Raw genomic sequence first — 144,179 nt, 5'->3', positions numbered from 1 at the left:
TCCATTTCCATTTTTTGTAGTTATCATGTACATTATTTTCCTAATTCTGCTTATTTCATCCAAGATCAATTCATACAAATTTTCCCATGATCCTCTGAATTTTTCATATTTATGATTTTTTTTTTTCTGAGGCAGTTGGGGTTATTGACTTGCCCAGGGTCACACAGCTAGGAAGTGTTAAATGTCTGAGGTTGGATTTAAACTCAGGTCCTCCTGACTTCAGGGTCAGCACTCTTTATATATATATATATATATATATATATATATATATATATAAAATTTCTTAGAGTGTAGCAAATTGCATTACATTGAGGTAATACAATTTGTTTAGCCAGTATGTGTCAGAGATAACATTAAACTGAGGTCTTCCTAGTTCTAAGACCAAACTAGAATGGTACCTTCATTATGCAACACTGCCTTTCTCTATTTCAAAAACAGTATGTTCATAGTCTTTCCTAGGCCATTTATGTGCCTTCCATCTGACAGAAATGAAAAAAAACAACTGCCTTTTTTTTTTTCCTAGTCAAGGGGTAAAGTTTTATTGTAATTATAATGCCATTACAAACCGACTAAATTCCAAGAGAATTTATCAAGGAAACAAAAATAAAGAGACACATTTATCCATCTTTCTATCATTGACATGCTAATTCTATGGACCAAAGGAGTGGTCTCCAGATTTTGGTTACCACTGACCAACAGATTATCTAACAGTCAGCAATGAAATAAGGAATGGTCTATTCTCTACACGTAGGGGTGGGTCCTCAAACTACGGCCCTCAGGACAGATGCAGCAGCTGAGGACATTTATCCCCTTCACCCAGGGCTATGAAGTTTCTTTATTTAAAGGCCCACAAAACAAAGTTTTTGTTTTTATTATAGTCCGTCCCTCCAACAGTCTGAGGGACAGTGAACTGGCCCCCTATTTAAAAAGTTTGAGGACCCCTGCTCTACAGTCTGGAGTTTGATCTGTGGGACTATCCTGAGGCCAGAAGCTATCTGACTGAGGAGTGATCTATTCAGAATCAGGCAGATCAGGTTTGGGAGTTTCCTGAGGCAGACTCCAAAGCCAGAAGGTTTAGGACTTAATGACTTATTGTTAGAACAGAAGTCCCCCGCTAAGATCGGGGGAAATCAAAACCATTGCTATATTATGTCATCTTCCCCTCTCAAACAATCCCCCAGTTCATTTGGGAAAAGGGCTGGAGATCTCATCTTCTGAAGCTGCTTCATGCCGATAAGGATGTAGAACTGTCCCTAATTAGGGGGAGATCTGCCTTTTTAGACTTGGTGAAAATGTGTTTGTCATGGGAAGAGAGAACTGGAGATCTTAGTAAGTCACAGGCAAGGTGTTGGTTTGTCAGAAAAAAACTAGTCTCAATGACTTTTCTTCTGAGACTGTCAGTAATAAAACAAACTCTTCCCTTGAAGTCCCTTCCCCGATGCCTTTTATTCCAAGTTCACTTAATACTTGGTCTCTGTGCTCTTCTCCAGCCTCCAGGCTCACATAGAACCCTTGCATTTCTTAAATCCACGGCTTCAGAGTGGGGGCTTCTGAGGGCTCTGTGGGAGGGCTGGGCATCCTTGAAGCTCTCAAGCTAGTATTGGGATGACACAGAAACTGAGCCAAATGTTGGAGAATGACAAAGAAGGCTCTCCTGGCTGATGCTTCTGCTAAAATAGGTTCAAGGACATCTGCCATGATTCACAGGGAATGGTAATAAGCTAGGAAGCCATATGATTCAGCTATGGTTACAGTGGTTCAGATAAAGAGAGGAGACTATTAGTCAGAGCTTTTTGTTCTTGTTAAGTGCAAATGAAACAGGAATAAATATTGTCAAGCAAACCCTAATTCATACCCCCTGCTATTCAAACAAACAAACAAATCAGCCCACTAGCTTTCCAGAGCTCCCAAAGAGAGTCTGTGAACAGCCCAGCCCAGCCCACAGTGCAGATGATTCCTATTGATTAATTGTGTATTGGGTATTTATAAAAATTAATTCACAAAATGCAGCAATTTCTAAACAAAATCCTGTGATGGTTTTACAGACTCAAGTCAAATGATAGAAGCCATTAGTGAGTCTCTCTGTGACAACCCGCCCTGCTCAGCCAGCATCTGGACCAGTGGTGTCAAACCTAGATAGGAATGATCCTAGCAGGTCCCATATTGACTTGGAAACCCACAAATTAATGTTATCTGTGCTGTATTGTGTTTTTTTACGTGGGGGAGGAGGAGACAATCAGGGTTAAGTAACTTGACCATGGTTAAAACTAGGAAGAATTTGAGACTGGATTTGAACTCAGATCCTCCTGATTCCGAGAGATGATTCTCTATCCACTTTATCACCTAGATGCTCCATTATATTATATTTTTATTTATTTTTTTCAATATTTCCTGATTATATTATTACCTGATCAACATACTCAGGAGTTTTGTTGGAGCAAGAGTTGGATGCTTCTAACTTCGAATCTTCAACAACATAGAGAAAAAAAGATTCTGCATATCCAGGTGTCAGACTCCTCTTAGGATTGAACCCAAATTCAGTCCTTCCCAGGCCTCCTTTTTCTGAGTCAGTGAACACCTTCTCATGGTGAGATGGAAGGGTATCTATAGGAAAGATCATAGATATAGTGAGGGAAAGGACCTTATTGCTCTTCTGGTCCAAGAATCCTTTTTGGCAGATAAGAAAACAAACATGATATGACTTACCTAAAATCATGTAGGTAGATAGGTAGTAGTGCTGGAATTTTAAAACCACATCTCTGACGTGAAGTCTAGAATCTTTGCCCTTATTTTAAGTAATTCCATTTAGAGATAAACCAGCCAATCAGTCAAATATGGAGTAGAGACACCCCTAAACTTGAGTTTTAGTGTTTGACTTTGCCACCAACTATCTATGTGACCTCAGACAAAGCACAATCACCCTGGCCCTCAAAGCTATCATGTAATAAAACAAATGTTAAAAATTGTTTTAACATGTAATTAGGGAAATTAATTTTTTGTAAAGTATCTCAGTTCTGTTCCCCTCCCCAAAGTACCAATTGGTAGTCCCTCTTTCTCCTGTTTCTTTTCCTCTTACTTCAAAATCTGATACCCAAGGCATTTTGGGTTGTCATATTTTCTGAATGGCCCTGGATGGTATTATAATTTCTTCAGCAATCCCTTACAAAAATCTTTGTAAGGGAACCAGAGAAGCATAAAGTAGACACTAGAGCTGAGGGCTTCACTCTGAAAAGTACACATGTTGCCTACTCTGTCTTTCCAATGTCTTTCTTACAGAAATCTCTGCAAAACCAGCTCTAGTTCTGTTACATTTGTGACTGACAGATTTTAGGGAAGTCTTTGATTCTCATTTCCATGATAATGTCAGTGCTTGATTCCACTGGAAATTCTCTATAGCTTCCCAGTATTTATATCTGCTGAAATCTTCTTGGTTATCATTACAGGTCAAGTTGTGCTGTTCCCATAAAGCATTTAATTTCCCATTAAGCCTTTTCTAATTCATCTGACATATTATTGTCAGATTTTCCAAACATCTCTTCTGCTTAAAATCTTCCAATGTATTTTCATCATTCCCAAATAAAATCCAAACTCCTTTGTCTGGAATTCAGTCTTCTTTACAATTTGACTCCTACTGACCCTTTAAACTTTGATTTATGTAAATACACAAAATTCTTACACAAAATCTTCTGACACTAGCCAGCAAGGACTCAATTAACTCTCCTTGAGTATCTCTGCCTCCTGCTTTGGTCACTTCATTTCTTCCTAACTAGAATTTTGCTCATCCTTTTCCTCCTAGCCAAATCCTACTTCTCTTTCGTGGCCCAGTATAAATTCTCACTCTTTTGAGATTTCCCTTACTACCCCTATCGTAGGCTAGGTAAAGCTTCCTAACAATTTGAGCTGTTTAAAAATGAATTAGGTTATTGATGGAGTTTCTTATCACTGGAAAATTTCAAGCAAGGACTGGATAACTATGGATAATAATCCATATTCAAGTACAAATTGGACTAAGTGACCTTTGAATTCCCTTTTAATTAGGTGATTCTGAATTCTCATAGATGCATTCCATAATTGCTCCATTACATTTGCCTCCCACTTTCCTCTGGGAAAAGTATCAAATAGCATTGTACCTCTCAAGCTAGTGGGTAAAATTCTAACTGTTGGCTGTCCCTGGTTAGGGCAATGGATTTTTTAGACAAGGACTAGAGATAGCTATTGCTAGCAGAAGTTTTCCTCACAAATTTGTATGGTGGGCAGGACAAGTTTTGCCCATCTTACTGATAAACACATAGTCTATGAGTCACAGACTTGGAAGTGTCAGATCTTGTACTCAGACCCCATGTCTTCTGAAACCAAATCCAATGTCCTCTCCACCATTCTGCAATGATTGTTCTCTGGAAGTCACATTGCTTTTTATTTCACATAAGATTTGACTAAAGTTATAATCAAGGTCAACTTTTTGTTAAAAATATAGAATGATGAATAATAAGACCAGCCCATTAAAGAGACAAAATCCCTAAGTTATATTCCAAGGAGTAAGAAGAATGTATCCAAATCTGTATCCAAAGTCACGAATATTACAGAACTAGAATTGGTTTTGCAGAGATTTCTTTAAAAAAAAAAAAACACTAGAGGCAGAAGCCAGGTCAAGAATTGGAAGTTTATCAGTCTTCTAGGAACTATGGTTACTTTACAGAGTAGAGTACTCAGCTGAATGCTGCTTGGTGCTTCTCTGCTTCCCCCACAAACACCTTGAAAAGGGTTGTTGATATTATTGCTTATGGTGATGAAATGTTTGCTATAAGAATTGAATCAAGTTTAGCAGGATGATTCAACTGCCCCATCAGAAAAAAAAAATTCTCCCAGACTTCTAAATTGCCCCTACACAGTTTTGTCTCAATTATTCCCCAACAGGAAAGAGTTGAATCAGAAAAATCTTTCTCAGTTCTGACCTCACACCTACATTGACTGCTCCTCTTCCATTTATTTTATGTTCCTCTTTTGCTATTGTTTATTCACATTGCTAGATCAAGAAAATAGTGACCATTAACTCTTTTTGAACCATTTTAATTTAATTTAATTTTTTAAAATAATAGCCTTTTATTTTCAAAATATATGCAGATAGTTTTCAACATTCCCTCTTGCAAAACCTTATGTTCTAAAGTTTTTTCTCTCCCTTTACCCTGTGCCCTTCCCTTAGATAGCAAGTAATCCAATATATGTTAAAGAGGTACAATTCTTCTAAACATATTTTTACAATTATCATGTTGCACAAGAAAAAGATCAAAAAAGGAAAAAATGAGAAAGAAAACAAAATACTAGCAAACAACAACAAAGAAAAGGTGAAAGTACTATGTTGTGACCCACACTCAGTCCCCACAGTCCTCTCTCTGGTGTAGATTGCTCTCTCCATCACAAGTTTATCAGAATTGCTGAATCAACTTATTGCTAGAAAAGAGTCACATCCATGAGAATTGATCACTGCATAATCTTATTGCTGTATACAACAATCTCCTGGTTCTGCTCATTTCACTCAGCATCAGGTCACGTAAGTCTCTTCAGGCTTTTCTGAAATCATCCTGCTGATTATTTCTTATAGAATGATAATATTCCATTTACCATATATCCTAATTTATTCAGCCATTTCCCAATTGATGGGTATCCAACAGTTTCCAGTTTCTTGCCACTACCAAGAGGGCTGCCACAAACATTTTTGCATATGTGGGTCCCTTTCCTTTTTTATAATCTCTTTGGGACACAGACCCAATTAGAGGCATTGCTGGATCAAAAGGCATGCAGTTTGATAACTTTTTCAGCATAGTTCCAAATTGCTACCCAGAGTGATTGGATGACTTCATAACTCCACCAGCAATGTATTAGTGTTCCAGTTTTCCCACATCCCCTCCAACATTTATCATTTTCTTTTCCTGTGACCATTAACTTTTGTTGCATATTTTATATTAGTTGTGCCAATAAAGATTTGGGAGAAATAGGCAGTGTGGAGGAATCAGAAGATATATTCAGCCATTAGCATGAGGGTATATTTAATGCTCTAAGTAGCAGATATTTACATAGCATCTTAAGTTGTGAAAAGTACTTTAGATATGTTTTTCTACTATTCATATATTGTTGTTCTTCATAACAACCCTATAAGGAAGCTACTATTATTGTCTCCATTTTACAGAGAAGGAAGTTGAGGCTGAGAAAGGCTGGAGTGTCTACACAGCTAGTAAATGTCTGAGGTCAGATTTTACCTCAGAAAGATAAGTCTTCCAGACTTCAGGTCTGGCATTCTATCCACTGTACCAGCTAACTGCTCCTTCACTACAATAGGTACATAAAATCCCAAACAAACCACACTGATATTTAATAATAATAATTAATGATGATGATAAAAGCTAATATTTGTATAGTACTTTAAGTTTTGCATAGCAAACTACACTTTTTTTTTCTTTTCTTTTCTTTTTTTCTTTCTTTGTTTTTTGTTTTTTTTTTTTTACTGAGGCAATTGGGGTTAAGTGACAACTAGGAAATGTTAAGTGTCTAAGACCACATTTGAACTCAGATCCTCCTGACTTCAGGGCTGATGTTCTACCCACTGCACCAACTAGCTGCCCCTACTACACATCATTTAATTTTATCTTCACAAAAATCTATGAGAGAGATTCTATTATTCCTATTTTACAAATAAGGAGATGGAGACTAAGAGAAGTTGACTTGCCTAGGGCTGCATAACTAGTAAGTGCTTGAGGCTGGATTTGGGCTCAGGCTTTCCTGATTCCAAGTTTTGCCCTCTTTTGCTTGGCTACTCAGCTTTTTTAGACAATGATGTCAGTGAACATTCTAACGAGTAAGAAGCCATATTGACTAAAGGTTGCCACAGTGGGACCTTGGTCTGATTCCCAAGGGTTTGTGATCAAACAACCGAAGAGTCAGAAGATGAATTATACACTCTTCCCATCCCTCCATCCCCCAACAATTGTAGAAGCTTATTTCCAATGCAAACACACCTATCTCTGTTCCCTTACACTGTGCCCTCTCTCTCTGCTGTGTAATCTCCCATACTTTCTTCTTTTCAGCCTGATATCAACATTTTAGGGCAATTATAATCTAATCTAAACTCTGGGGCTGTGCATGTGCTTCCACCCTCTCCCATGAAGATCACTTTGTGGCTGTGGCAGGTGCCTTTGGAGGGTGGGCTCCATACTTAGGACAGTGAATGGTGAGTAAGTGTACCGCCTCCTCCTTTTTTATTTTGGCTAGTTTAGAGTGAGTCACCCAGGATATGCAAGCATGGATGGATTGTGATCAAATTACCTTGTCTTCCAAATTCACTCATCTTCCAAGCTTTCCTGGAATTGTCAAGGGCATTTCCAGTCACCCGACCATCTTTGATTCCTTAATTTTCTTTGCTGCCAATTTCCAATCAGTAGACAAATTCTGTTGGTTCTCCACATCTCTCACAGTGGTCCCCTTCTCTACTCACACAGCCACCATCCTACTCCAGGTCCCTCATCATCTCTCCTTTGGTTTGCTTCCTTGGTTTTCCTGCTTGAAATCTTTTGTCCTTTTCCAATCCATCCACCCCACTACTGCCAACGTGATTTTGGGCAGGTCTAACATAACCTGTAAAATAAGTATTCCAGAAACACTTTTAAAAAGAGAGAGTTCCTGTCAGGAGAGAGTAAGAAATTGGGGATTACAAAGCTGGACATTTTATTCTCCTAAGTGAGAGGGATACTGAGCTAGAATTATTTCTATCTGCCCTCCTAAATATTGTTAATCTAGAAGAACTATTTTTGGGGAGGATTTCAAGTTTCTCTTCTCATCCCTCTCCCTAAATGAGAAAAAGTACCTCAAGCTACTTGTCCAAGGTTTAACTTTCTTCCCACCAAATCCAGTTCCGAAAAGGCCATATATAATGAATAGCAAATAAAACCATCTATCTAAGCAAAAAGTAAATGGAAATCAGAAAAGTCATAGAGATGAGAATATACAAACAATGCATAAAGTGATGAACTTTCCTAGAGGAAGCAAGACACTTCAGATCAACTAAGAGAGGCTTAGATCTTATTCAAGGGGAAATTCCCCAAAGTCTCCAGTGTGGTAAACTGGGGGCAGGAACATGATTGAAGTGCTGGCTTTTCTAGATATCAGATTCTTTGCAGTCTTTCTCTTCCTTTAGAAACCTTTCCCTAAAGAGAATCCATAACTGCATATCTTTTCTCTTAAAGCTGCAAATAGCCAGAAGAAGGAAGATGTTTCTTCTCCTAAGCCTTCAACAAATCTCCCTCTTGTGCAAGGATGGAGCATTGAGTAATCAGTCTCTACCATTGAAAAGAATCTTATGCAAATAGTTGGTTACTTAGCAATTAGTAGAGCAGTAGTACATAGATATACTTTATAAATAAATATACACATATTGGGGATACCTCCTTAATTTTTTTAACTGATAGGAAGTGTACAATCAAAAAAGTTTGCTGAGAATCTGGACAACTGATATAAAAGAACAGAAAAATAATTTCTAGTTTTGGAAAGAGAAAGAAACAGTGAGTAACCATGGCAAGCAAAAACAAAAACAAATCCAATAAAGCAAAATTTTGTCCTGTATTAGATTCAGGAATTTTATACGGCCCATTGCCCCATTTCTACCCTGATTTTCAGCTCATAAAACTAAATAAATCCTATAGTTCTCCTTCTTGGATTAGTTAAATAAGAAAAAAAAAAAACAAAATTAATTAGGTAGCCACAGTCTTTGAGCACTTCCTATGATAAGTAAAACCCCCAGTGAAAATAATTACAAGCTTTGTTAGAAATTTTGAAGCAATCTACCAAATTATGCAGTAAACAACTCAGTGACTGGAGTTGAATAAGACCCCAGGTCTTTGATAGTGGGGAGAGAGCCTGAATTTACTGTCTAAGCTGTTTCTGAGGCAAGCAGGGAGGAGCACTGATATGATTGTTTCATCAAGTGGATCTTTTGTCCTTTGCCAAATACCTCCCATTGACAAAATCATCATTACTGTCAGAATACCAAATTATGATGTCAACCCCTGAAGTTATGGGGTTTCTCCTATAAAAAAAAATACTAGTACTCTGATTCTCTTGCTAAACTTCTTTAGAAATTGAGCCCACCAGTCAATGATGTAATTCCATCATCCTCAGACAAACCTTTTTTTTTTTTTTTTTTTTTTTTTTTTTTTTTTTTTTTTAGGAATTTAGCCTGCTTTATGGAATCAAGGATTCTCTAGGAATTTGTCACACCTTAATAGTGTCTTCCTCCTTAATGTCATCTTCCCTCTGGTTAATTGTGAATTTTGCTGGGGACTTAGCTCTTGTCTTTCCTCTTGCTAATTGCTAAAACCGCATGTGGATTTAGCCCACTGTTAGCAGTGTAATAAAATTTTTGTCTCTTGATTTGGAGAAGAGCTAAGCCTATAAATTATTTTGGGACACCTTGTGACATTGGCCCATAACCCTCTCCCCTCTCCCCAACATTTGTGCTAAACCCAAACCTTAAGAACAAAAAATCCACATGAGACCTTAACCATCAGCCTTATCTTAGATCATGATTAAGTCTGGCTTCTGCTTTCCTGAACTTGAGAGTACAGTAAGTCTAAGTTGTTTGGAAGGTAGTCCCTGGTTGATGGCAATATTGGAGACTTGTCAGAGACAAGGAAGGGTCAGAGGGGAAAAAAATTGTCAAGTCCAGAACAAAAGCAGCTCATCAGAATCTCTTTAACAATTAATGTATTTTTCATTAAATGATATGATTTTCATGTTTTGATTTTAAAAGTTTGATTGCATACATTAAAAAATATGTGCCTAATTAGTGTTTTGGTCATATTAGTTATCATATATAATAGGAAATTATCTATATGTTAGATGTTATAAATGCATTATATATTGACTTTTTTTGCTCAGGAGGACAAGATTATTTAGCACCTGGTGGCCATCCTTCTGCTGATTCAGCACTTGGCACAGGCTGGATCTCCCAGAGCACAGGTGTCTCAGAATTATACTCAAAGCCATTCTGTGTTGGTGGAATAGTATTAGGATTTGTGTTCCTCCAGGATAACCTTCAGAAAGAAGATATAGATAGATAGATAGATAGATAGATAGAAGCATATGTTCTAATAAAAGACAATATATAATATTTTTGTCATGTTTACCATATATTGAATTACATGCCTTCTAAGGGAGGGAGTGGGGGGAAAGGGGGAAAATTGGAACACAAGGTTATTCAAGAGTAAATGTTGAAAAATTATGCTTGCATATATTTTGAAAATAAAAAACTTCAATAAAAAAGATTGAAAACAAATAAATGAATTTCTCTCTCTCTCTCTCTCTCTCTCTCTCTCTCTCTCTCTCTCTTTCTCCCCCTCCCTTTCTCTTCCTATATTTATTTATTTTAAGATAGGAGTTCCTAACCTTTTTCTGTGGCATGTACTTTATTATTAATTTGGGGAAATCCATGGACCCCTTTTCCGAACAATACATTTAAATATTTGAAGAAAAAACTAAATTTCAGGAAGTGACTGAGGAGTGCTATAACAATAGTTCATTTTTCCCATCTAAGTTTATAGACCTCTGAAATCTGCCCTTAGGAGTGAATAGATTAAACTGAGTGAAGAACTCTCGTAAGAATGTGGCCTCCACCTATGCTCTAATTATAACTTGAAACTTTGCAATAAAAAGTTGTACTAAAGCCCAAAGCTGCAGATGTTCACTTATCCTAGTAAACCTACATTTCCCTCTTGTTCCTCCTGTCCTTCTTGCCACATTACCAGTAAGTTTCTAGTATGTTAGACCAAAACTAACTGGTATTATTCTTTGTCTCGGGGTAGATTTTCATGTTTAGAATGGGAACCTGGACTCCCAGCCAATGGGAAGAAGTGTGGGGAAATGTGGGGGAAATCGGGGGGAGGCTTCCACAATAGGATTTTACATAATCCTGTGTTTTTCACCTTACACTTGGAACTTCTCAATAGACGACACCTTGTCTGTTGGGAGTTGCCCTTTCTTGAAGATCGTAATAAATCCACTTTGCTTTTTATCTTGAGAGTCTCTGATTCCAATTTGGGGAAGGGTCACCGTCCCACACAGGAGTCTGTGGGCCCTGCATAAAGGGGAGCAATAAGGGAGGAGAGAGGAGGAGGTAGAGAACTCTAGAGTTAGGAATGGAGCCACAAGCTGGGCTCTGAATGGAGGGGGGGCTCTTTAGACTGTGATTTCTGCTGTCACCTTACTGGTTCATGATTCCAAGATTGAGTCTGTGAAGGCTGGGCCAATTCCTCCAGGTTCTAGGTTAGTGACTTAGACGACCTTCTGCAGGGGAAGAGTGATGGCTTTGGGCTATGTCTAGCTTCCCTCACTAACTGAGTCTCAGACCATTTAACAGAGACTCCAATCAATATTGTTTTAGAAAAAAATGGATAAAAATAAACTAAGCCTCTGTTAAAATGCAAATAAGCTGGCTGGGGAAAAAAAAAAAAAAAGACGTATTCATTATCATCCATTGGAATAAAATTAGTGTATCAAGCTAGCAGCCTGGAGAGCACAGGAGGAGGCAGAGGGGGCTGGGCCATTGTTGGTGGAGGGTCCAATTTTAAGGGAAAGGTGGTTTAGAGTTTAGGACCCTTCTGGGAGAGAGGTGGGGGCAAGGACCTAAGAAAGAGCAGGAATAAGGAGGGCTGTACTGTGTGGGAGGTGAGGGGCACCCCCTACCCGGATGGGGGTGAATGAGGCAGGCTGGGCTCAGACGGACAAGACCCCCCCAAATGCAGCCTGCAGATGTGACAGCTGTCTCTGGCCCATCGGAGAAACAGCGAGCCCAGCCCCATCACCGCTGCCGCACCTTTAGAGAATGAAACCCTCCGCATCCCTGGCTCCTGCTGGGGTGTGATATCTGATTCTTGCGCTGATAAGAGTAGGCAGCGGTGGATGGAGTTTGGGAAGCGTTTGGCTCAAAGTCTTCAGGTCTGCGGACTCTGCTGCTCAGAGATTGTGCCCAGCGCTTTGTAGTCCCATCCCCCCGAGAGAATTGTATATTCATTTATGGTGCCTTCTACTCTTGGCAAACATAGATAAAGCCTTCAGAGCTCTGAATCTGAGGCACGGCTTCGACTGCCTCAGAAACAATCTGATTAATAGAGTTTGCTTCCTGTCTTGGTCTCTGTCTCTGTCTCTCTTCTCTATCTCTCTCTTTCTCCCTCCCTTCTTCCCCCTTTTCTCTCTTTGCCTCTTTTTCTCTGTCTCTTTCTCTTCCTTTCTATTCCCCAGTTCCCCCTTCCCTCTACCATGTGTGTGTCTCTTTCCTTCCCTCTCTGTTTCTCTCCATCTCTTTATTTCTATCTCTCTTTCTCTGTCTCTCTATTTCTCTCTGTCTCTATATGTTTCTCTCTCTCTCGCTCTCTCCCTTCTTTCCTTTTCCTCTGTCTCTATTTTTTCTCTCTATTTTTCTCTGTTTCTGTCTCTTCCTCTCTGTCCTGTTTATTTCTGTTTTTTTCTGTCTCTCTCTATCTCTTTCCCCTTTCCTTGTTTTCTCTGTCATTGTGTCCTTTTATCTCTATCTCTGTCTCTTTGTCACTGTCTCTCCCTTTCTCCCTCTCTTCTTTCCCCTTCCTCTGTCTGTCTCTAATTTTTCTGTCTCTCTATCTCTGTATGTGTGTGACTTTCTCCTTCCTTCCTCTCCCTCTATTTCTTTTTTCTAGGTCTGTCTGTCTCTGTCTGTGTCTGTGTGTCTCTCTGTCTCTGCCTCTGTCTCTGTCTCTCTTTACCCCCTCTCTCTCCCTCTCTCTCTGTCTCTCTCTCTCTGTTTTCTAACTGTGTTTCTCTCTCTCTCTCTCTCTCTCTCTCTCTCTCTCTCTCTCTCTCTCTCTCTCCCCTCTCTCCCTCTCTCTGTCTCCTCTCCTCTCCTCTCCTCTCCTCTCCTCTCCTCTCTTTTCCTCTCCTCTCTCTCTCTTTCTCTCTATCTCAGCAAATGATGCAGATTGCAATCTTGTTTTTCTAGATGTGGGCTTGTTATTTCTCTTTCCTGTGGAAATTCTGAATTTGGAGGATCCATTAGTACAAATACAGTGAGTGGTCTTGTAGTACAGGGCCCCAGAGTTAGAGGTAGAAGAAACCTTAGAGATAATAGAATTCTACCCTCTTATTTTACAAATGAGGAAACTGAGGACCATCAAGAAAAATAATTTACCTATGGTCAAACTGGTAATAAATAATTGAACTGGAATTAAATTTATGTTTATTTTCTTTTTTTTTTCTTTTTCTTTCTTTCTTTCTTTTTTTTTGCTGAGGCAATTGGAGTTAAGTGACTTGCTCAGGGTCACACAGCTAGGAAGTGTTAAATGTCTGAAACCAGATTTGAACTCAGGTCTTTCTTGCTGACTTCAGGGCTGATGCTCTATCCACTGCCCCATCTAGCTCCCCTGAATTTATGTTTCTTTATTCCAAACCCGGCTCATTTTCCACCATCTTGTGCTGCACATGATTAACCTAAAGCGAAGAAGAACTGGATTTAAATCCTTCCTCTGACACAAACAAACTGCATGACCTTGACCAAGTAATTTACCTTCTGTTTAGTGTGATTGTGCTTGATTTGGTCCATGCAGTCTTTCTCTTGATGCTTTCAGTACTCAAGATGATGATCTTTATCTCAATGTTGCAGACAAGTTGCCTCACAGCATCACTGAAGGGAGTTCCTATTCTGGGCATCTTCCTTTTGTTGTTCTGTCTCTTCATGATCCCTTTGGGATTTTTCTTGGCAAAGAGAATGGAGGGGTATGTTGTTTCCTTCTCCAGTCCATTTTATAGATGAGAAATGGAGGCAAACAGAATGAAGTGACTTGTCTGGGGTCACACAATTAGTAAGTGTCTGGGGGAAGATCTGAACTCTGGAAGATGAGTCTTCCTGACCAGTCCTGGTCACCTAACTGCTCACCTCCGGGGAGTGTTCCTACATCTGATGGAAGCACAGGTTTTGACTGAATTACCTGATACATGCAGAGTCATGTCTGAGTCTTTTTCCCCCACTGAAAGGAGTCTTAGAGGTCATTGAGTTCTACCCCTTCATTTTATATATGAAGAAACTGAGGCAAAGAAGTAAAAAAAATTGTCAAGAATCACACAGCTAATGTCTGAGCTAACTCCGACATTAACAAGCTGTGTGACCCCTTGGCAAGTCATTTAACCTAATTGTTTCTCCATAAAAAAACAAAAAAAAACCCCAAAAAACCCCTTGATTCCAAGTTTTCCTCACTTTAGGTCCAAGATTATGCCATGCACTTATGTGCCTGCCTTGGATTGGTCCTTCTGGAATTGTCCTGGGAAGACACGTGTTGTTGTGCTTCTGAGAAGGGACCCTGGCTCAGGGCTGTGCTAGAGCTAGCTTCAACCTGATAAAAACTGACAACTTTTCAGTATGAGCATTTACATCTGAGAAACTGACAAAAGCTACAAATCAGAGATTGGTTTCTTATTTTGTTGATTGACTAGATTTAAGAAAGTGATGGAGAAAATGTAAATAAAGCAGATTCAACTTAAAAGTGTGTTTTATGTATTTTTTTCTAGTGAGACAGTTAAAATTTATTAGCACATTCTTTCTTGACCCTGAATTTAAAAGTTTCTGTTTATCTCTTCTTAGGGGGAAAGAATTGGAGAAACTTGTTCAAGTGGGTCAGATTATTGGGGAATGAGGTAGCTGATGCTTAAAATTAACTTTCTCTTTTTTTCCCCCTCTTCCAAGGCAATTGGTGTTAAGTGATTTGCACGCATCATGAAAGTAATGAATGTCTGAGGTTGGACTGGGGTCCTTAGGGCCATTGTTCTATCTACTGCATCACCTAGCTGCCCAGAATTAACTTTCTCATAAGCAACTTGTCTCTTGTTTGAGTGTGGCTTTGTGGCACTCTCCATCACCACTTTCAAGAAACAACCTTTTGGGAGGCCTTGATATTCTGTGGGAGTGAAGTATGAATAACAACATTTGATATCTGCAGGTCCACATGTGCAATTCTAATCTTGCAAAGAATACTCTGTGTGAGAACATGAATGCCCTAGTAATTGATTCAACTAATCTAGAAAATAATTTCGAATGATGGGAGAAAGGTGAATAAACTGTTTACAACTTTTGTCCAATTATCTAAGTACTGAGAGATCCCAAGGAAGTCAAAAGCAAAAAGAGATTCCATATACACCAAAATATTAATAGCAAAACTTTTTATGGTAGAAGAAACTAAAAGGTCCTTTTATTTGATGAATGGCTAATCAAATCACATATTATATATGTGAATATAATAAGATATTCACAAGCAGTGACAAATATGATGAATTCAGAGAAACATTAGAAGATTTGTGCAACAGGATCCCATATTGCTAGTTCAAAAACCTATCCAATTTTGAATTATAAATTACTCAGGAAAATCCGAATTAAAATCTGGGCTGAGATACTTCCTGTCTTAATCACTTAACTTTTATTTGCCTCAATTTTTTCATCTGTAAAATGTGAATGATAAAATAATAAAATGGGCAGCTACCTCCCAAGATAGGATAAAACGCTGTGAGGACAAAATGAGATAATGTTTGTAAAATGCTGGTACAGTGTCTAGTATATAGTAGGCACTGTATAAATGCTATTTTTGTTTTTATTGTTGCTTTTGATGATGATAATTTGAGTCCCCACTTGCTGAATGTGTTTCTTTAGACAAGCTCAAATAGTTTGTTTTTACCAGATATCTCATATCAAAGTAAGAATATGAGTGATTGGGAACAGCGAGGTGGCACAGTGGATAGAGCACCAGTCCTAAAGTAAGAAGGACCTGAGTTCAAATGTGACCTCAGACATTTAACACTCACTAGCTGTGTGACCCCCTCTGCAAGTCATTTAACCCCAATTGTTTCTCAAAAAAAAAAAAAGGAATATGAGTGATTAGCTTAAAATGGAAAGTATTGTGTCAAAAAAGCATAAAGAAAAAACAGCATAAGCCACATCAAATACAATCACTCTCTCTTTCAGGGTCCTGAATCTGAAGGTTTTGAGTCCAAAATCTCTGGCTGAGTGGCCATACAATGGATCCTCTAAATCTATGGAACCAGGGATGGTGTAGTAGGACATCATGTTGATGACTACTGACAGGGCTACTTCTCAATGTCTTTTGCCTTGTGATGAGTGACTTCCCTTAGGATCCCATCGTTGCAGCAACCCTTGGGAAGAAGGCTGTCTCAAGCACTATATGGACCCCTCAAGTCCTCATCCAGAAAGGATCTTCCACAGTGCTGCTGCATCAGCCCTCGAGACTACCCTTACCACAAGCTGGAAAGTATCTGTAATAGTAGGCACTGTCAGCGGGGAGGGTCAGGAAGACAATGCATCGTATTCATTGCCTGGTATCAACCCACATGAGGAGCTATCTTCTGGAAATACAGAATGACTCACCGATGAGGGAGCCTGCCTTTAGTTCAGAGCATACCTAGTTATCTGTTGACTGTTTCCTGTCAGCTTATTTTAATGGACTGCTGAGTGAGAATTGAGTGGGCACATAAAAGCTACAAACAGATGTAAGTTTTCTCTGTCCCTGGAGGGGAGAGGGGCTTGTGCAGAGGAACGACTATAAACCTTTGGGGGGGGGGGAAGAGAGAGAGAGAGGCTGTAGGGTCCACTACCTTGTCCACTAGCTTAGTCACCACGCGGCCATGAACCCATGGCTACCTCTGTTTCTTCTATCCCCGTTGTTTTTACTCTTTCCTGATCCTAAGTGACAGAGTATTGGACCAGATTGTGATCTTTAGAGGGTCAGAAGTTTCAACAAAACTCTTCCTCTTTATCTGTCTCTGTCTCTGTATGTCTCTCTCACTCCCTTCCCCTCCCTCCATCTATTCCTTTCCCTGTCTCTTCTAAAGGAGAGGAATCTATAGCAGACTTTGCTGGGAGCACCAATAATCCAGCTTAGTGATGTTGGTCCTGAAGGTTGACCTGCTTTGACTCAATAGCTAAGATGTGAAGTCCTATAAGTAAGTGACTCATTCATCAGCTATGGAACAGCCCGAAGTGAACATGGTCAGGGGAAACTAAGTTTGAGTCAGTTCTCCCAGGGACCAAGTGGGTGTGGAGAGGAGAGATTGTGCCCTTGTTTGTTAGGGTAATTTTGCCCTTGTTCTATCTTCTCAGTAAAGATGCCTTTGTTCAAATTAGTTTTAGTTAATATTTATTAATGAATATTAATTAACTAAAATTAATAACTAAATACCAATTTAGTTAACAGTTATTTACCTAGTTACCTATTTATAACTAGTTATCTTAGTTAAAACTAGTTAGTTATTTAACTGATACTGGGGGCAGTGTCACTGGTCAAATTATTATTAATGAGATATCCACTGGTTAGATGGGAAAGGGAAAGGAAGGGAACAAACATTTATTAAGCACCTACCACATGCCAGGCACTGAACTAAATATTTTACAGATAGTGTTTTGCTTGATCCTTTTGCTGATATTGAAAGGATAAAAATTGGTTGATTGGTTTGGGGGAGAATACACAGAATGGGAACTTGTGAGTTAATATAGTATTAGAGACACCCTAATCCCTAGGATTTGTCCCTGGAATCTTGAAGGGGATTAAAAGTCCTGGACTAGGACCTAACTTGCTAGGTGGAATGGAAGTTGGGAGAATGGCCTCAGAGCCTAGATATATGTGTTGTTATTCAGTCATGTTCATGGCTCCATTTGGAGTTTTCTTGGCAATAGTACTAGAGTGCTTTGCTATTTCCTTCTCCAGCTCATTTTACAGTTGAGGAAACTGAGGCAAACAGGATTAAGTAACTTGCCTACAGTCACTCAGCAAGGAAGAATATGAGGGCAACTTTGAACTCAGAAAGATAAATTTTCCTGACTCCAGGTCTGGTATTCTATCCATTGTGCTGTCGATAAGTACAACCTCCATTAGGATGGAACAGTGGTGTCCCACATGTGGTAGCCATCCCCTTCTCTTCATTTCTGTCTTCTTGCTTTTATATATTAACTGTGGTGTTTCTTGCCTTTCAATCTCTTCCAGTAAATTTGCACCAACCAGGCTGACCAACTTGATGATATGTACACACTAAGACAGTGCCTGAAATATTCATTCATAGCTGCTGCTGGCAAACACTATTCAGAGAAATTTAGGGGCCATATTGATTCAAATAAACTGCTTGTTTTTGTACAGATTGTAGCAGAAGAATGTATTCCGTGCCTACAATAATAGAATTCAAGTGAAAACAATACTGAGCAAGGCCTGTACTCAGACATCAAGTAATGTTCCAGAATACAGATAATAAAACAATCTTCTAACACAGGATAGTTTATCTCTCAGATCTGTGGAGACGGAAAGAATTTGTGACCAAAGAAGAACTGGAGCTCATAATTGAACACCAAATAGATAATTTTGATTATACTAAATTAAAAAGGTTTTGTTAAAAAAAAAAAGCTAATGCAGAAAAGATTAGAAGTAAAGAAATAAATTGGTAAAAACATTTTTACATTTAAGGATTCTGATAAAGGCTTCATTTCTAAAATATATAGAGAAGTGACTCAAATTTATAAGAATTCAAGCCATTCTCCAATTGATAAATGGTTAAAGGGTTAGATCCAGCCATTCTGGAGAGCAGTTTGGAACTATGCTCAAAGGGCTATCAAATGTGTATACCCTTTGATCCAGCAGTAATTCTACAGGGCTTATATCCCAAAGAGATAATAAAGAAGGGAAAGGGACCTGTATGTGCCAAAATGTTTGTGGCACCTGTTTTGTGGTAGCAAGAAACTGGAAAATGAATGGATGCTCATCAATTGGAGAATGGCTGAATAAGTTGGGGTATGTGAATATTATGGAATATTATTGTTCTATAAAAAATGACCAGCAGGATGAATACAGCCTGGAGAGACTTACATGAACTGATGCTGAGTGAAATGAGCAGAACCAGGAGATCATTGTACACGGCAACAGCAAAATTATACTACAATCAATTCTGGTGGATGTGACTCTTTACAACAATGAGAGGATTCAGACTAGTTCCAATGATTTTGTGATGAAGAGAGCCATCTACTCCCAGAGAGAGGACTGTAGGAAATGAGTGTGGATCACAACATAGCATTTTCACTCTTTTCGATGTTGTTCACTTGCATTTTGTTTTCTTTCTCATTTTTTTCTTTTTGATCTGTTTTTTCTTGTGCAGAAAGATAACTGTATAAATATGTTTATATATATATATATATTGGATTTAACATATATTTTAATATGTATAACATATTTTGGATTATTTGCCATCTAGGAAAGGGGGTAGGGAAAGGCGGGCAAAATTTGGAGCACAAGGTTTGCAAAGGTCAATGTTGAAAAATTATCTATCTATCTATATGTTTTGAAAATAAAAAGCTTTAACAAAAATAAATAAAAATAAAACAATCTTCTTCTAGATATAGATTAGAGGACTAGAAGTATCAGAGATTATATAGGCTATAAGATGAAATTGATATTGGTTGATTTTGATGTTTTTTCCTTGTAACATAGAAGGGGTCCATGGTAGTGGGATGGGGGGGAAATTGAAATTAATTTGTGGTATAAATAAAAAAATTCATCAACAAAATTAAGAATAAAAAGATACTTTTAAAAACCTGCCTAGATTTGCAGTAGACAGGTGACACAGTAGAGAGTATGACTAGGTGGCCCAATAGACTGAGCACCAGTCCTGGAGTCAGATAGCTTCATCTTCCTGGTTCATTTCTGACCTCAGTCATTTACTATGTGACTGGACCAGTCACTTAATTCTGGTTGCCTCAGTTCCTCACCTGTAAAATGAGCTGGAGAAGGATACAGCAAATCATTCCAGCATCTTTGCCAAGAAAACCCCATCTGGAACCATAAAGAATCATCCATGACTGAACAACAAGATTTGCTGATAACAGAATCGGGCTGATAAGTTCATGAGCTACCTCATCAGTTTCAGGCCTTAGAAGTATGTATATATTACTGGAAATTGGAACAACTTTTACTCCAAGAGCCCAACAGATTATCATCCACTTCTGTTTCTCCTGACCTGAGTCAAGCGGTGTACACAGAATTACAGATTTAGGGAACATGCCTTGAAAACTTAACAGAATCTCAGAGTTGGAAGGGACTTTGGGGCCATTAAATTCAATCTGAGTTAAGCAGAAATCCCTACCAAGTGGTTATGCAATTTCTATCTGAAGAGCTTGCTTTTATAAGCTAACTACAATCAATTCCAGAAGGGGAAAAAAGGCTGATACTCTCTAAATCCCAGGTTCTACTAGAGAGTATCTAAGGATACTTTTGAACTCAGGTCTTCCTGACTTCAATCCACCTACTCAATCCACTTCCCTATCTAGCTAGTCATTCAGCCCAATCTCTTAATTTCACAGATGTGAAAAATGAGAATCAAAAAATATTAATTTGCCAAAAATCACATAGATAATAAGTGGCAGGAATGGATCCAACTCTCTCAATTCTGGGGCACTTTCTATTGAAGCATTCTTGTCAAGGTTATTGGCAACAGCCTGTGCTGTTTTGGTCCATGGATTAATTACAGTTTTCCCAATTGTGGCAAAAAGCCCTTTAAAAAACTGTGTTGCAATATTTCTACCACAATGACTGAGAGGTTCTGGATAAGCTTAGTTCTTCTTTATCACCTCCAAGTAATTAGAACTGTGCCAATTAAACAAACAAAGAAGAAGTGAGTCAATTAAATTAAACAAACAAACAAAAACTTTAAAAAGGAAAAAGAAATAATGCTATTTACACACAGGGGGGCAGCAGAATGAGGAAATGAGCAAGCAAAGGCAAAACTAATACGTTAAGAAAAGGGTAAGAGAATCTCAGGAGAAAACTGACAAAGAAGAGAATAATTCTGCACAGAAAAGAGAAAGAAAAGACCACAAGAATTCTAACACTGGCCAGAAGCCCTAATAAAAGAATAGAAGGAAGAGACAAAGAAATAGAAGGAAGTGAAATTAGAGCTGCTTAATGACAAAATTGAAAAGGAGACACTGTGATTTGGAATAGAAGTTTAAAAATCTTAGTAAAGTAGTGAATTCTCTGAAAAATAAGAAAGAATTGAAACACAGAACTCAGTTATTCATTGATAACAATAATGATAAATGATAATGACGTTAAAAAAAAAGCAGGACAGGAGGAACCCATGACAAATATACAAACAAAGCAATTGATCTACTTTTTAAACTGTTTTTAAACAGATCACCTAAGGTTCCTTCCCAGGATTACTGCTGGCATTTACTGCCCATGTACCTGGAGAAGTCATTTCACCTCTGAGGATCTCAGCTTCCTCACATCTAAAATGTCTAGGATGACACTTGTCCTACCCATGGCACAGATCTCAAGAGAAAAATATTGCATTGCAAAAGTACCCTCTATATGTGAGCTATTATAAGAAAGGATGAAGGGGAACAGTTTTTGAGAAACCTGAGAAGACTTGAATCAATTGCAATTTATGTGTATAATGAAAATGAAAATTCATATATATAATGAAAAGGTTACAATGATGAAAACATTATTATAAAGATAACTTTGAAAGAAGGAAAACTCTGATCAACAGGATAACCAATCATGATTCCAAAGGAATTATAGTGAAACATGCAGCCCACTTCCAGGTAGAGAGGTGATGGACTAGCAGGCTGAGAATATTTTTTTTTTTGGACATGTCCAGTGGCAGAATTTGGTTTGCTTGACTGCACATCATTGGTTGCTTTTGATTATACAATAAGTAACAGGTGTTTTGTTTTTCTTTCTCTTTCAATGAGGGCTGAGACAGGGGAGGAGGTAGAAGAGAAAGAAGGCAGATTTTCTTTGATTAAAAAAATTAATTACAAAAATAAAAGTAGTAGTGGTGGTAGTTTGCCCTCGACTGAACAGACTGGAATTTCACATCCTTCTCAAGATCTGGAAAGTGTTAACTTCTGGTCCTCAAGTGGGTTGTCAGGGGCTTTTTAATTATAAAAGGGTAGAGGGCAAAATTTATTCATTGGTTCTTCTCCCATAGCTTCCTTCAGTTGGTACTGCTGACCTGACCAAACTTAATGAAAAAAAAATCATGTCACTTCTCTAAACAACCAAACTCCAAAAGTCTCTCTTTCCTCATTTTCCTAAGCCCAGTTACTCCCATTTTCTCCCAAACTCAATCACTTCTTAGACTTGGAGCTGAAAGAGACCAATAAAAGCCTCCTAGTACAGATTCTTCATTTTGCTGATGAGGAGATGGAGGCTGAATTTTATAATTAATTTGGGAAATTATGAAGTAGGGACAGGCTCATCTGGTTCATCGGGTACTAGCTGGGAAAGACCATGATGGAGGAGTTAAACTGGATCATACTCATACTTTAATAACCACAGAAGGTGTGAGGGCAAACAGCACAGTAAGTAAAAAGACAAAGAGTGAAAAAGGTACAGAGGCAGGAATAGAGGATGAGATGGCAAAGGAAGCAGATGCGGAGGCAGAAAGTCACAGATTATCACTTATGTAAACATGTATTAGAATTGGAAACATTGAGTAGCATGGATCTGATGAAAATGGAAGAATGCTGGTCAGGGTGGAGATGGGGAAGGGATTTCAGGTCTTATTTTTATAAGGTTTGTAGGAGAATAAAGTAACTTATCTATACCACCTTGGAATTAGTTTTTTTTTGACATATCCAAATCATTTCAAAAGTTGTTAGTAAAACCTTTTTAAAAAAAATACAGAATAATTTTATTTCCTTTGCAATGCTTACAATATTTAAAAAAAAAAATTTCCCCCTCACTGGGCAATTTAATCGGATAAATAAAAAGAACCAAGCTTGAAAGCTTGTAAGACATGTTTCTTCCCTTTAGGGACTTATTTATCTGGTTTCTAAAGGTAAGTGGTAGAAAAGGTATAATTAAGGTTTAAAGATTCACAGAAAGAAAATTTGTTTAAGTTCCTGTCTTTTGTGAGAATCTCAGATTGCTCTTTTGTAATTCAAACTAGAAATTGTTGGAGCTTTCCCTGACAATCCTGCCTCCTCACTTTTTTTTTTTTTTTTTTGATCAATCAATAAGCTTTTCTTTTTTAAAGTATTTCATTTTTCCAAATACATGCAAAGATAGTTTTCAACATTCACCTTTGCAAAACCTTATGTTGTTGGTAAAACTTTTACAGTTAACGTGTCAACATCACTGAAAATTTATCAGCACCTCTTACTGGTCTTCCTGTGGATGTCTGGAACTTATCTGAGATTTACATATCATAGGATCAGAAGGCCCTTGTGGCAGCTTTTAGATGGTTTCTGTTGATTCAGCACATATTACCAGGATGTGAATTTTGGTTACTATATCACACAATTTATAAATTATCTTTGATCTTTGGGAAGGTTTGTGCTTGATTCTCAAGTTCCCCCTTGCAATCTTATTTTCTGATATCCCTTTTCTGATATTATCCCTATATAGAGAGTTACTTATTATACTGACTAGATGGATAGGGGTATTGAGATACAATTTTTGACACAGAAGCCCAGGTGATTAAAGTGACTGGCATGGGATCACATAGCTAATAACTACCTGAGATGGGATTTGAACCCCAAGTTTTCCTGATTCCAATTCCTGTACTCTATCCACTGTACTAATAGCATCAGTCTTAAATAGAAATGAGGGTCACCAATCAAACATAAGGATCCTTGTGAGCTACATGATGACTTAGTTTTTAAGTATGATATTGTTATTATGGTTGAGTAATTTCAGTTGTGTCTGGCTCTTCGTGATCCTATTTGAAGTTTTCTCAGCAAAGATACTTAATAATTTCTAGTAGATGAGAAAACTAAGACAAATAGGGTAAGTGATTTGTCCAAGGTCACACAGTTAAATGTGGAGTCTGGAGTCACATTTGAACTAGGGTTGGAACTCTATCCACACAAATCCACGTAATTTCCCTAAGTATAATGTTATCTATGTTTTATCCTGTATTTATTTTTGTTAAATATTTACCAATTACACTTTAATCTGGTTCAGGCAGCATTTAGGCAGCATTCAGGACTACCATATGTGACTTCAGGCAGGATACCTCAGTACTACAACAGGTGGTCTCTTCAGATCCTAAAAAAGGGAACTGAATGAGAGGGGGGGTGTGGGAGGCAGGGAAGGACTTGTAGTACTGGTGAAGGGAGTGTCCACATGTGAAACTACACTAAAATACCAAGAAAACTCAGAGCTTATCAAGTCCAAAATCCTGCTGCAAATGAGGAGACAGAGAAGGACTGTAACTAGTAGAGTAGTTAATAATAGCTAGAATGTGGGAGCAAATCTTCTGATCCCCAATCCCGACTTCTTTTCACAAAATGATGCTTTCTTTTAAATTTTCTTTCTATTTCTATTTCTGCTGCCTTCTTCTTGTTGTTTGTTCTCTTGTGGTTTTTTCTTTCTCATGTTTTTTTCCCTTTTCCTCTTATTTTTCTTGTGCAGCATGATGAATATGGAAATATGTTTAGAAGATTTGCATATGTTTAACCTATATTAGTTGGGGAGAGTAGAGGGGGAAAAGAGGGGGGGAGGAATTTGGAACACAAGGCTTTGCAAAGGTGAATGTTGAAAGCTATTTTTGCATGTATTTGGAAAAATAAAATACTATTAAAATTTGAAAAGTAAAACAAACACAAACAAAACCCAAATCATGTTTCATGGCCAACTGAGGTTGTTAGACATTTTGCCCTTGTTGCAGCCTATAGCATAAACCCAAGCTACCTAAACCAGATAAATATGTAATTGAGAAGTACTTAACAAAATAAATAAAAAATGTAATAAAACATGATAATATCATGTGGTTTTCTAAGTCAATATGTGGCTCTCAGGGACCTTCTGTACAGTTAAGTAGTCCTGGTTCCTGGTTTAAAAAGTCAATGTTCCTGCCCAAGAAAGGGAGATTTAGGATTGGCTCAAAGATAGGATTATTTAGGTAGCATTGTTTCCCCTAAAGTTATGAGGTTCCTCAATCTAAAAGAAGTTGGAATAAATAGGGATCACTAGGAAATTTCTCCTTTTACTCTGTCTCTTCATTTGCTATAAGGGACATTAATGATTTCTTAGGGATTTGATGACAAAATTTTGGTGTTAGAAGGAAGACCCCTAGATGATTCTCGTCTAATCTTCCCATTTTATAGATGAGACCCAAAATGGTTAAATTAAGAATTTTGTCCAAGATCACACAGCTAGTCAGGGGGCAATGCTAAAACTTGAGAACTTTTAGACCAATATTCTTTCTGCTATCTGATATTCTAAGTAGTCTCTTGTCCCATCCATATGTTCTAGATTTTAAAAATAAAGAGAAGGAGGATGATGTTGGGGGAGTATTTGTTTTGTGTCTTCTGGAAGCTGGAGGGCTATATATGGATAAGGGATTATATTAAATCTGTTTGACTCCAGAGGGTCAAGCAGGAACAACAGTGTGAAATTACTGAGACAAATTGTCAGGAAAATCTTCTAAACAATTAGAGCTGACTCTCAGGGAAATGGGCTGCTTTGGGAAGTGGTGCATTTCCTCTCAGAGGAAGTCTTCAAGAAAAGATTGAATGACTCCTCAGCTAAATTGTGGAGACTTTTCAATTACAGGTGGTCTCTTGGCTCCCCTCTAATTCTGAGATTCTTTTTTTTAAATAGTATTTTATTTTTCCAAATACATGCAAAGATAGTTTTCAGCATTCATCTTTGCAAAACTTTGTGTTCCAAATTGTTTTTCCTCTCTCCCCCCTCCCCAAGATGACAAACAATCCTATATAGATTAAACTTCTGCACTTCTTCTAAATATATTTCCATATCCATCATGCTGCCCAGGAAAAATCAGATCAAAAGGGAAAAGAAAAAAAAAAAAAACAAGTGAACAAACAACAAAAATGCTTTGATCCACATTCAGTCTTCATTAATTCTGAGATTCTGATTTATTTTTTAAAAATTTATTTTTATTAATTTATAAATTTTATTAATATTCTTTGAATTGATATTCTCTCTCTCTCTCTCTCTCTCTCTCTCTCTCTCTCTCTCTCTCTCCTTTCCCCCAAACCAGTAGTGAACCACCTCATAACAAAAAACTATAAAAGGAAGAATAGCAATTTAATAAAACAAACCAATATTTCCTAGGAGTATGACAATTATCCCTTCCCCAAAAAGAAGGGAGGGAAGTATATTTTCTCATCAGGATCAAGTTTGGTGATTCTGTAATTTCTTAAAGTAAGAAGGGGAAAAAAATTCCAGGTATGAAATAATGCCCAGAGCTGGTCCTTTGGGTTGCTGTTGCAGGTACTTTTTTTTATCAGTATGGGGAAATAGCTTTGTGTGTGTTTTCCCGGAGATCAGGGAAAGATGCTGCTACTTGTTCTGTGCTCAGATTTCTTACTGATTTAGAGCAGTGAACACATCTGCACGAACCAAACCTACCCCTCAGTGAGTCTGGAAGTGTGAGGTCAAACATCCCCATCCTATGGTTTTCAACAGCAATTTATAGGTGAAACTCAAAGCATAGAGGCTCAGCTATTTGAAATTAGTACATATTTTCACATGGAAAATGTCGAAGTTTTTTCCTTCTCTTTTGCTAGAAATGGCAGTTTTGTGAGCTAACCCGATTCTGGAAAGAAGTTTTATTTGCTTCTTTGTTGGGTTGCTTTGTTTTGTTTTTTGGTCCCTAAGTATTTCCATTTCTGAACTGAGTCTGAGCTGTATTTACTTGTTTGTTCTTCCAAGTCGAGGATGATGGAAGGAAGCCTTCTTCATTCAGAGTGCTATCCATGGGCGGAGGCCCAGCTAGTTCTGGCCTGAAACATTACTGTGGTTTGGAAGAAAAGTTCTGTGTTCTGGCTGTAGGGATTCTGTACAGAATGCTGGGGCAGCCCCAGGGACAGGCAACTCCCATTCTTTTCAACACTAGTCAGACTTGTACTAGATATGGAGTTGCATAGTCTGAGTTAATTGGGAGAATGGAAAAATCTCCACTCAGAGGAGAGCCATCAAGGTGATTAAAGGGATGGAAATAACACTGGATCCAGAGGAAAGATGAAAGGACATGGCATTATCTGAGAAAAGAATTCTTAGCATTTACCATCTCAGATAAATCTGGGCTTTCAGTTTCCCTAACCATAAAAGGAGCTCGAAGCCAGAAGGTAAGAACACTGAATGTCTAGAAAGAATTCCAGCTCTGATACTGAGAACCTAAGGGAACTTGGGAAAGTTGTTCCATTCCTCTGCCTCAGTTTCCTTCTCTATATAAAATGGGAGGTCAGGAAAAAGCATATAAAATCTCTCCAGACTTTGGTCACTATTTTTAAGTGTTTGGACTAGCAGGTTGAGGTAATAAGTTATGCACATTGTTGTCTGAGCCAACATCCATCTGATACAACATTTTCTATTATCAGACCAGGCAAGAGATAGCAAGCTAAAATATAAGCCTTTTAATTATGACATTAAAGAAGTATAAATAGAAAGGAAGGGAATTAATTAGTAGAGTCTGCTCTGAACCCCTACAAAAATGCACCTTTTCAGATAGGGATTGGGATCGAAACTTGAACCTGATCTCTTGGAGTCAAGTCCTTTGTAGCCTTTGGAAATAAAAAATGATCAGAGAAGGCTCTCCACTCAGAAGAAGTCCAGAAATATCCCAGAATTCCCTGTAATTGAGTCTAGTTACCTCTCTAGAAGACTTCTCCAGAAAGTATGAAGGAGATAATAAGATTCAGTGTAAAAGGAAAAGAGGGAGCTTTTGGTGAATGAACTAATTTTTTTTTCATTAAAATATGAATCCAGGTCTTTAGTGGAAAGATTGAAGGCAGGGAGTGCCAGGGAGACTTGAGGAGAGAAAAGGTTTGGAACAGCCACAGTGGTGAATGAGATAGAGAATATTAGAGGGGCAGAGAGTTTACTTTGCTGTTTTGAAGACCCCATTGAGATTAGATAGAATTAAGTAGTGGTGAATCCAATCAATACAGTTTTGTAATCTCCTTCATCTCCATTCAGCAGTACATAAATAGTAATGAAGGATGCTGATAACAGAGGTGATCCAAGGCTGGAATTTGGAATGTTGTAAGACATGATCAAGTGATAGAACATGGCAGGGCAAAGGATTTAAGAGACAAGGAAAAAGCAGAGTTTATTTGCTCCACTGACTAGTGCAAAGATCATGGCCTAAAGAAATGTTGATGGAGCAGAGGGAGTGGAGGTCCCAATGTGGGTAAAGAACAGAATTGGGGGTCAAAAGTCATAAAAAAAAATGGACGTTAAAAACAATGATCATATAAAGGAATATTAGAGTTCATGAACATAAAAATGAAACATTTGTGGTGAAGGCAAGATCAAGGGCATAGCAATCATTTTTGGGGTTTTTTATTATATATTTTATTCTAAACTTAAGAAATAAAACAAAACATTTTCATAATAGAATAGGGAAAAAAGGTGATTGTACCTGAAACTGCAAATCTATTATGTATAACTTGCTATAGCTTTTAAATATATAATAAAGTTATCATGTACCTCTTTTTTTCCCTTTTTTCCCTTTTTTCTTCCTTCCTCCCTTTCTTCCATCATAGAGTTGACCATCATTAGACCCAAATATATAATAAATGAGATAGCCTCTTCCTTTATATGTCCTTTGTGGTTAATTTGGGTATTTTTAATAATCAAAATGACAGTCACTCAAAGTTTTTCTTAAAACAACATTGTGTTTACTATATATAACATTCTTTTGGTTCTGCTCATTTTGCTCTTCATTATTTCATGCAAGTGTATCCATGTCTTTCTAAGATTATTGAGTTCATCATTTCTTTAGTATTCTATCACAATCAAATACTATAACCTATTCAGTCATTCCCCAATCTATGGGCATCCTTGCAATGTCCAGTTCTTTGCCATCACAAAAAAGAGCTGTTATGAATATTTTAGAGCACATAGATAATTTTCCTTTTTCTCTAATCATCTTGGAAAGCAAATGTAGTAGTAGGAAATTGAGCATATTGAAGAACCATGAAGTTAAGAGCATTTGAAAAAGTATTAATCTGTTATGTTGGAGCCCTTTAATATGAGGACAGATGTTGGAGCAGAAAGAAAAATAGTGAACTCTAGTTCACTGGTATACTGAACTCATGGAGGGGAGAAGGTCTTGAAGATGTGGGGTGAGATCAGAAAATGATGGCTACCAGGATCATGATTTGGTAATAAATTTAAGTAGCACCAATCTCAAAAGAGAAGGATTTGTTGTGTGGCAGTAGTAGCAAAAGAGAGTCAGAATATGGCAGTAAGGATCAAGGAGTATTCTGACTCCCTCACTAACGACTAGTGAATAGGAGACTCTGGGGGAAAATGTAGCCAGTGGAGGAAAGGATGTCTAGGGAAGCACTGTTGTCAAAGGGATCCATGTCTTGGTGAATAACAGAAGATGGAAGGAATGAGAAGGAAAGAGATTTTAAGATGAAAGGAAATATGTTATTTGGGGTTGGAATTTCAGAGGCCTAGTGGAAAGGTTGGAGATCTAGAACGGACAATGGAAGAATAGGATTGAGGTCACTGGGGATAAAGGAATGGACAACTAGAGGAGAGGAGAGAGATTTATTCTTTGGGAAGATGGGGGTTCAGTACTAGTGTGAGAGAGAGCAATAGCATGACAAATCTAAAAGCCCACACTTTGGCCCGGATAGTGGAAACTAAAACTTAGAGAAATTAAGTTACCTACCTAATTTCCTAGAGCTACTTAAGTAAGCCACTAAGCTAGAGCTACATTCAGGTTTTCTGACTTTAAAACTAGTATTTTGCCACTATGCCAAAAGAGATGAATCAGTGGTCGCCATGCAAATGTATATGGGAGGACTCTCACAGTTTATCTTAAATACTGAACATAAGTAACCAGAAAATAGAGTCAGCTTTAATTAATTGACCTACTATTAATGGGCCACAATGTCTTACAATGAATATGTGGCCAGTTGTGGGCTGGTGATTAAAGAATGATTTTTTTTTTTTAATCCAGTAACATTTTCTTGCATCTTCATGAACCAATTAGTTAAGGGGAAAGAAATTGTATAAAGTCATGGGATTATAAGATTTAGGTGAAAGAATCTCTAGAGATCATATATTCCAATCTCTTCATTTTCAAATGAGGAAATTAAGGTCCAATGAGGGGAAGTTGCTACATAGCAAAACTAGTAAATAAGAAAACCTGAAAATGGCTTTCTTTCCTCATTTATTAATGTTCTTTCAGGGCTGTTAGGAAATCATATTTGTAAATCCTCATGATATCAGATTGAGTAATTCCTCAACAGTAGGAAAAAGTGCATCATCAAGGATTATAAGCATGTGGCCCATCCATTTATATGATTTTAGGCTAGTCCTACTGAAATGGTTCATTACATTAATCACATTTCCATTATGCTATTATCTCTGGTCCCATTAGGCAGCCAAGCCCTTCTCATACACTGAAGCTTTTAGAGAGCAGCTTAGGTTCATTTTTTTTTTTCTGTGATGCAGATGGGGTCATGTTGCTTACAGATCATAAGAGATAATAGAATTTTAGAGCTAGAGGAGCTCTATAGATCATCTGGTCCAACCCTCTCAATTTTCAAAGGGTAGGCAAACATCCAGAGGATGAAGTGATGTTCTTGAGGTCTCATGATGAGTCAGTCAGAAAGCATAGCCTGTGACCCAAAGCCAGGAAGGAATCCTGAAAAATTCTTGTGCAATAGTTCAATGGTTCAAGAGAAGTAAATGAGCATCAGAAACCCAAGCTTCATTAATTTTTGACTAGTGGTAAGACTCCTTCCCTTCCTTCCTTCCTTCCTTCCCTCCCTTCCTCCCTCCCTCCCTCCTTCCTTCCTTCCTTTCTTTCCTCCCTCCCTCCCTCCTTCCTCCCTTCCTCCCTCCCTCCTTCCCTCCCTCCCTCCCTTCTTCTCTCCCTTCCTCCCTTCCTTCCTCTCTCCCTCCTTCCTTCCCTCCCTCCCTCCTTCTCTCCCTTCCTTCCCTTCCTTCTTCTCTCCCTCCATCCCTCCCTCATACCCTCCTTTGCTTCCTTCCTCTCTCCCTCCCTTCCTTCCTCCCTTCCTTCCCTCTTCTCTCCTAGGGATTTGAGGTACCTTTAGCCCTAATGTTCTTATGGAGAATATACTAATTATTTAGAGGATGGATATGTAAAGTTTGATTCAGGGTCTACTCTGGATGAAGATTTCACATAACAAAGAAATTGTTCTCATTCTGGAGAAACAACACAGATAATAGTCCAAGAAGTTTGGAAATGTCTTGACTACCACCTACAATAATTCCAACTGACTTGGGATGTGGTGAAGAACATAACTGGAATACAAAGATTTTACTCAAATTGTTGCCCGCTTTCTCAAGCATAGTTTTGAGAAGCTAAGCCAGAGCTGCATCTGTGTCATTCAGGGAGAAGAGAGTTTTAGGTCTATACTGCAGGAGTCTGGATAATTGCCTCTCTTTTATCCAAGAACATTTAGGTACAATGTTGTATACTCAAGCTAAGTACAAGTAAGCTTAACTTCCTACTATAACTACTATATTCTACTATATATATTTTGAAATTCAGAGATTTGATTATTAGTTTTCATGCTTCAGATTATTGATACTCAAAAGAAAAAGTAGAGTAGAAATTAATGGATAGATCCAATTCTATCTAAGGTAGAAATGGAGATAAATAACTTGTTTTTAATTACTAACTACAGGATAGTTAAGGGAGAGATAAACCAGCATAAATTGACAATGTAAGAAAGAAGTGTCCAAATTTCTTATCTTTCCCCAAAGTGTAAAATTTGTTTCTTTGGAACTCAGGGATTCTAAGCCTCTTAGGCTTTAAAAAAAAAAAAAGATGAACATTAGAACTAAGGTTTATGTCTGAGCTCTGGGTACATCAAATAACATTTGCTAAATAGACTGTTTTATGCATTTTAACTTTAGAGGCAGAGAAGAGGAAGACAGAGAGACAGAGAGAAAGAGATGAGAGGGTGAGGGGGGGCAAGGGAGAGAGAATGACAGAGAGGAAAAAGGATAGAGAGACAGAGAGAAGAAGAGAGGGAGGGAAGAAGGGAAGGAGAGAAAGAGACATACAGAGAGAGAGACAGGGAAAGGAGGGAGAGAGGGAAGGAGGGATAGTGAAGGAAAGAGGGAGGGAAGGAGAGGGAGAGAGAGTTCAAAAAAACAAGTGGACTGCCATTTACAAGTGATAAGAACTTCAGAACTTGGACAGGGTTAATGGGGTGATCACTCTTCAGAAAGTGAAAGAATATTAGAGGGGTGAGAGGGGCTATAATATAAGAAAGAAAGGCACTATTTCCAAAGATAGGAGACAGGCAGGGTATGGTAAAGAAAAAAGAATGAGTACAAAGAGGACAAATTTTGAGGGACCAGTTCTGTGACACTCACATGTGGCAGAATTGGGAAGGTACAGGAGAATAGGGGGGAAGAAAGGAATAAGAAAGAATCATCTTTGCCAAGTCAGACGCAGGTGATTTGGCCCCCAAATTCTTGCTTGAAAGAAAAATAAATGGATCCAGAGACTAAAGGACAGATTTAAGAAAGTCCAACTGTGACTCAAATAAACATTTTAACCCCCTCCCTTTTATTCCTTCCTCCCCTTCTCCCCCACTGTTTTCAATATGCATCTTTCTCTTTCTGGAAACAGGCTGAACTGAATGCAGAGCAGTTTGGGAAGAAGAGAGGGAATACATCTGGCAGAAAATAGGCTATCACCAGGAGAAGGAATGAGAAACTCACTTGAAAATGACTTTACTAATAATCTTGGAGTCTTCGTCCTCTGGAGATGTGTTTTTCAAAGGGTTTACCATCACCCAGAGAAAACATTCCTTTTTAGAATGTTTGTGTCCTGACAGAATTGCTTGTTTTCAAGTTGCCATCATTCTGAATTTAAACTGGTTTGATAAATTCAACCCTGGAAAAAAATGATTGCTGAGCATCCCTAAGCTTAAAAATGAAACAAATAAACAAAAAACTTGTTCTTTAAGGCTTGGGCTGGAACTACGTCCTGGTTTGGGACTAGGAGTCCAAATATCTTACCTTTGAGCCTGGACACATGCCTCTAATTAGAATGGTAGATAACAATTCAACAATGCAACCCGCCTTCACACGGTCTCCAATGTGCAACTCACTGAGCAAAAGCAAATCAATCCCTGCCCTCAGGGGACTTACAGCATCCTATGAGGAGTTAAGCTGTTGTTGAATGATTTGGTTTGTATCTGACTCCTCATGACCCATTTGGGGTTTCTTGGCAGAGATAATGAAGTGGTCTGTTATTCCCTTCTCCAGTTCTTTTTTGCAGATGAGGAGATTGAGGCAAACAGGAGGAAATACATAGTTATTAATATCTGAAGTCAGATTTGAACTCAGGAAAAGGAGTCTTCTTGACTCAAGCCTAGCACAAATGCAAATGTCTGTCTGTCTGTCTGTCTGTCTCTCTCTCTCTCTCTCTTTCTCTTTCTCTCTTCCTCCTTCCCTTCTTTCCTTCCTCTCCCTCTCATTCCCTCTTTTTGTGTCTCTGTCTCTCTCTTTTTGTCTCTGTGTGTGTGTGTGTGGGGGGGGGGTCTTTCTGTGTGTATATCTCTCTCTGTCTCTTTCTTTGTCTCTCTGTCTCTGTGTGTCGCTCCTATTGATAGGTATTCAAGCTTAAAACTTCCATAGGACTTATGGGCCACCTTGTATATGTATATGTATATTTGGAAGATGTTTGTGAAAGGCTTATGAATTAACAAAGGAGAGAATGTAGAAAAGGGAGATAAAGAGGTCTTGGACAAGATCTCTGGGAGGAGGATGAACTACTGAAAACATGGTCCTCCTCACATGGGAGGAGAAAAATAGGAAGATATCGATGATGTTACTTGAGCTATGGAAAGAGTGAATATGCAGGAAGAGGGGTGGATCAATAAGATCAAAATCAGTGAGTATCATTGCTAAATAATTTCCTTCATTTAAAAAAAAACAGTAGATTTTGTAGTCAAAATCATCCTGTGTTAGGAGGTGAGGAGAGAAAAACTTGTTGGCCAGGGTTCAACTTCAGAACCAATTCCTCCAGCCCTGAATGATTTCACACAGAAAGCCTTTTAGTAAATGATTAACACAGTTACCTGCTGAGCCTCTCAATGCCTCAAGTTAAAAACACAGGATATTTGTAAAATTCCAGAAACACTTCTTGTGAAGTTTCAATTCAGTCATCTAGGAGACAGTGTTCTGCCACAGGACTCTTCCTCTACATTCTCGAGCCTATGGCAGGACTGTTTTCCTTCTTTCCACCTCCTAGATCCTCCCACCTTTCTCACAATTAGGACCACTATATAAGTTAGTGCTCCTCAGCCACTTGGGGACCTGGTTTGGGAGGGCTAGCCACCCATACCCTGCGCCCTTCTGGGTCTGCAGCTTGTCCTCTAGCTCACCTGCTAGCAAATCTTGTTTTTGGTCTCACCTTGTTTTAAGAGAGCCAGGAACCAAAGCCCCAAATGAGGCAGGGCAGGTCTGGCAAGATTTTTCAAAGTGAGGGGAAGGACTCGTATGTATTAGGAGGAACAGGAAAGAAGGTGGTGGTGGTGAAGGCATTTGCTAAATTTATTCAGAAGATGGGCCTTCCTCTTTCTCTGTTGGGTCTGACAAAAGCTTTTTAAGAAGCGAAGGAAAGCAATGAACCATTTTTATAAATTACTGAAGCCAAACAAACTTTTTGAATCTGGAAATAAACAATACTTCCATAACTGCTGTATTATGCACCATGCAAGTGCTGATTAGAAATGTATGCTAAGGAGTCCAAATGCCAGGGGAGGCCAATGTTTATTCATAGGAAGCTGCTAAGAGCAGGGAAAAGGAGGAGGCTGCAGCCCAGGACCTGAGCAGTGAATCACTTCTGCTGATTCCTTCTTTGCAGGTAGGTCATTTGTTCTCAAGGTGCTACAATAACTTTAGAGATTTAAACCTTAAAAAATCAATCCTTTTCTTTTTCCTTTTAGAATGTCAAAATACTTGACTGAGAAATGTTAAAGAGATTTGAACTGGGACTTTGAGCCTAGTTTAGAACGGTCCCTTTTTTTTTTGCCATGAGATTGTTGTGTGACCTTAAGTAGTGAGGGATTTCAGATGCTGGACTAAATTTGGGAGCCAGTGAGGAGTGAGAAAGGAATATGAGGCATTGTGTTCTCATGGACAGGATGCTGGCCCTGGAGTCAGGAAGAGCTGAGTTCCAACCTTACCCCAACACTTAATAGCCAACTGTGTGACTCTTGGAAATTCTCAGTTTGATTTTCATTTGTCAAATGAAAGAGTTGGACTTGATTGTCTCTTTTTAGCTGTAAACTTATGATCCCCTGATATCTGTCAAACATTCCCATCTTTTTTCCTTAAACACTTTCTGCTTCTTGGTAATCATCAAAATAATCTGGTTTAGGCTAAGAAATAGAATGGTAGACTAGTGGATCAGATTAGGCACACAATATACAGTAGGTAAGGATCATGGTAACTTAGTGTTTGATAAATGCAAAGATCCACCTTTGGGAGACAAGAACGCACTATTGGACAAAAATTTCTGGCAAAATTGGAAAGTAAGTTTGGCAGAAACTAGGTGCAGACCAACATCTCACACCATATACATGACCAAAGAACAGTTTTCAGAAGAAATTAAAGCTATCTATAATCACATGAGAAAATGTTTTAAATTTCTATTAATTAGGAAAATATAAATCAAAATAATGCTAAGGTATTACCCTATACCTATTAGATTGACTACTAGGACAAAAAAAAGAAATCAACAAATGTTGGGGGAGATATGGAAAAATTGAGACACTAACACACTGTTGGCAGAATTGTGGATTGATTTAGCCATTCTGGAGATGATTTTTGGCACTATGATTCAGAGGGTATAAAATTGCATACCGTTTGATCCAATAATAACACTAATAAGAAGAGAATTAAAAAAATAAAAATAAAAAAGGAAAAGGAAAAGGGCCTATATATACAAAAACATAGCAGTTCTTTTGGTGGTAATAAAAAATTGAAAAGTGGGAGGATATTAACCAATTGGGGAATGGTTGAATAAGTTGTGATATATGATTGTGAAAGAATACTATTGTGCTATAAGAAATGATGAGCAGGGGGCCGTTAGGTGGTGCAGTGGATAGAGCACCAGTGCTGAAATCAGGGAAGACCTGAGTTCAAATATGGCCTCAAAAACTTAACACAGCCTAGGTGTGTGACCTTGGGCAAGTCACTTAACCCCAATTGCCTCAGCAATAAACAAACAAACAAATAAATAAATAAGAAATGAGCAGATGAATTCAGAGAAAGATGAGCAGAACATCGTACATAGCACAGAGTAATTGCAATATTGTACAATGATTAATTTAGTAATACGGATACATTTCTGAAGGAATTATGAAAAATGTGATCTACCTCCAAAAAAAAGAAAAAGAACTGATGGAGTCTGAATGTAGATCAAAGCATACTTTAAATTTTTTTTTAAATTTTTGCAATTCATTCTCTTTATTCCTTTCCTTAGCAAACTGACAAAGTTGAGGAGCAACCATTTCCTGCCCCCAAATCCACAAATACAAGAGAACATAGATACCAACAGTAGAAAGGCTCCACACTTTCCAAAGACCATGATCCCAATGAATATACTCCACCATTTCTGGAATGCAGCTGTAGATTCTTGTCAGGTTCCTACAAAGCATACTTTAAAAGATTTTTTTTTTGCAGGGGTTTTTTTTTGGTCTATGTGTTTTCTTTTATCACATCACTAATATGGAAATATGTTTTGCATGAAATGCAATGTGTGTGATTTTTGTCAAATTACCTTCTTAAAGAGGGGGGAAGAGAGGAAGAGAGTATGAAATTATAATTTTTAAAATGAATGTTAAAAATTGTTTTGACATGTAATTGAAAAAATTTAATCAAAACCATTTTTCCTGCTTCTCTTCACTCAAAGATGAAATAATTCTGTCTTTGGAATCACTAACTCTTCCATTTCTACCTATAAAATTATTCCTTTTTTGTTTCCTCTGGACATTTCCTTCCTAGCTCAACTGGGCATCTCTCTAATATACACTTTTTATCTCCTTATTCATGAGGAATAAGAAAAAACTTATGCTTGCTTTATCCTAAAGCAAAACTTTCCTTGGACCACAGCTCCTTCAAATTATCATACTAACTTCTCTGTTTTTTCAACAGCAAACCTTTAAAAGAATAATCAATATTTACTGCTGTCTCTTCCTTAATCACCCATTCATTCTTTGTGTTCCCACCACTTAATTGACATAGCATTCTCAAAAGGAGATAGCTTTTGTGACACTCTTCTCTTGATTATCTGACATCTTGTTCATAAATTAAAGGTCTGTTGGTGATATTTGAGAATGCGATACCAATCGAATGGAAGGGGGCAAATGCCAAACTGCAAAGTTTTAAGTAGTAAGTGGGGAGAAAAGAGAACATGGGATTTTAGTAGGATGGTTTGAGGGAGTAGGATTAAAGGAAAGCTTTGCCTTAGAATAAATAGAGCAAACAGGAATTTACCTGTCAGTATGGAGAGAAAGTGTGTATTAGAGGCTAAATAGAGTTGAGCTAGAGAGGAAATGATTGCTTGAGCGATGGGAAACAATAGGGGATGGTTTTATTGATGCAAGGGGAAGAATTAGCCTTTTCACTTATAAAATGTTGACTTTGTTTTTCAGGAGAGAAGAGATTTGAACAGGAAAGGAAAAAGGATGCAAATGCACCAGAGTGGGGTTAAATATTGGAGTAAAGTCCCAGAAGAATGTTCATAAGGTTAGAATCAAGAGTCAGATGGATAAATTAGCTTTGGCACAAGAATGTCAGATATTTTGAGAGAAATTCCCATTTTTTGTTATAATCAATTATTAAATATGGTTTTGAGGTTTTTGTTTCCCTTTCTATTTCCTCATTAGAGCCCAGAGTCATGAAATTATGATTTATTATCAGTAAATGTTTGATTCGTATACCTATTATATATTCCTATATATCCAGGGTCACATAAAAATTTCTCCTGTGAAAAGAGATCATGAGTGGAAAAAGTTTAAGAAACTCTGGTCTAAAGGACAGAGCTGATGACGAGATTGGTCTATTTTCCTCAGTCTTGGGAAGGACTGCACCCAACTAGGAGAGTTTACTTCTGATTTAAGTGTAAATAGAATCTAATCTAGGTGAATTCTGGTTATAAACATTAGTCACAAGTCCCTAGAAACCCTTGAGTATTCTGAGTGGAATGCATTCTTTTGTCCAGATAGCTAAAAGCAATTGAGTCTCACAACTAGTCTCGTTCACTACAGGAGTAGCTGCAGGCTTTTAGCCCATTCACTCCTCGTTTACCTCTTCTTTCATTGATCACCAGTCAGGATTGATCTCCTATCAGGAACACTCATTTTTCCAAAGTAATCTCTGAAGTCTTGTCTTTGATTACTGAGACCACTGACCATTAATTTATTGATTACTAGCTAGCCTCTTTAATAAATCAATTGCTAATTACCCAGAAATTCTGTCTCTTGGCTTTTCATTCACTTCAATTTCTACTTCAGAAATGAGAAGTATGAGGGGATGTTGAAAAGACAAGAGAAATTTTGTGGTAGAGGAAAGTTTAGAGGAATCAGATAAATCATGACCAAGAATGAGCAACAAGGTTGTATTAGAGCATTGTGGGAATGATTTTCGCCCTGGGGCAATTGGGATTAAGTAACTTGCCCAGGGTTACACAGCTAGGAAGTGTTAAGTATCTGAGACCAGATCTGAACTCAAGTTCTCCTGACTTCAGGGCTGATGTTCTATCCACTGCCCCACCTAGCTGCCCCAAATGATTTAGAATGGATATTGTAAGCAAGGTGATAGGAAGGTTAATAGAAGGACTGCTGACCATCAGGGAGGACCCAGCTAAGGTGATTATAATGGACCCAATAAACATTTGGTGATTGGTAAACAAAGCCAAAACTAAGAAAGGAGCAACTGAAGCTTTTGTCCGAAATGCACTCATATTAGGGATATGGATACCATATGCAGCCTATCAGCAATTAAGGACAATGGTTTTTAGTAAGAAATAATAAGGTCCATAGTGGATAGAGTATTGGCCCTGAAGTCAGGAGGACCTGAGTTAAAATGCGGCCTCAGACACGTAACACTTTCTACCTGTGTGATACTGGGCAAGTCACTTAATCTCAATTGTGTCAGCTAAGAAAAAGAGAGAGAGAGAGAGAGAGAGAGAGAGAGAGAGAGAGAGAGAGAGAGAGAGAGAGAGAGAGAGAGAGAAAGAGAGAAAGAAAGAAAGAAAGAAAGAAAGAAAGAAAGAAAGAAAGAAAGAAAGAAAGAAAGAAAGAAAGAAAGAAAGGAAGGAAGGAAGAAAGAGAGAGAGAAAGAAAGAAAGAGAAAAAGAGAGAGAAAGAGAGAAAGAGAGAGAGAAAGAAAGAGAGAGAAAGAGAGAAAGAAAGAGAGAAAGAGAAAGAAAGAAAGAAAGAAAGAAAGAAAGAAAGAAAGAAAGAAAGAAACAATAAGTTCAAGTAGGAACTCCAGGAATTCCTCCCACTAGTAGCCATATGCAGATGTACTTTTCCCCAGTTCTATGTGCCTCACTCCCTGAATTTCATGCTGTTTGCCCAGAACACAAAAATTCCTAGATACAACTCTTGTATAGCAATATTCAGTAGCCATGAATAGGAGCAGAGAAATCAAAGCAGTGAGAGATAAGACTATGCAATACAAAAACACAAACTATAATATAGTCTGTGTATTGGTATAAATACATATGTATGATACTATGTATTTATAGATATATATTTTAAAATTCCACAGGATTCTTTTTACATCTCTAAAACATGTCCAGTGGCAAGTCTAAACTAATATAAAATCCTTGGAAATTAAATTCTGTAAATGTAAAAAATAATAATAATAATTCCAACCCTAAAGCTAACAATACATCAGAATTACATTCCTGAAGAATCTCCTTCTCTGTTATTCAAGCAGTAGCCTTTAAGGGCTGCTCAGCCATTTGGAATAAAGAGGCAAAAGAAAAGGGAAAACCTCACTTTATCAATAAACAAGCTAGATTAGACTTGAGGGCATGTTAAAAACAACTAAGGGGATAATTAGGAGTTAGACATCTGAGCAGAGAAGCAAAAGAGGCTGAAAGCCGGTCACTAAGAAGAAAGATTAATGAAGAAGGTGCCTGATTTTTAATATGAAAGGGGGCACCACATGCTTGATTCTATGTTCCCATGCCAACCAACAGCACATAAATCAGGTACTTCTCCCTTAGCCATAAGGGGAAAAAAAAGCATTTTCCCCCCAGACTAGTGATTGTTGGACCTAAAATCAGAAAGATCTGGATTCAGTTACTGCTTGTGTCACTAGCTAATTGACCATGAATAACTCCTTTAAGGTCATTAGCTTTAGCTTTCTAATCTGTAAAAGGGATATTATAATAATAACCTATAGCACCTACCTCAAAAGATGTATTGTGAGGCTTAAGGGAGATCATGCATGTAAAGAACTTTGTACACTTTAAAGCATCTCATAAATACTAATTATTGCTATTAGTCTCCTCCCAAAGATGAAAGAAATGGTTCTAAATCTCAGAAACCTTGCAAGCTCACCTATAAATTAATTACAAAGGAATTCACTTGTCCACTTTACGTTATGTTATGTTACTTGAGTAAATTTTGTTCTGAAACCTGAGTGCCAATGTGTGAGTTTGGAAAATTATTTAAGGTTAAAAAGAAAAAGAAAACAAAAATCTTTTCCTACTGCTGACACATGCACTCCTTGAAATGCTTCCTTTATATTACATAGATTGGTAAAAGCAAGGTTTGATAGAAAAGTGCCTTGGAAAAGAGGATAATTTCATCTCTGAAAAGTGGTGTGTGTTTTTGCATTCTTCCACAGAATTCTTTTGATCACACTTACTGTGCAAATTTCTTGAACTAGATGGGAGCCAGGACTTTTAAAAAAATCTAGTTTTTACCTTCAGATTGTCTTCTATAACACTCTTTTCTTTTAAAATTTAATTAAATTTAATTTTTATAATAGATTTTTATTTTTCAAAATACATTCAACATCTACCCTTACGAAATCCTGTGCTTCAACTTCTCATCCATGCTCCTCGTTCATCTCAGTTTGGCATTGCTTGACCAACTAATGATCAACCAGAGTTGGCAAGGTCCAGATCTCTTGCCCTACCATGATTTGGACTTTACTTTTTAGATTTGGGTTGAATACTGTGGGAGAATCTTGAAAGCTGGAAGGGACAACAGAAATAAACCTTTCTGATTTGCTCATGTAAAGAAGCCCACCCACCCTATGGTTTGTGGCTATAGATGCTGGTAGTAGAACATGGCAATATCTCTGATTCTTCATCTCATAGTCTGACTGACACCTGGCTCATTATTAGGCTCAAAAAAATGGGGAAAATATCACTTTGGAAATTTCAGATTTATTTTACTTATTTCTCTATTGGTTCAATTAAAAAGAATTAATGTGAGTTTCTCCTTCCTAACTTTACCTCTGCCAGTCTTCTTGACTTTGTCCTGTCTCTGGACTTGGGGAGAAGAAAGAGTGAGGCTGCTCAGTTTTTAAAGTTCAGCATCCCTTAAATCCAATTTACCCTGAGGCAAGACATCGATTGTGATATCACTGGTGCTCTAAAAAGGAAAAATGAACAATTCTGTCTCAGCCAGAGTACAATTCTGCTACTTATCTCATCAGAAAATCTCCGCAAAAAAAAGGAAACTCCAATAAGTTTGCTCCAACAGAGGCAGCATTTAAAAAGGATTCATACACATCAAATCAAAATAAATAAATAAATAACTTGAGCTGGTATGGAAAGGAAAATAAATCTAGGACTTTCAAAAATGATGATGGCTAATTGTGCCCCTCTCTGACTATTGCTTTAAGGGCCTCATCTGTTTCCAATAATCTTGCCCAGAATATAAAAAACACCCCAATGGAGACACTGCTCCCATCTTAGCCTTCCTCTTGCAGCCCAAATTACTCCTAACTTTGGTAAAGAGAGCAGTTCCTTGGGGAAGGGCCAGCCCTAGCTGGTCCTTTGTTTACTTGTAAGCAAAGCAAGAGTCCCTCATTAAACTGGTTAACTAGCAAATCTTTTAGTTCCAACTAGGACAGACTCTTTCAAACTTGATCCAGAAATGGGGTTTGACAACATGGGAAACAGGATGGATTCGAGGGTTATTAAATGATACAGAATACATCAATTTTCTTCACTGGGAAATTTCTGGAGATGAGGGAAGGTCACTGCAATAATGAGTTGCCAAGTGAATCTTCTTCAATTCTTAAACCAATGTGTTCTCTATTAATTAGTGTCAGTGTATAGTAAGGTGAATAAAAACATGTAAACTTGGTTTTCTTTCTTTAAAAACAAAAAAACAAAGCCCCAGAAAGCCCTGAGTCTTCTTATGCCACTTTGGTTGGAAATTGCTCATAATCCTGATTCCACTATGATAGACACAGGAGCTTTGACCCGCTCTGGTTCTGATCTGGGCCAGGTCAGCCCTCCTTAAACAACCTCATGGAACTCTGCTCCAGGGGGCTAACCATACTGGAGCCAGACTTAGTGCCAGATGGGACCCCATCTGCTCAGCCTCCCCTGGTAGCAGGGATTATAGGTGTGCACCAATACACCTGGCTTATAAATTCTAAAAGCAAATTGCTAGTGTTTTCAAAATGTTTTGATTGGAAGAGCTTGAGTCCACCTCAGAAAGTCATGGCACAGATAGAAGCCTTGGATTCTACTCCTGACACTCTGGGCCTTCAGGTAAATCATTGCCCTTTAAGCCTCAGTTTCCTTAATGTGAATGACCTGGTGGGAGAGAGGGATGTCTCTTCATAGTATTCTGTATTACATTTTTTATCCCAATAGGCTATCAAACATTTTGATTTTTTCCTAACCTTTAATTATGCTTAAAAGACCTAGCATGCTTAAATGTTTCTTTGATGTCGTTTAATTAGAATCCAGCTTGCTGTGCTTAATCTTGGATCACAGTATGGGCCTGCTATGTCAGCTCCTAGATTTTGTAGATTATCCTTTTCCTAGATGCTAAAACGCTCCACAGACAATTGGGTCTGTGGGATTCTTTTCTGCTTCTCTGTACTGTATGTGGTAAGCAAATTGAGTCCCTTTACTGTGCAAGAGAAGGCACTTACTCAGCACCTATGTGAGGATGAGAAGTTAGGTTTCTACAGATATCAAAACAGCATCAAAGGAAAGGTGAAGTTGTTTTTTGTTTTTTTTTTAAACTATCTTTTAAAGATATCTCCAGTCAATCACCACGTGAGTCAAGGAACTGGTTAAACAACAAAGTTCCTGACCAAGGGACAAAGGCTTAAACCAGCCCCAAACCGGCTAGGCTCAATGACCAGACACAAGCCTTTTGACATATGGAATGGGTAAATAAAGAGGATTGTAAATGACCAATTGTCCTATGATTGTAAATCTGATCTAATTATAATTTAGATTGTGAATCTGATCAATTTTAACTAACTCTGACTGTAAACCCAACCAATCTGAACTTAGAAGGGAGGGGGAAGGAACAGAACTAACAGTATAAAGCTTGTTCCTGCAGCTTCATTCTCATGAGAATTAAGTAAAGGATTCTTATACTCCAAAAGAGTGTTAGTTATAATACTACTCCTGGACTAGCTTGCAAAGGGGAAGCAGTGGGCAGCTGCAGCTCATTTTGAACTGACTCCCTGATCCTACTAACTTCCACGGGGTCTTTTGATAACACCTACTATGTGCCAGGTATCATGCTAAGTACTAGGGACACAGATATTTGCCCAATAGGACTTGGCAAGTCCATATCACCCAAGATGGTGGTACCCACATAAGAGATGTTGGGAGCCTGCTTCTGGGAGAAGATACTGTGCTTTGAACTCTCTCTTACTGGAAATCTAGTGTACATGATGTACCTTTACCTTTACTCCTGAAAGAGAGTTTGAGACCATCTCATGTCACAGTCTATAGTTGTAAAAATAATCACTTCTAGTTATTCAACCAATAGAAAGAAGCTGCTTCCATCCAGGCGGTAGGCCATTGCAGGATACCTTGAGATGTATTTTTTTTTTTATCATCACCCATAAGCCCCAATTTTCAGGGACAAGGAATTATCATGAAGGGAGAGATAGATATCTTTGGCACTCTTGAAGGCCTGCAAATGAGAAGGAGGAGACCAAAGTATTACTACCTGCTCCACAAAGAAGTACAGGAATGTTAATTATCATTGCTCTTCCCCATGCATTCCTTATCACCCCTCACTGAAAGGACAAATAGGATAGAATGAGGAACACTCACCTACTGAATAATTATTGTAATTTTTCTAGAGATGCTTCTTCTGTTTCCTTGGAGAAAAACATGGATGGGTATGTTTTGAAGTGAGTGGAAATCTTTATTCCCTTTTTCCTTACAGTGGGTGATTGAAAAATGTGGAAGGGACGTTAAAAATCATTAGTACAACCTCTCTCACTGGCAACTGGGTGGGATAGTGGATTGAATACTAGACCTACAATGAACAAGATCTGAATTTGAATCCATCCCCAGATGCTTATTGGCTATGTGACTGACCTTCAGAAAGTCATTTGACCTCTGTCTAACTCAATCCCGTCATTTTTATAAAACAAGGGTAACAACAGTAATATTTTCCACAGTTTTTGTGAGCATAAAATGAAATTAATATTTGTTAAGTGCTTTGCAAACCTGGAAGTGCTATCTGTAATAATGCAATGCATTATTATTAAGCTAAGTGACTTTCTTAGTCATATAGAAGCAAATGGCAGCCATTAAGTGGAATAACCAGAATGACTCTTCCCCCCTACCCATCTCACCCCCAGTGAAGCCTATAGAATTTTTCTCAGGATGTTTTTAAATGCATAAAACAAAATACATAGGATTATGGAAGAAATTAATTCTATTAAGATATAGATGTAAAATTTTTCTTTATTCAATTTCATGGATCTCTGGAAATGTATCCAAGGATTCCAGATTAAGAACCCCTGCTCTGGGAGAAAACCCAAATATTGGTACTTAAAAGCCTTTCTTTCACAATCTTGCTTCAGCTTATTTCTCCTGCTTAATCAATTCTTCAAAGTTAATTAATTGCTGCTATTCATCTTCTGCTTCTCTGGACTTTTGCAGAAGCTATCTCCCATGATAAAAATGTTAATAAATGGTCAACAAACATTTATTAAGCATCTATCAAGTGTTAGGCACGATGCTAAGCAATGGGTATATGAAAAGCAAAAGATGGTCCCTACTCTCAAGAAGTTTACAATATAAATGCTTTTCTCTCCCTTCCAGGTCTTTGCTTTCATGGTTCAAGTTAAGGGCAGCTTCTTTCAAAAAGTCTTTCCTGATTCTCCAGTTTGTTAATGCTCCCTCTCTGAAATAACTATATTTTATATACATAATATTTACTATTAACTATTAGGACTGTCTCTTACAATGTTAGAGAATTGCCTGGAGGGATGAAAAATTAAGTAGTCACACAGTCAATATGTGTCAGGGTTAGGACTTGAACCCAGGTCTTCAAGATACAAATATACAGCACTAAGAGGGATATCTGAACAGTTTATATGAGGGCAGTAATATAAGGCACTTAGGATTTTTGTTGAGACTATTTTGACTTTTGCTACTGAGAAAATCAAATTGATATCTCCATTTTTTGTAATTGATCCTATTTTGTTCTTTATTTCATGCTGCATCACTGCCAACGTTTTTGTAATTGCCTAAGTGATGTTTCATTTGTCTCAGAATTGAGTTGGGAAATTCAGCTTTCCTGTAAATTACTTATTGTCTTTGAGTTAAGTTTAGATTTTTAGTTGTGTTAATCACTGTTCTATTCTCAATAGCAAGAGCCATATGAAAAAAATGCTCTCAATCACTAATAATTATAGAAACGCAAGTTAAAATAACTATCTTATACTCTTCAGATTAGTTAAGATAACAAAAAAGGAAAATGATAAATGCTGGAGGAGGGGATGTGGAAAAACACATACTAAGGCACTGTTGATGGAACTATGAACTAGTCCAATCATTTTGGATAACAATTTGGAATTACGCCCCAAAGATTATTAAACTGTGCATACTCTGACTTAGCAATACTGCTATTAAGGCTATATACCCAAGGAGATAAAAGAAGAAAAAGACCCCTATATCAAAATATTATAGCAGCTCTTTTTGTGGTGAGCAAAGAATTGGAAACTGAGAGGATGACTGAATAAATTATGGTATATAAATAAGATGGAATACAATTGTTCTGTAAGAAATGATGAAGAGAGTTTCAGAAGAATCTGGGAAGACCTGTATAAACTGACGTGAAGTGAAATGAGCAGAGCCAGAGAATAATCTATACAATAAAATCAATATTGTAAAAATAACCAACTTTGAAAGACTTAGTAACTGAGCAATACAATGCCCCACCACCATTCCAAAGAGCTCATGATGAAACATGCTATCCACCTTTTGATAGAGAATTGATAGAGTCAGAGTACAGATTGAAGTATGTTTTCTTTTCTGTATTTTCCTGGCTTTTAAAAAATATGACTAATGCAGAAATTTGTTTTGTGTGACTAAAAATATTTATAATAGATTTGTTTTTCTTGCCTTCTTGTTGGGCAGACAAGCGGATGGCAGAAAGAGAGAATTTGGAATGAAAGAAAAAAACAAAAGAATTTCTGTATTTCAAAATATTATTTAAATTAAATTTTTGAGAAGGAAAAAAGTTGCTTGAATTGCTCAGATTCACAAGAGATTGATGTGTGTCAGAAAAGCAACACAATTTATGATGAGAAATATGACTGCCATTAACAGAAGTTTATAGTGGCAGATGAGCATGGTTTCTTCTCACTAGGGAGAATGAATATCATAGGGTTGCTGGGTAAATACAGGATTTAAAATGAAAAAAGGAGCTGTATATTCTCAAGGCATATTTTCATCAGACTTTGGAAGCTTGGTAAATCATTCCTCTCTGCTAAAGGAATATAGTTGCCAAGGTGATTGAATTTGTGTTGGCTGGTTAGGATGTCCTGTGGCTGGGTAAAAACTTACCAGTTTTTACTTTTAAAATTATTCTTCTTCTAGAGCCTTATTTAGGGCTGTCATCCTTCTGCATGTATTTATCCTTTACACCATTACCTATCTTCATTACAACAAACAAAACACACACACAAGTATTGAATATTATGCTACAAAACCAAGATTTGCAGTTTTAGCAGGCAACATTTGTGGTTGGAGGATTGTTATCATCTTTCATTTTTTCCGCAGCCAAACCTTCTATACTTAGTACTTCTACAATCTTACTTCCACTCACTTCTCAGTGACTTCTGAATGCACCCATCAATTGAAGCTGATTTTTCCAAGATTGTAAACTCTTCAAGACTTTTAGTTGCAGAGTTAAGCTGCAGTGGTTAAAAAGTAATTTCTCATGAAGGTTCAAGTCCTGCCCTTGCCACACTGAGGCAGAACTTGTTAAATCTGATGTCCTTTTTTCAGTCTCATCTTTTTTGACTAATTTTCAGTATATGACATTGTTGATTCTCTGCTTCTCCTGGCTTCTATTTCTCCCTTAGTTTTACTTCACTAAAACTCTATTATGGCTTTCCTCCTATTTGTCTGACAGTATCTCCTTACTCTCCTTTACTGGGTCATCACCTTAACCACAGATGTGTCCCAAGGTTCTGCCCTGGACCTTATATTCTCCTCTATACCTCTATACTCCTATCTAACTCCCAAGGTGATCTCATGAGCTCCCATGAGTTCAGTTATTTTCTCTAAGCACTGACTCTCCCCTCTCCTCCTTCTCCCTTTCCCTTTCCTTCTCTTTTTCCCCGCTCCCTTTCCCTCTCCCTCTCCATCACCCCCCCTTCTCTTATTTTGTTTGTAAACTTATCTGTTTTTATCACAGAAATAAAAGTCCAACCAAGCCAAGAGTAAGTAATGTGAGATTTCATGGAAATGATATAAAAAACTTTTCCCAGTTATGTTAAAAAGAACCCAGTATTAAGATCCCTGAAATTTGCTTGCTCATAACTTGGTCAATAATTCTTCCAGATAGTACCCTAGAGGTCAGGATTGTAGCAGTATTTACCAGAATCTTAGCTGTGATGCAGGAATAAAATAACTCGCTTGTATTTAGTATGCAAATATATAAATACAAGAATATAAATGGAAAGAATAAGAAAATTAACACAGCTTCCTCAAAACTGAATATTGTGTAATTTTTAATGATCAAAATTATCTCTGACAAAGAGATGAAAATGTATCTCCAATCCTTGTTTTCTTAGGTGTATATGTGTATATATATATATATTGTGTGTGTGTGTGTGTGTGTGTGTGTGTGTAAGAGAGAGATACACACACAGAGACAGAGACAAACAGAAACAGAGACTGAGAGACAGACAGACAGATAGAAAGAGAGAGAGAGGGAAGGGGAAAGAGAGAGAAATAGAGACAGAGAGAGGGAGAGACAGAGACAGAGAGAGAGAGACAGAAAGAAACAGAGAGACAGAGAGAGAGAGAAGCAGAGAGAGACAGAGAGAAAGACAGAAACAGGGACAGAGAGAGAGAGAGAGAGAGAGAGAGAGAGAGAGAGAGAGAGAGAGAGAGAAACGGAGACAAAGATGGAGACAGAGTGAGCACTATAGATATAGAATATGGCATATACATAATGGCAAGTTTTACTGAACTGATGCTTGCCTTCCTCCCCCGTTTATTTCTTTTTCATTCTTTGTTTAAAAGAGATAGCTCTCTTAGGAGATGAGATATGAAGAATATATTTGAAAATTAATGGGGTTTTTTGTATGACAAAAAATATCAATAAAAAATAAATGCTTGCTCAACTGAATGTAATGGTTGAAGTTGGTTCCTGAATATATAGAGAGAAACCTAATTCACACTATAGTGTCTCCATCTTATAGGAGTAACATTCCAAAGTTATGTCCCATTCAGAATAAGATAATTTTTTCTTTAAAACATATTAAAATTATTCTGGAGACTTAAATGATTCAGGAGACTAAAAACTTGGATCATTGAAATAGATTCCTCATGCTCTAGATTAAAATAAAAAATCAGGCAATGAATATCCATGTGTTTGAAGAGGGCTTGATACTAATACCTGATTTAGTTTGATGTTTAGACAACACGAGACACAGATCATTGAACAGTTAACAAAAGGAGGTTTATTTATTTCTAACATAGGAAGGATACACAACAAAGATGTAGAGAATGTCACTGCTTCCATAGTCTCAGGCTTCCTAGACTCCATACAGATATACATCTATTCAGCGGAGCAGAGTATGATGATTTTAGTTGTCTGGTATTCATCAAGTCTGAAAGGCACTGAATCTCTACTTGAAGGGGACCTTTTATGCCTCCAGGTAGACTAGAAAACATAGCCAGAGGCTACCGTGGAGCTGAGAAAGAGCTTGATCCTTGCTTCTTTCCAAGGTAGTGGAGTCCTGGCTTTGTGCTAACCCATGTTGGAAGAAAAGGAAGGGAAAGGTTGGGATGGAAAGATAAACTGTAGTAATCAAATTATGGAGCTATTCCTTTAAGCTTCTGACTGGTAGACCAGCAGCTGAACTATCACCTGCATGGGAAAGCTATTATTTCCCTAAATCCTCTCTGAACATTTATCTTACCTTCTGAATATTCTTTTTTGATTCACAGAAATAGTTTGATAGGATGTTTTTGTTTCTTTATTTCTGAAATTTATCTAATATTGAAGTTAATTGTTCTTCGAATTTTGAAACAATTCCCTTTTCAATAGCTCTGAGAGTTTATGATTTTTTCCAATTTTTTTTCTGAGATCAATTATTTAAATTCCTTGTTTCTTGTACTGTTAATATGAGTAGTTTATTTTTTATAAAGTTTTCATTTAATTTACCACTTTTGCTGATATTTTATTGGACAAATATTTTACAACTATTGTAAATAGAAAAAATTTGATTTGGGTAATCTGGTCTTTCTCTTAAAAAGCAAAATTATCCAATTGTCTATTTTATCCATCTTTAAACAAATACCTTCCTAATTTATTTATCAACTTGGTACATTTTTTCTATTTTGTAATGTTATTCCTTTGTTGGGGTTCTTGGTCCTTCTCAAAAATCTTCATTTGTTGTTTCACTATTATTTTTTTACTTTTCTTTCCTTCCTTCCTTCCTTTCTTCCTTCCTTCCTTCCTTCCTTCCTTCCTCTCACTTTCTTTCTTTCCTTTCTCCCTTCCTCTTTCCCTTCTTCACTCCTTCCCTCCCTCCCTCTCTTCCTTTCTCCTTTCCTCCCTTTCTTCCTCCCTTCCTCCTTCCCTCACCTTCTTTCTCCCTTCCTCCTTTCCTTCTTTCCTCCCTCCCTCCCTTCCTCCCTTCTTTCTTTTCTTCCTTCCTCCTTCCTTTCTTCTCTTCCTCCCTCCTTTTCTCCCTCCCTCCCTTCTGAGTTTACTCTCTTTTCCTTTCCTTCCTTCCTTCCTTCCTTCCTTCCTTCCTTCCTTCCTTCCTTCCTTCCTTCCTTCCTTCTTTCCTTCCTTCTTTCCTTCTTTCCTTCCTTCCTACCTTTTTCTTTTTCCTCCAGATTTAACATTTCACTGGTATAGAGAATTCTGCATGATGAATCTCTCTTCTCCAAGGTAGACAACTGTTCTGCAATTTATAGTCTCAGATTGTTGCTCTGAACACTGAAAAATTAGATGACTTGCCCAGAGTCTCACAGCCAATATACGTCTTGAACCCAAGTTTCCTTGATTCATTTCTTTTCCACTCAAAGCAAATTTCCTAATAGCCCTAAGAATAAAACCCCTGAGTTACATTGTAAGCACTTTGTTATATGCAATTTCATCTGATAAAATTTTGTGATAGGATTAAGTAAGATTATTAACAAAAAAGGCTGACATTTAAGACTAAATTGAGAAGTATTGCTGGTTTTCTCGGCTGGTGATCTGTATGTAGAAGAGGTTATTCTCCTTATGCATCTGATTTAAGAAATGCTCTGGACAAAGAGAAGTACTGCTGTGCCAACTCCTGCTGCCATTTTTCTGTCCTAGTAAGCCAATAGCTGTACTGATGGTGCTCACTGTAATTTATACAGTCCTTCCCCCTTCTCTTGAAGATGTTTAAGTTCTTTTTATTTGATCTAGATCTGAAAACTTATTGATGTAGCAAACTCCCAAAGAGGAAAGGGCCTCTCTACAAATGCAAATCAACACCTGCTTGGTAAATGATAGATTTACAGTTGTCTAAGGCACTGAGAGTTTAAATATCTCATCCAAGGTCACCTAGTCAGTATGCATCTGAAGAGAGATTTGAACCTGAGATCTCTTAATTCCAAGGCCAGTCCCCTATTTTATCCCATACGCCACACTGCTTTTTAGTTTCAAAAGGTGGTAACAGTAGCTTAAGGATTTACAAGATATTTTCATCACAACAGTAAGGTAATGGAAACTCAGTTTTACAAATGAAGAAATTGAGGCTCTTCACAGACACACAGCTTGTGTTAGAACAAGGGCAAAATTCAAGTTTTCTAACTCCATATTCACTGCTTTAATAAATATACATACACACACACGCACATATGTTAGGTGACATAGTGGATAAAACAATTCTGGAGTCAGGAAGACCTAAATTGAAATCTATCCTCAGATACTATAGCGTGACTATTGGGGCATGGGGGTACAGACGGCTAAACCCCTCAAAATATATTGTAGTCTCAGGCCAGTATTGTGAATTGTCTCAAAAGAATCTGTAGACTTTTAAATCTCTCCAAATCAAGAGGCAAAAATTTTATTGTTGTGCCATTGGCTGGTATATAAAACAAATGGTATTTGAAAGGTGTGTAATATGTCTAAAGATAAATAAGAAGGTATTGAGGATATGTCCCTCCTTAAGGAGGGAACCTGGCTTCAAAATATTCAAGTTAGTTTTTACTGAAATGACAACAGTTGGGAAAACATATTTACTAACTATAGTGGACCATGTGTTAGGATGGATGGAAGCTTTACCCTGAGCTCTGTTGCTTTAAGGGGAGTTAGTGGAATACTTAAGTATGGATTGATAGAGACTAATGATTCTGATAATTTATAACCTCAAAAATTGATTTTGCATCAGGGCAATTAGGAATGTTTTAGTGGGAAGGGAGATTAATTGTGCTAAGAGGAATTTTAACAGCATTGATGTTATACCTGTTGTTTATATTTCCTGAAAAAGTTTATAGTGATTCCTCAATTGAAGGAAGTTGAAGTAAGGATAAAGAAACTATTAATGTTAATTTTGATAGGGATCTTTAATGTGAAGTTAGGACAGTATATTATATATTTTATGTGCATTTTAATTGGTTGTATCGAGTCATTTTAAAGGTGTTCCCATTGTTTAGGGAGATTCTGAGAACAGTGGTTTATGATCTTGTTCCTTTGAAGATGATTAATACCTGAACATATTTTGATATAAATTGGTTATTGAGCATCTTAAAGTAAAATGATTTGGGTAATGTTGAGTTTTAAACCATCTATTTAGATATGAAGATAAGCTGTGAACTTTCTAGAATGAATCTCTTTCTTTTTTAGGATGAATCTCTTATTGTTACCAATGTAAGATTATAATCAATACTTCTTTAAGAGACGTGATCCTTGAGAGCTAAATTCACCTGAAGCTTTGATTAATGAGACTTGCTATTTTAGATGAAATCTCTTGGGACTGTAGCTGTTATTATTTGGAGTTTTTGATTCAGGTATGATTGTCTAAAGCCAGAAATCCATCATCTGAAAAGAATATGCCACAAGCTACTCAGAGGAATGTAATCTTGAATTACATTACAAGTGGAAGTTAGTATCTGGGCAAAAGTTGGAAGGATACCCTTGGTCTCCATTTGATGTGGGATTTTTTTTTTTCAGTTTCCCAGTGCTGTTCCTTTGAATAAAAACCAACCTGATTATTCCTGAGGCTATAAGGTAGAATTGTTGTTGCTTACATTTGCCTAAAAGTCAAACTGAGCTAAGGATACTTTATCCTGTCAAGTAGGTGCTGAGGCCTGAAGAACAAGTTTTTGATTAAAATCATGTCCCTGCTTTATCATCTTATAGCAAATTTCTATAATCAGAGCAAGTGGGTAGTAAAAGCTAAGAGTACAATTCGAATATATAAGATATTGCAGTTTCCTATCTGAAAATATGTGCTCATTGTATTCTAAATAAGTAGGTGAGGATTTGGACTAGTCATCTATCTGTTGCTACATCCATATGTCTGTCTCTTTTAGCATTTCTGTTGTTGATTTTTATGAGAGAAAGAGTTACCTACTCTAGTTAGTGCAGATGCAGATGGTTGGGGTGATAGATGGTCCTGGGGGAAATTGGGGGTACAGAACCCCAATTTTCATGCTGAATAGGTTTGTTAGACTCCAGGCCATGGTCTAAATAATTACTACTAGGTTTGTTAGCAGACCAGGCCACTCAGACTAGAGAAGCAGTACTCCAGCATAGATTGGTATTAGACTACTTGTTGGCTGAAGAAGATAGTTTGTGGGAAATCAAATCTATCCACTTGCCATTTTCACAATTGATGCTCATGGATAGGTAGTGACTGAAATTGCCAAAGACATCAGAAAATTGGCCCATGTTTTATTCCAGACCTGGCCCTCATCATTTAATACTTACTCTTGGTGGTCTTGGTCTGGAGGCAGCTGGTGGAATCAGGATCTTTGGTTCCTACTGATAGCTTTAAGTGGAGTCATTGTATTCCCTGTCCACTTTTCCTGGGTGATGCAGTTTATCACACGGTAGAGCAGACATCACTGGTCAGGATGGAAAAGATTGAACAACCTGAAGAGGGAAGTCCAGTGAGACAAAGATGGACCCTAGTAGAGAAAAAGAACAAACCAGGTCCCAAGGAATTGGAGCCTTAGAAATAAGATGGTTGAGAAAATGTATCAGGAATGGTGTGAGAGGTCTTCAAAGGTTAATAAATAAAAGAGGAGGAATTGAATGGGATGAACTGAATGAAGACCTCTCATAAGAACTCAAAGCACCAGTCCTGAACTAGCACCAGCCCTGAAGCCAGGAGGACCTGAATTCAAATCTGGACTCAGTCACTTAAATAATTCCTAACGGTGTGATCCTGGGCAAGTCACTTAATCCCAATTGCCTCAGCCAAAAAGAAAAAAAAAAAAAGAATGTGGACTTGAACTATATCCTAATTGTGACTTGAGACTTTGCATTAATAAATTGAGCTACAGCTAAAACCTGGAGGTGTCTGATTATCTTAGATAAACAAACATTTTCCTCCTGTCCCCACACACATACACCTTTTCATTAGCATTAAGTAGCTAATAAATAAAGTGTGTGTTACTGCACGCTTTCTTTGTTTTCTTTGTCTCTGAGTTACATATTTAGTCTCTGGGTAAATTGTAATTCCCCAGACAAGGGAAGAAAAGGTCAGAAATGGGGGTGGGAACTTCTGTGTTAGGATCTATATAATCCTGTGTTTGCAGATTGTACTTTGCACTCCTCCACCTTGACATAAACTGAATTTTTTTTGGGGGGGGGCCTGGAACCCTGCAAATTCCCAGTTAAGTGGAGATTGGAGATTTTGGTCAATCACCCTCCATTGAATTGCCACAAACAACTCTCAGTGGCTCAAACTCCTAATTAAGTAATCTCATTCAGTTTTGAATTCCCAGATGCCTAATAAAACACAACTCTGAACCCCGAATCTTTGCAGAAATCCTAACAGGATTCTGCTGGCCAAGGAAGCTGTCTTCTAGGCAAGCTATCCTGCCAGGACTTTTTGCCCCCTGATGAAGATATTCCCTTCTCAATGATAACCTTTGCTATCTCCCCAACAGGACTTTTTGCCCACTAAGAAGTCTGTCTTCCTAGCAAGCTGGCTTCTCAGTGCCAATAAATCCCTTTTTGCCACACAGATTTTTGGCTTGCAACCAGAGGGGATTTCCCACCTCAATTCTCACACCTCATCACAACTACCACTAACCTCATCATTTGCACCTCACCACACTGGTACTTTTCTGTTGGAAGTTACCCTTTCTTGTGAGATCTTAATAAATGCTTTTTTTTTTTTTTTTTTTTTTTTTTGCTTTTTTACCTTGAGCATTTCTGATTTTAATTTGGATAAGAGTCGCTGTCCCACACAATAACACAATACACACATGTACCACATTCCCCCATAGGATATAAATTCCTTGAAGTTAGGAATTATTTGGTTTTTGTGTTTATAGTCCAAGTGCCTAGCATTAATAAATGTTTCTGATTTCTATTTTACATATGAGCAAGCTGAATGTCATACAGGTTAGGAGACTTTCTCGGGATTATACAGCTATAAAGTGACAGAAACCCCAGGGCAGCAGCAATGAGAACTAGCCAGATGAGGCAAATAAGCTAAAGAACAGAACCTCCCTGAAGATAAATATGCATGTTTCCAGAGACTGTGGAATTAAAGCAAATTGATAGAGCTCTTGGTTATTTCAGCTTTTTTCTATCTCAAAATCAAATTTTTGCAGCCTGGCCCTGGACTCTCCTTCTAGTCATCCCCCTCTGACTTGGTGGATCTTGATTTTGACCCTACTTCTGACCTAGAAAATGCTTTCTATCTTTATTACCCAAGTCACTGCTGCTGATCTGGGCTTTATTAGTGGAGGAGAAAGGAGGATCATTTGTACTGGAACAAACATAATTGTTAGGTTTTCAGTGTGAGCATTTACACATTGGAAACTGGCAAACACTACAAATCAGGACTTGATTTATTGTTTTGTGGCTTGTCTAATCTTGAGAGAATAGTGGAGAAAATATTAATAATGTACTTTAAAATACATCTAGTTTACGTGTTTCCCTCTGGAAAGCTGGTTGGTAAGCATTTACAACCACATCCCCAGCTTTATGATATGTCCACTCTACTAGCAATCTGTGTATAGGTTGTTTCTGGCTGAAGGATTCCTCTCACAAACCAGTTTTGAGCCAGCACTGTGAGTTGATCTTTTCATAGTGACATGGGTGGGAGAATGTAGTTAGGCCTGGAATAGTCCATCTGGCTGCCAAAAACAAACACCAACAATCTGAGGCATCCAGGAGCAGGGCCAGGGGACTGAAGCCTGTAGTCTGAGGATTTCCAGGTAGTGCAAGCACGCCAAATGGCACAGCTAGGTCAATTTGCGATCATTGTTGACTGATTCCATTCTTTTGCTTTCTCAGTTGTAAATCTTGTTCTGTTTCTGACTTCCAGGACATTACAAAGACCAATTTGCATTTTGGGGTGTTTTCCAAAGAGAAACTGGATAGCAGCCAAGACTTAAGGAATGGACCATTCATTTCAATTTGTCATGAAACTTTCATTTAATGGACTATCGGTGTTTCAGGACATTTGATGATTAGGGGACCTTGATAAATTGAGCTGCACCCTGAATCCAGTGGATGAAATTATGGGATTTAAGAATGTTTAGAAAAGGCCTTTTTAGGCTTTGTTCTTTTAGACCTTAAATAGTCACCTGGAGGGCCTATTCTCACATTAAAATAATCAAGAAACTTGGAGTAGTCCATCAGCAAATGAAAATGTCAAGAGGTGGCTGAGGTCCAGAAGACAATTTCCTTTGCTCATTTACTCATTGACTAAGAGAACAGAAAAGATGAAAGTTTAAAAGCAAAGGGGCCAATCTTGCTCAGAAGTCCAGCTGCTAATAAGTTCCATGCTTTCTTTAAGTTTCGGATAAAATATTACCTTCTGGAAGAAGCCTTTCCTAGATCTTAATCTTCCTCTCTGCCTTCCCTTGAGATTACAGCAAAATTTTCCAGTCTATACCTTGTTTATACCTAATTGTTTCCCTAATTTCTTCCATTAAAATGTGAACTCATTGAGAACCATCGGTTTGCTTTTGTATCTCTGGTAGCTGGCATACAGTAGGTGCTTAATAAATGCTAGTTAATTGATTAAAAAAAAGCTTAGTCAAATCTAATCTCAGACACTTAATACTTCCCAGCTGTGTGACCCTGGGCAAGTCACTTAACCCCAATGGCTTCAGCAAAATAAAAATTAAAAAATAAAATAAAATTCCTGTTGACCCTAGAGTGTGGGTTGTGGTACTTTTGAAAAGGACATCGCAGTTCCTTAGGCCAGGAGGAGTCCAAAGTGATGCTGACTAGATCTGAGAAGACAGCATCCATTTGACCAGCATCTTGCAGTAATGGTAGAGAATGCAAGGCCGGTGTTGAAGACAGAAATGTAAAAGACATTAGTGCTCCTACAATCCTGCAGTATGTCCAAGAGTGATTGCATCTCTTTGCATGTTCCTTAGCCTTGTGTTCCTTCCTCCATGACTTTTTACTTGTGAACTCTATTTGTTTTCACTTTTCCCACTGCCACTTATATGTATTTGTGGGATAGTGAACTCCAGGTTAATGAGTGAGATGTTTCAACAATGGGATGATTCAAGGCAATTCTAACAGGCTTGGAATGGAAAATGCCATCTAGACCCAGAGAGAGAACTATGGAGGCTGAATGTGGATCACAGCACAGTATTTACATCTTGTCTTGTTTGTTTGCTTGGGTCTTTTTTCTTTCTAGTGTTTTTTCCCCCTTTTGGTCTGTTTTTTCTCATACAACATGACAAATATGGAAATATGCTTAAAAGGACTGTGCATATTTAACCCATATCAGATTGCTTGCTATTTTGGGGAGGGAGGAGTTAAGAGAAGGGAAAGAAAAATTTGGAACACAAAGTCTTACAAAAATGAATGTTGAAAACTATTTTTACATGTATTTGGAAAAATAAAATATTATTGAGAGAAAATTTTTTAAATGGGGGAGATGTTTGTTATTCTTCTTATTTTGTTGTTCCAGTAAATGTCTTTGCTTTGAGTTAATTTTGTCTTCTGGCTGACTAGAAACAAAGTAAACACACCAATGGGGGCTTTTGAGCTATACTTTTAGGAGTACAGACTCAGAATATTTTGCACCTTGGGTAGATATTTCCCAGGGGAAATGCTTAAGTTTAAGTTAAAGATGTAAGGCTCAGAAGTATACTACATCAGTTAATGGGATTGTTTCTTTCTCACACATTCATAGATATATTAAAGGGAAATTCTGGGAAGATTTGGTAAACTTAGAGGAGGTACTTGGACCACTTAAAAACAAAGGCTGGGCCAGCAGGGATATCTTTTGTTGTGCTAGATAGCTCATTGGCTATCACAACAACTTGAAAATTAAAAAAAAAAGTTACTCAAAAGCAATGAAGTGGAAGAAGAAAAAACTAAAATTTGGCTTTGTTCAGAGTGAAGAGATTTGCTCTGCTGAAAATCAAATTGTAGTAACACTTGAGGCCAGCTCAAGAGAGCTAAGGCTGCAAGAACAAGCAAAGCTTTGAAATAATTCTCCCAATTCATCTGCCAAGGAAATCCATAATCAGGCATAATCTTTAGCCTCATGCACCCACAGCTCATCTATGGTTTATTTTTCTTTCATATTTTGAATATTGGGAAAAAGCTAAGAGAAAGATGAATTTTACAGAATTTAAAACCTGTTTGAATCCTAGAAGCTGCACCTTGTATTTCATATAAGCAATAGAACTTTAGTGCTAGACTGGACCCGAGAGGTTATCTAGCTGAGTCCCCTCATTTTACAGTTGAGGGATCAATCAACAAGTATTTAGAAGGACCTACTATGTGCCAGGCACTGTGCTAAGCCATGAGGACACAAAATAAAAAGGGAAACAACCCACTTCCATGAGCAACTTGCATGCTTTGGACAACATGTCTATTAATAAATATACATAAATCTTTACAAAATAAATTTAAGGCAGTTTTGGAAGGGAAGGAACCAGTGGGAGGATTAGGATAGGCTTGATTTGGAAGGTGGCCCTTGAGCTGTCTAGAAAGAAATTAGTGATTTTGAGAAGTAGATATGAAAAGAGAATGTATTTCAGACCAGAAATAGTGATCAGTTCTACTTTTCAAAGAAAAGCTTTCTAGTTGATATATCCTAGCCACTCAGAAGCAACCTTAGGAAACCTTTCCCCAAAGTGACCACAAGATCAGACAAGTAAAAGGCCCATCAGAGAGCAGTCAGGGTTACAGGCAGAAGCAGAGATAGGACACTTCTTGGGGAGCAAAAGAACCTCAGCACCCAGGAGAGAGAAGCAGAGACACACCAAGACACCCTTGTGTAAGTTCAGAAAAGGGATGTATTGGGAGCAGTCCTAGAGAAAGGTGAATGATAGACCTAGTGATCCTGCATCAAGAACTTTCTTCTACATGTTTACTATTCACATGTCCCTGTTCATGATCTCTATTTGTGTCTGCTGTGTCCTGCTTTCTAGAGCCCCCAAGCTGGGGTGACAAAACTTACCGTTGCTTTCTAGAGCCCTCACACCAGGTGATTAAAATGCACTTTTGGAGAAATGATGAGGAGGGTGGGAAAATGGAGTGCATTCATTTCAAGGGCTTTCCCCTTTTTATAATGTAGTAAAAACAACTCTGAGCATGTAGGACCACATGAACAACTTGCTGTTGTATGTAGTTTGCCACCTACTATCTCTCTGCTTCAATCTCCACACAGGTTGTCACTGCCCCCAACTTCTCAGGAAGGCCGAGAGCCCTTAGGGGAGATGGGGAGCCGAACCAGACCTTGTTAGCAGGTTCCCTCTGGGCTGAAAGGTCTTATACCTTACCCAGAGTTTCCCCATTGACTGTGACCCTCTACATGTATCCATTCTTTTGACTATTATATGTATTTGTGGAAGAACAATTTGTATTAAGTTCCATGGCTACTTTTCTTATTATGCTATCTCATCAAATGCTTTAGGCTCTGAAAATAAACTTTATTCTTTGGCTGCCTAGTAAAATGTAAACACATCAAAGGGACTCAAGCAAAAGTCTTGGCTGTATGTATACCTACAGAGAAGCTTGATACCTGAAGATATTTTCTGAGGGCTCCATGTGCAAGAAGAGATTGGACTCAATAATCTTTGAAGTCTTTGTCAGCTATAAAAATCTAAGATATTACAATCAAAGGTTCTTAGGAGCACTTGGATTTCTTTCAGTGAAGCAAATGTTCTTTTTTTTTTTCCTAGTAAATTTATTTCTTTTTAATACACATTACTTTATGAATCATGTTGGGAGAGAAAAATCAGAGCAAAAGGGAAAAACCATGGGAGAGAGAAAAAAAAAAGAAAAAAGAAGTGAAAGTAGAATGTGTTGATTTGTATTCAGTTTCCTTAGTTCTTTCCCTGGATGCAGATGGCATTTTCTGTCCAAAGTCTATTGGGATTGCTTTAGATCGCTGAACCACTGAGAACCAAGTCTTTCATGATTGATCATTGCACATTCTTGCGATTACTGTGTGTTCCTGGTTCTATTTGTTTCGCTCAGCATCAGTTCATGTAAATCTTTCCAGGTCATTTTTTATAGAACAGTAATATTCCACTACCTTCATATACCACAACTTGTTCAGCCGCTCCCCAACTGATGGGCATCTACTCATTTTCCAATTCTTGAAGCAAATGTTCTTCAAAGGATTAGATATGACTTTTTTGGGGTACAGTAACTCCATCACAACTAGTATTTATGAATGCTGGTACTTTTTTGTATCATCTCATTAATTACCCTATCATCTCTTTGATATAGAGGTTATTAATAAGAGGAAGAGGAAGTGAAGGCAGGCAGGCTCAGGCTGTTTGTCCTTCCTACAAAAAATAATACCAAAGACTCATCATAATTATTTTTCTTTCTGTGTATTTGAGGGAAAGTATGTTCCATGTTTCTGGGTTCAGTTTCCCTTGCTACTTTTCTCGTGATGCTTTTAGGTTTTCAATGCCATGATCATATTCTCTTGCTGAGAATCCCCTACAAGCAATGGCACAACATTTGACTGAAGTTGGGAATCCATTTGTGGCTATTAGAGTAAACCATGTCAGTCACACACCTATGCCATAATTTAAGGCTTCTGACATCCTTGTTGCCCACTTTTCAATCCTCTCTGCTTTCCTAATGTCTTTTCTAAAATTTTGAAAAAAACAAAATTTGAATACAAATTGAACATAATCATTCAGACGGACTTGGCCTAAGCAGTAAGATAACGCCTGGTTTTATCTTCACTTGCCTGGTCCTAGACTACAACCTCTCAGTGCATCTTAAGATTGCCTTCACTTTGGCGACTGCCATTATTTACTCACAATAAGTTTGCAATATGCTTAAAATCACCAGATCCCTTTCTAAGTATCCCTCTCCCTCAGTTAGCATTTATGAAGCTGATTTTGGGCAGGGGAATTCAAGTGTAATTGGCCTATTCTTCCATGTTGTGGAGATCTTTTTTGGCTCATCATCAGCCTATGTCTTAACTGTACCTCTTGGTTTTGTGTGTTCAGTACATTAAAGAAGCATGTCCCTGTGGCTAGGATAACCTGCTGGAAGCAAGGGCCTCTTGGAGATTTCCCAAGGCACAGAAGCTCCCAGAACAGTCTTAACTGAAGAAATCCTCATTAAAGTCCCCTCTGAGGAGGACAAATCCCAGAACAACTGGACTTTAAGCACTAAGTATTATTTTGTGGACTTTGTGATAAGTTTTTGGGAAGAGATGGCTATGAAAAGAACCAGTGATGACAATAAAAATAAGCCAGCCTAGAAGGCCTTGTTTAATGATTCAAACCAGTTCCAAGTTGAGTAAACTGAGTAATTGAGCATAACTGTATCTCAATACATTGTCCAATTCATAGATAATGTAGATTTCTTCATATTGTAGTATAATACTTCCTTAAATGGACCAGGTTTGTGCTATATTATAGTGGATATTGTGAGAGGGATAAATACCACCAAAGAAAAGAGAATTATAAATCTCAAGGGCTTAGTCATATACCACCTGAACATTCTGCAAAGACAATAAAAAATTATTAAATGTTTCTTGTATGTGTCAAGCCACTATCCTAAGTCCTGGAGTAAAACTAGCCTTCCTATTTAGGGCCTGTCTTGAAAATACCTATTTCATTATGAGCTTTCTGGTTAACCAAGCTGTCAAAATATTTGTACAGAACTCCAAAGTTTATTCAAATCTGTAGATCTTCCTAAAGGGTTATCTAAAAGACATTAATTGATATTTTAGTATTGGGTTGGTAAAACATCAATCAAGAATACTAGGCAATAGGGCAGAGAAAGAGGCCAGATGATGAAATAAAGCAGGTACTTATCTGAGTTCCCCCAAATCCCTTCCAAACAACATTAAAATAATATTTCAAAATGAATTCTGGAGTGACAGAACCAATAAAAAGATGGAGTGAAACAATTCTCTAGCCCAAGTCAATTTAGATGGTCAGCAGGAAAAGTCTGTCTCACTAGGGTGAGAGTGTAAGACAGTCAGTGCAAGCTGCCCTGGCAAGGCAACATATAAATATAAATTATACACATACATATATTTAGGTAGATAAATACTAGGTAATGCCTAAAAAAAGGGAAAGGCATTTTTACCTTTTCCTGACTTCTTTTAATGTCTTATTTAGCCAACTATCTAGCTATTCACCCAGTTTTTCCTTTAACTCATATTACACAAGTCATACAAGAGCCTGTTTTATTCTTTATGAAATTCCTTTCTATTGTGCAAGATACAATTTCAGAGGCTGAGAAACTGCCTTTCCTTCAGTGTTTGTTCTTAGCGTAATTTATTTGAATTACTTTAGGCTACTGCTAAGAGAGATAATGTTTCTCTACTGTTTTGTGCCAAGATTTTCTTTTTCTCTCATAGACCTCTTTGATTTGTTGACATCTCATGTCCATTACTACTCTTACATTACTTTATACCTTTCTAACAACTAACCATCACCCATCCTCTCAGACTATATTCTCCATCCCTAATCTTAGTTTAAAGATATAAATTCATTGCATAATTGATGGGAAAAGAAAGATTAAGGGGAGTGGATTTGAGGAATCCAGTTGTTTATATGGGGTTACATTTAAAACATCTCTGGATGATTAACATCTTGTTTAGTTTTGCTGAACTGCTTCCCTGCCTTCCCCTTCCCCCTTCTTTTTAAATTAATAACAGGCATGGCTAGCTGCAGAAGGAAGGGAAAAGTCATATATTTAGAAAGAAATATAATATAAAAATGAAAGATAATCAACAAATATCATATACATAAACATACATATATGCTTACCCACGTCTGGAGTATACATGGCAGCCTTTGGGTATATGTTAAACTGACTTTCAGGTGGATTGCTAAAGAAAACTTGTCATTTCTCATCCTCCCTTCATATTCCAAATTTGTCACTCTATTCTAGATCTTAAGGCTCACTCAAATGATGAAGAAATCATAGGGACACTGATCCAGCATATATATTATGTTTTCTCCTCAGTTTCTATTTATTTCGATATTTGTCTATTTTAGAGACCAATCTTAGATAAAAGCACTTGGATTTAGAAGATATCTATAAAATGACTCCATGGAGACAGCCTCCAGTACCCACTGATTTGTTTCAAAAATACCATACAATACAATTTAAAATTCATTTCAAATACATTTTATTTTAAAATATCAGAAAATTAACATTCAGCAGCAGTATAATACAAAAATGCACTAACAATGTATTCAAAATGCATCTAATTGAAAAGATGGGCTCTGTGAAAAGGTAACCTACAAGGAGAGAATTTAGAAATTAGCCTGTCAAAATACTAAAGCAAAACAAAGCTCCAGTCACTCTGTGGTTATACTTTCTATGAACAGGTATACAATAATACTTCACGTATTTATTTAGATAGAATACTTTATAATTTCAAAATTCCTGATAAATTATTTTTTATGAAATATGTCAAAATATACATCTGTTGTCACATTTGAAGGGGCAGGAGGCCACTTTCTATTTCATATATAAAGAAATTTCAATTCATAGTACTGAAAACAATAAACATTGACATTTATCAAGTTTTTGTAACATGGTATTATTTACATGATATAAATTAGACAGTAGCATTTTTCATTATTAACATTATTTAATACTCACACATAAATCATTTACAATCACAAAATTCCTGTTCTTACTTTTAAAGAACTTATAGTCAAAATCCAATAAATACTACGCATAAGATTCATTTAAAAGACTCACATTCCTAATTCTTAGAAGGGCAATGTCAGGACAGAGATAAATGTTGAAAGATTTCATACTACAAGTCAGGTTTTAAAGACATATTTGAAGAATAAGGGAGTGGGTCACCTGTCAAAATTATTTGCAGGTTTTTCCATATCCTGGAATGACAGAAGAGTAAATTGCAAAAAGCGCAGAGAGAACAGACTAAGAAATAGTAAAGGTATTTAATTTCACTCACGTAGCTCACTGTAAAAGCTTCCCAGACATGACATATGCAACCTCATTATCTGATGTATAAAAAAGATTACTAATCAGAATATAAAGTGTAGCTCCTGCATTTTTGAACTTTATCTGGTAGGCAATGGGGAGCTACAGAAGTTTTTCTGAACAGTGGGGTGCTATGATCTAAGCTGTGAAATAGATGCCAACCTAGGCAGAAAGGTTTGGAGAAAGAGATGTATTGATAGTATCTTCCTTCTAAGGTTATATGAACTCCTTAAGGGTAGGGACCAGGCATTATTTATCTTTGAATCTCCTCCTGCACCCAGCACAATTCCTTGCATTTAATAAACCATAGGATCATTGAAATTAAAGCTATAATGAATGGTTTTGTGTTTCCATTTGTATGTGGCAATAAAATGATTGATAAATAACAACATTTCTCAATGCATAGGTTCACCCTAAGAGGAGAGAAACTGTTTTAGATTATGGATTGCAGACTTAGAACTAGATATGACTTTAGAGACCATTTAGTTCTAGTTCTTCCCCCTCATTTTATAGACAAAGAATTGAAGCCCAGAGAAATTACGGATCTTGGCCAGGGTCACATAGCTGGCCTGAAGCAAAATTTGAATCCAGGTAGTTCTGATTTCAAGACTAGTACTTTATCCCCAATAATGATCTCTTCCTTGGTTCTTATCTCAACAGCTGGCTATTTCTCATTGCCACCATAGACATCAATAGGATCTGGAAATGTCCACTTAAGTTAGACTAATTAATTACAAAAGGAATCTCTGGCTGAATCATGGAAGTATCTCAGAGAGTGACTTATTTTTAGTCTTATTTAAGATCAGAGGCTTTGGATGAGCTATATTTGGTTGAAATGCTTGGAAGGGAATGTGGAGGGGGGAAAAAAAGGAAGGAAAAAGAGGGAAAGATGTCATTTGCTTAGCAGTAAGTAACATATTTCATAAAATAAATGAAAGTACATTTCACATGATTATGAAACAAAACCCAGAAAAAACTATACATGTAATAATATAGTCAAATATTGCCATTACAATCATCCGACTAGGTTTTGTAAATTTTTGGGTTTTTTTTTTTGTTTTTTTTTTTTTGGTATAGATAACTACCTCTGACGGTAGCTTTTTTTTTGTCCTTAGAAAACTCAAAAACATTTTACCTCAATTCTGCAACATTTAAAGCTTCCAGTTGTTCTTAAGACTCTCTAACCTTTCCTCAAACATCTTACCCTCTCCCACATTTCCCTCTTAGTTATATAAAAATAAATTGGATCTTAATTACTTATGTTATGGAAATTCCATGAACCAGTTCCCAAGAACAGAAATTCTCAGCACTGTTGCTCCAAATCTCCCACTCCAGTTTGACTCTGATGTTATTAAAGGGAGTGAGTTAGTTGTCCCCTGACCCTGGGTTCTCAAAGGTCAATGAAAACAGGAGACAAACTCTGGAAAGTCCTTATTTAGCTTTGACCACAGCTGAAACACAGACTTTGTGCTTGTCATCTTAAGTCCAGTTTTAGAAAAGTCAAGAGAGGTTTATCACAAGAGGACTGACCGCCAAGAGACAGATTTCATGAAGACTACACTAAATCCTAGCTGGAAGAGGCTGGAAGATGCACTGGTGGGGAAATATCCACACTAATATCACTGAAGTCTGATGTAAGAACTTTAGCTATTTTAATTGTTTGCTTGGAAAACTTTTTTTTTTTTTTCCATTTTGTAGTTACACTAAGAGACGGGATAAACAGTTTCTCCAGTTTTAAAACTTATCTACTTGGAATCACTTAGAATTAGAAGTCCAATTCCTCCTTTTCCTTTTCATATCGCTTTCTTTCTTTTTTGGTGGTGAGGCAATTGGAATTAACTGACTTGTCCAGGGTCACGCAGCTAAGAAGTGTTAACCCATTTCTAAATCTGAGGGAACTGAGGTCCAAGAAGATGAAATGGTTTGCCCAAGATAATACAGAGCATAAATGGTAGCACCAAGATTTAAACCTGGGTCCTCTGATGTCAAATCCATTGCCCCACCAGATCATGTTCTGGAACAATTGCCACGGGCATAATGAAATGATAAGTGAGTTATTTTCTTTAGAAAGCTGCCATTTTCTACACATTCTTTTGCAGAAAATTCACAGTGACTCTAAGCATGATAGTTCCACAAATTCCACAAGTCATACCAAATATACAGAAGGATCTATTCTAACAAGACTATGCGTTGGTCCTGGATTCCCAAATTTAATGCTTAACTTAGTTGTGAATTTTAAAAAATTGTGCCCTTCAGTGGTATCACTGAGTAATGTGGTATACAGCACCCCAGAAATACCTGGGATTTTCAACTCTGCCTAGTGACTTTCACCACCACACAGGGATGTAATGTCTAGGCTAGCTTTCTGGAGGTCCTGCAGAAGGACTATCTCAGCAGGATAGTCACCATAAGGATGCACCGGAATAGCATCCCAAGTCTTTATCGTCTCCTTTACAGTATATGTGTCTGTCATAGTCTGACCCAGTCTCCTCCAGCAGTCTGCCAGTCTGCCAGTCTCAACCAGTCTCCCTCTGAGTCTGACTTTGTCCCCAGTTTAAATACCCCTATTACAATTACATCATTACAATATACTGAATATGTGTGAACTAGAGAACCATTACATCTCCATACTAAGTACTAAGTACATACTAGAGAACCATCATCTCATCAATTCCACTGAGTTAACACCTTGTTTCAAGTATACTTCTCCAGAATTCTGGTCCTCTACACATGTGCCATCAGGCACCCTGAGTATAAGGTGCACTGACTTACTTGCAAACTACAATATGGCAGGAAGTTGGACTTTTCTTCGAGCTCTCCTGAGGTAGTACACAGTCCTCCCTCCTACTCTTTCAAAAGTTTTTTAAAAAGTTAGGCAACTGAAATGAGAGAGGAATGGAATGTTAATTACTGGGCTTAAAGACCATCTGAAATGCATTGTTCCCTTTTGTGTGCTCTGACCAAATTTCCTTCAGCAGTATCTAATTACCACATGGACTACTATGAAGGTCTCAAGGTCAATATAAAGGTGCCATATATGAATTTGATGAGAAGTTTCCCAAAGGCATGATATGCCTCATTAGTATAATTTGCCCTTTGATACCAAAATATTTTGAAGATCACAAAAATTCCATCCAGCAGAATTGTAAAAGGTGTGATAGACAGGTATCTTATCACTATTCCAGCTTTTGATAATACTCTTCCATCCCCGTGTATCAAACATCTTTCAAAATCTAGGAGAATACACATTTATATAATCATAATGATGCTACATATCATCATATAATATAAACTTATTAAAAACAATCATCACTTCATTGTAATATTTCTATCATGGTGGTTCACAGTGACGCAGACCTGGGACTTCTAAACATAAATAATTTTTCTGAAGATATACGAACCCATTCTCTCTGTTGTTCTTCAAGTTTTTCAGCCAAACATTTTATTAAAACTGGGTCTACCTTGGAGTCAAATTTATTGGCAAACCAGTGTCCGTATTTCATAAGCCACCTTAATTCAGCTGCCCCATAGATACATACACTACGGAGATGAGATCCAGTACAAGGAGGATAGAAATGGTCTTCCAGGTAATTCCATTTGACCAGTCGGGTTTTACTTTGTAGATCTGTGACATCTTGTGCTGATCTGGAAATCTCCCCAGGTATTCCTGGTACTCGGATCATGGTGGCCCAGAAATGTTCATCTGGGGAGTATGTATCTTTAGACCACTCAAAAAAATCTTTAGCGATGGGGTTATTGAAAGTATAGTTAACAAAGGCTCGGCTTAAAACAAAGTAAGCACTACCCACAAAAATCTCAATGTTGTGTGGGGGAGCTTCCTTGGAAATGTTTGTCCTTACAGGCATTAGCATGTAGTCATAAGGCACAATTTTGAGTTCATGGTGATAAGTGAATCTTTCCTTTTTGCTGTTACTTGGCTTTACTGACTCTAGCATATTTGCCCCATTTAATTTCTTCAACTCAGTTACTAATTCAAAATTTGATTTTAAAGGAAAATCTTGTCCACAAAGGTTAATAACATACTTCCATGGAACATGGGACTTGAGCAAGTCAGATAAGCAATTCAAATCAGCTTGGAGCCTGGAAATGTGAGCATATTCCACTGTCTCTAATTTGGAAGCAATGAAGATGTTGGAAAAGCACTTGGCTAAATTGTTCATGGCTAGTTTGAAAGTGTTGGGTGATTTCTGATCATAATGGATGCAGAAAATATTATGACTATTGTATATTGCATGGATCAACCTTTCAACCATGATGGCATCTTTGTGAACCACCAAAGAATAAGCTATTGGGAATCTTTGTTCTTCCACTGAAACAGGCTTAAGGTGGTATCTTCTTATGGACTGATAGATCTTACAATCTCTTGTCATTTCTACAACATCTTCATCATCTAAATCAATAATGTCTTTCCTTCTTATCTCCAAAGTCTTGCCAATCTCCACAGGCTCCTGCTCATAAATATGGGAACAGTTAATTTTATACCTGGATTCACCTCTGACAAAAGTATACCTGTTTCTTACATAAGATGAAGTGCTTAAAGATCGTTCGACTAAGTAAATGCCTTTTCCAGAGAAGTAGGATCTTTTCACATTTAAAAGTTTCAATAAAGAGAACAACCATAGTGTCAAAAACAGGATGAAAATCTTCTGTCGCAGAGGATATTTAGAAGAACACATGTATCCCTTCATTCTGTAAAAAAAAGAGAGAATTCAGTTGCAATAGTAAAGAAAATTCCAAATACATGTTACAGTATTCTAATCTAGAAAGAAATTAACATTGAAACAATGGGAAAAAAGAAGCTGTATTTTTTTTTTTTTGGCTTTTTCCCCATGTTAACAGAACTTGAGCTGTGAAGATTTCAAAACAATTTGCACATACCAATTCATTTGGGAGAGTTCAGGGTTACAAATATCATTACTTCCATTTTACAAGTGTGAATCAACTGAGGCTTGAATAGGTTAGGTGACTTGTCCATGATCACCCAGTTATTCCATATGCAAGGTAGGACTTGAATCTCTTAATTTCAAGTCCAATGCTCTTGCCACATGCTATGAGGCATCTTTAGGGGGGAAAATTAGTAATTAAACAGAAACAGTGGAGATGGTAAACTTTTAGAGGTCAATACCATGTCCCTTGTATTTTTTGTAATATGAATTTCTCTTTATATATGGTACTAGTTCTTTTTATTTTGGGGGAGTCTATTCTGAATTGTCTATTGGACATTTCAAATAGGATAGTCTGTGGGTATCTTTAAACCCAGTATGTCCAAAATAGAATTAAATCTCTTTCTTTCCCTCCAGATTCTTTCCTATAATGAGTGCACTGCCATCCTTCTAGTCAATCAGGTACATTGATCTGCCAATATCCTTAACCATTCATTCCATATCTCCAATCGCTTGCTAAATCTCATTGTTCCTATCTCTGTGACACATATCATACCTATTCCCTTCTATTCTCTCACACAACCACTACCCTTGTTCAGGAGTACTCATCTGGTCTTTTGAAATAGTCTCCTAATTTTTCTCCTTACATCAAGCATCTCCCCATTCCAAGTCAATTGCCACACCTACTCTCTTGTAGAGAACTCCCAGGAAGCTAGAAACTTCGGTAACTGGGATGCTCCCCTCCTCCTAAGATTAATTTCATGTAAGCTTAAAATCATGAGAAAATATAAGGTCCTGGCACAATTACTGGGGCACTGTGAACTTTATGTAAGATTGAATCCCTAGAAACATGCTTCAGATCATAGAAAAACAGATCACAGAAAACAGAAACGAGGGTTTGTCACAGAAAATGCTTTTCATAATAACATATGGTTTTAAGATAAATAAGCAGCATGATGGCTCTGTTGAATTATCGGCAACCTCATCTCCTTATTTTCAATCGCCACTAGCCCATTTCTGTTGTGCCGGCCACAACACCCTCTCATTAAACTCTAGTGACAATCTCCCTTTAGGATCAAATACAGACTCCTGTTTGGCCTTTAAAGTCTTTCCCAACCTATCCCCAACCTACTTTTCCAATTTCATTATACATTCTTCTCCTTCTTATACCCTATATGTCCAGTCATACTGGTCTTTTTATTTGTCCTTCACCCACTATATCCAAGCTTTCATCTCTCTACTTTTGCATCATCTCTCCCCCATGGCTGGAACGCGTTCCTTCCTTATGTGTATCTCTCAGAAACATTAATTTCATTTAACGTTCAGTTCAAATACATCTTCTGCATGATACCTTTCCTGATTCTCTCTAGTCATTAGTTCTCCCTCCTTCATTAACCTTTTATTTATTAATTCATTTAGATATATATTTGGGGGGCAGCTAGGTGGAATAATGGATAGAATGACAAATCTGGAGTCAAGAAGACTTATCTCCTTGAGTTCAAATCTGGTCTCAGACACTTACTAGTTGTGACCCTGAACAAATCATTTAATCCTATTTGCCCCAGTTTCCTCATCTGTAAAATGAGCCGGAGACATAAAAGGCAAACCACTCCAATGTCTTTGCCAAGAAAATTCATCCATAATTGAAACAAGTGAATATTTCTTTATGTGTAGGTTGTCTCCCTGTATAGAATGTTAATACCGTGAAGGCAAGGACTGTTTAATTGTTGTCTTTGAATCTCCATTACCTAGCAGAATGCTTAACAAATATTTGCTGAATAAATTTACTTACTCTTGGATAACTTTTTGCTAATGTTTATACCTTTCATTTTGCTTTCTTGTCTTGTTTCTATAGATAGCTATAGCTAACAGAACTGTGTCAAATATTACTGAGAATATGGGCAGCCTTATTTTATACCTGTTTGTATTGGGGAAACTTCTAGTTCTTTGTCATTACAAATAATGCTAACCCTTGACTTTAGATATATACTTCTGATCATTTTAAACAAGAATCCTGCTATTCTTATATTTTTCAAAAAATTAAGTGTTGCATTTTGTCAAAGTTTTTTTCCCATGTCTACTGATGTAATTGTATGGGTTGGTTTGTTTGTTTATATGATTAACTGTGCTGCTTTCCTACTATATCATCCTTGTATCCTTGGTATGAACCACTTGGACTCTATCTTTAGGGGAGAAGTTCAATAAATATAAACTGATAAAGTGACTATTTTAACCCATTCCACTAAAAACAATGAATGTCAAGACTGACAACTAATTTTTAGCAATTAACTATCACCCCCCCCAAGTATAAGAAGCACATGTGGCAGAACCCTTCACAAGTACACTCTAGACCCTCTTCTTATCTGAATTACATCCCTTGAATGCTTTATAAATGATGACTATGTTCTATAATTTATTTTATAGGCTTCAGAAATGGAAAACATCTTAGAGAACAATTAGCACAAACCCAGTTTAAGTAGATGATCAGGCTACAAGAACAGCATTCAGGATGAGCATTCAGAGTTAACTATTTTAAAACCAAATTAAGTTTATTTATTTTTAATGATACGACCATTTACTGTGCTTTATGGTAATTAGATAATACAAAAAAGCAGCTTATATAGATGATTAAGCAGTATTACTTTGATGCAGATGAATCACATTTTTTTTCCTCTTCTTATCCTGTTAACTAACTTGTCAAAAATTTACTAAGCATCTCTTCTGTCTAACATTAAACTAACTACTGGTTCTCTACTAACTATAATATCTTTAATTAGATAAAATAGGGATAAAAATAGTTAACATCTATAGATAGTGCTTTAAGGCGTACAAAGTACTTTTCATACACTATCTCATTTGATCCTTATTATCTTGGTGCTATTACTGTCCCCATTTTACTGATAGGGAGCCCGTGGCAGAGTTCTGAGTGAGATCACAAAGCCAGCAAGTGATAGAGGTGAAATTCAAATAACGATTTCTTCTGACTCCATAGCTAATGTTCTTTCCATTACACTACATTGCCTCTTGTTAGTAATAATATTTAGATTATCTATCTCACATAGTTATTTTAAGAATCAAATGAAATAAAGGCTATATTATATATCGACTAGTATACATTTATATAGAATTATACATACAATTATATAGATGAAAATACAAAGCCAAAATAATTGTCAATCTCTAACAGATTTTGAAGAGACAACTCACAAACGTTCAGAGTGAAGTAATTTTCTAGCCTAAGATGTCTTGGAAGGACTTCAAGAAAGGGCAGTCTCCTTTGGGAGTTTGGGGGGTGGAGAAGGGAATGGAACGCTGCCCAGTGCAGGGGTGGAGTGGCGCGAGTCTAGCCAGAAGCTCTTGTCCAAAATATAGCAGTGTTGGCCACTCTGTCCTAGTTCAGAGGCCCGTGGCTCAGCAGGCCAGCTGTGAGACCTCCAACTCAAAGACCAAAGGCAAATTGTGAGCCTCTAAACCCTGGCATAAATGATGGTACTAGGCAATGGAAAAGCCTGCAGCACTGCCAGCCAGAATATTTGTTCCAAGAAATTTGCTTTTTTTTCCAATTTGGTAGGGAGTGGAAGGGGGAAAATATCCCCTATTTATTTTTTTAAATAGAGAGGTGATGAGGCATAAATGTAAAATAAATATTGCATGAACTTTTTGATGAGGTCACTATATTATTAATTTTGATTAACTGTTTTGTCGTAAAAGATTGCTCATAAAATGAGAATATTCTGTAAATGTTTAAAGTGTAAAAATTAAACATCAATAAAATTGAAAATATGTATGTGGCATAAACTTAATATATGTAAATATATTCAATATATAAAATAATTGGGAGGAAGAGTACTAGCAGTTGGCAAGTGGCAGGAAAAGTGAGCTGCCTCTCAAAGGAAGAAAGCAACTCTATGAGTCAGGTAAGGGGGAACAGCATTCTAGATATTAGGGATGGCCAATCCAAAGGCAAGGAAAAAGGTAAAGAAACTCAATGTCATATGTGAGGAACAGCATGAAAAATGTATTTGAATAGATTGAAGAAAGCAAGGGGTGAAGTAATTTCTAGGCTGAAAAGATGGGTTGGGGACAGATTGTATAGGGTTTTAAAAGCTAAAGAGAAAAGTGTATATTTTATCCTAAAGACAATAGGAAGACACAGGAGTCAAATGAAGGAAGAATAATATGATCAGATTTGAGCTTAAGGAAAATTACTTGGGTAGCATTTTGTAGGATGGACTGATGTGGTGAGAGGATTAAGGCAGGGAAATCCTTATAGTAATTTAGGTGAGAAGTTATGAAAATCTGAACTAAGGTTGTAACTGTATGATTATAGAGGGATGAGATTCAAGAGATATAAAAACAGCAAGATTTGGCAACTGATTGGACATACGGGGTGAGGGACAGTAAGAGAATCCAGGATAATGCCAAGATAATCCATCTGGGAATCTGGAAGGATGATTCTGCCTTTGACAGAAATAGGGAAGTTTAGGAGACAGGGGAGGGTTTAGGGAGAAAAGATAAAATGAGTTCTATTTTTGAAGGTTAAGGGACTAACCCAAGGTCACATTGCTAAGTTATGAGAGAGCCGAGATGAGAATCCTGATCTTCTGACACTATACCTAATGATCTTTCTATTTTGCCATTTACCATCACATTTCTTGTGTGGCTGTGCATGGGAAAACCTGTTTGGAAATATGTTAATAATCAAAAATGGTAGCAACATGGTACTTGAGAATAGACAATTTGGGTTGGGATCAGGGACAAGAATAAAACCTAAATAAAATCCCAGAGGCATGTACAAGGCATGTTCTTACATATTTATGACAGTTCACATCTCCCCTACAACTATATTCAGGTTGAATCAATCAATTAAGAACTTTTTTCTATGAATCAGTCCTAGGTGAGGCTCTGTGAATCATACAAGAAAAACATGAGCAAGATTGCTAACATTATATATGGTTACAAAAAAAAAGATTTTTTTTAAAATGGGGAAACCAAATTTTTAGCTCCATTTAATCAAATAATTAGAATTATTGAGTAACTACTATGCTAATTACTTTGAAGAATACAAAGAAGACTTTACTTCTGATAATTTCCCAGCCTAGATGGAGAAACACTGACTGGTGGCTTTCTTTGATTCCAGCTGAATGCTTGAAATCTGCCATCTTAAAAGTATGACCACATATGATTCATCTGCTCTAAGTGGGCCAGAGAGGAAGACTGTCTAGTGCTTGTTGGGTTGATTAATGCCATGGCTACTAGGAAAGGAGAGCTTAAAAGTTTCCTTTCACAGTTTAGAACTATTCCTTTGGGTCACATTTACTTCAAAAACAGGTGTGCTACTACTAGGCAGCAAAGCAGTATAATTACTACTCTCAATCTTTCACCCTTCCCCCAGCAAAAAATGCCCAGCAGTAGCTATTATGTAATAGTCTACTGTTTCTTCATGCCTTAAATATTCATAATTCTTGGTTACAACATCCATTAAAAATGAAAGTATGAATTAGTTTTAGCCTCTTTTGTCAAACTGAAGTGAACACTGGAAATAATTATTTGGATACTTCAAGATAACAGATCTGAATTAAGCAGAGACATGAAAGAAGAAATGGTAGTATTTTCCCTACACTATCTCATTTTGTAATTATTGCTTATCTATTTAGAGGAAACATGGTGCTAAGAGCTTGAAGGAATGAGAGAGATCCACATCAACCATTCAAGCACCTGCTTTGAGCAAAGTACTGGCAGTACAGAATTTCAAAAAATGCATAATAAAAGGAGAATAAGGGATAAGCAGATAGATAGAAGAATTAAGAAAGAAACGAGAGGATTCAGGTAGTTTATAGTGCCAAATGCTATAAAGGGGTCTAAAGGGATGACAATTGGGAAAAGGCCATTAGATTTGATCACTGAGAACTTTGAAAAGAGCAATTTCACTTGAGCAAGAGGAGAGATAGTTGAAACAATGAGAATAGAAAGTTTTTCTAGGAATTTTCTGAATGAAAGATAAAGGATGGTAGCTTAAGGGAAAAGGGAGGGTGTCAAGGGAGGATATTTTAAGGACCAAGGACACTGATGTATGATAGTATACATACATATATGTAATATATATATATATATAGAGAGAGAGAGAGAGAGAGAGAGAGATATTAAAGATCTGAAATAGAGGGGATGATTCCAGGGGATCAAGGGGTTGGTCTTAGTGTTCAAAGTCAACTCTTCATCAGAGACTGATAAAGAGGAAGAATAAGGGATAGATGATATCATTGAGCTTTTGAGTTTTAGTGAAGGGGAGAAGATGAAACTCATGGGAAATGGTCTTTACTTTCACAGGAAAGTATGAGTCAAGGTCCTCTGCTGAGAAGTTGGTAGAGGAAGCCTGGAAAGAAAAGAGAGAAGAGGACTTGGAAGAGACTCCATGAGGACTATGACAGAAAATCAATTAGTGCAGAGTAAATGGATTACAGATCTACGGTGGGAGCCCCATTGAGGTCTTTTTTTAAAAAACTAGACTCATAATTCCATTGGTGTAGGAAACTTTATAGAGATCAGTTTGGGGATCAAGAGGATAAGTGACTTGCCAAGCCAAACAGTCAATATGTATTACCACCAACTCAGTCTTACTGACTGCAAAGCTAGCTCCTTATCCAACTGAAATCAGTTGGTATTCATTTGTCATGAACCTATAAGCACAATTTGTGACTTTCTCCATTATCATTCAGGCTAGTGGTGGCAGTTGTTCAGGACTGGAGTTTGAAAAGGCAAGAGCAAGGAATAAGATAACGAAGTAAGAGAAGTGACAATAAGGAAAGTGTAATATTGTGCTGGTTAATTAAAGGATTAATGCTGATAATGAACCAAGAAAAGATTGATGTTCTGGCAGAATAATAAGGGAAGGACTGGAGGTGATGGTAATGATAATGCCAGTGTCTTGCTCAAAACAAGTGCTTAAATGACTAATTGATTTGAATCTCTAAAATCCCTTTAAGCTCTTAGTGCCATGTTTCCTCTAAGTGGGTAAGCTGTAATTACAAAGTTAGATAGCGGAAGGAAAATACCATCATACAATTCCTTCCTTCATATGTCAGCTTAATTCAGATCTTTTATCTTGAAGCATCCAAATAATTTAGAAAGACAAAGGAAATGATGGAATAAGAAGAGATCATGGTTACCTTAAGGGATTTCAGAATTATTGATAAAAGTAAAAGGAACACTATAAGTAAAAGATTAGTGCAGTTTTGGTGGGATAGAAAATTAAAACAGATCATAAAAATTGAGGGAATTAAGGAGTCCAGAGTGTTTGAGAGAATGATGGAGAAGATTATAAACCAGGTACTAAGCTCCTTGAAAAGGACAGAATGACTAAGGAACCAATAGATAAATGTCAACAGGATCCCAATTTCATGATAAATTTGGATAGAGTAAAGCTCTGAGGAGTAAATCTTGTTAAGTAAAAGTCAGAGGAAAAATCTGGAGGGACAATGATTAGTATAAGGTCCCTGTAGGACTGATATGTGAGGGAGGAATGTAGAGAGGTTTTGAGAGAAACAGTGATCAGTGTTGGAAAGGATAGCTAGTCAAGAAAGCAGCGTCATCTAGGAAAAGCAGACTCTGTCAGTGGTAGAAGATACAAGAGGAAATGGGTTAGAATGAAGTATTAATTCTGTTAATTATGGAATTACATAATGGGAATTTATGACAGTTCACATTTCCCCTATGTATACGGACTATATTCAAGTTGAATCAATCAACAAATATTAAGAACTTTTTTCTATGGACCAATTCTAGATTAGACTCTGTGAGTCATACAAGAGAACTATGAGCAAGATTATTAACATTATATGTGGTTACCAGAAAAAAGATTTAAAAAATGGGGAAATCACATTTTTGGTTCCATTTAATCAAATAATTAGAATTATTGAATAACTATTGTGCTAGTTACTTTGAAGGATACAAAGAAGATTTTACCTTCTGATAATTCCCAGCCTAATTGGAGACACAATGACTGGTGCCTTTTTCTGATTCTAATTGAATGTTTATAAAATTGGGATTTCAGAAAGCACAGTGGAAGGGATAGAAAGACCAGTATGAGACAATGAAAGATTGCATTTGATGTGGATAGAAATGAGAGAATGGGAAATTATTTTTTTTGCTTAGATAGCAAAGGACTCCATATCATAAGAAATGGAAAAGTGAGGTCAGAGCTCCTGCTATCAATCTATCAACAAGAATTTACTAAGTGCATGCATAAGTACACATAACCCCCTGATCATTTCTTATAGCACAATAGCATTCCATCATAATCAAATGTCACAACTTATTCAGCAATTCCCCAATTGATGGGCATCCCCTTGATTTCCAGTTCTTTGCCACTAATAAAAGAGCCACACTACAAAATATGTTTTTGAACCTATAGGCCCTCTTTTTTCCCCCTTGGATCTCTTTGGGATACAGATCTAAAAGTAGTTAGTAGGACAAAGGGTATCTATGGTTTTATAGACCTTTGGGCATGGTTCCAAATAGCTGTCCAGAATGACTGGACCAGTTCAATACTCCATCAACTGTTATTACTGTACCATTTTTTTTTTCTTTACCCCCTCCAGCATTTGTCATTTCTGATAGGTGCCAGGTGGTATTTCAAAGTTATTCTATTTTGCCTTTCTCAAATTAATAGTATTTTAGAGTATTTTTTCATATGATTATAGATAGTTTTGATTTCTTTTGAAAACTGTCTGTTTATAGCCTTTGATCATTGATTAGGGAATTGCTCTTAAAAAAAAAACAACAACACTTTACTCAGTATATATTTGAGAAATGAGACATTTACAATTCCAATAGACTTGGGATGAAAAGCGCCATCTGCATTCTGAGAACTATGAAGACTGAATGCAGATCATCAAAGCATAGTATTTTCACCTTTTGTGGTTGCTTGTTTTTTTCTTATGGTTTTCTTCCCTTTTGATCTGATTTTATTTGTGCCGCATTGATGAGTATGGAAATAGGTTTAGAAGAATTGTTTAACCTATATCAGATTGCTTGCTGTTTTGAGGAGGGGAAAGTGGGGGAGGAGAGGAAGAAAAATTACCTCTGCTTTGCAGAGGTGTCTTTGCATGTTTTTGAAGAAATAAGATACTTTTGGGGAGAAAAAAAGAAATTGAGGCTTTTATTAGCGAAACTTACTGTAAAAAATTTTTGATACTTCATTGTTTAGGGTGGCTTTTAGCATAATGTAATTTTCCTGATTACCTTTTAATGAAATCTATTTTGGCTTTTGCTTTTTTTGAGTTCATGATTGCTACCTCATTTTTTTTTTTTACTTCAACTGAAGCAATAATAGATTCTGTTCTAGTTCTTTATTTTAACTTGTCTCATAAACAACATTATCATTGGATTCTGGTTTCTAATCCATTCTGCAATTTACTTCTGTTTTATAGTGAGTGCATCCTATACACATTCACAGTGATGATTACTGTGTTTTTCCCTCCATTCCATCCCCCCCATTCCGTCTCTGTTTCTCTCTCTTCTTCTTGCTCTCTCTTTCTCTTTGCTTCCCTTAATCTGCCTTTTCTTCTCTTCCTCATCCACTCCCTTCTTCCCTTCCTCCCTTTGCCTTCTTTAAACTGCCTTTTATCACCTCCCTGTCCTTTCTCTTATCCCTTCTCCTCCTATTTCCCTATTGGGTAAATTATATTTCTATTCATAACTGAGTGTGTATATATATTCTTCCCTCTTTGAACCAATTCCAAAAACAGTGAGGTTCAAGAATTGCCTGCCACCCCACCTCTAGTTTCCTTTCCACTGTAAAAGTTCTTTCTTTAAAATTAAAAAAAAAAAAAGCTTTTTTTTTCAAAACACATGCAAAGATAGTTTTTAGCATTCACCCTTGCAAAACCTTGTGTTTTAAATTTTTCCTTCCTTCATGCCTTCCCCCTCTTACACTGAGTAATCCAATATAGGTTAAATATGTGCAATTTTTTAAAACTTATTTCCATATTTGTCTTGCTGTGCAAGAAAAATCAGATCAAAAGGGGAAAAAACATAAGGAGAAAGAAAAAAAAACAAGCAAGCAAACAACAAAAAAAAGGTGAAAATACTATGCTTTTATCTATATACAGTCTTCACAGTTATCTCTCTAGATGCAAATGGCTCTTTCCATCCAAGGCAATTCCAATTACCTTGAATCACCTCCTTGTTGAAAAGAGCCAACCAAGTATCGTAGTTGATTGTCACATAATCTTGTTGCTATGTACAATGTTCTCTTGGTTCTACTCACTTCACTTAGCATCAGTCATGTAAGTCTTTCAGGCTAAAAGCTTTTTCTTACATATTGCTTATATGAGAAAAATTTCCTCAATCTACATTTCTCTTCCCTCTTCTCCCAGTGCATCCTTCTTTCTCACCTCTTCATTTGCTACATCAATGTTTCATACTTATGCCCTCTAAAACTCCTTTTAACTTTTTAAAAAAAATATTTATTTTTAATACATATTGCTTCATAAATTATGTTGGGAAAGAAAAAATCAGAGCAAAAGGAAAAATCAAGGGAAAGACTAAAAAAGAACTGAACATAGCATGTATTGATTTACATGCTATTCTTTTTCTGGATGCACATGGCATTTTCTGCCCAAAGTCTATTGGTATTGCTTTGGATCCTTTAAAAAAATTTTTAAAATAAAACTATAATTCTTAGAAGTTATATATATAATCTTTTCATATACAGCTTAATATTTTTGAGTCCCTTATTTTTTCATGTTTACCTTTTATGTTTCTCTTTGAGTCTTATATTTGAAAGTCAAACTGTTTATTCTGCTCTGGTTTTATCAGGAATGACTGAAAATCCTATGATTCATTAAGTACCATTCTCCCCCCACCCCCAAAGAATTACAATTAGCTTTGCTGGGTGGGTTATTCTTGGTTGTAATGCATGTAACCCTCTGCTCCTTTATTGCAGAAGCCCCTAAATCTTGTATGATCCTGACTGTGACCCCATGATATTCAAATTGGTTCTTTTTTGCTCCCTAAAGTATTTTCTCTTTGACCCAGGAGCTTTGGAATTTAGCTATGATATTCGTAAATATTTTAATTTTGATATTTCTTTCAAGAAGTGACAGGTAGATTCTTTCAACTTGTATTTTATCCTCTCTATCTAAGATTACAAGGAAGTTTTTTTTGATAATTTCTTGAAATATGATGTCTAGGCTCTTTCTTTGATTATGGCTTTCAGGCAGTCCAATAATTTTAAATCATTACTCCTTGATCTACTTTCCAGATCAGTTCTTTGGCTCATGAGATATTTCACATTTTCTTCTATTTTCCTGCACTATTTTGACTTTTTTTTTTAATTGCTTCTTGATATCTCATGGAGTCATTAGCTTTCATTTGCCCACTTCCAATATTTTTATAAAAAATATTTATTTACTTTTGGAAATTTCAGCTCCTTTTGTTCAGTTTTTTAAAAAATAATAATAGATTTTTATTTTTCAAAATAGACAAAGATAGTTTTCAACATTCACTCCAATGCTAATTCTTAGGTGAGCTTATATACCTCTTTTTTCTATTTGACCAATTCTGCTTTTCAAGGAATTCTTCACTTCAATGGACTTTTGTGCCTCTATTACTATTTGGCCAATTCTATTTTTTTAAAGTATTATTTTCTTCACTATTTTTTTGTATTCTTTTACAAGTTGTTAATTTTCTTTTCATCATTTTCTAGCACCATTCTAATTTCTTTTCCTAATTTTTCCTCTATCACTTTTCTCTCTCTTTTAAAAAAACTCTGCCAAGAATTCTTGTTGGGTTGGGGCCAAATAGCATCTTTTCTTTACAGCTTTTATTGGCAGTGTTTTCACATTGTCTTTTTCTTCCAAGTTTATATCTTGATCTTACCTGACAAAATGGTAACTTTTATGGTAAAATTCTTTCTGATTGTTCATTGTTCTGGCCTATTTCTTGACTTTTACACCTTTGTGTAAAAGAAGTTGGGAGGTATTGTCCCAAGCTTCAGGGCTTTTTTTACTGTTATTTTCAAAGCTAATTCTGGAAGTCTGCATGCTTGGGGTATAATCTTAGGAGAGGTATGATAATTGCTCTCTGTTGTGCACTCGGATCTTTATCTAGGAAGGGACTCTGGTTCCCAGCAGTCACAAGTGCTTTCTTGCTTTGGAACGGCAACCAGGGCCCCTGCTCCCTTGTAACCACCCCAGAAGGTAACCACCTTCTATATAGGAATTGTAACCCAAAATTGTGAAAGGACAACAGTTGCCAATAACTGCCAGCTATAGCCAGTGCCAGCAAAGATCCTCTGTAATTTATTTCAGAAGAATTCTCAGATTCCCTTCTCTGTACTGAGAATTCCTAAAACCGCTGCTGCTATTGCTTTGGCCACTATTGCTGACCATAGGGGTGGGCTCTAATAGGCCTCCACCCCAGTGCCACAGATTTAAATTTTTCTAGGCCAGCAGTAGTCTGGCTCCAACTTTGATTTAACTGCTCTAAAATTTGATTGAAGATATTATTTTAAAGTTGTTTAGAGGGGAATGTTGGGAAATTTCAGATGGGTAGCTGCCCCAATATGCTATCTTTGCTCTGTCCATAAATGCTTGTTATTGGACTAAAGTTATCTTTTATAAGACATTTCTTTAATAAAACATTGGAAGCCATTGAATGGAAAGCTAATTTTTTAACCTCTTATTGTAACCAGTAATAGAACATTGGGCTTGGAATAAGAAAGACTCATCTTCCCGAGTTCCAATCTAATCTCACAGTTTTCCTAGCTATGAGAAGCTGGGCAAATCACTTCATCCTGTTTGCCTTAGTTCCTCATCTACAAAATGAGTCAGAGAAAGAAATGGCAAACTACTCTAGCATCCTAGACAAGAAAACTCTAAAGTGGGTCATGAAGAGTGAATACAAGTGAAATGACTGACAAGTGAATAATGTTTATTTCACTACTATTTTTAGTGAACAATATTAAATATCTATCATTCTCAGCACCTGGAACATAGTAGGTACCTAATAAATGCTTATTGACATTATCACTTTAAAAAAAAAGATAGTTCTTTAATAAAGACTTATTAAAAGTGTATTTTTTACTTAGCTTATAAAACTTAAAATTCCATGATTAAATCATTTTGAACACACTACAAATCATAAACCATCTGAAAGTGATTCATTTAACTACCTTTCACAAAAAACAACTTTGCCTTACTACCACAAATTGCCTTGAGATTTTTAAGGTTCCTGATTTTGTGGGCTTTGCTACTAGAAATGTCCTCATTGTCCCCAGTACCCTGCACTCTAAACCTAGACAGAAGCATATTTACAAAGCCATATATCTATATAACAAAGGCTAGAATGTCCCTTTCTATGAGTAGTTATGTTTTTTTTTTTTTTGTTTTCAGCCTGTGACTCTCTCTTGGGATTTGTGTATATTTTCAATATAATTTTACTGTGCAGATACCAAAATTTCCAAAACATTTCACTGTTTTATGAGGACAATGGGACAGAATATTTGTGACCAGATCTGCCCTGGAAATTCTGGGATTCATGGCTGCCATAACTATAAAACTATGAGAAATGGATTCTATAAAAACAGTGGGGCAGGCAGGGCAAAATTCTACAGCCCTAAATGAATTCAGAGACAGAATCAAATGAATATTGTGGTTTCTGATATTGAAACTTGCCTGGGAATCCTAAAAGCATTGACTAGGGACCCCATGTAGCCACAGGTGTACGGCTTTTGAATGGAAAGTATCAGGGTCAGACATAGGGACCTCTGGCTGAATGATTCTGCTGTGGGGCTAAGTAAGACCTAATAGATTTTTTGGAACTTATTGCATATATTCTAGAACTAAGTTTTTTCAATGTGTTTACAAGTTCATGTCTTTTATGTGGAAAAAAATCCCCTCCTCCCCCAAAACTAGTCAGTTTGAAAGTCTCAAGTCCTGTTCCACAAAATCAGCATGTTTGTGCTTGAGAGTGGGGTGGGAAGAAGTGGTGGCAGTGGGGCAGCAATAAGTAGATAGGATTTTTCCGTTCCAAGAGTGGAATAGGTTTAATAAGCGTATCACAAATTCATTTATTTCATCTACTCGGCAATGATGCATATTGGGTAAAATGATGATTGAAGGAGTTTCTTGAAGATAAAGCAAGTCCCTCCAAATGAGCATTCAACCGTAGACATACCAGAGAGTTAGTTAATCAAGGAAGTTCCTTTCCTTTTTTGAGAAACATCAAAAACCTACTGCAGATTATGAAAAATTTCTGAGTATGACTCCTGACTTGTTGCATTACAATGAAAAAAAGGGGACCTCTCTAGGCAGTTTTACAAAATGTAGTTGGCAAATGTAGTTCTTGTGCAATTAAGAGAAACAGCTGTATACTAACTTATTATTCTAGGATTATCTAGGAAAAGGAAGATGTAAAAATAAGGGAAAAGGGGGAAAAAGGAGGTCCCAAATTTAAAGCCTGTGAAAGACAGTTGAAATCTCTCCAGTGACTTCCAGACCATTGAGGACCTGAGGTGAATGTCTTAGTTCACTCTAATCTTTATTTCAGAGTCTGGCCTCTCACCAGCTTCCTGTTTCTCTAATTCTGAGATAGGGGGAAACTGCCACTGATTATGACACACAAGTACTACAAGAAAGGAGATAGCTACATAAATTTGTGGGTTCTTTATTTTCTTAAATTTTATTTAATATTTTCATGAATGGCTTAACTTTAATTTTTGTATATTCTAAAGTTAGTATCTAACTATATGGGGCATCCTCCATATCCATAACAACAATGACATATTTACATAAACATTTTAAGGTTTTCTTTGCTAGAAAATTTTTTTTTCAAGTCTCTAACCCTGGATGAGACCAATCTATACTAAAAATCAGAGGTAATCAGTAGGTTTTAAGGGATGTGTATATATGTATATTTTGTAGGACGTGATATTTAGAGGTGCAAGAGAAAGGACTAAATACCAGGTCAACAAAGAATTATACTAGAGTCAAGTAGAAGAAGACATCAAAGTAAATAAATCCAGAAGGCTAGAAACATATTATGAAATAGAGGTCCAAAGAGGAGCAGTCAATAGAGAAGAGATGTGGAAGCACCATGAAGGGAGCAACAAAGGCTTTACAAACTTTTTTTAAAAGCAAAAGTCTTTTTTGCAAATGGCTAAAGGCTAAACAGCACTTTGCAAATTTTCTATCACTGTAAATCAGTAGTTAACAAAAATAAAATGGAAAAAGAGGTGGAAACCTGTGTAAAATATTGTCTGGGTCCAACAATGATATAGATGTAATAGAGTTTGAAAACAATCTTCTATTCCTACAAAAGAATATTGCCTTGCCATTTTCCAAAGTTGTTATTGTTATTGAGTCATATCTAAATCTTTATGACCCCCTTTGGGGTTTTCTTGTAGGAGTGGTTTGCCATTTCTTTCTCCAGCTAATTTTACAGATGAGGAAACTGAAGCAAACAGGATTAAGTAACTTGTCCAAGATCACACAGATAAGTGTGTGCCATTTTACAGAAAAGGAAATAGATAGAGATTAAGTAATTTGCCTAGGATCACATCCATGGTAAATATCTGAGACTGGACTGGAAGTCAGGTTTTCCAGACCCCAGGCACTCTATCCATGGGCATTCCAATGCTTTTTACCTTATCACCACTTGGAGTCAGAAAAATGAATCTTGAGAAGTATTGGAAAGTTTTATCATTTCACCTTTTTTTTTTTTTTTGGCATTCTCTCTGTATTTTTATCAACATGCCTATGAAATGTCAATCTTTAAGTGCAAGTAGAAGTGATTTTTAAAAAGAGTCTGATGAGTTATGTTGAGCCAAGTTCTGTCATCAATTACTTGATAGTGTGAGTAAATCAATGAGTAACTGATGACAGAAAAACAGATGCGTTACTAGTGGCAAAATCTAGCTCACTGAAAATTGCTAACTATTTAGAATTCTTTCTTGGGGAAAAATTATCCCTCAATAGAGGGATTTTCTCCTTTGCCCCATCTCCAAATTTGTAAATTTTCATTTTCATAAATACCCCTAAACAGAAACTAACTCCCACAAAATTTGGATGGATTTTATGTTCTTTAGCGTAATTTAAAAATATATTTTAATACATTAATATTGCTCTTAATGAGAGATTATTCCCAGCGCCTAGCACACGGTCATACGGTATGTGACTTGGATGGCGCAGTACCTGGAATCTGAGTTCCAATCCCTCCTTCTGACATTTCTAGTGGGGACCCTGAGGTACCTTTTTCATCCTCAGTTTCTCCACTGGTAAAAGAGATAATGAGGGGGCAGGTAGCGGGGCACAGTGGAGAGCACCAGCCCTAAGGTCAGGAGGACCTGAATTCAAATGTGATCTCAGACACTTAACACTTCCTGGCTGACCCCGGGCGGGTCACTCAAACCCAACTGCCTCAAAGAAAAAAAAAAGATAAAGGTAGTACCTACTTAATAGGGTTATTTCAAGGGTCAAAGGAGGTAAAGGCCTTTGCAAACCTTCAAGTGCTTTTACAATACTAGCTATAATATATAAATAAATGCCTGATGACTAGCCTAAAGGGATAACAAAATGCATCAAACTGAAGAAGTTCAATAATGAAAGTGTCGTTATTGTGTTTCAGTCTTATCTGGCTCTGTGAGTTTTCTTGGCAAAAATACTGACATGAGTTGCCATTTCTTTCTCCAGCTCATTTGACAGATGAGGAAACTGAGGCAAACAGGGTTAGGGACCTTTCCCAGGGTCACACAAATAATAAGTGTCTGAGGCTAAATTTAAACTCAAGTTTTCCAGGGCTACTGTCTACTCACTGTGACACTTGGATGTTCTAATAATGAGGATAATAATGTTTCATAAAGGACTATTCAAATTAGAAAAGTCAAATGCAAATTCACCGAGGTCCAGACACTGTGGTTCACTTTGTCTTTCTTATGATTTGCATGTAGTAATAGGTTTAATATATTCTTACTGAATTGAAAAATCAATTTCTTTTTTTAAAAAACAATAAAACATTTAGAAGGATCACAGATCAAGAAGGAACTTCAGAAGTCATCTTATCCAACCTATAACTTATAATATGAATCTCTTCCATACTATCTCTGACGAGTGCTTGTTGAGTACTTATCTAACAACCTTGAGTGATGATCAGTTCACTGCATTAGGAGGAAATCCCCATTCCTATCTCTATCCCAAGCATTACTATAAATCCCACTGCTGCCTTAGGTGTGCGTGCTATAAACTAGCAACTGCAAACCTATAGTAGCAGCTAACTCCTACTCCTAGTGTATAACTCATGATTTAAGACCCATCATTTTATAAGTATAGTTTGGATATTTTTTTCCCTACATGGATCTTATTATACTTTTGCTGCAATAATGTGGCTGACAGCCTTTTGAGATCTCTCTGCAGCCTGTTCTTTGTCAGAAAACTTATCAGAAAAACTTCTATAAGTCTGGAGATTTAACAGATAATATATTTTCTGGATTATTTCTAAAAATATTAAATAAAACTAGTCCCAGTGATGATTCTTAAGAGACCTCACTTTGCCATCCACACAGGGGGCCTATTTATTTGTACCTTCCCCCCCCTATCTTTAAGTCAGTTTCCTCTCCATAACTATGTGTATATATATATATATATATATATATATATATATACACACACACACACACACATATGTATATTTACCATATGTATATGTATGTTTACCAATATGTGTATATTGGTATATATATATTTACCAATTTTGTGATGACAGAATTAATTTTGATAGCTTCTACTATCTACTAGCCTTAACAAAAATTTCTTGAAAATATAAACCAATTGTAGCTATGACCTGCTCCTTAACTGCATACTTATTGACTCCTTTCAATAAAATGTTATAGAAGTCATGTTTCAGGTAGGGGCTGAATTAATTTATTTAAGCAAAAAAAAATATGCTGTTGATATCTTTTGTTAACATTATAATTATTTCAGGATAGCATCCCAACTGCCACTTTCTCTACTCCACTAAATTGAATTCTCCTTTGCAATAAAGAAAAAAAAAATAAGCCAAAGAATTAACAAAATGATAGTGTTTTGATAAAATATGCAGTGTTCTACTTTCATAAACCCCAATGCTCTACCAAGAAGGAAGCATCTCTAATCTGTTTTCTAAGATCAAGATGATTCAGACCAGTTCCAGTGATTTTGTGATGAAGAGAGCCATCTACACCCAGAGAGAGGACTGTGGGAACTGAGTGGTTCACAACATAGCATTCTCACTTCCTTTGTTGTTTGCTTGCATTTTATTTTCTTTCTCATTTTTTTTCCTGTTTGATTTGATTTTTCTTGTGCAGCAAGATATAAATTGTATATTGTATAATTGTATAAATTATGTATGCATGTATTGGATTTAATATATATTTCTACCATGTTTAACATATATTAGACTACTTGCCATTTAGGGGAGGGGGGGTGGAGGAAGGGAAGAGAAAATGGGAGAAAGATTTTCCAAGGTTTAATACTGAAAAATTATCCATGCATATGTTTTGAAAATAAAAAGCTTTAATTTAAAAAAAATGTACATTGTTATTGTTATTCAGTCATTTCAGTCATATTTGATTCTTTGTGATCTCATTTAGAGTTTTCTTAGCAAAGATACTAGAATGTTTTGCCTTTTACTTTTCCAGTTCCCTTTTTTTTTCCCTGAGGCAATTGAGGTTAAGTAAGTGACTTGCCTACTAGGGTCATACAGCTAGGAAGTGTTAAGTGTTTGAGACCAGATTTGAACTACAGGGCTGGTCCTCTATCTACTGCTCCACCTAACTGCCCCTCCAGTTCCTTTTACAAATGAGGAAACTGAGGCAAACAAGGTTAAATAACTTTTTTCCCTTTTTATAATATCTTTTTATTTTCAAAATACATACAAAGATAATTTTCAACATTCACCCTTGTAAAACCTTGTATTCCAAATTGTTCTCCCCACCTTCTTCTCATCCCCTCCCCTCGACAGCAAGTAATCCAATATATGTTAAACATGTGCAATTCTTCTATACATATTACCACATTTATCATGCTGTACAAGAAAAATCATGTAGATCAAAAAGAGAAAAAATGAGAAAGAAAAAACAAGCAAACAACAACAAAAAAGGTGAAAATTCTAGTTGTGATCCACATACCTCTTTTTGGATGCAGATGACTCTATCACAAGTTTATTGGAATTGGCCTGAATCACTCAGAAAGTGTCTGAGGCCAGATTTGAACTCTGAAAGATTAATTTTCCTGACTCCAGGCCCAGTGCTCTATCTACAACATTACCTAGATGCCAAAAGATTATTTTTTAGAATTACTCAGCATTTCTTTTTTCCTATTAATGTTCTTTTAATTTATATTATTCTAGTCATTGTATATATTATCCCTCTGGTTCTTCTCACCTTCTATATCAGTTTACATAAGTATTCCCATGTTTCTTTGGCTTTCTTCTACTCATCATTTCTCACTGCATAATATTAATAATCTGTTATATTCAAATACCACAGCTTGTTCAGCCATCACCCAAGTGATGAATACTGACTTTTTCAGCTCTTTCTTACCACAAAAAGTATCGCAATGAATACCATCATGTTCATTTCTAGACTTTCTTTCTGTTTTTGACATTTTTGCTGGAGTATATGACCAGGAGGGAAATGAATGCATCCAGGCTATTGATATTCTCCTACTCCAAACTATTTTCTAGAGTAGACCAACTCTACTCTACAGTTCCTACAATGTGTTAATATTCCTATCTTCCCACATCACTACAATGCTGTTCCAAGTTTGTTTGTTTGTTTTTGCTGAAACAAATGACTTGTAGATTCATAATATTTCTAGGTGCCCATAAAAACAGGTATGATTTCCTCTTCCAAGTACATTTTGTCTTTACCTAAAAAAATTGTACTTTTATATTCTGTTTGTTAATCCTTTCTAAGCTTGTCTAGAAGCAAGTCATACATATTTGTAGTTTGCAGGATTAATGCTGAATCCCTTCTTATAAAAAGAAGTTAAACTTACAGTCAGTGCCTTATTTATTTAACAAGAGGTAACATGTTCTGGCCTGTAGTTCCATAATTTCATTCGTTAGTTCTTTCAGCACTTAGTGGGTGTCATCTGGTTTCAGTGATTTATTTATTAGCATGTACTTAAAGGCATAGAGTGGCTAGAATGCTAGGGCCTAAAATCATCAAGACTCGTCCTCCTGAATACAAATCCAGTCTCAGATATTATTATCTGTGTGTCCCTGGGCAAGTCATTCAACTCTGTTTGCCTCAGTTACCTCATTTGTAAAATGAAGATAATAATAGCCCTTACTTCCCAGAATTGTTGTGAGAATCAAATGAGATAATAATTGTAAAGTACCTGGCACATTTTTGCTGCTGAATTGTTTTTCAACCATCTTTGTCTCTTTGTGATCCTATTCGGGCTCTTCCTGGCAAAGTGGTGGGTGGTCTGTCATTTCCTCCTCCAGCTCATTTTACATATGAGGAAATAGAGGCAAACAAGGTTAAGTGACTTTCCCAGGATCACACAGCCTAGAAGTGTCTGAGGCAGGATTTGAATTCAGGAAGACGAGTCTTCCTGAATCCAGGGCAGGTACTGTCTCCTTTGGGCTACCTAGCTGTCTTTATATCAATGTTTAAAAAATATAAATGTTATATTAAAATAATATTATTATCAATATAATGTGTTCACTACTCTACAACTTCTGGTCTTGTTGAATATTTTTCCCAGGGACATACCACAAGGATGTATCAGAATTGCAAACTGCATCCAGGTCTTCTTGGCTGTTCCCTTCACTGTGGTGCACAACTTCTGTACTCTTATCACTGAATGTCTTTAACTCCTCAAGGACATATTTACAGAATCACAGAAATGGGATTAGGGGATCAGCTTAAATCCCAGCTTTACTACCTAGTAGGCAACATGTGTGACCTTTGGCAATACACTTATTGTTGCCGAGCCTCAGTTTCCCCATCTGTTAAACTGGGGAACTATACTAAGCTCCCTTATACTTTAACTAAATTATCTCTAGTAGTTCCTATTACAACTATAATTTTATGGCCTATCTGTTCAATAGTTCAAAGTCAATTAATTTCTTCAAAAGGCTTATGTGAGGATCATAGCCAACTGTATGCTGTTAAAATCAGCTGAAAATCAACTGAGACTATGCTCTGCAGAAGCCATAAACAGTGTTTCTATAAGACTTATCTTTAGCTGTGATCATTTTCCAAATATTGCAAACTCAAAATGACTTGTTTTTATCCTCCTTATTGGGTAAAATCATCTCCAAGGCAGCCAAAATAATGCTGAAGATATTGTCATTTTGCCAACAAGTAAACAAACATCTCCCTTGACAAAGCTTCTCGTAGGTCAGCTGATAAATGAAGACAAAACCTCGCCAAAGTACTATGGAATCAGATGCCAGCCCTTGATAAGGTGTTTTTGCCCATGGTATCTACAACTGAAGCATATCAGGTCTAGGATCACTCCCTGGAGATAATCATCTGCTTCACATTGGAAGGCAATGAGCTACTCTCTTTCAAAGATAGATTCAATAAAAAATTCCTTCCCCTACAAGATTTCCAATAGTATCCAAGTGAAAAATATTGAGCCATAACTCTCTGATGAGGAAATTCTCTCTGAAGGCAGCAAAGAGGCAGAGAGGAGGGAGGGCTGGAACTAGCATCAGGAAGACCTGAGTTCAAAGTCACTGTTTACTTCAGTCTCCTCTTCTATAAAATGGGGCTAATACTAACACCTTCCAGGGGTTTTCTGAAGATCATATGAGATACCCAAAAGGTCCTAGCACATTGTAGTTCCTTAATAATGCTTATTTTCTTTCTTACTTCTTACCAGTTCAGGTCAAAGCCTAGGAGTTATGGGACTTGCCAAGGTCACACAGATAATCTATATCAGAGGCAGGACCTCAACCCTTGTCTTCTTGACTCCAAGACTATTTTTTTAAAATAAATTTTTATGATATATTTTATTTTTTCATTACTTAGATTTCCGCATTATTGCTTCTCTTAACCTGTCCTGGAGTGCCATTCTATATTGCAAAGAAATTTTTTTTAAAAAAAAAAAAGGGGAAAAAATTTTTTCAGCAAAACTAAACAATATACCAAAAGAAAAATCTGTTGTGAAATACAATGTTTCCCACTTATCTGTAATAGGGAAAGGCATCTTTCCATAGCTCTTTGGAACCAAGCTTAATCTTTATATTTTCAAAATATAAATTTTTATTATTTTGTGGTTATTTACATTTATATTGTGTAAATATTATGCCATTATGGGTATTGTTTTTCTGGGTCTTCCAGCTTCACTTTTCATTAGTTCATGTAAGTTTTTCTGTACTTCTCTGTGAAATCAGACTCTTCGCTGTTAGACTACCTTGCTTTTATCAAGGGGATGCCCCAGAAATAACTTCAAGCTTGACTAGGATTTGAAATGAATACATTGAATTTTTTGCATTCATATTTCAATGCATTTGGGATTTTCCAATTCAAAGGAACATGCCTTGATGCTCGATTCATTCGCTTCCTACGTAGCATGTTTTGCTTTACTGTGATGATCCATCTATAACATGTCTAAATTTATTGATCCATTCTAACAAGAAGCTGCAAGGAATCCTTGTCAACAATCTTAAGTGAGTCTTGGTCATGTATTTTAATGTTTTGCTGAGAACATATAAACGTATGTTCTCTGATGGAGTGCTTCCATGTTATCTAATGGAACACCAAGAAGCATAAAGAAGGGATGTTGGGCCTTTCTTGTACATTGATTAATGAGTTTCCTTCAACGCTGACGTATGTTTACTTCAGAAACCTGGCCAATTCCCTGAGTAAACACAGTCATCCTAAAGGAATAAACAAATACTCTCCTTGGTGAGCCTCTTAAGATGGAGCATGCTGAACATGGGAGGCTACTCACTCTCAAGAGTCACATATGAGATGAGACTACTCTGTGCAGTCCACAGCCCATCAAAACCCCTTTAGTGAAAAGGAATTTTGAGAATTTACTCAGGAGTTACTATGCAGCTTGCCTGGGAACATTTCCCACCCGAGACTCTGAATGGCTGTGATCAGAGATTCTCCTGGCTGAGAAATTCAGATGTTGGTGCTTCCTCAGAATGGTGATGATGTTTCTTGTGTGTTGTTTTACTCTCTTTATTATTATGGTAATCACTGTGTTTGTTAATTGTGAATTACTTTTATGCTTTAAGTTTCCTCTTCCTTTATGTCTTGTTTGACATTCTGAGAAGTAGTAAACTTGTATTCACCCCCTTCAAGACTACTGAAAGTAAATTCTGACTTAAATTCATCTTATATTTATCTGAGTTATATGGAAGTTGTTATTGTTGCTCAGTTGTTTTTCAGCCATGTCTGAATCTCTGGGACCCCATTTGGGGTTTTCTTGGCAAAGATACTAGAGAGATTTGCCACTTCCTTCTCCAGCTCATTTTACAGATGAGAAAACTGAAGCAAGTAGGATTAGGTGACTTGCTCAGGGTCATGTAGCTAGTAAGTGACTGAGGCAAGATTTGAACTCAGGAAGCTGAGTCCTCTTCACTGTAGGCATGGTACTCTATCCACTGTGCCATCTTCTAGATAATGCCCAAGATTTGCATAATGTTGTAGAAACACATTCATTCACTGAATTACAAACCAGGATGGGGGCAGCTAGGTGGTGCAGTGGATAGAGCACCAGCCCTGAAGTCAGAAGGACCCAAGTTCAAATCTGGTCTCAGAAATTTAACACTTCCTAGCTGTGTGACCCTGGGCAAGTCACTTAACCCCAATTGCCTCAGGGGGAAAAGAAAGAAACCAGAATTACTGAACTAAATCCTTATTCTATCTGCCAACAAATTTACTATGAGATGTTGGACAAATCTCCAATTCTTTGGCCTTTAAGTTCCCATTTCTTAGAGTGTATCTTGGAAGAGCATTGGAGATATGATGGTAGAATCGAGTATTTTTAATATCGCTTTCATTTCTAATATCTCTAGTTCTAGGTTTTAGAAGTACAATTCTTTACGCACAAATATACTTACATTGTACATACACACACACACACACATATATATAAAAATCACACACAGTGTTGAAGTTATCCCAAGAAGCTTTTGGGTAAAGAAGTAAAAATTAGTAACACGAAACTATGGCGTAGGGCCATTTGAGAGCACTGAGGAGTGTTAGACAGACTCTAAGTATATGTGGGAGACTAAAGGGAGTAAGAACAAAAAAGGTCCATGATTATAGAGAAGGAGCAAAACTGGGGTGTGAGAAAACGACTAGCATGTTGCTGAGGGTGATGAAGCAAAAAGAAGGGAGATAACATTTTTCATTTTTCTATCATTCTATAAGTCATTTTTTAAATAATCAAATGTTGGTCATATTCTGTCTCTCTCTTTTACACACATACACATATATTCAGTCTGATTGTTCTTTTAAAAAACGCAAGCCAGCATCCTTTGGGCACTATTTCATAGTTTCTCATGACTAATATAATTTTAAAATGCACACAGTTATAAGGTCTCTGGTACATTAAGAAATGGAATAAAACTGTAAAAATAACAGCCAAATTAAAGATAAAAATTTATCAGATCAGGGAAAATATAATAAGTTCTTCATAGTGTTCAGAAAAAGTTTGTTTGGCTTTACTAAAAGTGTAAGGATTTGGGCAAAAATTGCTTTGCTGGGTCTATGACTTTGAAGACTTGCAATAAACCTCATTTCATCTAATTGATTTACTTGAAAATTTTGAACTACTTTCTGGCCTTCTTTCTGTATTCTTTTATTTATCAGGAAGACCCATGTTCAAATCTAGCATTAGAAACTTACTTAGCTATGATGGGCTATTCATTTAGATTTTTCAGCCTCAATTGTAAAACAGGGATAATAGCATAATCATACTTCAAAAGATTATTGTGAGGATCAAATGTCATAACATACATAAAGCAATTTACAAACCTGGAAGCACTAAATCAATGATAGCTATTATTCTGAAAAATGCTTCAATGACCCTCTTCTTTCTTTTCTTTTTCTTTTGACAAGTCTATCAATAACACCCCCACCTTTTTCCAATGAAAAATTTTTAAAAATCAAACTTATGTAACAAATATGTGTAATTAGACAAAATTCCCACTGTGTTCATGTATGGTAGACATCTGCACACTGAGTATGTCACCTTTCTGTCAGGAGGTAAGCAACATGCTTCATCACTGGTTCTCTTGAATTGTCTTTCGAAATTATCTATTGATATTGTTATATCAAATATACTTATATAGAGTATCCAGCTCTATCAATCTGATGGATGTGAAGTGAAACTCCAGATTTGTTTTAATTTGCATTTCTCTAATTATTAGTGAATTAAGAGCTCTTTTTAAAGAACATGTCTATTGGTAGCTTCGATTTCCTTTGAGAACTACCTTTTATAATCTTTGACCATTTATCTATTAGGAATAGCTCTTGTTCACATATTTTAATTAGTTCCTAACTTATCTTGTCTATCTGATGTTTAGCATTGAAACTTGCTGCAAAGATTTTCTCTAGTCAATCATTTTAACTGAATTGATTTTATTTTGGTAAATTTCTGAGAAACAATTTAAATAATATAAATAATACATTTTATCTTCCAGGATCCTTTTTAATTCCTTGTTTATTGATGAACTCTTCTCTTAATCAGTTACTTCCTTTTTGGTTCCTCTAATTTGTGACATCTAATGATGTCACCTTTACCTCTTGTACTCAGGTGGGATCCATCTTGGCATTTTATAAGAGAGATTAGTCTAAACTGAATTTCTGCCAGATGGCTTTCCAGTTTTATTTACTATTTTGGAAATAGTAAATGAGTGAAAAAAGGAGTTCTTAAAATTCCAATAATGACTAGTGCTGGAAAGTGTCATCATCCATATCCAGAGAGAGAATTGAATGTGAATCAAAGCATAATATTTCCACATTTTGTTGTTGTTATTTGTTTGTTTTTTTCCCTTTTGATCTGTTTTTTTTTTTTTTTGGCACAGCATGATGAATATGGAAATATGTTTTAGAAAAATTGCACATGTCTAATCTATGTAAGATTGATTGTTGTCTTGGGGAGGGGAAAGGGGAAGGAGAGCGAGAAAAATTTGGAGCACAAAGTTTTGTAAAGATGACTATTGAAGGCTATTTTTCCATATATTTGGGAAACAAATACTATTGAAAAAGTGGGGGGAAAGGAGTCCTTACTCCAATAGTTAGGGTTATGGTGCTTATTGAATACTTTGCTAGTCTTTTTTTTTCCTTCTTCTTCTATATGTTGTATATTTAAATCTGTTCTACTGATCAACTTTTCTATTTTTTAATGAATACCAAATGATCTTAATAATTACTGGTTTGTATTAAAGTTTCAGATTGAGTACTATTTGGCCCTTCTCACTTTTGAAAATAATTTCTCTTGAGGGCTTTTTGTTCTTGAAGACCTTTTGTTCTTCAAGATGGATTTTGTTATTATTTCTGGCTCTATAAAGTAATCCTTTTGTATTTTGATTATTATGGCACTGAGTAAATTAGGTAGTATTATCATTTTTGTCATACTGCTCCAGCCTACCCACAAACAATTGCTATTTTTCATATCATGGTGTTCTGTCTTTATTTCTGTAAAGTAACCCCAGCAATTTAGAATTCTTTTAATTGTCATCATTTGACTAAGGGGCTGAACTTAATTTTTCTGGGAGAAAAGCAGAATATCGTAAGCAAATTATCAGTGAAAAAAAGACTGCATTCTTCAGTCTTAACAGCATGGTGCAGTGAAAAGAGAAAAGGGCTAGGGATTTGGAAAATAAGGTATATATAACTTGAGTCATGGAAAATCATTACATGTCTTGTCAAAGGCTACCCAGCTCCTATGAGTCTTCCTAGCTAGGCAAAGCATGAATTATGCACTATAGCACCACTTAGTAGCCCCAAATACATGAAAGTGAGAGCTGTAAACTCCTGTCTGGAAAGATAGGCTGGAGGCTGACTGAGGAGTTCTAAAATGCCTTGGGGAAAAGAGTAGCCAAAATTTTTACCTGCATTTTTCTCTCTGCCAGTGTCATATGATTTTTTTCAGATTTCTTAAAGATATAATCCTCCAGTCTCCTTTCCATAATTCTCTCTGGAGACTTAAATTTGGGGCTTCAAAATTATGTTAAGTTTCATTAATCAGTTTTATTTTATGTTCTATACTTTTAAGTCTTCAGAACGCAATAGACAAATTATGGAATTTAATTAAACTAAACATATTTATTAAGAGCTTGCTATTTGCAAGTTCATGCCAACAAGCTAATACTGAAAAGAGGAGTAATTAAGGACAAGTCACTTAAGGTCCCTGGATATCAGTTTCTTCATCTGAAAAATAAGGAGGTTGGACTAAATATAATCAGTCTCTAAGATCTCTTACTCAGAGAACATTGGGGAGGTGGAGGGGTAGCTAGGTGGCTCTATAGTGCACAGAGCTCTGGCCTGGAGTCATGAAGACTAATCTTCCTGAGTTCAAAGCTAGTTTAAGATACTGCCTTAGCTGTATGACCCTGGGCAAATCACTTAATCCTACAAGTTTCTTCATCTGTAAAATGAGCTGCAAAAGGAATGACTCCACTATCTTTGACAAGAATATCCCAAATGTAATTACAAAGAACCAGAAATGGTTGAACAGTAGCAATACATTTTTTTAAATACAGTTATATAGCTGAACATCTATAAACTGACTAAAATAAAGTACAAAGAAAAGATTAAAGAAAGTGATAAGAGATTAGAATCTCTTATAAGGAGGAAACCAAAGGAGTTTCACAGAAAAGGGAGCATCTGAATTAGCTTTTGAAGGAAGAAAAGGATTTTGGCAGGTAGAGATAGATGAAGAAATCTCTTCTAAGGATGGAGAACTAACTATACATGAAAATATATGGTGGCTACAAAAGGTATGAGATGGAGAACAGTAAACACTCAGAGCATCATAGAAAAAGTTGGAAGGGAATTAATCTAAGACCTAAATCCTCCAAGAAAGGAAATAAAGGTGCACAGTCATGTGACTTGCCCAGAATCTCACAGATAACAAATGGAGACCTAGCGTTTAGACCCAGATATCTTGAAGTGAAGCCGAATAATCTTTTTACTATTCTTTGAATGGGACAGAGTGGGAATTTTCTTTGGAATCAGCATAATATAATCTTTGTCAATGTCGATTTGATGTGTCAATGAAATATAGCAGAGTTTTTCTTACTATTGATGGTAAGAATCACTGCTAAACTTTATAACAAAACCTTAAGTATTTCCTTGCCTTGTAAAGAACTTAGGCACAGCACCAAACCATATTTCAATTGTTTTTATTAAAATTAAGTGTTGGCTTAGAGTGCTAGACATGGCCACCTTCAAACAACATCATATAGAATAAAATTGCCTACATTTTAACAGACTAGAAAGGACAGACTACACTGGATTTATCTTTCAGGCAATTAATTATCTGTGCACGCCCAGGAGGAAAAAAGTAATATTATATTGAATATCATATGAAAAGTTGAAACAAGAATCATTCATTTTGGTTGGAAAAGGGAAAGATTTCTTCAGTTTGATATTATAGATATTACTTTTTGGAGAGGATGATTCAGAGTACGGGGTAAATAGTGGATCAGAACATCAACTTATCAGATCAGAATTTATAATAAAAATGAAGAATAGAAATTTAAGAGAGATAAGATATGCAATTAAGATTTAACCTTGAATTATTTTTAAAAGTTAATGAAAAACTTAAAAAGTGGGAAAAGAACAATTAAAAAGCACTGACATCAGCTATGATACTGTCAATCAGAAGTTAAATCAATGTAAATTAATATAGAAAAACAAAAACAAAACAAAACAAAAACCAAATGGATGGCCATATATCAACATGCATCTGAATGGATACCCCAATAAGAGCATGTCTAATGGCATGTGTATCTGGAGCAGCTAATACAGACAGCCAATGAGCTGGGCCCAGAGTTTAAAAGATCTTTCGGGAAACTCCAAAGCATTAAAGTGAGTGCTTTTGACTCAGCTTCTGAGCTTTTCAGAACAGTAAAGGCTTATGTGAAAATAAATATTTCCCTGGTATTGTCATATTGTCATCAAAACCACTTCTGAAGAAACTGAAGAGGAGTATCACAGAGAGGGCAATAGGAAGGTGCAAGTGGGTGTGAGTAAGCTGTCACTTATAACCAATGAAGAATTCTGAAGAACAGCAATGAAGGATGTCATCAAAGAATTATATGACAGAGGAGATGGATTGGTCCTATTTTAAGAGCAAGGCATGATAGATAAGTGGGTTGCCAAGGTTTTCTCCTGATACCTTTGATCCAGAAAAAAACAAGAAAGGCTTCCAGAACATCGGGTGGATGTTCTGCAGCAAACTTTGGAGAGGACATAGAAAAAAAGTAGGCCAGAATGGGTCAGGTGTTGATAAATTGCTATCTGCTTTGTTGGAAGGAACTCCCAAATGGATGAGGTCCATTTGAGTAATGAGTTAAATTCTAGCTCAAAGAAGATGATAGTAACTTTTTTTCTATTTGGACCTATTGTTTCACTGTTTCAAAAAAAAAAAAAAAAAGTTCAAATTTCCCTGATTTTCTAGAAGTGATCTAACAATGAATTAAACATGAATAAGAGAAAATCATAATGACATCACTTTATTTTGCCATTTTGATACAGAACATTATAGCATAAGACTCAGTTGTGCCATCATCCTGTAGCCCTTTCTGTGCAGCTTCTGAAACTAGGTAATTAAATCTGCTCAAATATCCACTAAGACTCGTATCATCCACTATTTACCCCGTACTCTGAATCATCCTCTCCAAAAAGTAATATCTATAATATCAAACTGAAGAAATCTTTCCCTTTTCAACCAAAATGAATGACTCTTGTTTCAATTTTTCATATGATATTCAATATAATATTACTTTTTTCCTCCTGGGCTCATTTCTGTGTGCTAATTACAGTAAACACACAATAAAACATTGGTAATTCAATACTACCACCTTCCCTTAGTAATTTCACACAAAGAAAAAGAGTTATAAAAGAAACATTTCTTTAGAAGAACCACATATTTTAAAAATCTTATTTTCTTGAAGCATTTTTAAAAGGTGGCTTAACTCTAATGTATGATTTTTATAGTCCGATGCTCTAATAAGAACATTATATAGTTATGATTTTTTAAGAGTGATGAAGGCTTGCAAAGTCATATATAACACTGCCAGAACTAGTTCTTTCTCTTCAAGCACTGGGGTTGTTAATTTCTAATTATTAAAAGTGAAGGGGAAGGGAAGGAAACACTGTTTCTCTTTTCTCAAACAAGAAACTTTCCCCATTGGGGTGATCCTGGGAAGAAAATAAACAATTCCCATTCATGAAATTTTAAGATAATTAAAACCCCAACTTTGCGGCACTCCGACCCTCCCTATTGCTGGCAATTATAACCGCAAAAGGAAGGCTGTGAATCAAAGCACTCATATTTCAGCTACAGAATCTAAGGTTCAGGTACCGGTCCTGTTATTGAAATGAGGGATCCCATAGTCGGCTCATAGGAGCATAGATTTAAAGCCGAAGGCTACCTAGTGAAAAGAAAACTGAAGTTTGGAGAAAAGGTTGTGTGATGGTTCATAGTCCCACCTATGGTTTGAGGCAGAGTTCGAACCTGCCTCTAAATCCGGAATTTCAACCTCTACACCATTCTGAGGTTTCCTTTCTCCTTCCCCTCCTCCAACCTCACTTCAAGGTTCCATGTATCCAGTCAAATTTGAGACAGGACCTCAAGGCAATGAAAGCAGAGAGGAAAAATAGCCATCCCGCTAAGTAGCCACTTCCTTCCTCCACTTTCCGATCATTGAATTATCTATGTCACAAGAATTAACTTCGTTCCTATATAGGGTCAAGGAGAAGCAGTGGATGCTGAAAGCGCCGCTTCCCGATATCCCGGACCTTCCCCGGCTCTCAAAAATAAGGAACAAACGCTTTTATTTCAGAATCACCAGCCGTTCAGCATCCCCACCCGAGCAGCGGTAGAAACCCCCTCCTTCCCCTCCCCCATCTCGGCGAGTTCACAGGCTATTCCAGGAAGAGAGGATGGAGTTGCCGTAGAGGTGCGTTTCTAAGAAGGAAGTGCCTCAGCCCTGGGGGGCACTATCGGGTGCCGGCGCGCTCCGAAGAGGAGCAGACACAGCACGCAGCCACACCCTCGCTCCCTCCGGCCGCCCCCGCCAGAGAATTCAGGGGCAAGTGGCGGGATACGCGGACCGCGGATGCCCGCGATCAGACGGCGAGGGGAGAGCGAGCGCAGGAGAGGGGTCGTCGGCGCTCCGGGAGTGGGAAGCGTGGCGGACAACCACTGTTCGTTTTGTTTGTGGGACAGCAAGTTAGCCGGCTGACTAGCGCCCAGGGAAAGCCCTCTCGCTAATCGCTCGGCCGTTCCTTCTATTCCCAGTCCCAACAAGGTGCCCTCAAAGTCTTCAGCCGGAGAAGCTCGGGGCTGTGCGCTCCCGCAGCCCGGCGCGCCCTCAGCGGGTCCCCGGGGCTCCCGCCGCTGCTCCCCTCGGAGGCGCCGCTCGCTCTCTGCAGCAGGCGGGCGGCCCCCTGAGCCCGCACGCGGCCCCCTGAGCCCGCACGCGGCCCCCTGAGCCCGCACGCGGCCCCCTGAGCCCGCACGCGGCCCCCTGAGCCCGCACGCGGCCCCCTGAGCCCGCACGCGGCCCCCTGAGCCCGCACGCGGCCCCCTGAGCCCGCACGCGGCCCCCTGAGCCCGCACGCGGCCCCCTGAGCCCGCACGCGGCCCGCGCCGGGGTCAGGCGCCCTCTCGGGCCAGCTTCCTGGCGCGTCAGCCTGCGCTCTCCGCGGTACCACCGCGCCTCCCCGTCAGCGGCGCCGGGCCGGGGACGTGGTCCGCGCGCCGGGAAGCGCGGGGCAGAGCGCCCCGCCAAAGTTTTCCGCGGCGCCAAAAGGCGCAGTCTCAAGCGCGAGACCCCAGCAGGCGCGCCGGAGGCTCCTCGCCAGTCTCCGGGGCCCGCGTTACTGGCTCCGCGCTCCCGCCCTCGGGCTCCGTCCGCCCTCAGAACTGACCTCCCGGCCCGGCGACCCCAGAAGAGAGAAAGCGCGTGCGCTCCGCCCCCCGTTCCCGCTCACTCCCGCCCCGCCCCACAACCTGACTTACGAAAGGAGGCTCGGGCAGCCCCCAGCGCCGGGGTCCCTGAAGCTGCAGAGCTGGCGGCAGGCGGGGCTCCGCGGCTCCCCGAGGCTCCTCCGCTGCGACAGCGGCCGCCGCGGCGCCGGCTCTCTCCCGCCCGCCCGCCCTCTTCCGTGCGGACCGACCGCGAGCGAGCTGCTTCGCTGCTTCTCCGCCCGGGGTGGGCGGGAGGCGGCGGGGGAACTCGGCGGACCCCATGACGTGTCGGAAAAAAGGAGGGGCGCCGGCGTCTCCTCCTCCTCCTCCTCCTCGCGGCCTCTGCCTCTGCTAGGGGGCATTAGCGGGGGCACCCAAACAACCGCACGCTCCGCCCCGCCCCCGACTCCGAGCCCGCTCCCGCTCCCCGGCTCGGCGTTCCAAGTCGGCCCGCGCGCGTTCTCGCACTCCCGGCCGGGCCGTTCCCTTCTTTCCCCTTTGGGAGAAAGTTTAAGAAGCTGCTGTCAATCCCCTCCCCCGACCTTCTCCCCATCGGCTCGGGGTCTCTCACTGACCTTTAGGCTCCATAGCTTTTTTCCCCTTGCAAACAGCCCCGAGGGAAGGACCTGACCAGCCCTCACTCAGGCTCCTGCCCCGCGGGCTCCAGTCCGGGCGCCCCGAGCCCCGGGCATCTGCGGCGGGATTTTGCCTCCCCGCTTATCTAACAGGCGGCCGCGGGCAGTGCGGAAACGGTCCGAGGAACCTCTGCAGCGCTGACCTGGGACCCGCTAGCTCTGGAGCGGGGGGCGGAGGCGCTGCTTTGGGGAAGGAGGCCGAGAGTCGGGGCAGGAGAGATGGAAAGGAGTTAGGAAGTGCGTCCGTCCGCCTTCTTGGATGAAAACCCTTCCCTTGGGGGAAGTGGTCCAAGACGGCCCAAGAAGAGAATCTCGTTCTAAACAATTGTGCTTTCAGTTTCTAGCGATTTTTTTTTAACCCACCCAGACTCCTAATCCCAGGGTGGTGTTAGAGTAAGTAACTTTTCAGTATTTTCCTACGCAGGCAACTAACCTGAGAACAGAAATCTGGAAGTTTAATGGATGTGCTTAGGGATGTAAACACATTAAAAAAAAAATCTCTAGAGAATTTAAGCTTATTAGAGCCAGTGCCCATTCTCTGCATTATTCTCAGATTCGATAGACTGCTTTGCAATATCCGCTACCATTTAGCAAGGACTTTTCCTCCCCTAAAGCCAAGTATGCTTGTGACATAAAATTATTAGAAGTTTGTCCCTCTTTCCGTGCAGGGCAGTAGGTGAGATGGGCAGCATATAAAGTGTAGTCCCTGCGATGGGAGATTCAGGGAACCAAGTGATGATGAGATTAGGGTTCCTGGTGGTCAGGAAGTTAAATGATGAGGTTAGTGGCAGGTTCAGGGTTCCGGGAACCAAATGAAGAGGTTTGGCTCCCCTAAACCCCTTTAGAATTGGTGCAAGATGAGATCAACCAAATCATTTCCAATGGAGCAGTAATGAACTGAACCAGCTACGCCCAGGGAAAGAACTCTGGGAGATGACTAAGAACCATTACATTGAATTCCCAATCCCTATATTTATGCCCACCTGCATTTTTGATTTCCTTCACAAGCTAATTGTACAATATTTCAGAGTCTGATTCTTTTTGTACAGCAAAATAACGGTTTGGTCATGTATACTTATTGTGTATCTAATTTATATTTTAATATATTTAACATCTACTGGTCATCCTGCCATCTGGGGGAGGGGGTGGGGGGTAAGAGGTGAAAAATTGGAACAAGAGGTTTGGCAATTGTTAATGCTGTAAAGTTACCCATGCATATAACCTGTAAATAAAAGGCTATTAAATAAAAAAAATAAATAGAATTGGTGCAAGGTAGGAAGTTGTGGGAACCCCTTTCTGCTGGCGCATAAGTCCTTCATAAAGGAATTTATGAACTTGAAAAGCTAGACTGAAAAAAAGAAGTTTATCATAGGCATTGGGAAGTCAGCCTTTGCCAAGCATGAATAGTAAGGCTGAATTCTTTAGTGGCAAGGTCCGGGCAGAGAAGTAAAGTTTCTAATAGAGAAATCCTAACAGAGAGGTATAAAGTCTCATTAGGGAAATAGGTGAGGATAAAGAGAGGGCAACGCTGAAAAAGAATATCATTCCAGCGGGCAGAGTTTGTTAATATGCCATGGATGGCATATTAGGTCCTCTTCGAGGATTGGGTTTAAAATTGTTGGTTTTTATAACAGAAGCCTTTGGCTATAAGCAGAGGCCTGCTCCCCCTCCCCATGGGGGCTGGTGGGTGGAATTTGAGCTGGAATTGAACAGAAAATCTTCAATTGAATAGGGTTGGAATTCTCCAGCTCAGGACTCAGCTAGCCCCATATAGACAACAGAATGAAGCTGTTTGTTCTTCAGGGGGTCTTTACAGTGGCAGAATTTAAGGTGAAAGTCTCCTTGAAGGAGCTTCTCAAATGCTCTACATTATGGCTCATTCCCAAAGTCAGAGAAAGAGAAAGAGCTTTGGGGCTCTCCTCTTCACCTGTAGCCTTATAAAGGGCAAGGGCTTAGCAAAGAAATCAATTAGCCAGGGACCCAAGGACTCTATAAATAGTCCATAAATAGTATTATCTAGACCAGAACTTGAGGTGACCTAGACAACTCCTCTTTGGGAAAAGAAGGAACTATTTTCAGATCTCTTTTGCCAGACCCTAGCTGGGTTCTTAGAAAAGATCAGAAGCAGGAGATTCAACAGGCCAGTAGACATAATCCTTCAGTTCTATCCAAGATTTGCTTATTCTCCCCTCCATCTCATTTACAAAATGACCCTCTTTTGGATCTTTTGGGGGTGCTATTGCTTCTGCTTCTCTTTCCCAGACTCATCTTGGGGATAGAGGGTGGTCCATTGGTGAGCATTTGCTCAAGCACTCAACTTAATTCTGTCCCAAAGACCACCATGCATCCTTGATATTCTGTTCCCCCAGGAGCCTTTTGGTAAATTTATCACCACTTATATATGGCTTTTTAAAATGTATACTAGGTAGAAAATAAAGCTGTATTGAGTTCTTGATCAATATCTGCTAATGATTGTTGCAACCAAATGGAAAAGGAAGCCCGGAAGCATTTTATTTGTGTGCATTATATATGCCTCTACACCATTATGAATTATAGACCTTCCATTTAGCAACTTATAGCTACTTTTATTCTCTTCTGGGAGATAGATATATAAAACACCAAAATATGATGAATTTGCAAGATTGCAATGGACATTTTATGTTCTATTCTGGTTCTGTATGGTCAAAATAATTCCTTCTTGCTCCATGTGTTCTGAAAAACCAGGCCAAAGTTTGGGCTTATCTACCAACTAAAGATCATCTTCTCTAAAAAGTGCTATAGTAGATATAAGGGGCAACTTCCATAATATAATCAGGTACCAGCTAAAAGATCCAGAAATTCCTTAATTCTTAAATTCAAAGCTGAAAAATATCCATCTCAGACTTGCCATTTGACTACCTATCCTCAAGAAAGAATTGTAAAAGGGAAAGATAACCAGGGCTTTGAGATCCAATCTTAAGCCTTCTTTTGCCAGTGCATGATCTGGCTCCTGAGGATTTATGGCAGTGGAGATCATAGCACACTTCAGAGTTCAAGTATTTGTGTCTGGGTCACTCTGCTGAACGGCCACTGCTTCAGGACTGTATTACATGTTTTAGAGAGAGGAAGAAAAAAAAGGGGGGAGCAGTTGGCCCTGGAGAAAAGTAGGAGGAAAAGTCATCTAGGGACTATTTTGGATTTACTGTATCAATCCAAAAAAATGTTTTTCAACACTGAGTCAGCAAATTATCATTATTAACTAAAATTATTTTAAAATTAATTATGTTGTTCAGTCATATCTGACTTTGTGACCCCATAGAGGGTTTTCCTGGCCAAGATACTGGAGTGGATTCCCATTTCCTTTTCCATCCATTTTATAGATGAGGAAATTGAGGCAAACAGGTTAAGTCACTTGCCCAGTGTCACATAACTACTATGTATCTGAGGATGGATTTGAACTCAAGAAAATAAGTCTTCCTGACTCCAGGTAAGGCACACTATGGATTGTACCACCTAGCTGTCCCAGCAAATGTTACCCACTGGAAAGAGCCAAGGTAAAGATGTCCTCAGAAGGGGTATGGTTCCATGGGATACACTCCAGACAGAACTAATTGGGAAGGGATGGTAGTGCTCAGTTGATTATGTCTATCACATGTGTGTTATATCTTTTTCCCAGCTCCTGTGATATGGCTCCACTTCAGAGATATACTTCAAGACTATTTCAGGAGCAATAAATCATGTAAGCAGGCAAGGGATAGATTTATTGGTATTCATGCCTAGCCATAAAAGGGCCCACAGTCCCTCATTTGGGGTGATAGTGTATTTTATATACCTCATTGTTGAAAAGAGCCAAGTCCATCACAGTTGTTCATCATATAATCTTGTTGTTGCTGTGTACAAGGTTCTCTTGGTTCTGCTCACTTCACTCAGCATCAGTTCACGTAAGTCTCTCCAGGCTTTTCTGAAACCAGCCTGCTTGTTATTTCTTATAAAACAATAATATTCCATAACATTCATATAACATAACTTATGCAGCCATTCTCCAACTGATGGGCAATTTCCACTTCCTTGTCCCTATAAAAAGGATTGTTACACACATTTTTGCACATGTGGGTCTTTCCCCCTTTTTTATGATGTCTTTGGGACACCAACCCAGTAGAGATACCGCTGGATCAAAGAATATTATTATTATATTAGTTTGATAGCCCTTTGGGTATAGTTCCAAATTGCTCTCCAGAATGGTTGGATCATTTTACAACTCCACCAACAATGCATTAGTATCCCAGTTTTCTCACATTCCCTCCAACATTCATCATTATCTTTTCCAATCTGAAAGGTATAAAATTGTAACTTCTAGTTGTCTCAATTTGCATTTTTCTAATAATAATGATTTATAGTATTTTTTCATATGACTAAAAACAACTTTAATTTCATTGTCTGAAAATTGTCTGTTCCTGTCCTTTGACCATTTATCAGTTCTTCTCCGGTCTTTTTGAAACCATATCCTTCTTTCTTATAGCACAAGCACAATAGTATTCTATCATATTCATATACCATAACTTATTCAGCCATCCCCCAGTCGACAGGCATCCCCTTGGGTTTCAATTCTTTGTCACCACAGAAAGAACTGCTATAAATATTTTTGTACAAATGTGTCCTTTTCCTTTTGCCTTTTTGGATATAGAGCTAGCAGTGATATTACTGGGTTATGCGCAGTTTAATAGCTTTTGCTTTCCAAAATGATTGGACTAGTTCAAAACTCCACCAACAATGCATCAGTGTGCCTATTTTCTCACATCCCCTCTAGAATTTGTCATTTTCTTTATCTCTCATCTGAGCCACTCTGATGGAAATGAGGTGGTGTTTGGGGATAAAATGAAGCTAAAAGAGTTAAATAACTTATTGGAAAACAACACCTTGAGAAGCAACAACATTGGATCTATGATCAAATTATGTATGTATGTATAATGTGTATAGTGCTTTGTAAACTTAAAACATTATATAAATGTTAGCTATTATTATTTCATAAGATAAAATTTAATAAAGATTAATGAAACAGACTTAAAGAGATAGATGTCTTCAGTGTGTTGATAGATTTATTAGATTTATTAAAGAATCTGCTAATACTTATGTAGTGCTTTGAAGTTTGCAAAACTCTTTACAAATATTTCGTTTGATCCTCACAACAACCCTGTGAGGTAGGTTCTATTATTCTCCCCATTTTACAGATGAGGAAACTGAGACTTAGAGAAACTCAGGAACATGTCCATACTAGTAAATATGTGTGCTGTACCACCTAATTATCTCTATGAATTACATTTGATGAAAAGGAGGGATACATATAGATATGTGCTTTTGGAAGGATCACCCACAGAGATGAGATCATGGATCCTTTGAAATATTGAAATAAATGTAAATTCATCTACTTGATAATTCATCAGTTGCATAATATGGGATGGAAAAAGTCATAATTAGAAATGGTTCATGCAAAAAAAAATCTGGACTTTTTATTTCATAGCAATTCATAAGTATGGTGTGGTAGCTAAAAAGTCAATGTTAAGAACTTTCTCAATATTAGAGCAGTTAAAAAGAGTATATATAGATAGAGGGCACAGATGTTAGTTGAATGTGAAGGGATAATGTCTAAAAATAATAATAAAATTAAAGAGTGAGAGAAGTATGTATGAGGAAAAAGGGAGAAAGGGGAAGGTAGAATAGGATGAATTATCACATATAAAAGAGGCAGGAATAAGCTTTTACAATGGAGGATAAAAGGGTGGAAGTGAGGGAGAGTGAGTGAACCTTACTCTCATCAGAATTTGGTTCAAAGAAAGAATAACATACACTCAATTGGGTATAGAAATCTATCTTACCCTATAGAAAGGGATAAGGAAGGGGAGGTGATAGAAGGAAGAGCAGATTGGGGGAGGAGTTAGTTAGCATGAATAATTGTGGAGAAAATTTGAAGCAAATTTCTCTGATAAAGGTTTCATTTCTTTTTCTTTCTTTTCTTTTCTTTTTTTTTTTTTGGCTGAGGCAATTGGGGTTAAATGACTTGCCCAGAACACAGCTAGGAAGTGGTAAGCATCTGAGGCCAGATTTGAACTCAGGTCCTCCTGACTTTAGGGTTGGTACTCTCTCCACTGCACCACCTAGCTACCCCAAGCCGCATTTTTCAAACACAAAGAGAACTGAATTAAATTTATAAAAATAAGAGTCATTCCCCAATTGATAAATGATCAAAAAATACAAACAGTTTCCAGATGAAGTAATCATAGCTATATACTCTAGATCATTATTGATGGAGAAATGCAAATTAAAACAGTTCTGAAGTATTATCGCATACCTATTAGACTGGCTAATAGAACAGAAAAGAAAAATGTTACAGGGGAGGTGGGGGGAAAAAAGAAGCCATTAATGCATTGATGGGAAGGTTGTGAACTGGTGAAGGTGGTTGTTGTTTGATTCAATTATTCTGTAGAGCATTTTGGAACTATGCCCAAAGGCTATTATAAATCCATGCATACCTTTTGATCTAATAGTATCTCAAAAAAGATAAAAAAACCCAAAGGGAAAGGATCTATATGTATGTACAAAAATATTTATACAAATTCTTTTCTGGGGGCAAAGAATTGGAAATTTAGGGGATGTCCATCAATGGGAATGGTTGAATAGGTTTTAATATGTAATTACAATGAAATACGATTGTACTATAAGAAATGATGAGCAGGATGCTCTCAGGAAAATCTGGAAAATTTTCCATGAATTGATACAAAATGCAATGTACTGTATACAAAGTAATAGCAATATTGTAAGATGATGAGCTGTGGATGACATAACTATTCTCAGCAATTATGAAGGAATTATGATGAAAAATGCTGCCCAACCCAGAGAAAGAACTGATGGTATCTAAATGCAGATTGAAGCATACTTAAAAAAAAAAAACTTCCTCTTCCCCTCCAAAAAAAATGTTCCTCCCCAAACCAAGGGGGCCCAAAGTCCTCTGGGAGTAGGGGCAATAAACTCATCTTCTGAAACTATTTCCTGCTGAGGATGGGTGTCGAGCTGAGTCACCTGCAGGGTCCCATTCTTCTTTTGGAGGAGCTGTCAAGCTGGAACTGACTGAAATATCTAATGGTTGATTCAGTTCCTTGAAGTGGTGAATGTAATTTAACTAACCAAACTCTACAATAAAAAACAAATCTAACAAATAAAAGTTAGGATAACCTGAGATAGAAAGACAAGTCCACAGGGACAGCTATAAGATATAAAGAGGCCAATGTATATTGGCCAGCAACTCTTCATGTAATGAAATATATTTGTGTCACAGGACAGACAGTATACACAAATATTAAAGATATTTCAGCGTTAGTTTCAATAAACAATAAAATAACAGGTTTGACAGACAATCATGTTAATTGTTCTTATATTATTTTAGAAACTTTTCAGGACTTTATTTCATACAGATACAAGCATCTATATGTATCTATAACAGATGGATAACTAGGCCAAATATTCATTCACCAAATTATTTAGGATATAATGACTACATATTTTCAGATTAAAAACAAGACATTTTATAATTGAATTGTGTTCATGTCTTGTGTTGACCATTTGCTCTGATTATAGAAATTATTTGTTATAGAAGGAAAATACACATGACAAAATAAAGCTTCCATAGTCCAGTTTGGTATCCAATTATAATGTTCTACTTTATCAGACTCAGGAATAATCAGGTGAATTCTTATTCAAAGAGACACAGCTGGGGAATTGAGTCAGAAGGATCTCACCTGGAGCAGAAGTTCCCAACTCTTGTCCAGATACAGATCTCTACCTGTTCAGGGTCACATTTTTCTGAGTAGCTTATGATAATTCTTTCAAGTGGGAGGTTAGTGACTTAATGATCAGGAAATCAAATTCCAAACTCAAAAGAATATCAGTTACAGTCCCAAGAGATTTTATTTCTAATAGCAAATTCTACTAATAGCAGTTTAGGGCTACATAAATTATTTTTTAAAAAGTTTACCAAAATTTAGACACATAGGAGATTATTTAACTTGTTTTATATGTTTAAACATATCCTGGCGTAAAGGATTGCTCATTAAACGAGCTTATAGATTTTTAGTAAACATTATCCTTGTTTATATATATATATATATATATATATATATATAAATATAAATAAATATATATAAAACAGACTCATCTCTCAGGGCTGATGACCTTGCTTATCTTGAAGGTTTCAAGAAGACTGGCAAGCTTACAAATTAAGAGGAGTTGACAAGAGGCCCCAGGGAACTGGCTGAGCTTGTAGCAACAGCCCACCCCAACCATCTTTAGTGTTTTTATAGGCTGTGCTGTTTGACATCTCCATACTTGAAGTCAAACTGAAAAAGGCTTTCACCTCCTCCCCCTTTTGTTCCATAAACAATAATTATCAGATTTATATTTAAATTGATGACAGTTGCTCCAAATAGTTAATAATTTTAGATTTTTCCTAAGTAATTTCCTTTTAATTTTTTAGCAACAGTGAAAATACCTAATTTCTAAAATTACATTACACAATAATATATATCTTTAGGCTATAATCATTCCTTCTTAATGTTTGGCAGGATAAAGGTCCATCCATTTTAGACATCATTAGAATATCAGTAATCTCTCCAGTACCTTCCTCCATTGTGTCATCCTAGGTACCTTCCCCCATTAGGTTACTCCCATCTAGGTATCTCCCCCATTATGTCATTATTCTTGTTATACTATAAAAAATCTTGCTGTCCTGATACTGAGGGCTGGATTCTTTGAGAAGATAGTCTCGTTCAGCCCTGACACCAAACATGGATCATTTCGTCCCAGAAAATCTCTCCATTTAATAAACTATTAAATTGTTCTCTAATCTCTGTCTTGCTCAGTTCCTCCGGCATTACAATATCCCTCCACAATTTTTGATAATCATTTTGAGTAACTAAATTATCCCTTCTAATTTCTATTTTAAAATTGGCTTAGAATCAGCAATAGAATGCATCTAGAATGTCTCTTTTCCTGTACCTCTAAAAATTTAATTTAATGTTTTTCCTAATTTTTTATAAGGTATTATTAATAATAACTGTACTATCCTTTCCCCCTTTTAAAAAAATATCATGGTGAGGAGTGGCGTAGCAAATACCTATTTTCCCCCCAAATCAGAATCTGCTACTCCAGGCATTGCCTTAAACCCTAGGAGCCTGTGAACTGGATCCTAAAATGAGACCTAGCATACCAGAAGGAAGAGGACCAGAGTGGGTCTCCAGTGGGGAGAGAACATAGTCCATATTATCAGTAAATCGGTGGGACACCCAGGGGGACAAATCAAGGCTGGCACTTCCTTGGGATAGAATGCATTAAATCTTATATAGTCAAAAAAATATGATTTAAGGTAGTTTGTTTGCAGGCTCAATTTGAGGGGGAACAAGGGAAAATATGGCTCCCATTGTTTGAGGAGCCAGAGCTGGCCCCAGAACCAGTTTCCTGATATTTGATTGCCTTCTCTGTTAAACTGTGAATGGCATTCAGAAGCCCAATGTCTGCCTTTCTTGCATTTTGGGCATAAAGTCAAAGGTTTATCTGCTGAATTGCCATGAGGTGCAACCTTTTGAGCAGTACAATTTTTTTCTTATGTGACCCAATTGTCCACCATTATATGAGAATTTGAAGATTTTTGGAGATTGTAACTTTTCCTGAAGTGCAGCTGTCATTATTGCAGCTTGAGAAATAAAAGTCCTAATATTCTGACATCTTTGAATCATTTCTATTAAAGACTTTTTTTGATTTTTCCCCAGCTAATGCTTTCTTACAATCAGCATTAGCATTTTCTAAAGCAAGTTGTTTCAATAAAATTTAAGCTGCCTCCCCCTGCTGATTGAAGGCTGGATTGCCATCTTTAAGGGATCGACAAAGTCAACAAAAGTCTTATTAGGTCCTTGCCTGATTTTTGTGTAAGATGTTCCCTGTCAATTTTTCTGGTACTTTTACCCATGCCTCTCTAGGCATTCCTCAAAAAACGCTGCCTTTCATATCAAATAGTTTCCTCCTTCAGAGATGTTTTTTGCCACGGAGCACTAATCTAAAAAGTGTCAAAGCAGTTAGAGAGAATACTTGCAGATAATATTCTCTGTTGCTGCTATCTGATTGATTTTGCCCTATTCCGATTCAATATGTGTACTATATATTGATATTAGCTGGACAAGGATCAATCTTATTTATTTTTTATAACTTATAATTTATATAATATCTTGTATCTGATATCTTATATTCTACACCTCATATTATTTATTTGATATACAATATCTTATGACATTTTATGTGTAATATCTTATATCTTATTCTTTCTGTCAGCCTGGTGATAAATTACTTCTACTGATAAATTACTTTTGGCAATCATCTCTTCCTTATTTTAGCTTACTTCTCTTGTAATTTACTTTTTCCTCTAACCTTAATTGTGAGCTCACCAACTGGACCCTTTCCTGCCAGACATTTCAGTCCATCCCTGTTTAAGATGCTGTCAGTTAAAGTCCAGCTCCAGTAAATACCGAGAGTATGAATGAATACCAACGCCAGGTGGAAGATATTCTTTGCCATCTACATTCATTAATCTGAATGCCAGGCTTAATATACCTTTTAAGCTAGTGTTATAATATTACTTGCTATCCTACCATCATATTCCTCCAGGGTTAATGCACATTCCATACTTTTACATTTTAGTATCCACCTTTACTATCCAATACCAAGATACTTATCAACACAGAATTGTAAATAGTCTAGTTGTGATGCTCATCAACATCAACAGAATTGTAAAGAGTTATGAAGTTTTATCAAAGTACTTGTTGAAACAGAGTAGTAAATAGCAGAAATTGTCATATTAATGCATTTACCTCAAGTATGTTTTTAATTCTTTGTTAAGGGGAAAATAGTATGATTAAAATGCCTTGTTCCTGTTGCATGCATTCTTCATCAAAATTGTCCTAAATTTACCAAGTATGTCATTACAGTTGTTATACCTGGACCAGGCTCTAGCTGTTCATAGACTTATTAAATACAGACCCTCTATGGGAGTAGGGGTGGAACCAAGAGAAAGAAAAAGGATCTGGAACTCAGAATTTTAAAAATGAATGTTAAAAATTGCTTTTAAATGTCACTGGGGAAAAATAAAATACTAAAGAAAAAAGAAAAAAAAACTCAGTGTTCAGCTACACCAGTGGTTCTCAAACTTTTTAATCTCAAGACTCTTATACTGTTAAAGTAACTGAGGACTACCCCTTTCCATGAGCTCTTTGTTACTGTGGATTATGTCGATCAATATTCATCAAAATATTAGAAATGAAAACATCTTGGTATTATTTTGAAAATCGTTTTGACTTCAACTCTCAGGGACCCTTGGACCACAATTGGAGAAGGGATAAGCAAGAGTCCCAGTATTATAGAGTCCGGAGAAAGGGAGGGGATAGTCTCATCTGGAGTTAGATCACTCCCACAATATTGTATCCCATTTGTGGTCCCCTACATAATGAAAGACAATCTATATATTGACAAAGAAAGTGTTCAGAACAGGGGCAGCATCCCACTCTTGTCAAGTGTCATCAGTTCTGTATTAGTGATGTTGTTCCCATGGAAGCCTATAGTTCTTATTCCTGCTGATGAGCTTCATTACCTCTCTTCTAGGCTAAGTACTTATCCTCTCGATGGACTTCCCTTTTCATTCTCGCTCTCTCATCCTACGTGAATCCCACCAGATTAATATTCCTACAAATGGTGGATAGAATGGAATCAGAATCAGAAATGGAATCAGAAAAGACTTAAGTTCAAATCTAGTCTCAGACACTTTACACTCTGTGCGACAATAACTCTGCCTCAGTTTACTCATCTGTTAAATGAGCTGAAAACCACTCCAGTATCTATGTCAACAAAACAAAACCACACAAAACCCAAATGGGTCATGAAGAGTTGGATATGACTGAAACGACTGAACAATAACAGCATTAAACACGATATTTCAATACCTACTGAAGAAAGTCCAAACTGCTTATAGTGGCATTTACAATCCTCCACAATCTTGCTGTAATCCTTCCTTACAGCCTGTTTTGCTTCCCCCCATCTATGTTCTATATGCAGCCAGACCTGACTACTTACTCTCCCTTAAATATTACTCGTTTTATTGCTTCCTCACTTTTTTCACACATGGTTTCACATAACTGAAATGCCAGCCCTACCCTCTCTACCTGTTAGCATATTACCCATTTTTTAGGATGCAACTCAAGTTCTACCCTTTCCATCAAGTCTTCCCTCCTCCCCTTATTAAATAGACATATCTATATAATGGCTAAAACCATGCTTATAATTAATTCTTTACAAATATCATACTTTGTGAATATATTTCTCCATGTCCATGTCCATGATGTAGTTAATGGCAGTGCAGAGAGTTGTGGGAACCCCCTTTGGTTGTCGCAGGTCCAATGTGAAAGAAATAATGAACCTTATAAGTTTGACTGGAAAAAGGGAAGTTTATTGTTGGCTGAGAAGCCAACTTTGCTAGAAAGACAGTGGCAAGGTCCTGTCAGAGACATAACAAGAGGTTATCACTGGGAAGAAGGTCTCTACACAGCAGGCAGGAGTCCTGGTAGGCAGCTGTGACAAGAGGAGAGGTCCCTTGGTAAAGCATGATCCCTACTTCGGACTTCTGCAAAGATATGAGTTTAAAATTGTCTTTTTATAGGAAATCTGGGACAGGGGTTTCTCGATGTTGTCACTGCCCCCAGGCCTAGATTTCCAGCTGAATGAGACCATTCAAGTTCTATCAGCTCCATTTCTCCAGCTGAATGAGACCACTTAAGTTTGAGCTGAATAGGGAGTGGTCCTGGGCTAATCTTGCTGCCCTGAAAGGTGGGTCTCTGTCAGAAGAGAGCTCCAGAGCTGCATCCACAGTCCATCTGGGAACAGTGATGGAAGAGCAGTTAGGTGGCACAGTGGATAGGGCACTAAGCTCAGGACCAGGAAGACTCAGACCAAATAATATTTGTACAGATCTTTGCAAATCTTGGAGGAGCATAGAAATGTTGGTGATTCCCCATTCTTAACTCTGCATCATTTTATACCAATCTTCCCCAAAGCAATCCTTTTTGTCATTTCTTATAATTCAATAATACCCCATTATATACATAAACTATTGTTGTTGTTTGTTGTCCTTCATCTTCATTCTAAAAGAAAAGCAATGACATCATGAGAGTGATGTCTTGATCTGCAAGTGAATTTGATTTGTGAGTCAGAGCTATGTATTATCAGACTCATTATCTCCTCCAGAATCATCTCAGTTCAGTGCCAAGACAAAATTCAAGACAACCAGAACAAACTGTAATTTGTTTAGGTTGCAGTCCTACCCTCAACAAAAAGCTATGGCTATTTTGTATATGTAGATCCCTTCCTCCTTTCGTTTCTCTCTTCTGGGTATAAGACTAATAGTATCACTGGATCAAAGGGAGTACCAGAATAGTGACATCTTCCTAGGATGACTGGGCTAAGTCATAGCTCCATCAACAAGGCAATGGACTAATTTATCTTTAGTCCCTCTAACAATGGCCATTTTCCATTTTTGTCATCTCTACCAATTTGATGGGTGTGAGGTAGAAATTTATAGCAATTTTAATTTGTATTTCCCAAAATACTGCCATTGGAGGAGGAAGATAGCCAATTCACTTATTCAACAAACATTGATTAAGCACATAAGCCTGTGCTGGGTTCTAAGGGAGAGACAGATATCTTCTTGGAGGCAACTAGGTGGAACAGTAGATATGGCACTGGGTCTGGGGTCGGTAAAACTTGAGTTCAAATCTGGCCTGAGACACTTAACTAGCCATGTATTACTGGGCAAGTCACTTAATCTCTGTTTGCCTCAGTTTACTCAATTGTAAAATGGAGATAATACTAGAATCTACCTTATAGGATTGTTGTGAGGATCGACTGAGATATATTTGTAAAATGCTTAGCACAGTGCCTGGCAGATGATAAACACTACCCAGAAACTGAGAAAGTATAGAGGGCAGTGGTTCTCAAAGTGTGGTTCAGAAAATCCTAGGGGGTCTCTGAATCCTTTAAGAGGGCCTACAAATTTAAAATTAGTTTTTATTTCTAATTAAATAAAAAATCTATAAATATAACCCATATTAAAAAAAATTCTTTGGACCGATTCTTAATAATCTTTAATAGGATAAAGATACTGAGAAAAGTTTGAGAATCACTGGGATAGAGAAGATTTTACACTTAAAGAGTTGGGATTGTGAGTTTGTTCTTGCTATTCTTTGAAGTAAACATTCCTCTGTAAAAAGAAGCTAATCTGATTGTTAAGTGTTTAAATGGAATTGGAGTATTTGGATCCCTAAAACTGAGGGGGTTTACAATTGATGGGGCATTAATGACATTAATAAGAGACTTTCCCCAACTCCCTCAAGGTATGAAGAGAGGTACAATGTAATATATACCTGTCTTTTAGGCCAAATTCTCTGTGCCTCTCATATTATTTCCACTAGGAAACAAATCCCTTTCTGCCTGAGAAATTTTTACATGACTCCAGGTATACCAGTATATAAAATAGGTATGTAAGTCAAACATTTATTAATAATAAATCATAATTTTACAACTCCCACATTCAGTTATGAGATCCATATGGGATTTCAAACTATAGTTTAAGAAACTAGACTTTAGGCAATGGGTTCCAGAGAATAACTGACAGAGTGTTAAAGGACAACTTCACAGGACATGTTCATATAGTCAGCCATCCTACTGAGTTTTCAGCATGGAGAGACACTTTTCCATCCATTTTTTTTTTCCTCCTGCCAACCCTAGTGGCAAAGCTATGAAAATTGGAAACATTTTCTTGCCACCATGGCAAAGGTTCTTGACAGATATATTTCACAAATATTTAGAAAACATCATTAAACCAGTGCCCTACATTTCTCCCATTTTCCAATTTGACACAAGTGAAGGAATGAGAATTTAGTTTTTCAACAATGACACGGCATCATCTGTTTTTTAGCTTCAATGTTGGCATCTGTGCTCCTACCTTAAGACACCTGGAAAAGTAATGTGAATAATGAACAAATATGAGCTTGCAAAGTACCCAACTTTTTTGTAAATTGCAGGAAAGCAGTGCATTCTGGACTCACAATTTAAATATGGGGTGAGGTAGTCTATCTCACAGGACCTCAAATACATTTCCTTTATTGGTGTTTTATCAGAGGAAGGTAGGAAAGAACTGCAAAAGAACTTGTGTATGAGCATACATATTCAAACTGTGATTAAGACAGTACCTTATTACATTCTTTAGCTCATTAACACAAACTCCCTCTCCCCCCCTCCATCTCCAGCCTTGAGACTATGCTTTAATTCAAAGCTTTTTAAACCGTGGGTCTTGTAACTGAATACGTGATTGACAAAATTATGACTTATGATTAGCAAATGTTTGATTTGTATACCTATTTTATATATCTATCTGTATATTTGGGGTCATATAAAAATTTCTCAGGCAAAAAGGGGATGAGAATGAAAAAAGTTTAAGAAGCCCTGTTTTAGTTTAACACAAAGAAACTTGGGTCAGGGATGGGGAGAAAAAAAAAGTTTGAAGGAATAGAGCTAGATAATACTACGATCAGCAAGACCCAAAGCAGCTTAAAGCCAAGAACTTGGATCTAGTTGCTCAATATATGCATTTACAAAGAAGTATAATGTAGGTTGGAGCCCATTAGAAATCCCTACTGAAAACACTTCAGACCAGTGGACCGTTTTTCTACCTAGGAAAGAGTTTCACATGAGTTGATTCTAAAATGTTCAAATTTGATCAAAATGAAACTCATCCAGGAAGATTCCTGGGTCACAACTTTAAAAAAATTGAATAAATTCAGTCTATTCTAACTTCATATTTTTCACTAAACTATATAGTTCTTGGTTTCTAAGGATAGAAATTATAGCGCTAAATTAAATGAATTTATCCACAACATCTCAGTGTTTAGGAGGCGCTAGTGTAAATGTGAGAGAGAAGAGGTATTAAGCTGCCTACAGAACTGAAGGTTTACAGAGCTATTGTGCTGATCTCATTGTTGTATGTTTGTGAAAACTGGGCAGCAAAAGCCATACCAGGAAACTGAAAACTTCCATCTGAAATGTCTTAAGAAGATTCTGAAGATCACTGGCAAGATAAGATACTAGACACTGGTGTTTTCTCTTGAGGGGAACTGCCAAGCGTTCAAACTCTATTGTAAAGAGTAAAACTCTAAAGGACTGGACATGGTGGTTCAAATGTTAATTTGACTAAATTGCCTAAATGACTAAAATTGACTAATTAAGTAAATTAATGCCTAAAAGACTATTTTTTGATTAACTGAAAGAAGGAAGGCTCTTACATGGAGGCCAGAAGAAGCAATAACTCTCTCAAAATCTCTCTGAAGAACTTTGGAATTGATAATAAGACATGGAGAGAGCAACCAAGTTCTGAAATGATAAGCTTTACTAGGTTTCCCATTATTCAGAATGATTATGCCATTTTAATTAAGCAGTCAATAGGTATTGATTGAAATAGAGTATGGTACACTGAAAAATCTCTTTCATTCAAAATCAAGAAGCCAAGGTTCTGGCCTCAATTTTCTGTTTCTCCTCCTATTAAGAATTAAATTCTCCCTTGGAGAAGGGTCAGGGGAAAAAAGACTAGAGATGTCTATTCTGTCCTACTCCTTCAAGTCACACAATAACACCCCTATCATGAGGAAAAAGGGGAGGAGGTGAAATCTTGTTAGTTAGGGGCCCCGTTTGTAAAAATATAATTTTTGGTCATTTATTTTACAAGAAATTGTGGGGTTTTACTTAGTTTTTCTAAAAATCAAGAACAATAATCTTTCTCTGTTCTTCTATACTTCTTTAGTATGTTTTTTTTTCCTCTTAAAGACCATCTATGGTTTTCTAAATTATGCTATTTGAATATAACTATTAGGTCAAGTCATCTTAGGCTTTTATTGAATGGCTGCTAAATGTTCCAACTTTAAATCCTATAAGGTCCTCTGTTTTAGGTGTATTTATACTTTTGCTAGCTTGGATAGAATATATATAGAAACCATTTTCAAAAAAAATAATCTGGTTTACTGTTAGGATGTTAACAATTTTGGTAGGGGAGAAATTTTGGATTTTTTCCTCAGGCTAATTTTTTTCATGATGGTGAAGTTTCCTTTACCTCAAGTCTTACCTAGCCCTTTTCATTTGAATTGGCATTGCTTCAGGTAAGTAGTTTGGCACCAGGAAACTTCTAAAAAAGCTTTAAGGTTCTACTCCCTCCCCACCTCCTTATCCTAGAAATTTTTTTGTTTTAAAAGCTCCCTGAAAAGCACTTTTTTTTGCATTTGTTTTTCTCCTTCAGAGCAATTAAATTTTCTTTAGTCATAGATAATTTTGTTGCTTCCTGATTCTACCCTAGATTTATGTTTAATGCAATATTTATTTTTGATTAATTGCTTTTGGCTTATCCAACGTGGATTGTCTTGGCTTCATCCTATTATGCAATTGCTGAATTTATTGCCATAGTGTTTTTCTTAAAAGTCTGAATGCTATGTGCATTTTTGTGAATTGCTATATATATATGTATAGATAGATAGATACTTTAAAAAGTTCTTGATAACTGGTTTCATTATCTGAACTCATATCATTTGTTATTATTCTATTGTTTTAGTTAGGCACAATATACTAATCTATTAAGCTACTGTTGCTATAAATACTGTATAGTAATTAATAGTTTGCATAATAATATAAGCATAGATGGAGCAATCTCTGGAAAAGATAGGAGTTAAGGTAATTGAAGGGTACTATTTTACTTTTGCAGTTCAAAAGCATAGAGGTGTACTGATATTAGCAGTAGATGCTGACTTTAACAATGAAGACTTTTTAAGAATACTGGGCAGAAAAGTAAAAGGATTAAAAGGAAGTACAATTAAGGCCCCTGATATTAAGGCAGGTGAAAGGACTCAGGAATTTTTTCTAATTCTGTCTGAGAATTTTGATCATGTAGGGACACCTGAGGAATTGAGTGTAAGAAGTTATTCCTGGGAATTTCAGACTTGTCCACCTTCTGAGGATAAGAAATTATTTGAAGAAGTAGGAAACTTTTAATCAAAGGATATTCCTACTTGTCACAATTACATCCAAGAACTTTGTTTATGAGCAAGGTGGAGGCCATCTCCCCTGGAGTATACAGATAAGATAGATCCCAAATTGGCGTATTCTCTGGACATGAAGCATGTCCCTCAGGAGAATGATGTTGGGAAAGAGGTTTGACAGGCAAAAAAGTTCACTTCACACTGGAAGGCCCCTGACAGATGGCCTGAAGGGGATAGCTACAAAGGTAGTAGATGAAGTCATGAAACTAGGCCAGATGTTTCCTAACAGGAATGCATATAAACTTTAGATGAGATGTTTGGAGGGGTTGGATATGATTTTGCCTCTATTCCTATGTAAATATTGCTTCTAATACTGAGAAAAAAATGAGAAAAGCCTATTGAATCCCTCCCCAGGGTGGAGCAAATTGTTATAGATAAACACCATGGAGACTGAGAACCCAGGAAAAATTACACTGCAGGGATTATTCTCAGGCTCAGTACATGACTCTTGTACCTTCAATGTCAACAGAGCTACGCAGACACAGAGACCATTGCCAACAATGAATAAGTTGAGATAGATCCTCCTGAGCTTCAAGGATCAATATGGTCATGGGTTTGGTAGGCTCCAGGGTGACAGGCTTTCTCCAGTATGGGCCCCAGAAGCAAAACAAGGCACTGGCACTTGGGACAATCAGATAGAGAAAGAATTGATGCAATATGATTTTGTGGTCCCCTGACCTTGGGGGGCTTCTGTTCTAACAATGAGTCAGTAGTCCTAAATCTTCTAGCTTTGGAATCTGCCTCACGAAACTCCCACACCCAATCTGATTCAGACCACTCCTTAGCCAGATAGTTTCTGGTCTCAGGAAACTCCCACAGATCAAACTCCTGAGACAATAGTGAATAAGACCACTCCTCAATTTGTTGCTGACTAGTAATCTGGTCAGTAATAATCCAATCAACTGAGAACCACTCCTTCCAGAGACCACTCTTTCCAAGCTATGAGCTATAAAATTAGCATATTTATGATTGAAAGCTGAATAAATGTATTTCCTTGCTTCTGTTTCTCTGCTGAATTCCCTTACAATTCAGCCCACTTTGTACTGGCGTGATCACTGCAATAAATCTTTGCCCCTTGGCTAAGAAGATGGGTTCAAGCCTGCAAATTCTTTGAGACATCTCATAAAACCATCTGGGACCCCAAACTTTTGGGGTCCCTCACTTCCCAACTTCAACAGAGCCACACTCAATCCCATTCTCCTTGGAGAGGGAGAAGAGCAAGGGAATAGTGGTCATGAAAGCCTAGCAAGAACAATTCCATCAGGTAATCACCATGGCCACAGTCCACCTTTTTATAATTGTGGATCAAATGGCCATATTTATATTGGATGTACTAGCCTCCTTTGATTGATTGGCTGCATCCTTAAAACTCTTTTTTTTTTTTTTTACCTTTTACCAACAGCATAGATGATATCAACTGGACCAATCAAAAAGGAAGGACTTGCTCCCCTTGGGGTATGGGGAGGAAGGAAAGAGGGATTATTCTGTCTTCCTTACTTTTAAATGCTGGAGAAATTATGACTACCTTGCAGCCAGGATTGCAGATGGAATAGTGCAGCTAGCCAGTTTGGCATTGAAGCCCTGAGAAGCTCCTGAGAGGGGACTTGGAATTGGATTGTGCTCTATGGGAAGTAAAGCATGAACCTAATCTACGTCCTCTCCCCTGATTCCCAGACACTGAGGTGTTGGTAAGGGGTAAAATGATTATGTTTCTCCCATGTTGCTCTGATGATCACCCAATTTTCCATATGTGGAAGTAAATATATATATTTATCTTTATAACTTCTGAAGTAAATATTTCTGGGGAAAAACTAATCTGTTATTATTGTTTGTGCTTTGTTCTTGGAAAAGATCGTGACATCAGGTAGGTGATACCATGACATTCGAATGAATTAGATTTAAGTAAGGGAGGGCTGGGCAAAGTAATACACCTTACTTTCTCTTCTGGAATCATTTGGGTCCAATGGCAAGATATAGATCAAGATGATTTGGAGATAACCTTGGATGCAGTGGGAGACCTTGGCCTTTTTGCTAAAGTCTTTAATGGTCTCAGTTTGAATGAGGCAGCAATGCTCATTTAGTGATTAAGGCTAAATTAAAAAAAAAGAAAAAGAAACAAAGAATGGTCTATTTTATCTCCTCACAAAAATCTGTTAAGGGTTAATGGAACTGGGATGCAGGAGACCACCTCCTACAATTGAGGGAATAACAATGATGTGGTCCAAGGCTGATTCTGTTACATATATAATCAGAGGATCAAATCCATTTGCATAAATCTTTACACTTTGGTAGAAAATGGTTACTCAATCTATGCCTGTGATGGAGGCAGAGTTGATAAGAGCTTAGGAGAAAAGAAATTTCATTTCTGTCAAGAGAGAAGACACCAGATTCTAGATTCTTTTGAGGAAGAGATCTCTAAAAGTAGAAAAAGACTCTAGAGGAAGCCAATAAAGGAGCTGGCAGGTTGATCATGTTCTTATCCTTATTAGTTACTTCAGGGAATTTTCTCTTGGATGAAATCTGAGATTCTCAAATGAACTGAGATATCTCATTCTAAGAGGAAGAGCTCATTCTCTCTCTATTCTTATCTATATAATTTCTCTGATTTCTGTTGCTTTCTGTTTGGATAAATGAGTTGATTTGCTATTCACTCACAGTTAGCATTTGGTGGGAAGGGACTCAAGTCTTAAATGTATGTTTTGAAACGGAAAGAAATTCTTATTTCTATCTTGTACTAATTACTAATTATTGAATCAGAAATAAGGTTTTCCCCTTTTCTACTTTCTCATCCAGAAATCAATCAGTGTGGGAAATCTTAGGCAAAGACTATAAATTCCTGTTCATTTTGTTTACTCAGACAAGGCTGGGAAAATGTGAATTCTCCCTTTTGTCAGACAGGGAATGTGAAAATTGAAGTCTCTTTGACCAAAACTTGAGTGATCCAAGCCATCTACCCCAAGACCTCATTGTAATAGAGCCTACCTCTCATTGTAATATTTATTCTCTCATTAATTGTTAACCAGCCAGAGTTGATTGCTAGCCTTAGGAACACCCATTCTCCAACACTCTTCCATCATGAAGGTTTTTGGCATTTGAGAGGAGCTCTTTGTATTAATAGACACGCTAGCCTTATCAATAAAATGATTAAAATTATCTAGAAATTATGCCTCTAACTTTTTAATGTCACAGGATTTCCCTTCCCTAAAAAGGAATAGTGATCAAGAAAGCAGTTTGAATCTTACATTTTTTTCCCCTAAAGTAACAATACTTAAGAGGGCAGATCAAAATATTACTGGTCCAGTGGCCCTGGCTGAGCAAAGCAAGAGTTTCCTGTTCCTAATTTCTAGGGATTTCACTCTAGGCAGGAATCTTTCCTTGGAGAAGGGTGAGCGGAAGAGACTCCAGAAATTCATGGCTCCCTATGAGTTACATCTAGGCAGATCCATGTGAATACACACATATCATGCCCCTCACACACAGAACTGATTATCTGACTCCTCAGATCAAAAGTTCTTCAGTGACTCCCTATGCTTTCTGACTAAAATTCAAATTCCTCCCTTAGTCTAGGACCTCTACAAGAAATGATGAGTTGGTTGTTGTTGTTTTTTAACTAAAGCAGGAAAGGTTGATCATCAACCAGTATTTACTGAAAATTTTCAAGTTGCACAGCTCTATTTAAACTTTATGTTGATTTGGTGGTGATATAGATCTGTAATTATGATTTGAATATACCCTGATTTGGCTAAATAGTTGAGACAATAAAAGGTTAAACTCTTTCAGGACAAGGACTTTGTATTCTCTAGTACTTAGCATAATTGTTTATATCCATGAGAACTCATTACCAGTTCTTTAATGATTTGGGGACTTTTCACCATAAGGATTAAATCATTTAATAGGGATTGTAAAGAAAGGATAGGTTGGTATACAGCTCCATAGACCAAAGCTACTCCCAGTATCCCAGGAAAAACGACTCAGGGGGAGAGGATGCAAAGAGAGAAGATTTGGAACTAACAAGAACAACGAAAAGGATCACCACAATAGTGCTTGACATAGTAAGTTGTTAATAAATGTTTATTGGATTGATTTTAACTTAGAATATATGCAATGTAATATCTTGGAATTAAATTGTTTCTGGGTAGAACTGGACTGGAAATGGTAGCTTTCAAATGTGCTGAAATCATAGCACATTAAATTAGTCTTCTGAATTCAAATGAAGATTTGATTCTGGTGGGAGAACTGTCTTGTCATATGAAATATATTTTAAATGCACAATCTTATTACCTGTCACTTAAAAATAAGTATTTTAATATTAAAAGCTATTTTAATTTCCTTTCTTCTGAGCGCCTTCTCTTTCCCTCCCTTTTTGGTTCATTCTCCCTTCCCCCTCTCCTCAATATCCTTATAAATTAAGTATAAGTAGGGAAAATTTTATCTACTGCCCATTTTGTTTTGTTTTTTTAAATAATAATTTCTGTTTTTCCAAATACATACAAAGATAGTTTTCAACTTGCACCTTTTTCTCTCCTATCCTATTTCCTCCTCCCTCAGACAGCAAGCAATCTCATATAGGTTAAATATGTGCAATTCTTCTAAATATTTCCATATTCATCATGCTATGAAAGAAAAATCAGATCAAAAGGGGAAAAAACTCACATGAAAGAAAAAAAACAACAATAACAACAAAAAAGTGAAAATACTATGTTTTGATACATATTTGCTCTCTATTCCTCTCTCTGGATGCTGATGCTACTTTCCATCACAAGTCTACTGGAATTGCCTTGAATCACCTGATTGTTGAAAAAAGCCAAGTCCATCAGCTGATCATCTCATAATCTTGTTGTTGTGTACAATGTTCTGGTTCTGCTCACTTCACTTAGCATCAGTTCATGTAAATATTCCTAGGCTTTTCTGAAACTGGCCTGCTTATCATTTCTTATAGAACAATTCCATTGTGATTATTCTGGAATTCATATTCATATAGCATTACTTATTCATCCATTCTCCAACTGATAGGCTTCCACCCAGGTTCCAGTTCCTTGCCACTGCAAAAAGGGCTACTACAAATATTTTTTCATATACAGGTCCCTTTCTCTTCTTTAAGATCTCTTTGGGATACAAGCCCAGTAGTGACATTGCTGGATCAAAGGGTATGCACAGTTTTATAGCCCTTTGGTACTGTCCATTTTTAATGTAGAGACAAAAATGGGAGAAAGCTACACACAGCCTGATTGTTGATTGACTTCCAAATCCTGTGATTCTATGGATGGAAGGGTAGTATGATGAATGTCTGTGGGTAGTAGAAAAGCATAGTCTTGATACCCATTGTCTCATACTTAAAATAGTTCTCTGGTTTCAAGATAATCAGGAACCACAGTGTTCTGCTTAGGGTCACATCTATGGTCAATTATCTGGCAGGCATATTTTTGAAGACCCACAAAATGAATTCCATTAATTGACCATCCTAGTCTTTTGACTCAAAATCATAGATTTATGGACTATTAAAGTTTGAATGTACCTTAAATCAATCCACATACATTTATTAATATCTACTACATATGAGTCATTGTATTTAGGTGCCAAGAATACAAAGATAGACGAGGTCTCCGCCCTCAATAAGTTTATATTCTTTTGGAAGAAAAGTATACAAAGAGGGCCAAAATGACCAAGAAAGTTGCAAGAGCTGCCTTCATCTCCTTATAAAACTACACTCCAGATCTCATACATTCTATTTCTGTAGTTTCTCTCCAATTTGTTTAATCAGCTCATTTTCCAATGACACTGCTCTAGCACAAGTTAATATAATTTAATCAGAAATAGATCAACTTTATACTATAGGAGAATCTGTCAGCCTTTAGTTTATCTGTAGCTCCATAAGTGGGTCACCAAATAGTGCTGAGCAGCTAGGTAGCTCATGAGTTCTAATCTGGCTTCATACTCACCTTCATGAGTTCAAATCTGGCTTCAGACACTTACTAGCCGGGGAACCCTGCATAAGCCTTTTAAACCTATTTGCCCCAGTTTTCTCATCTGTAAAATGAACTGGGGAAGGAAATGGCAAACCACTCCAATATTTTTGTCAAAAAAACTCCAAACAGAGAGTCAGATACAACCGAAAAATGATTTAGCCCAGACTCATAGGCACATAAAATGCTTAATTTGGGAAGGCCCCTGGAGTTTATCTAGATGTACCCCTTAATTCTCTATAAATGAGGAAACTAAATCCCAGACAGTGATTTGTACCAAGTTAAGTAGTTAGCAGTAGAATCAAGATCTTGTAATATTTGTAGTAGTAGATCCTAGTCTTATAACTCATGGTCTAAGATCTTTCCATTATACAACACTGACTTAAGAAAAGGAAGTTTAAAATTTTTAACTTGGAAATTAAAGATAGCAATCATAAAGCTTCAATGTGTCACAACTTAGAAAGTATGATTTCTGCAATGTCATATATATATATATATATATATATATACACATATGTGTTTATAGTTGTAGTTATAGTTATTACAAAAGAATATTTGCAGTTTAAATGAAAAAGAAATTTTGATAAACCCTAGAATTGCATAGAATTATTTAAGAATTACTTACAAAAATGGATTACTGCAGCACTTCAGTGAATTTTTCATTGTTAGTTTCATTAAAATAGGTAGGTTACTTTAGTGCTGAGCACCATTTATTGGAAGGATAGCCTGAAGCTTTGCCATTGACCTCTTAAAGGAACAAATATATGTTGACTTAATATATCTCTTTAAAGTTTTATTAACATGAATTCTAAGCATATTTATTCCTGGTGATTTTATGATGTATTTTAAATAATTCTATATATTTGAACTAGAAGAGAAAAAAGGTCACATAAAAAATTCAATTACTAACATTTTCCTCATTTAAACTTTTAAAATGACCATTGAGTAGATGACTAGTAACATTAAATTGATGTATATAAATTATTCAGTTAAAAGTGGATTAGGTAATCTGGATAGTGTAAATGTAGAGATCTGACCAGGAGAGGGAAGTTGACTGGCTATACTAATTGAACCTTCCCCCCATTAACAACAATGTAATGAGGTCACTTCAAGGTCCTAGTACATGGTCATCAATTTGGCAGACTTAGCTGATTTTCTTGATCTAAGTTATCTTAATCAATCTTTGGGGAACTGATTCACAAGAGACTGATTTGTAAATAAAATGCCAGTTTAGACATTTATGATAAGAAGTATAACTGCCAAAATAATGGGATTATTAGTTACCTAGTTAGGACATATAGAGAATATAGAATATAGACATAGATGGAATCCCAGAGCTAGAAGGATCCTTAGAAGTCATATAGTCCAGTAAATGAATAAGATTCTGTTATAATACACTTGAAATGTTTTTGTTGTTATTGTTGTACAGTGTTACAAACCTCTGCCCATGATTCTTCAGGTACTCTAGCTATCAGATCTAATCCCTTATATCTTATTCATCATTTCCACTTCATAATCATAAGGAAGCCAAAAATTACCAGAAAAGCAGACTGAATTTCAAAGAGACAGAGAAACTAGAGAACAAAATTCCATCATTTGTTGGATTATGGAGAAAGCAAAGGACTTCAAGGGGAAAAAAAACCTCATTTCTGCTTCACCAACTATACTAAACCCTTCGACTGTGTGGATTACAACAAAATTGGCAAATCCTCAAAGAGATGGGAGTACCAGATTATTTTACTTGTCTCCTGAGAATACTTTATGTTAAAACAGAATATGGGAACAACTGATTGGTTTAAGAATAGAAAAGGAATATGACAAAGCTGGATATTGTTATCTTATTTATTTAACTTATATGCAGATTGCATCATGTGAAATGTCAGGCTGGATGAATCAAACCTAGAATTAAGGTTGCTGGGAGAAATCTGAACAATCTCAGATATGCAGATGATACAGCTCTGACGGCAGAAAGTGAAGAGAAATTAAGAGGCCTTTTGATAAGGGTGAAATAGAAGAGTGTAAAAAACTGACTTGAAGCTCAACATAAAAAAAAATTTGTAAAAATCTTGGTGTACATTTTATCACTTCCTGAAACTAGAGGGACAAGAAATAGAAGCAGTGTTAGATTTTATATTCTTGGACTTAAAAATCGCTGCAGAAGGTGACTACAGCTATGAAATCAAAAGATGTTTGCTTCTTGGAAGGAAAGCTATGGCAAACTTGGACAGCATGCTGAAAAGCAGAGACATCATCTTGCCAACAAAGGTCCATTTGGTCAAAGCTATGGTTTTTTCAATAGTAATACATGGCTGTGAAAACTGGACTATAAGGAAAGCTGAGCACTGTAAAATCTGTGTTTTTGAATTGTGATGCTAGAGAAGACTTTTGGAAATGCTTTGCATAGCAAAGAGATAAAATCTGTCAATAATTTAAAGAAATTAATTTAGGCTATTTATTGGAAAGTCAAATTATGAAACTGAAACTTGAATACTTTGACCATTGGGGATGAAATGAGAGGATGGAAAAGACTGATTCACTGGAAAAGATCCTGATGTTGAAAAAGATGGAAGGCAGAAGGAAAAAGGGTTGACAGAGGATAGGATGGCTTGATAATATCATGGAAATAATGAACATGAACTTGGACAGATGTTGAGATACTAAAGGATAGAAGGGCCTGATGTGCTATGATCAGTGAAGTCACAATGAGTTATACATGAACATCATTACCACAATATTATTTGGAGAAGCTAGGTGGTGTAGTAGATAGAGTGCTAGGTCTGGAGTCAGGAAGACTCATCTTTCTGAGATAAAGTCTGGCCTCAGACTCTTATTAGCTGTGTGATCCTGGGTCAGTCACTTAATCCTGTTTGCCTCAGTTTCCTCATCTGTCAAATGATCTGAAGAAGGAAATGGCAAATCACTCCAGTATCTTTGCCAACAAAACTCCAAATGGGGCCATGACGAATTAGACATGACTGAAAAATAACTGAACAACAAAACAACGTCAATATGCTGACTGAGAACACTCCTAACAATAGTTATAATCCCAAAGTGAAACAAGACATCTCTAGAGGCAATGGAATCTTCCATACTGCTCGTTTTCCATTTATACTTGAGGAAACTGAGGCAGAAGTTAATTAATTTAAACAGGGTCTCACAGCTAGTGATTGAGGCAAGCTCTGAACCCAGATATTTCTGATCCTAGAACTAGTGTATATCCAGGAATTGTGTCTTGAGTAATCCTCATTTGGTAATGTTCTGCTGGTCTTGTGATCACTATTGTTATTGAATAGGTTCTCTCTATTCAGTTAATGACTTCAGCAGAAATCCTCAGCCTTTGTACTATCTCTTTCCCAAAAGAGAGAGTATAATTCTGACATTTCCCTCTTTTTAAAATATTATTTTATTCTTCCTTTCTTATATATTTTCTCTCTCTCTTTCTTTCTTTCTTTCTTTCTTTTATTTTTTTGTAAACAGTATTTTTTCCCATTACATGTAAAAGTAGTTTTCAACATTCATTTTTTATAAGATTTTGAGTTTCAGTTTTTCTCCTTTCTTTCCTTACATCCTCTCTCCCCAAGACTGCAAGCAACCTGATATAGATTATAAATGTTCAATCATGTAAACATATTTCCACATTAGTCATGTTGTTAAAGAAGAAACATGAAAAAGAAAAAGTTGTAAAAAATCCCCCAAATCCAAAAAAAGTCAATCTATATTCAGACTCCTTAGTTCTTTCTCTGGATGTGGATAACATTTTCCATTATGAGTTTTTTGGCCTTGTCTTGAATCACTGTATTGTTGAGAAGAGGTAAGTTAATCAGTTCATGATGTACAATGATGCTGTTATTATGTACAGTGTTCTCCTGATTCTGCTTACTTCACTCAGCATCAGTTAATGTAATTCACCTTCTCATTTTTTAATAGCACAATAGCATTCCATTAAATTTATATACCTTTCCCCAATTGAAGGGCACATCCTTAATCTCTAATTCTCTGCCACAAGAGCTATTACACATATTTTTGTACTTGTGGGACTTTTCCCTTTAAAAAAAATATTTTTTGGGATATAGATCTAGTAGTGGTATTGCTAGATTAAAGTTTGATAACCCTTTGGGCATACTTCCAAATAGCTATCCAGAATGGTTGGATCATTTCACTACTCCATCAACAGAATCCTAGTTTTTCTACATTCCCTCTAATATTGATCGCTTTTCTTTTTTGTGACATTAGTCAATCTGATAGGTGTGAGGTAATACCTCAGAGTTGTTTTAATTTACATTTCTCTAGTCAGTAGTGATTTAGAGCATTTTTTCATATGACTATAGATAGCTTTAACTTATTCATCTGAAAGCTGCCAGTTCATATTCTTTGGGAGAATGACTTGTATTCTTTTAAATTTGACTCAGTTCTCTATATATTTGAGAAATGAGACTTTTATCAGAAACACTTGCTGTAAAATTTTTTTTTTCATTTAGTGCCATACTAAACAAGAAATGGAGAATATTATGAAATGCAAAATGGATCATTTTAATTACATTAAATAAAAAAGGTTTTGCACAAACAAAGCCAATGCAACCAAGTTAAAAGGGAAGCAGAAAGTTGGGAAGCAATTAATATTTTTTCTAGTTGTTTAGATCTGACTTTATTTGTGTGAAAAGTGTTTTGTAATTGTGTTAATAAAGTTCCTAGGTTTGTTTTGGCAAGTAGACTCCCAAGTGTTTTATGTTGTCTACAATTATTTTAAATGGATTTTTTCTTTCTATCTCTTTGTTGGTAATATACAGAAATGCAGATCATTTATATGGGTTTATTTTATATCCTGCAACTTTGCTAAAGTTGTTCATTATTTCAAGTAGTTTTTTAAAAATTGATTCTCAAGGATTCTGTAAGCATAGAGTATCATCACATAAAGTGATAGTTTTACACATATATACAAAAAATGTTTATAGCAGTTCTTTTTGTGATGGTAAAGTATTGGAAATTGAGGGGACACTCATAAACTGGGGAATTGCTGAATAAATTGTAGCATATGAATGTAACAGAATACTATTATTCTATAAGAAATGATGAATAGGCAGATTTCAGAAAAACCTGGAAAGACTTACATGAACTGATCCTTGAGTGAAATGAGCTGAATCAGGAGAACATTGTATAATAGTAACAGCAATATTGTGAGATGATCAACTTTGAAAGACTTTGCTCTTCCCAGTGATAACAATGATTTAAGAAAATTCCAAGACTCAAGATGGAAATTGCTAACCATATTCATAGAAAGAACTGTGGAATCTAAATGCAGATGGAAGCATACTATTTTAACTTTTTTTTTCTTTCTTGTGATTTCCCCCTTTTGCTCTTTTTCTTCTTTTACAACATGATTACTGTGGAAAGATGGTTAATTTGATTGTACATGTATAATCTGTATCAAATTGCTTGCCTTCTTGGAGAGGGATGGGAGAAAAAATTTGAAACTCAAAATCTTTAAAAAAGTAAATGTTGAAAAATATTTTTACATGTAATTGGAAAAAAAAAAACACAAGTGGGAAAAAATAAATAAAATAAGTATAGACCATTAAAAAACACCAAGCCAAAAAAAAAGTTTGACAATTTTATTTCCTCATTATCTATTCTTAGTCCTTCTATTTCTTTTTCTTCTCATTGCTAAAACTACCATTTCTAGTACAATATTGAATAATGGTGGTGATAATGGGCATACTTGTTTTACTCCTGATAATTGGGATAACTTCTAGCTTATCCTCATTACATATTATGCTTGCTCATGGTTTTAGTTAGATACTACTTATCATTTTAAGGAAAACTTCATTTATTCATATGTTCTCTAATGCTTTTTGTTTTTTAAATATGAATGGGTACTATGCAAAAACAAAAGCTTTTTCTGCATTTATTGAGATAATCATAAAATTTGTTAATTTTTTTTATTGACATGGTCAATTATGCTGATAGTTTTTCTAATATTGAGCTAGTCCTGCATTCCTAGTATAAATACCATTTGGTCATAGTGTAATACTCCAACAACAAATTGCATGACATCTTTGATAATATTTTATTTAAAATTTTTGCATTAATATTCATTAGAAAAATTTGTATATAATTTTCTTTCTCAATTTTTGCTCTTCCTAATTTAGGTATCAGCATCATATTTGTGTCATAAAAAACATTTGGTAGGACTCCTTTCTAATCTTGATTGCATTGGTTTTGTGTAAAATCTTTTACATTTATTATTAATTAAGAATTTTTAGTCATATTTGGGAGAGGTACTTGATCACCTTTTTAAAAATATATTTTTATTTCATTAAAAATTTTCCAATTACATTAAAAAATTTAACATTCATGTAAAAATTTTTGATTTCCAAGTTCTTTCCACCCTTTTTGCCTCTCCTCTCTCCCTTGAGAAGGCAAGCAAAATAATACTGATTATACTTGTGAAATCATTCAAAACATATTTCCATATTAGCCATGTTGAAAAACATAGAAAAAAATAAAAATAAAGAAAAAAAAGTGTACCTTGATTTATACTCAGAGTTCATCAGTTTTTCCTCTGGAAGTGGATAGCATTTTTCGTTATGAGTCCTTTGGATACTTAATCTCTTTCTAATCTAATTTTTAAATGCTATAACTTCTGATATTCAGACTAAGCATTCATTTTTATACTTTTGTGTTATATGCCATAGGATATTGCTCCAATTTTAAATTCTGTCAAACTGCTTTTTTCCTTTTTCAAATTGTTCTTCCAGTATTTCCTGCCTTTTAAAATTAATTAATTGATTTTTATTTACAAAACATGTGCATGGGTAATTTTTCAACATTGACCCTTGCAAAATCTTCTGTTCCAACTTTTCCCCTTCTTCCCCCCAGCCCCTCCCCTAGATGGCAGGTAGTCCAATACATGTTAAATATGTTAAAGTACATGTTAAATCCAATATATGTTTACATATTTATACAGCTATCTTGCTGTACAAGAAAAATCGGATCTAGAAAAAAAGAAAAAACCTAAGAAGGAAAACAAAAATGCAAGCAAACAATAACAGAAAGAGTGGAAATGCTATGTTGTGGTCCATACTCATTTCCCATAGTTCTTTCTCTGGGTGTAGCTGATTCTCTTCATTACTGAACAATTGGAACTGGTTTGAATTATCTCATTGTTGAAGAGACCCATGTCTATCAGAGCTGATCATCATATAATCTTGTTGTTGCTGTGTATAATGATCTCCTGGTTCTGCTCATTTCACTTAGCATCAGTTCATGTAAATCTCTCCAAGCCTTTCTGAAATCATCCTGCTGGTCATTTCTTACAGAACAATAACATTTCATAACATTCATATACCACAATTTATTCAGTCATTTTCCAATTGATGGGCATCCATTTAATTTCCAGTTTCTGGCCACTACAAAAAGATCTGCAACAAACATTTTTGCACATGTGGATCCCTTTCCCTTCTTTATGATCTCTTTGGGATATAAGCCCAGTAGTAACACTGCTGGATCAAAGGATATGCACAGTTTAATAACTTTTTGAGCATAATTCCAAATTGTTCTCTAGAATGGTTGGATTTGTTCACAATTTCACCAACAATGTATCCGTGTCCCTGTTTTCCCACATCCCCTCCAACATTTGTCATTATCTGAGAGGTGTGTAGTAGTATCTCAGAATTGTCTTAATTTGCATTTCTCTGATCAATAATAATTTGGAGCATCTTTTCATATGACTAGAAAGTTTCAATTTCTTCATTTGAAAATTGTCTGTTCATATCCTTTGACCATTTATCAATTGGAGAATGGCTTGATTTCTTATAAATTTGAGTCAATTCTCTATATATTTTGGAAATGAGGTCTTTATCAGAACCTTTGAATGTAAAAATGTTTTCCCAGTTTATTGCTTCTCTTCTAATTTTGTCTGCATTAGTTTTGTTTGTACAAAACCTTTTTAACTTAATTTAATCAAAATTTTCTATTTTGTGATCAATAATGATGTCTAGTTCTTCTTTGGTCACAAATTCCTTCCTCCTCCACAAGTCTGAGAAGTAAACTATCCTATGTTCTTCTAATTTACTTATAATCTCATTCTTTATGTTTAAATCAGCAACCCATTTTCACTTTATCTTGGTATACGGTGTTATGTGTGCATCAATGGCTAGTTTCTGCCATTTTAGTTTCCAATTTTCCCAGCAGCTTTTGTCAAATGGTGAATTCTTATTCCAAAAGTTGGGGTCCTGGTTTTTTTAAAGGAATCTTTGTCCCCAAAATTAATATTTTTAGAGTGAACTTTCTTAAGTTATCTCTATTTCTTGGGTGTTTAGTATTTTCTGCTGTTGTACTCTTCCTCTCCTTCTCAGTCTCTGTCTCTGTGTCTGTCTCTGTGTCTGTGTCTCTGTCTGTCTGCCTGTCTCTCTCTCTCTCTCCTCACTTCAGTATTAAATAATTTTGATGACATAATTTTATAATATAATTTGGGATATGAGAAAGTTATTCTGGCTTCGTTACTATTTTTTTCTCATTTATTTTGAGATTCTCTTCCTTATTCTTCCAATGTATTTTGTTGTTATTTCTTCAAGTTCTTTAAATTATCTTCTCTGTGATTTTCTTGATATTGTACTACATCTGTAAATTAAATAGGTAGACTTGTCCTTGCACTGTATTACTATAGTTTAAACATGAGCAGTGACTTTATTTCTTAAATTATTATAATTACATTTATTTACATCTTGTGTATTTTTGGTGGGCTAATTTACATGTATTTTATACTTCTTGTAGTTATTTTGAACAAAATTTATCTTATTGTAACTTTTTTTTGGTTTTTATTAGTTCTGTATAGAAATGCTAATGGTTTTGGGGGTGTATTTTGAATACTAAAAACTTGCTACAGCTATTAATTTACTTAATTAGTATTTTTATTGATTCTTTGAGGTTTTAAAAGTATAACATCATGTTAAGCCTAACATCTACAAATATGAATAGTTTTGCGCCTCTGCAAAATGTTTATACCTTAGCTTTTCCTCCACTCTGGTCTTGCTGTTATTATAATTTCTAGACTGTCACATAATGGTGGGAAGTGTAACAATCCTTATTTCATCCCACTTAGTACAATGAAAGCTTCCAATGTTATTTTAATGCAAATAATGCATTGGTTTAAAAGGAGACCGCTGGATGCCTGTGCTTTTGGTTTTTCAAGATTAAATATGGTTGCTACATTTTCTCAAAAAAATTTTCCATATCTGTTAAAAATAATTATGTATTTTTGTTCTTCTTTGTTAAGGTTAAAAATGCTAATTGCTTTTCCGATATTGAACCATTTTTACATTACTGATCTGAATCCAAATTGGTGAATTATTTTCTGTGTATATTTCTTCAGTTTCTTTGTAAGGATTTTATTTATATTTTTGCCTAGATATTAATTATTGAAGTTGCTCTACAATTCTTTTTTTCTACTTTTTCTTGTCTTTGGGTATTGGGACAATATTTGTTTGGTAAGGCATCTGTTTTTGAGAATAATTTATGAAATATATATATTAATTGCTCTTTAAGTGTTGGATAGGATTCTCTTTTAAATGCATCTTAGGTTGTCCCATCAATTCATTTATAGCCTGCTTAATTTGTTTTTCCAAGATTGGGTGATTATTTGTCTGGACATTTTATTTTTTGTACATCAGTTTCCTTTTAATTCTCAGGAGTTTTTTTTTTTTTTTAACCATAATTAGGTACTATAATTTTTGGTAATCCTTTTTATTTTTTCTATATTGTGAATTCATTGTGATAATTTTTTGTTTTGGTCATTTGATTTCCCTTTTTATTGATTAGGTTGGATAATAGAGTAAAATGATATATTGATTTTGCTAGTGTTTAAAAAAATAACATAGTTTTTAATCAGTTCATTGAGTTTTATCTTTAAATTTCTCTATTTCTCTGATTCTCAAGAATTCTTTTTTATTTATTTTGATGTCCAAGGGAAAATAGATATATTAATACCTTGTTAGTGAGATTGTGAATTAATTCAGTTATTCTGGAAAGCAATTTTGAACTACAGTCAATAAGTTACTAAATTGTGCATATCTTTTAACCAGAAATACCACTATTACGCATATACTCCAAAGAGAGCAAAGAGAGAAGACAATGTCCTATATTTGCAAAAAATATTTACAGGACCTCTTTTTGTAGTGACAAGGAACTGAAAACTAAGGAAGAGCCTATAATTTGGATAATGGCTGAATGAAGTATAGTACTTTAATATAAAGGAATATTATAGTGGTATAAGAAATGATGAATGAGGGCCAGCTAGGTGGTACAGTGGATAGAGAACCAGCCCTGAAGTCAGGAGGACCTGTGTTCAAATCTGGTCTCAGGCACTTAACACTTCCTAGCTGTTTGACCTTGGGCAAGTCACTTAACCCCAATTGCCTCAGCAAAAAAAAAAAAAAAAAAAAGAAAGAAATTATGAATGATCTGGCTTTATAAAAATCCATTAAGATTTTGTATGTAGACTGAAGTGAGTAGAACCTAAGGAACTATAAGAATACATACATACATATATATATATATATATATATATATATATATACACAATACTTCAACAATACTATTGTAATAATGAACAATTTTGAAAAACTTAAGACTTCTGATCAAGGCAATGATCAACCAAAAATCTAGAAGATTGATTATGAAAAACTTCCTTCCTGACAGATGTAATGAACCAAATATGAAGAATGCAACACACATTTTATATCTGATGAATATGGTGATTTTTTTTCCCCCACTGGGGAAAGGGATCATTCTCCCTTTAGAGGGAGAAAAGAAATAAATCTTAGTAAGAGAAAACAATTTTAAAAATATTATAATAGAATAATGAAAATTATCTATATTCTTTCATATTTCCATTCAGAAGTTACCACATAGAAGTCAAATCTAATTTATTACACAATTTCTTTAGCTTTACATCTTCTTTCTGTTGGATTTATCTAGCTTTGAGAGAAATATTAAAATCTCCTACTATTATTACATTATCACCACTCTTCTTTCAACTCAGATTTTTTTTTTCTGACAACTCAACCACTATGCTATTTAATATAGTTATTTTTCTATGGTGTCTTTAAATATAATGTAATTTTCCTGTTTGTCTTCATATGTCTATACCAATATTGTTGCCCTATCTGAGAGTATGATTGCAATGCCTACTTTTTCTGAATAGCCTAAAGCACAAGAACTTATGTATTTCCATGTTTTCCCTTTTATATGTGTACATGTTTATATATGTGTATATATTTTAAATGTGTTTGTTTTCTTATCCACTTTTCAATTCTTTTTTTCAATGTTTTTCTATTCAAATTCTTTTCAATTCTTTTTTCTTCTTTATCATGTAATTAAATCTACTGATTAGGGTTATAATTAGGATTTGTTTTCTGCCATTGTGTGTATGTATCAATATCTATATGTATAAACATATAAACATACATATGTATATGATTGCATTGTGTGTGCATGTGTATAATTTTCTGTATTTATATTGATTTGCTTCTTCTTGTAAGTTAGAACAATTTGTAAGTCTGTTTTCCTTATAATCTGAATCTGCTCAGTTTCCCTCTCCTTTTCCTCCCTTTTATTACCATATTCAATCCAATATTCCCTGTACTTTTATTATTATAGTGTATATTCTTTCTCTCTTTTACTGGTAAACTCCTCCCTTTCCCAGCTCAGAGTTCAATGTCTAATCTTCCCTGTCCATCCAACTCACACATTCTTCTATTTCAGTGATATTAATTTGTAATTTCCCTTTCCAGTAAATGTTTTCTTTTCACTTCTTTCTTATTCCTTACTTTTTCTGGAGTTCTCTAAAATCTGTTCACTAAGTGCTAATTCTTGATAGAAACAGTAGGGTATGGTGAGAAGAGTACTATGATTTTAGTAAGGGAGTCAAGTACTGTTCGTTGTCTTTCCCCCAATTATTTATATCTTCTGATATCATGCCATCTTCCTTTTGAATCTATGAACTGTTATACCTCTCCAACCCCTGACTTTCTGGATATCCAACTAATTACTTCTATAGGAATAATCTCCTGAAGTATCCAACTCTATAAGGAAAAATTCATTGCAAGATTTGTTCTCATCCTTTCTCACTTTTGTGAGTTCAGCTGTGCAACACTGCTAGATTATTCCCTTTATACTGGTTATCCTCAGTTCCATTCTTTCCTCTGTGTTCTGCCCTCTAATATTCTATCTTTACTTTCTACCATCTGGAAAGGATTCAAATTAAAAGCCTACTCTCTCTCTTTAATTTCTGATCATTTGTAACCTATGAATCCCTATTTCATTATCCTCTCCTCTCCTCAAATGAGTCATTCTTCTGAATTAGCCCACACTTTGTAATGTTGATTCATTAATGAAAATATAAAGTTCTACCTACTGAAATATTAATTAATTTCCTTCTACCTACTTTCCATCTTATTTTTCTCCATCACACCTTTATACTTTCAACTCTTTAGCACATTGATACTATTTGCTATATCTCTGAAATTCAATATGTGAGCTATGTTTTAAAAAAAGAAAGAAAGAAAATCAAATAACTTTCTACATTATCTATCTCTAGCTGCATGAAAATAAATATTTCATTTATTATTCTTTCATTGTTATCTGAAAATATTTAACTTCCTGCTGTTTATTCATTTTACAAGTTAAATACTTTATTTACCTTTGGGTTCTTTGGAAGTTATGATTCAAATTCTTTCCTCTTATTAAATGTTCAATTATTTTATTTGATGTTTTAGGCATAAGGATGTTATTTTGGGGTCGTAGGCTATTTTCTTGTTCTTTAGAATAAAATCCTATAATAATTTTCTCTTTGCTTTCTTGTAATCACAAAGTAATCTTGTGTTGTTCTGATTTTTTTTCTTCTTGGAGACTGAAGAATTTTTTCCTTCCAGTCTGTAAGATTTATTTATTTATTTTTGTTATTGAAGTTGTGAAATTTAACTAAATATTGCTTAGTGATTTAAATTTGAATTTTCTTTTTGTTGGCTTCTTATGGATTATCTGAATCTTAACTTTACCAGGTGCTTCTGATATTCCTGGTATAATTGACATATTGTAACTAGATGGGTTTTTTAAAAAATGATATTCTTCTGGAAGGATCATTATAATCTTTAGACCATCTCTTTACATCTTATCTTTAAGTTCATTATTCTTGTTCTATGGAGTTCTCATATATTTTTACATTATCATTTTGTGATTTTGTTTTATTATGTTTTTCCTCCAGTCTATATTTCTACTTTGCCCATGATCTGGGAGATCATTAAACTCTGAGCCCAGAAACAGCTATCCCAGAACTTTCTCCTGGGCTTGCGGCTGACAGATAAGATTGTATGAAAGACTGGCAAGCTGAAAAACGGTCAACTTTATGAAGTGGGCCTTGGGCCAAGTAGCATTACAAGAGTCATTCTAATGCTCAAGTAGCTGATCTTCTTGTGATTGAAAAGAATACTCATTTTATTCCTGCATTACAGATGCTATCTGATGAAGCACCTGAAAAACTGAGAATTGTACATAGGGATATGCTAACATTTAAAGTAGAAAAGACTTTTCCAGACCACCTTCAAGAAAGGATGATCTTCCAAGAGTATATGTTATTGGCAATCTGTCTTACTTTATGTTTACTTCCTTGATCATTAAATAGCTTGAAAAATATTTCTAAAAGAGATGCATCTGTTGTTTATGGCAGAACACAGATGACCTTGACTTTTCAAAAGGAAGTGGCTGAAAGGCTTGACAGACAGTACAGGAAATAAACAATGAAGTTAACTTTCCATCATGGCCCAGTACCTCTGCAAGTTTCAGCATTCCTTTATGATTCTAGGCCGAACTTTTGTTCCCAAACTAGAGCTAGACGTGGGAGTGGTTCATTTCACTCTCCTGCTATAACCTTGGATAAATCAGTCAATTAAGCTCGTGGAAAAAGTTGTTCAGAGTACTTTTCAGTTCAGAAGGAAATACTGCCTTCAGGGAATTGGAACACTATCCCCACAAGCTGAACACTAAAAAAACTTGGGAAAAAAAAGTTAATGTTAGTTGATGTGAACCCTGCTTTATGGACAAGTCAGTTTTCCATCTTGCATTTCAAGGACCTTTGTGATATCTACAGAAAAATGTTCACTCACAATTTCAGGCATAAACAGGCAAAAGAAAAGTCAAAACCATATAAAGTATGTAGATGATAATGATTTAAATTATATGTAACTTTTGTTTTGGCCATAATTCTGTTAATAATGTTTAAATTCATAATGTCAAATTTCAATGTGGATAATTGTTTCCATTTATTCCAATTGGGATAGAGATACTGTTTTGTCCAGATTGTCTAAAAGACATTTTCATACCTAGAAAAAATAACAACAAAGTTCATATGGAAAAACAAAAGGTCAAGAATTTCAAGGGAATTAATGAAAAAAAAAATCAAATGAAGGTGGCCTAGCTGTACCAGATCTAAAATTATATTATAAGGCAGCGGTTACTAAAACTATCTGATATTGGCTAAGAAATAGACTAGTTGATCAATGGAATAGGTTAGGTTCAAAGGACAAAACAGCCAATAACCTTAAATATCTAGTGTTTGATAAACCCAAAGACCCCAGTTTTTGGGATAAGAATGCATTATTTGACAAAAATTGCTGGGAAAATTGGAAATTAGTATGGCAGAAACTAGGCATTGACCCCACTTAACACAGTACACCAAGATAAGGTCAAAATGGGTTCATGATCTAGGCATAAAGAATGAGATCATAAATAAATTGGAAGAGCATAGGATAGTTTACCTCTCAGACCTGTGGAAGAGGAAGGAATTTATGACCAAAGAAGACCACTATTGACTACAAAATTGAAAATTTTGACTATATCAAATTGAAAAGTTTTTGTACAAACAAAACTAATGCAGGCAAGATTAGAAGGGAAACAATAAACTGGGGAAAACATTTTTACAGTCAAAGGTTCTGATAAAGGACTCATTTCCAAAATATATGGAGAATTGACTCTAATTTATAAGAAATCAAGCCATTCTCCAATTGATAAATGGTCAAAGGATATGAACAGACAATTTTCAGATGATGAAATTAAAACTATTACTACTCATATGAAAGAGTGTTCCAAATCACTATTGATCAGAGAAATGCAAATTAAGACAACTCTGAGATACCACTATACACCTGTCAGATTGGCCAGAATGACAGGGAAAGATAATGCAGAATGTTGGAGGGGATGTGGGAAAACAGGGACACTGATACATTGTTGGTGGAATTGTGAATACATCCAGCCATTCTGGAGAGCAATTTGGAACTATGCCCAAAAAGTTATCAAACTGTGCATACCCTTTGATCCAGCAGTGTCTCTACTGGGCTTATACCCCAAAGAGATACTAAAAAAGGGAAAGGGACCTGTATGTGCCAAAATGTTTGTGGCAGCTCTGTTTGTAGTGGCCAGAAGCTGGAAAATGAATGGATGCCCATCAATTGGAGAATGGTTGAGTAAATTATGGTATATGAATGTTATGGAATATTATTGTTCTGTAAGAAATGACCAACAGGACAAATACAGAGAGGATTGGCGAGACTTACATGAACTGATGCTGAGCGAAATGAGCAGAACCAGGAAATCATTATATACCTCAACAGCGATACTGTATGAGGATGTATTCTGATGGAAGTGGATTTCTTCAACAAAGACAAGATCCAACTGAGTTTCAATTGATCAAGGATGGACAGAAGCAGCTACACCCAAAGAAAGAACACTAGGAAATGCTTGCATTTTTGTTCTTCTTCCCAGGTTATTTATACCTTCTAAATCCAATTCTCCTTGAGCAACAAGAAAACTGTTCGGTCCTGCACACATATATTATATCCAAGATCCACTGCAATCTATTTAACATGTATAGGACTGCTTGCCATCTTTGGGGAGAGGGCGGAGGGAGGGAGGGGAAAAATCGGAACAGAAGTGAGTGCAAGGGATAATGTTGTAAAAAACTACCCTGGCATAGGTTCTGTCAATAAAAAGTTATTTAAAAAAAAAGACATTTTCATAGTGATAATGTTTCAGTAAGAAGTATTAATAAAAGTAGTACCCAGATGTAACTTATTTTTCTTTTATTGTACAAGTTGACAGAGAAAATACATACAATCAAATAAGGGAAAAAAAGAATTCTAATTTATTTGCTTACCTATTTGATATCTTCATTTTTTCGTCAAATGCTCTTCAGAACTATGTGGTAGATCCTTGTAGTTGCTAGATTTTTGTTTTTGCAGAGATTTTTGTGCTATCTTCATTTTCTCTAGGCAATTATAACTCATTTTCTTTTGTTGCAAAGTATTTTCATCCTGAGATTATAGTAGCAATTTGTTGGTTCTAAAATAAAAATTAAAATTGCACAAATGCTAACTTCTATTGTGTGCAGGTTGTGTTAAAGAAACTGATGTTAACATGTTGAATAGGTGGAATAAAACCAGCAAATTACTAGTTTTTGTATTTCCTAGAACATGTTTTGTGGTTGCTGTTTAAATTGTACTTGGCATATTTGCATGAAATTAGGAGTTTATTTTTTTGTTTTACACATTTAGTGTTAAGTAAGAGGTATACTTTTGGAATATAATACTAGTAGAATCTTGTTATATAGAAAACAGTTGCAATGTCCAGGTCTGGTATGAGACTTTGCACATCCTTATTCACTAATTTTGCTTTGCTAATGTTGATTCATTGAATTATGTTAGAGAAATCTTTCTATATAATCATAAATTCCTGTTTATTTGTTATTGAATGAAGAAACTGCATGCATATTTAATTTATGTATTACACAAATTTGTCAGGACAGTGCTAAATTTACAATATAAAATAAGTATTTTTAAAAATATGCCTTTTTGCTAACTTATTTTTGAGTTTTATACTTCAGATACAATATCAAAAAACCTTGAAGAATTAAGGAAATATTTCATATTTCAATCTCTAAATTAAAACAGGAAACATTTCTTGTAATGTTGGTTCATTTTTTCCTTCAGTTGACTTTTGTCTTTCTCAATCAATCACTATAGATTTTTTTTTATGATGACCTTGCTTCCAATGTGCTTATTTCCAATTTTCTATCTTCACAAAATTCAGTACCATTCTGCTTACTCCAACCCCTTGCTGCTTGCTATCTATTGTATCAGAATCTCAGTTTGGATGGGCTCTTATTTTCCTCAGAGGGTAAGGGATAGCCTCTTGGGAAACTGTTGCTGGAAACTCTGAGTGGCAATCTACTTTTATCTGTCACAGTTCTTTTGGTTCCACCAATTCTTTCTGAAACTCACTTTTTTTCAGTATTGAGATGAGAAGTATTCAAAGAGATGAGGAGGGTCTTTGAGGATACTTTTTTGACTTGGGAAGGATAGAACAAAATTTTTTAAACAGGAGCTGATGACATGAGAAGATGGTAACAATTTGACTTCAATGAGTCCAAATTACCAGCCATAGATCTTTCACATCCTAAGGTATAGTAAAAATAGTCAGAGGTCTTGTTTTGTCTTTTTCTGAATTACTAACAGTAATCCTGAGATCTTGGGAATAGGAGAAGTACAGAAGTCCTGCAAAGACAAATATTTAGCAAATTTTCTTTTGACTTAGGCAATTAGAGTTAAATGACTTGACCAGGATCACACAGCTAGGAAGTTTTTAATGTCTAAGGCCAAATTTGAACTCAGATCCTCCTGACTCTGGGATGGTGTTCTATCCACTACACCATCTAGCTGCCCCTACTAGTTTTCAAAAAAAGAGAAAAGAATAGAATCTGTAAACCTCAGATTAGTGAGTTTGACCTGTATTTTCAGCAAAATGCTAGAATAAATCATTAAAGGAATTAAAAAGGGAAATAGTACTCATCAAAATTTACCATGACTTCCTGAAGAACAGGTCTTATCAGAGTAACTTCACATCCTTTTTGGACAAATCCTA

General features: G+C 36.6%; 1 protein-coding gene and 1 pseudogene across 2 annotated transcripts; one reads left to right on the top strand and one right to left on the bottom strand.

Moving 5' to 3' along the window:
• Nucleotides 1-66,983: 66,983 nt before the first annotated feature.
• Nucleotides 66,984-102,050, bottom strand: GCNT4 (glucosaminyl (N-acetyl) transferase 4). Of its 2 annotated transcripts, none has more exons than XM_031966417.1 (2): nucleotides 101,993-102,050; nucleotides 66,984-69,064 (listed from the first exon to the last, which is right to left on the bottom strand). In XM_031966417.1, the coding sequence occupies exon 2, from the start codon at nucleotides 69,061-69,063 to the stop codon at nucleotides 67,696-67,698; it is 1,368 nt and encodes a 455-aa protein (XP_031822277.1). In that variant the 5' UTR covers nucleotide 69,064; nucleotides 101,993-102,050; the 3' UTR covers nucleotides 66,984-67,695. The 2 variants fall into 2 exon arrangements, with proteins under 2 accessions (XP_031822277.1, XP_031822268.1); XM_031966408.1 differs by lacking the exon at nucleotides 101,993-102,050 and adding an exon at nucleotides 101,469-101,543.
• On the top strand, nucleotides 101,698-140,428 carry LOC100921398 (annotated as a pseudogene).
• Nucleotides 140,429-144,179: the final 3,751 nt, after the last annotated feature.

Source organism: Sarcophilus harrisii, chromosome 1 (assembly GCF_902635505.1).
Source record: "Sarcophilus harrisii chromosome 1, mSarHar1.11, whole genome shotgun sequence".
In the NCBI taxonomy this organism is placed as follows: domain Eukaryota; kingdom Metazoa; phylum Chordata; class Mammalia; order Dasyuromorphia; family Dasyuridae; genus Sarcophilus; species Sarcophilus harrisii.
The sequence above is the reverse complement of the archived record's forward strand: the minus strand, read 5'-3'. Positions and strand labels throughout refer to the sequence as shown.

Coding starts and splice junctions, on each gene's coding strand:
- GCNT4 (XM_031966417.1), bottom strand. CDS start 69,063: ATGAAGGGATACATGTGTTCTTCTAAATATCCTCTGCGACAGAAGATT.